Here is a 144,179-nt window from a genome sequence, read left to right as displayed (position 1 = left end):
ACTTACTGTGTGCTAGATACTGTTAAGTGTCGTGGGTGCAAAGAGAAGTGAAAGGAGTCCAGAGTTCTTAGAGAGCTCTTTTCCCTTTTTTAATGAGCCCCTTTTCCACAAGTTTGAGTATAAAAGAAAAGAGAGATATGGTGCCATAGTAGAGATAATGGTAAGGTCAAGTGAAGGCTTTTTGTTTGTTTGTTTTGTTTTTTTAGGATGGGGTGCGGGGAGATCTGGGCTTTTAAAAAGACATCAGCTATTGGAAAAAGGGGACAGCTAGGTGGCACAGTGGATAAAGTCAGAAAAATTCATCTCCCTGAGTTCAAATCCAACCTTAGTTACTTTAGGCTTAGCTGTGTGACCCTGTGCAAGTCACAACCCTCCTCTATAAAATGAGCTGGAGGAGGAAATTGCAAACCACTCCAATATCTTTGCCAAGAAAACCCCAAATGGAATTATGAAAAATTGGACACAACTGAATAACAATTGGGGAAAAAAGTTGAAAATTCAGCAGAAAGAGGGAATGATTGAAGTCATAATTCTCTTCTCACATCTATTCCACCTTTTCAGAGATATTTTTCACCCATTATTTCATTTCATCTTTGTGAGGTGGGCAGGGCAGGTATTCTGATGTCCATTTTTCAGGTGAGAGAATTGAGGCTTTATTGAGGTTAAGGAATTTCATAATAAGGAGTAGTTGCATCAGTGGCATGGGCATTATAACTGAAGTGTCCTGCCTATTAATCCAGTGGCTCTCTCATCTGCTCCAAACTATGTCTTCCTTCCTCCCTCCCTCCCTCCCTTCCTCCCTTCCTCTCTCCTTTCCTCCCTTCTTCTTTCCCTCCCTCCCTCCCTCCTTCCTTCCTTCCCTCCTTCTCTCTCTCCCTCCCTTCTTCCCTTCTTCCCTTCTTCCCTTCCTTCCTTCCTTCCTTCCTTCCTTCCTTCCTTCCTTCCTTCCTTCCTTCCTTCTTCCTTCCTTCCTTCCTTCCTTCCTTCCTTCCTTCCTTCCTTCCTTCCTTCCTTCCTTCCTTCCTTCCTTCCTTCCTTCCTTCCTTCCTTCCTTCCTTCCTTCCTTCCTTCCTTCCTTCCTTCCTTCCTTCCTTCCTTCAGATTAAGTGACCAGAGTCACACAACTAGGAAGTGTTAAGTGTCTAAGACTAGATTTGAACTCGGGTCCTACTGACTTCAGGACTGGTGCTCTATCCATTATGCCACCTAGCTGTCCCTAATAGATTCTCAATAGCAGATGCTAGCACTCAGGGCTTGGTGAGATAGCTCCTGGCAAATGACTTTTATATCAACAGTACAGGTGGCTGGAGCTGAGCGCTCTGACTGCTAATAAAACCTCAGACTTTGCTTAGAGAAGTGGGAAGAAGTTTAATGGATATAATAACACCTTGCAGGTGTAGGTAGTAACAATTTAAATACTATTTTCCTATTGTGCCCATTTGACTGGAGGGGTAGGGGGTGGTGGTAAATCTGTCCACAGTTTATCTATCTGTGAAATAGGAAGAATATTTCCTGATGAATGCTCTCCTGGACTTCTTGGGGAGAAGGGGGAGTAGTCAATGAATCTGGGAACTATAGAGGCTCTTCCCAGAGCTCTTTTGAGGAAAGTGTTTTATTAGCTGTGAAGGGCCAGGGAAATGGGTGATATTTTTACAAGAGACTGCTTTTGAGGGTAATCCCTCTTTGTGTCTCCTTAAAGAGGTGTTAATCCCTTGATGAGATTAGCTCTTGGATAAAGTATGAACTGGCTTGACCCCTGGGTATTCACTTACTCTTTTAATACTGAAAGAAAGGTAATTGGCTGACTCACTGCCAATTCAGGCACCTTGACTTGGCCTTTTCCTGAAGGGTTGGGAGAATGAGAGCTTAGAGATGCAAAGAGGGAAAAGGCTACACACAGATATTTGGTCTCTTTTCTTCAGAAGGGGAAATTTAGGTATCTGTTCGTCAATACACATTTATTAGGCACCTACTCTATGCTAGGTGCTGTGCCAAGCTCTGGGAATATAAAGAGAGGCAGAAAGGAGACCCTTCCAGAGACCAGAGAATCCTAGAAGTGGCAGTAGCTTAAGGTAGTGATAGAGACCTGGGAAATTTCTAGCCCAAGCCAGGAGCTACAGGTTTCAATTAATCAAACGGTAAGCATTTATTAAATGCCTATTGTATGTTAGGCACCATGCTAGGTCTGGGAATGTAGATATGAAAATGAAACGATTCCTGTATAGGAGCATAAACTATTTAAAAAATATATTTTTATTTTTTCTGGTTATGCATGTATATTAACTTTTAAAATATACATTGCTTTATGAATTATGTTGGGAGAGAAAAATTAGAACAAAAGGGGAAGACCATAAGAGGAAAAAAAACAAGAAAAAAATGAGCATAACATGTGTTGATTTATATTCAATCTCTATAGTTCTCTTTCTGGATGCAGATGGTATTTTCTATCTAAAGTTTATTCAGATTGCCTTGAATCACTGACCCACTGAGAAGAACTAAGTCTTTCATAGTTGATCATCCCATAATCCTGCTGTTACTGTGTACCATGTATTCCAGGTTCTGTTTGTTTATCTCAGCATCATTCATGTCAATCTTTCCAGGTCTTTCTAAAATCAACCTGTTCATCATTTTTTAAAAATTAGAACAATAATAATGCATTTCTTTCATATACAACAACCTATTCAGCCATTTCCCAAGTGAACCAATAGAAGAATACTTACCCAAGCACAAAATGGAGTCATAGGAACAACAATGGACAGGACCATGATGTAGATGAGCCAACTCGCCCCTTATCCTTTCTTGATGCTGTGAGCTCTATGGATTGTGCAATTGGGTAAGTGAATGGAAGAGGATTAGCTCAGCTTTAGTGAGGGCATTCTCCTGATTAAGTGGGCATAGGTGAATTTCTTTAACCTTAGGCTAGAAATATAAATATGGAGAACTAGATAGATTCGCAGGAAAGAATAGGCTCAATGGAAGAAAACGTTTCTTGACTTTCTTGTAGTCTCAAGTTTTTTCCCTCATGGAAAGATGGGAAGAGCTCACCTAAGATGGTTGCTATAGGTCTCTGGAATAGTGGAGATCTTTGAAGAGGGGAAGATAATTGTCTTGGGTAAAGGGTCCCTATACTTTTGTTTCTTAGGCTAAATAAAGTTCATTTGTTAATTAATAGCTTGTTAACCTGAGAGCTTGCAGAGGAAATGAAGTCTCTTTTTCTTTGGCTGTGGAGACATAGACATAATCCAAATTCTGATGTTCCCTGGGGAAACCATGGATGTTGGGAGCATGCGTCAAATTAGTATGTTTATATGAGAAAACTCTAGTACTGGATTTTGTTGTTTAAATCCAGACCTTTGGCTCAGAGAGAGAGAGAGAGAGAGAGAGAGAGAGAGAGAGGAGAAAGGAAGAGGGAGAGAGGGAGAGAGGTAGAGGAGTAGAGGGGGAGGGAGAACTCAGTCTAGTACATATTTGTTGAATGAATGAACTACAGCAACAGAGAGAGAAAAAGAGGAATCTTTCCATTAATTTTTCAGATACCTCTGTCCATCAATCTCCAGTTTCTGGGGAGAGAGGGAAGTTGAGAGAATAAAACCCAAAATGAAAACAACAAAAGCCCATTCTACCCTTCACTCTCAACCCCATCCCCCAACAGCAAAAGGAAGAAATCGTAGGAAAGAAAATTGAATCGAGCCAAGGCCAGAGAAAGCTGATTCATCCTTTGCCCAGGGCCAGCAGCAGGCTCTGAAAGGAGCTGTAAAATCAACCTGTCACTGTCCTCTGCATTCTGGAGACAGCTCTCTGCTCTAATCAGCCTCTCCCCGGCCTTGGGCTCTGGAAAGCAGCCTGTGGGGGCTATGGAGATGGGCTTCAGTGAAAGGAATCCCCTCCTGCTGGGGCTAAGCTGCGCCCTAGAGACTCTCTCTCTCCTCTTTCTGGCTAGTGTTCCTTGGTGTCCAGAATCCCTTCCATACTTCTTCTTTTCTGCCTGTTTCTTGCTCACTCTTTAATGTCAATTCAAATGTCACCTCCTTAGGCAACATTCCTGGTCTCCCAGCTCAGTAACCTTTCCCTTCCCATCTCCCACTGCAGTCACTGCTTGTTCCCTCTGCAGTGCACATATGATTTTGTATACATTAGGGTCATGCTGCTACACCCCAAGTTGGGCCTCAGTCTTTCCATCTGGTAGATAGTGTGCTTCCCTAGACTCTAACCTCTCTGAGGGCAAGAACTATCCTACTTTTTACATTTGCATCCAAGACTTACTAAATGCCTGCCTTCCTTCCTTCCTTCCTTCCTTCCTTCCTTCCTTCCTTCCTTCCTTCTTCCTTCCTTCCTTCCTTCCTTCCTTCCTTCCTTCCTTCCTTTCCTCCCTCCCTCCCTCCCTCCCTCTTTCTTTCCCTGTTTCTCTCCCTCCCTCCCTCCCTCTCTCTCTCTTCCGCCCTTCTTTTTCTTCCTTCTTATATTTGTTCATATTTTCTCTCCCATTAGTATATAAGTTCCTTGAGTTCAGAGTCTGTTTATTTTGTTTTTGTATTATCAGAATTTAGCATGCTGCTTGGGCACACAGTATGTTACTAATAAATACTTATTGATTAATTGACCTCCATTGTGCAATATTGCATATCCTAACCATCTCTGTGCTTCAGCCTCCTCTTGAACTATACATTCCTTGAGGGGTGGAGGGGTCGTCTTAGTTAAATTTTGTATTTCTCCCAGGATCAGGGGGTCAATACACAGTAAGTACTTAATAAAAACAAACAAACAAACAAACAAACAAACTTGTTGAATTGCCTTCTTAACCTTCCAGGCTTTTCTAATCCCCCTCCATTTTGCCCAGTTCCCATGGGGAAGTGAGTTCCCTCTCTCCACACCCTACTCCCATGTGAAAGCAGGAGGGAGGAAAGTTTGAGAGACGTAGGCTTCAGGCAAGAGGGGGTCCGTTTCTGAAAGAAGGTGCCAAAACGTCAGGAAAACATCTGTGTGTCCAGCTGGAGTGTGGGTGTGTGGACGGGGTGGGAGGAGGAGGGGGACACAGACTTATTTTTCTTTAGGCTGTCAGTGAGTCAGTGGGGCATGGGATGTTTCATGTCTCTTTGGGGAGAAATCACAGGTATGAAAGTGGGAGGGCTGGACGTCAGGAGGTTTGGTTCAAGCTCACCTCTGGTCTGTGGACTTTTAAGCCTTCATCTACAAAATGGAGGTAATAGACCGAGTCTTTTCTTTCATAGGGAATTAGGTGAGGGGGAAATCAAATGAGGGGGAAAGTATTGGGAAAGCATACTGCTATGCAGATGTGAGTGCTGAACCTGATAGTGCTGTATAGTTGCCTAAAGAATAAAGTACCTTTCTTAATATCAAGAAGACCTGAGTTCATGTCCGATTTCTGACACGTATTAACTGTGTGACCTCGGGCAAATCCCTTAATCAATTTGTCTCACTTTCCTCATCTGTAAAGTGGGGATAATAATAGCTCCTATTACTTTCTCAAATGAGATAATACATGGAAAGATGTTTTGTCAACTTTAAAGAGCTATAGCCGTATTTGCTGCTATTATTTCCCACAAACGCTGATTTGTACTCAGGGATGATTAAATTTGTTGTGTTCCTGTGTAAGTGTTAGCCTCTGTGTCTCTGTGAGTGAGTCCTGCCTTGCTGTTCAAATCAGCATAACGTACAGCAGCATATACACACAGAATATAGTGTTGGGAAAGAAGCTGTACTCCCTGCCCACAAGAAATTCATAGTCTACTGGCCATCAACAACATTTATTAAGCACTTTTTTACTATGTGCCAGCTACCATGCTAAGTGCTGGATATGGTAACAATAAGATTATTATAACACAGAATTATTATATGCTAAGTGCTTTAGAGGGGGGTAGAATAAAGTTTTATGTCTGTTCTGACTCACTGTTCCTCTTAATAGAGTGAATATTTTTGTCTCCCTCCATTCTTCTTCTTCTTCCTCTTCTTTCTCTTCCTCTTCCTCTTCTTCCTCTCTCTCTCGCTCTCTCTCTCTCTCTCTCTCTCTCTCTCTCTCTGTCTCTTTCTCTCTGTGTTTCTCTTTCACTCTGTCTCTCTCTCTCTGTGTCTGTCTGTCTTTCTATTTGTCTCTTTCTCCTGAGGTAATTGGGGCGAAGTGACTTGCCCAGAGTCACACAACTAGAAAATGTTAAGTGTCTGAGGTCAAATTTGAACTTAGGTCCTCTTGACTTCAGGGCTGCCCACTATCCACTATGCCACCTAGCTGCCCCCATTCTCTTCTCTTTTAATATAGTGTATTGATGGCTTTTGTCTTTAGAATGCAGCCACTTTAGGGGGGAAGCAAAATTTTTCCCTCTACTCCCAACTTCTTGGACTTCCAGCCTTTTCCACCTGGCTGTGTGTCCAGCTGGAGTGTGAGTGTGTGGATGGGGTGGGAGGAGGAGGGGGACACAGACTTATTTTTCTTTAGGCTGTCAGTGAGTCAGTGGGGCATGGGATGTTTCATGTCTCTTTGGGGATTATTTCCTCCTTTGTATCCAAAAAACACATTGAACAAAAAAAAATTAAGAAAAACAATGGACCAAAAGCAAACAATGGAGAAATACAGTAAACAATAGTCTACCCTAATATTTCCTCCTGCAATTGTTTTCCACAAGGAGAAGGAGGTTTTAATATCTATAATCTGGGTCTTCATAATTTTTTTTTTAATTTTATTTTTTCCTGAGGCAATAGGGGTTAAGTGACTTGCTCAAGCACACAGCTAGTGTATGAGGCCAAATTTGAACTTAGGTCCTCCTGACTTCAGAGCTGGTGCTCTACCTACTGTACCACCTAACTGCCCCTTGGGTCTTCATAATTTAAAAAAAGATTTTTTCTTTTAAACTCCTTACCACTTCTCAGTCACTTCTCCTACCCCTCAGTAACACGATCTCTTGTCACAAGGACTGTAAACTGGCCCCTTGGACATGTCCAATAATATCCTGGTCTCATTTTTTTTTTTTTTTTTTTTGGCTGAAGCAATTGGGGTTAAGTGACTTGCCCAGTTTCACACATCTAAGAAGTGCTAAGCGTCCGAGGCTCGATTTGAACTCAGGTCCTCCTGACTTCAGGGCTGGTTCTCTATCCACTGCGCCACCTAGCTGCCCCAGCAGGTGAACTTTGAGTGAGAAAGAACTGAATTCAAATCCAGTCTCTGACATGTACTAACTTTGTGATCCCAGGCAGCTCACTTAGTCTCCATATGCTTCACTTTCCTTATCTGTTAAATGGGGATAATAATAGCATGTATTTCTCTACATTGTTGTGAGGGTTAAATAAGAATATTCGTAGAGCCCTTTGCAAATAGAAAGCACTATTGTTAAGGAGTGTGGACATTTTAGTCACTCCCCGACTGCCCCCACCAATTCCATTTTATTTTCCAGAAGTGTTGAATCAATTCACAGCTCCACCAACAGTTTATTGATGTGCTGTCTTCCCACAGCTCTGCTAACACTTACCATTTTTGTCTTTCATCATCTCTGCGAATCTGGTGGGCTTCTGTACCCTTCTCCATGCTGTTCTTTCTGCCAGAAATGCTTCAGAGACCCTCTGGATGAGTTGATCTTTCACTTGAGATTCTGACCTTTCTCAATAATTTAAATGTTCCCTTTCCTTCAAAAACAGCTTCCATCTTACCAGCTCCAGAAAGCCTTCCTCCACCCTCCAGGGCTGAGTAATTACTAACCTTCCCCTCCTTTTCTCTTTCCTCCCCTTTTTCCTCTCTCTTCTAACTTTCTATCTTCTTTCTCTCCCTCTCTTCTCACCTCCTCCCCTCTCTCAACTCCCTTTTTTGTCTTTGCTCTCATTCCTCTCTCTCCTTTCCCCTCATCCATCTTTCCCCCTCTTTCCCTCGCTCTCCTTTTCTTATCTCTCATTAATCTTTCCAAACCTCCTCTCCCTCTCTTTGTCCTTTCTCCTTTTTGTCAACACCCTTTCTCTCCTATCCCTCTCCTCCCCTCCCTTTTCTTTCTTTTTAAAAATTTTCTGAATAAATTTATGTATTTTTAATACACATTGCTTTATGAATCATGTTGGAAGAGAAAAATCAGAGCAAACCTCCCTCTTCTTTCTCTCCAGGCCACCTTCTCTTTTTCTTTCTTGTCCTCCCTCTCTCTTTCTCCCCCTCTCACCTATCCTCCTTTCACTCTCTGCTCTCTTCCTTTCCTTTTCTCTTCTCTCACGTTCTTCCTCCCACTTTTCTTTCTCTCCCTTCCCTCCCATTGTCTCTCTTTTTTCTTTTCTCACCTCTGAGTTCTCTGATAGCCAGGACTACACATTTCTGGATTAATCACATGTGTCCCTGTTGCTCTTTCAGTCTTCAAGGACCTATGATTGTGTTGATGTTGTCCTTCCCTCTTTTCACCAGAGCAGGTCAGGATGCTTATGCGACTTAGTAGTTTCTGTGACTGAAAAATTTATCCCTCAGCAGACAATGTAATGAATAACCCCTTGGAACAGCAGACAACAGACTTGTAGTCGGTTTCCTTGTCTATGTATATAGGTTCTTAATAAATGCATAACTTTGGCTGGCATCCATGTTCACCTCTATACTATGATGAGGATAGCAGTGAAAGTTTTTTAAATTATATTTTTTTCCCAAACAAAGATCTGCCTTTTCTTTTTCCTGCTTCACTCTTTTCCTACCTACCCTATTTTGAGAGAGCAAGAAAAAAAACAAAACAAAACCTTTTTATTATAAACAGGGGATAATTTCAGAGAAGTCTGGGATGACAGATATGAATTGATACAGAGTGAAGTGACCAGAACCAGGGGAACAATTTCTACAATGACAACAAGAAGTGTAAAGATCAACAACTTTGAAATTCTTAGGAACACTGATCAACACAATAACCATCTGCCATTCTAGAGAACTCATGATGAAATAGTCTCTCCCCACCTCTTAATGGAGAGGTGAAAGACTCAGACAGAATTCAGAGAGAGATATAAATTTTCTAGATGTAGCTAATTCAGGACATTGTTTTGTTTGATTGTATCTGTTTGTAATAGAGAATATTGTTTTTCTTTCTTTCTCTGCCATCCTCATGCAATGAGACAAGAAATAAGTAACACTTCAATATAATAGTATGGGAAACCTCAAAATGCCCTCCATCAATACTATTGTGCTGCAAGAAATGATGTCTTGTCATTTTTCACCGAATCTCAGAATCTGAGAATGGGAGGGGATCTTGGAGGCTCTAGTTAAACCTGTCCCTGAGCAGAAATTCTATCATGGCAGACCAGACAAGTGGTCATCCAACCTTGGCTGAAAGACTTATGGTCAAGGAATCAAATCGTCAGTCTTAGGAATGGGTAATATTGGATTTTTTTTTTTTAAAGAGAAAGGTAGCAGGGAAGAAGGATTCACATAAAGATAGAAGATCAGAAAGAGAGAGGGAAGTAGCACAGTGAAAATGCTCTTTTCAGAAGTCCAGTGTTCAAATTTAGCTTCAGATATTTACTAGCTGTGTGAGTCACTTAATTTCTGTCTGCCTCAGTTTCTTCATCTGGTAAAATGGAGATGATAGTAATACCTGTCTCCCATGGTTATTTGAGAATCAAATAAGATAATATTTGTAAAGTGCTTTGCAAACCAAAAAGTGTTTACTTTATAAGAATAGTAATTTATTAATAGATGCCATTATTATTTATAATAGTTTGATTGAAGAGATGGAATTAAAGACTAATTAAGAAGTTTGCTTTCTTTGAAATTGGTTTTGTTTCTGAGAATTTAGATGAGAGAATCATGCCATTGTTAGATGTGTATTAGATACACAATTCCTAGAGTGGGGGATTTTTCTAAGTTGGAGGTCCAAGTGAAATTGGAGGCAGGAAAGTTGGGGAAGAGGCTCCGAGAATTTCACTGAGTCAGTGCTGGGATTGGAGCCTGTGATTGTTGGGCTGAAGAAGAGGGAGAAGATCAGGGAAAAGAACAAGCTGGCTCATCCTGGATGTAGCAGAGAGAAAGCAATCCTAGTTGTTTGACTCCAAGGAAATGAGCTGGGGACTTGGTAGTGGTGTTTGGTGGAAAATGGACAGGAAATGGGGAGAGGAGAAAGGGGATGAATTCAGAAGATTCTGCCTCAGAGCCTGTAAGATTGTACAATGGCAAGAACACTGGTTATGGACTCAGAGACCTCCTCTTGAATTTCATTATTCTCTTGTATAAAATGAATAAGTAGTGCTAAAATGATTAATTTGGGAGTATTTAGCTGGTGTAATGGCTAGAATGCCAGATCTTGCTTGAGTCAGAAAGATCTGAATTCAAATTCAGTCTCAGACATTTACTAATCGTATGATCCCGGATAAGTCATAATTTCAGTTTGCCTCATTTCCTCGTCTCTAAGATAAGGATAATAATAGCATTTGCCTCCCAGAGTCATTGTAAGGATCAATAAGATAATAATTATAAAGCATTAGCACAGTGCCTGGCACATAGTAAGCGTCGTGTAAATGTTATTATTATTGTTATTTCTTAGATTTCCATTAACTTTAACATCCTATGCTTTTTTTTTTTTGAAACCCTGTTGTTCTGAACTCACTGAAATAGGAAAGTTTGGACTTTCCAGATGAGAACCATTGTAAAAAATTACAATCAGGGAAAGCTACAGCTTGTGCCCTTCTTAAAGGTCCAAGCAAGGACATCTCATGCCATGAGGAAACATCCAAGAATTTTGGTGAAGCCTTTGCGTATGGACCCTACTGGGGGATTATGTCTGTCTTTCATGGACGAGTCACTCTGGAGGTGGGGGTGGGGAGTTTTCTGACTCTAAGGCTGTTTACCAAGGGCTGACTTTTTGGGTTCAGTGACTCACTGAAGACTCTTATCTGAGGTGTCGTGGGCTTACCGGTGTCAGTTCGACATGATGGAAGGAAAGCTCAGCGGAAATAAAAGGAGACTGGAGTTTGAAACTTAGCTTTACCGCTTCCTAACTGTATGACCCTGAATAAATCATTTCATCTCATTAAGCCATAGTTTCTCCCTCTGTGAAATGGGGATTATAATATTTATATTACCTCTCCCCTTAGGCTTGTTGAAAAGAAAGCATTTTGTAAACTTTAAAGTTTTAGAGAAATGTAAACTGAAGCTATTATTGCTAAAACTCTATAGAAAATAAATTTTTATGTTATTAATTAATTATTTGGTTCACAATGATAATTTGTCAATAACCATTTAATAGAGTACAAGCTTGGCTGGATTCTTTTGAAATAATAATAACTCCATGATTGTTTCTGAGTATATTTAATAAGAAGAATACCTTCCCATAATTATACTAATAATTATAAAGCAATAATAATATTAATTATACTGATATTATTTAATAATATTTGCAATGGTTGAAGGAGTATCAACACGGAGGGAGCTAGGGACCTTTTGAAGTGCTGAAGCAAGACCTCTCAATTATTAGAATGCTGCAGGCAAGTGTGACTTCTCCGTTTCTTGTTGACATAATCACTCCTCTGTTGATTCTGACTTGGGCTCATAGCTTTCATCCCAACTTGGATGGGAGGCCTGTCAAACAAAAACATTTGGTGACCTCCACAATCCCTAGGGAAGGTGTGAGTCACAAAATAGCAAACTGAGAGAAAGGGAGAGGGAAGGAGGGAGGGAAAGAGGGAAGAAAAGGGAGACAGAGATAGAGAGACAGACAGAGAGAAAAGGTGGAGGAGGAGAAGGAAGAGGAGAAAGAAGAAGGAGGAGGAAAAGGAGAGGAGGAGGAGAAAGAGGAAGGGGAGGAGAAGGAGTCAGAATCATCTTGTTCAGGGACCCTGCTGATTCCATGACTTAAGGGAGGATGTTGATCACAGCTTGACTCATCTCAAGGTGCCCTCTTTTTTAAATTTCTCCCCCTCTTCTTGGCTTCAGAAAACGATCATCTTGAGATAGATAATTTGTAATCCCCTATTTTCCAGCTTTCCATAGTCCAACCCACCAAAACTGCCCAGCTATATAGTTCCAAGCATCCACTCATCATTATGTTCCTCAAACCCGAGTCATTCTGCTTCTTCAGCAGGGATTTTCGTTTAGTAGGAAAAAGATAACATGGTAATTCATGAAAACCATTTACTGTTATAAAAAAGGTTGCAACTTACATCACTGGGGAGATCAACCATAACAAGGAAATCCAAATTTTTGAAATCCTGAGGTATGTTTTTTTTTTTGAAACCCTGTTGTTCTGAACTCACTGAAATAGGAAAGTTTGGACTTTCCAGATGAGAACCATTGTAAAAAATTACAATCAGGGAAAGCTACAGCTTGTGCCCTTCTTAAAGGTCCAAGCAAGGACATCTCATGCCATGAGGAAACATCCAAGAATTTTGGTGAAGCCTTTGCGTATGGACCCTACTGGGGGATTATGTCTGTCTTTCATGGACGAGTCACTCTGGAGGTGGGGGTGGGGAGTTTTCTGACTCTAAGGCTGTTTACCAAGGGCTGACTTTTTGGGTTCAGTGACTCACTGAAGACTCTTATCTGAGGTGTCGTGGGCTTACCGGTGTCAGTTCGACATGATGGAAGGAAAGCTCAGCGGAAATAAAAGGAGACTGGAGTTTGAAACTTAGCTTTACCGCTTCCTAACTGTATGACCCTGAATAAATCATTTCATCTCATTAAGCCATAGTTTCTCCCTCTGTGAAATGGGGATTATAATATTTATATTACCTCTCCCCTTAGGCTTGTTGAAAAGAAAGCATTTTGTAAACTTTAAAGTTTTAGAGAAATGTAAACTGAAGCTATTATTGCTAAAACTCTATAGAAAATAAATTTTTATGTTATTAATTAATTATTTGGTTCACAATGATAATTTGTCAATAACCATTTAATAGAGTACAAGCTTGGCTGGATTCTTTTGAAATAATAATAACTCCATGATTGTTTCTGAGTATATTTAATAAGAAGAATACCTTCCCATAATTATACTAATAATTATAAAGCAATAATAATATTAATTATACTGATATTATTTAATAATATTTGCAATGGTTGAAGGAGTATCAACACGGAGGGAGCTAGGGACCTTTTGAAGTGCTGAAGCAAGACCTCTCAATTATTAGAATGCTGCAGGCAAGTGTGACTTCTCCGTTTCTTGTTGACATAATCACTCCTCTGTTGATTCTGACTTGGGCTCATAGCTTTCATCCCAACTTGGATGGGAGGCCTGTCAAACAAAAACATTTGGTGACCTCCACAATCCCTAGGGAAGGTGTGAGTCACAAAATAGCAAACTGAGAGAAAGGGAGAGGGAAGGAGGGAGGGAAAGAGGGAAGAAAAGGGAGACAGAGATAGAGAGACAGACAGAGAGAAAAGGTGGAGGAGGAGAAGGAAGAGGAGAAAGAAGAAGGAGGAGGAAAAGGAGAGGAGGAGGAGAAAGAGGAAGGGGAGGAGAAGGAGTCAGAATCATCTTGTTCAGGGACCCTGCTGATTCCATGACTTAAGGGAGGATGTTGATCACAGCTTGACTCATCTCAAGGTGCCCTCTTTTTTAAATTTCTCCCCCTCTTCTTGGCTTCAGAAAACGATCATCTTGAGATAGATAATTTGTAATCCCCTATTTTCCAGCTTTCCATAGTCCAACCCACCAAAACTGCCCAGCTATATAGTTCCAAGCATCCACTCATCATTATGTTCCTCAAACCCGAGTCATTCTGCTTCTTCAGCAGGGATTTTCGTTTAGTAGGAAAAAGATAACATGGTAATTCATGAAAACCATTTACTGTTATAAAAAAGGTTGCAACTTACATCACTGGGGAGATCAACCATAACAAGGAAATCCAAATTTTTGAAATCCTGAGGTATGTTTATTTTTTTCCAGGAAGGATGATAAATGAATAAACTGCAAAGAGGAGATTAGAGTCAAAGTCCCAGATTTGAATTAACCAATCAACAAGTATTTGCTAAATGCCTACTGTATTCTAGGTACCATATTAGGTAGTGAGGATACAAAGAAACAGTTCCTGCTCTTATGGAACTTACAGTCCAGTCAGGGAAGACAACATTTACATGCATATGAATATATAAAATAGATATAAAATGTTAAGATCATAGCTCTTGAAAGAACCTTACAGGCCAATCCTCCTTCCCCTCTCTCTTTTCTTCCCTCCCTCCCTTATTCTCTCTCCCTCTTTCTTTCTTCTCTCCCTTCCCCCTCTGTAAATTGTTTTTTTTTTACCTTTTCTTTTATTTATTTTCTTCTTTTTAAGATTTTATTAAAACCTTTTATTTACAAAACACATGCATAGGTAATTTTTCAACATTGACCCTTGCAAAACCTTCTGTTCTAAAATTTCCCCTCCTTCTCCTTCCCCCCTCCCCTAGATGGTAGTTAGTCTAATACACGTTAAATATGTTAAAGTATATGTTAAATCCAATGTATACATATTTATGCAGTAATCTTGCTGTGCAAGAAAAAAAATTGGATCAAGAAAGAAAAAAAAAACTGAGAAAGCCAAATGCAAGCAAACAACATCAGAAAGAGTGAAAATGCTATGTTGTGATCCACACTTAGTTCCTACAGTCCTCTCTCTGGATGTAGATGGCTTTCTCGGCATTGAACAATTGGAACTGGTTTGAATCATCTCATTGTTGAAGAGAGCCACGTCCATCAGAATTGATCATCGTATAGTCTTGTTGCCGTGTACAATGATCTCCTGGTTCTGCTCATTTCAGTCAGCATCAGTTCATGTAAGTCTCTCCAGATCCCTCTGAAATCATCCTGCTGGTTATTTCTGTAAATTGTTTTATTTTAAACTTTATTTATATTTAAACTTAAATACAAAATGAGAAAATGAAATAAAACCATTGCCATGGTCACATAAGAACATAAAGGAGGATTTGGCAAAAAGCAATACATTTCCATTTCAAAAAAATCTCTATGATATATTATACATTGTTTTCAAAGCTTCCCAGCTTTCGCTTCCTTGTTGATTTTCTTTGCTTCTCTGCTGTGCAATTTTTACTTTATTTTCCCTCTCCCTCTCTTCTTCCCTTCTATCCTAAAGAAGACTATAACTAATTGTGAATATATATATATATTTATAATATAAACATATGCATATATACACTCATGCATATATATATGACTATATTATGCTAATTTTTGTTTATCATCTGTTTCCCTAAAGGAAGATAGCTTCTTCCTTCATAAGTCCAAATCTTTCTATGCTTTTCTAAATCAACCAGCTTGTCATTTCCTATACCCAAACACATCCTATCTGATGCTTATGAAAGATTTCCCCTCTCCCCAATTTTCTGCATTTTTTCTATTCTTGACTACATAGGTTTAATTTATACAAGAAAATTTTAATTTAAAATAATTGAAATTATTCTTTTTATCCTTCAACAGTGTTCTTATCTCATAATATAATTTAAGGTGTGATACTGCTGAATCTACTTCCTTTATATGCTCCCCCCTGCCCTATTTCTTTGAAATTTATGATCTTTTGTTTTTTCAAATGAACTTTGTTCTTCCTTTTTCTAACTCAGTAAAATAATTTTTAAAGATAATTTAATTGAAATGACATTGAATAAATAGGCTGGTTGGATAAAATTGTCATTGAAAACGTATTTTGGGTTTACCTATCCATGAACACTAACTATTATTTTAATTATTTGAATCTGACTTTATTTGTATAAAACATATTTCAAGTTTCCTGTGTCTGGGCAGGTATACATTCAGGTATTTTATATTGTTTAGGTATTTTTAATGTTCTAAAATAATATTGAACAAGAGTGCTAACATATGGTGTCAATCCCCTAATTTTATAGAAGTGGAAACAGAAGACCAGAGAGTAAAGCAAGTTTTCCCAGATCACATGGATAGTAAATGGCAGAGCCCAGAGTTGAACCTCCATCCTTTCCTCTCAATATCATAGTTCTCCTCCCTGGGCCACATATCTAAGGTACTTCTGTAATATGATAGTGTCATTCTCAGGGGTTCTCCATCCACCTGTGCAGATCACACCTTTTCATATCCTTTTTATCCTTTAAGATTTTTGTAGCCCTTTCCACATAAAGCCTTCATTGATCAGTGGTTCCCCACCTTACACAGCTCTGTGGGACAGCACCAAACCCGGAATAATTGGACCTCTTCAAATGACATTCAAATTCCAGTTCTGTCACTTACTATCTATATGACCTTGAATAAGTCACTTTTCTTTTCTGGCCCTCAATTTTCCCACATATTTGAGTAAATTGGACATGATGAACTCCAAGTTTTCTTTCAGCTCTAAATTTATAGTTCTTTTTAAATATAAGAATCCCTTAATTTTTTTTTGGGGGGGGAGAGATAATTGGAATTAAGTAACTTTCCCAGGATTATATAGCTAGTAAGTGTCTGTGGCTGGAATTGAACACAGGTCTTCCGATTCCAACTCTACCTCCTTTATAACAAAAGTTTTTGTGACTCTCCAGATGATACTTTTGTTATTTGCAACTTAAGTAAAGATACGTATTTGCTTTGGTAGAGGGAGCTTTCTCAGCTTAGAATTGCCTATACCAATGAAATCACAAGCTTACTCTCATCCTCTAGCCCTTTGTTTTTATGTACATCATATTCCAAGAGAAGCACTAGGAAGCAGTGAATAGAAAGCTAGCTGTAAAATCAGGAGAGGCCTGAGTTCAAGTCCTGTCTGCCACGCTCAGGCTGTGTAATTTTAGGAATTCTGAAGGTCTCATTGTTCCAGACAGTCCTCTAAGACTCGATAGCAGAGGAGGGGCTGACCTGCATTGGAAGAGGGAGTTTTCTCATCTAGGAAATTTTCTACCAATGAAAACACAGGTCTCCATCCCTATTAATTTCCAAGTCTGTTTCTTCCCCACCTGCTACTTTGTAAGACAAATTGCATGTCCTTGAGTTGTTGAGGCATGTGGTCAGCACTACTGGGCAAACCTCTCATAATAAAATTATAAAGGAAAAAAGGAAAACATCTCAACTAAACCAACTAACACATCGTTAGAGACCAAACATTTTCTTTTTTGGGGACTTTGGATCTCTAGGACCCAGCACAGTACCTAGTACATAGTGGACACATTTTTTTTTGCTGATTGATTGACTACATCTGGCAGTCCATGTAATCTTCCACATCAATAATTACCTTCTTCTACATGAAAGGAGGGCAGTACATTTTGGGATCTTACTTTCTCCTGGAAGGAAATATGTAAACACAGGTAAATAGATGCACACACACACACACACACACACACACACACACACACACACGCCTACATGCAAATGTAGAAACAAGTAGATCCACAGATAGATATACAAAGTAAATGTAAAATTTTTTGGAGGAGTGAGGTTAAGGTTAGAGTAAGGAAGCATGAACACCTGGGAGGATACCTGGGAGGATCTCCAGATAGAGATGGATGGGACTCAGGTTGAGTTTTAAAGGCAGTGAGGTATTCCAGGAGACAGCGGTTAGGAGAGAGAGCATGTCAGGAATGGGAGAAAGTCTTGGAAAAAGCAGAGAGTTGGGTATTGAGAAAAATAGCAAGTCAGTCAGTTTGGCTAAGTTCAGAGAAGCTAATCAGCAGAGGGATGGACTCTAGGGATGAATTATTTTGGCCATAATAACTGATAAAAATAAATATAGGATTTGTTTCAATGGCAGAAAAAAGCTTGGATGGTACCTCTAGTTTTATGTAGTTGAAGAAAACCAGGGACACTGGGCAGGACATGGATCATTAATTCACAGACCCTTGAAGTATGTGCCTGGACTTTTAGCTATTGGGGGTTTAAAAGATACATTCATTACTTGCAAGGATTTGTATTGTCTAATAAATGGTACACAGGTAAGTGTAATTAAGGCATGGGCAAAAAGTAAAAGGGGAAGATAACATGTAAGATTATTCCCATTTTTGGATGAAGATATCAAGGTGGAGAGTGCAATGACTTGTCCAGAGTTAATACAGCTAGCAAGTGTCCCAGGCTGCATTTGAACTCGTATCTTCCTGACACTGGGCCCAGTGTTCTATACACTATAGCGCCACCTAGCTGTCTCCAACTTCATGAGTTCCTCTGTTCCTTGATGAGTTCTTCCCATTTGAGGAAGCATCCTCATCCCCTAAGCTCATATTCAGGTTCAGGCCATAATTCCTAGAACTACTTTTCCATCTCCTTGATTAAGATGTTTTGTGTGGGTAGGAATTTTTTGTTTGTATTAATATTTGAAACACTTAGCACAGCGTTTAGAATATAATAAATGTTTTATCTATTTAACTTTATCCCTCCCTTCTCCTATGCAGCTCTATGAGTCAAATCTTTTAACAAAGAACAAAAAAGAAATAAAACAAAAATCAGTTCTGCAAAGCTAGCTGGCACATCGACCAAATCTGACAGTATTTCAACATTGCAAACCCATTATGCCCCACCTCAGAAAATAAAAAAAAAGGAAGAGGGGCATTTTTTTTTCAGCACCAAGATTATTGACTTTACTGAAAACACAAAACTGCAAAATACTATATGGATCCAGTGAGAATTCAAGGAAAAAAAAACTCCTAAGTATAAAGAGTGCACTTTATTAAAATCTAAACAGAAACTAAATACAATGTGTGCTTGTTTATATTATTCCCATCTATAGGTTCCTCCAGATCATTCTCATTGATCTGCCCCTGGATATTCTAGCTTATTCTAGCTGATAATAAAGTACAGATGTTAAATACCACATCGATACCTACTTCTCTACCAAAAAAAGGAGCGTCCATAAGTCTCATTTATTTAGTTAGTCTCTTGTATTTTCCTGATTTTAGTGATCTCTTTGGGTTTTCCAAACAACAACCCCTAAGACTTTTTTTTTTTTTTGTTTGTTTGTTTCTCCCTGACCCTTCCATTTTCTTTATCTAAGCTATTTCCTAGTCTCCCTGTTTCTGAGATGGCTCACGCTGAATCATCAAATCTTAGAACTGGATCTTGAGAAATCACTTAGGCTGGTTTTCTCTGAAGTATAAATTCTGTCTGTAATGTTCTTAAACTGTAAGTCATTCTCTACTTGAACACTTTCACTGACAAGAAACTCACTACCTACCAAGGAAGTCCATCAATGTTGGATTTTGTCTTTAGAAAATTCTTGTGGAGATAAAATCTGCTTTTTGTAATTTCTACTCACTAACCTATGTTTTACCATTTGGATTTCTGTAAGGTAAGTCTAATTCCTCTTTCATATGAAAGATCATTAGACGTTATAACACTCTCCCCTCCCCTTTTTAAGACCAGACAGCAATCATGCATGTCCTCCTGATGTGTCCTTGGTCCCAGATTAAACATTTCTAGATACTTCCAACTGATCTTTACTTGGTCTAGTCTCCAGGCTCTTTACATAGTTTCTTGATCATAGTCTAGTTTGTCAATATGTCTTGCTAAAAGATGTTGCACAGAGTTAGCACAGTATGTTATATGACTCAATGCAGTTGAAGAGCACTTATTTTTGGCTACTGAACACCAAATATTATTGAATGCTGAATAATTGAACTTGGAGTCACTAAAAACTTCAGTTACTTTTTTCACAGAAATGTGTCTCTCCCAATTTGTACAAGTGTCATTGATTTTTTGCACTTAAATATAGAACTTTACATTTCCCCATATTATATTTTATTTTGCTTCTTAATGTCTATTATTTTAGCCTGTTTTTACTCCTGATTCTGTCATTCAACATATTTGATATTTTCTCCATTTCATGTCATCTATCTATTTAATACATGGATCATCTATGCATTTATTCAACTCACTGATAGAAATGTGAAACCTGGCTAGCTACAGATCTTGGGACAATCCTCTGGAGAAATTTTTTGACATAGGACAATTGATGACTACTGTAACTCAATCAATCAATCAATCAACAAGTACTCATTAATCTCTTATTATATGTCAGACAATGTGCTATGCACTGGAAAATTACCGATTTTCATAGATGAATGGGACTTCAGGGGTTATGAGACAATGTCTTCCCTGTAGTATTTCAGCAGATGGTCATCGAGTCAGATTTCTTGTGAAGACCACCTCCCGAGACATTTCATTATACCATTTACTACCTTTTTGAGGAAGTCTTCCCATATAGCAAACCAAAATTTGCTTTTGTTAGTAACTCCCATAACTTCTAGTTCTGTCCCTTGGGGCTCAACATAACAACCTTAATGCTTCTCCAGCAAGGTTCTTTGAATACTTGAAGAAAATGATCACATTTTCTCTGAGACTTCTCTTATCTAGGCTAAGCATGTCCGTTCTCTTCAACTGCTCCTCCCATGGCGTGAATTCAAGGCCCTTTACTATTTCCTTTGAAAACTCTCCAACTTCTTGATGTTCTTCCTCAAAAGTTGTATCCAGAATTGGCCATGGCACTTCCTGGTGTGGTCTGACTTTTTGTTCAGTCGTTTTTCAGTCATGTCTGATTCCTGGTGACCCTATTTGGGATGTTCTTGGCAAAATTACTGGAGTGGTTTGCCATTTCTTTCTCTAGCCCATTTTATAGATGAAGAGAGTGATACAACTGGATAATAGTCAACTAGAACCAGCCTCCTTCTTGGATGCTATCTCCTCTACTTTTTTGTTTTTATTGTCAACTCCTTCCAAAACCAGTTCTCCTGAATGTACCATTGTCTAGCTGAGATTGTTCCATCTTGTTCTCAAGAATGACTGTGTTCAATGCCTTGTAAAATAGGAGCCTTCTTTGTCCAGAGAGGGAGGACATCCACATGCCGAGTGTTTCCCCCTTTCAGCTGCAATTGTAGTTCTCAGCCCATTTTCTCTGGCAGACTGATACATAGCTGATTCCACATTTTACAGTGGAAGTGTCAAACATGCTATTCCTGAGTGAGGCCTGAACCAGATGAAAATGTAATTGGAAATATTTTAAAATATTAACAAAATAAATAAAAATACATAATGTTAAGATGTGGTTTCCTCAGTCAGTATGTGGATCATGCTTTATGGTTTAGTGATCCCCATTTCACTGTTTTACCACGCAATCTTTTATTTAAAAAAAATCATGAACTTTAGAAACACCAAATAATTCCTTTGTTACCACAGGACTTCTTTTGTTATTTTTATAGCTTTTCATTTTTCCAAATACATGCAAAGATAGTTTTCAACATTTATCTTTGCAAAACTTTGTGGTCCAAATTTTTCTCCCTCCCTCTGCCCCACCTCCTCTAGACAACAAGCAGTCCAAAATAGATTAAACATGTGTAAACTTTCTAAACATATTTCCATATTGGTCATGCTCCTTGAGAAAGAAAAGCTCAAAAGGGGAAAAACATGAAAAAGAAAGAAAACAAGCAAACAAACAATAACAATAACCAAAAGGTGAAAATACTATGTTTTGATCCACATTTAGTTACCATGGTTCTCTGGATACAGATGGCTCTCTCCATCACAAGTCTATTGGAATTGCCTTGAATCACCTCGTTGTTGAAAAGAGCCAAGTCCATTATCACATAATCTTGTTGTTGCCATGTAAAATGTTCTCTTGGTTCTGCCCTTTTCACTCAGCATCAATTCATGTAAGTCTTTCCAGGCTTTTCTGAAATCTGCCTGCTCATTATTTCTTGTAGAACAATAATATCCCATTACTTTCATATACCACAACTTATTCAGCTATTCCCCAACTGATGAGCATCCAATTGATTTCCAGTTCCTTGCTTCCACAAAAAGGACTGCTACAAACGTTTTTGTACATGTACCATGGAATTTCTGAAGGGATCCAAACACTAATTCCTATTCTGAACATTGGGCTGGTATAGGGACTGGAGTGGTTGACTAGGGGACACCATAGTGCATAGAGTGGTATTTCTGAAGTCAGGAAAACATCTCCCTGAGTTCAAACTTGGATTCAGACACTTACTAGTTGTGTGACCTTGGGCAAGCAACTTAACCCTGTTTGCCTCAGTTTTTCATCGAGATAGAGAAGGAAATGGTGAGCTCCCGTTTATCATATACACTTCAATATCTTTGCCTAGAAAACCCCAAATGGGGTCATAAAGAATCAGACATGACTGATATGACTGAACAGCAAAACATGATTGGATTATGATTTCAATGATATAGAGAACTTCCAGGTGAAGAAACTCCCTCTACTAGTTCAAGTTGCTTGAGAAGTTAAATGATTCATCCATGGTCACACGGCCAGGCAGGACTGGAACTCATGTCTCTCTGACTTTGATGTCAGTTCTATCTACTAGAACTCACTGCCTTTCAAACATTAGCACTGTAGCCAATAATTTTTATGTCTGGGGAAAGCGCTATGAATTATATCCTCTACACACAGCTGGGGAGGAGGCTGCAGGCGGGCTGCCCAGGAAAAAACTCACCTTGGTGGTATAGTGGCCACGCACCATCTGTTAGCTTCCTATTTTAATTAATTATTATTGTTTAAGTGCTAAGCTTAGTTGTTTCTAGTTGTTGGAGGACCATGAGGACTGTTGGTGTTCTCTAAATTTCAGTGCCCTGTATTGATGCTCTGATTACCATGTCCTGGCATGCCATGACGCTGATGAATCCCATATGGCTTAAAGAAAGATAAATCATCCAACTCTACTAAATTCAATTCATTTTAATTCCATAGATATGGAATCTATCTGAGTTGCACCATAGTGCAGTAGATTTGTATTCTGATGGCCTAGGTTGAAATCCCCCTTCTGATAGTTATTGTCTAAATGACCTTGGGCAACCGACTTAGCCCATTTATTGTCCAGTTTCTTGTTCTGTAAAATGACAGGGTCGAATTAGACTTTTGAGGTCTCTTTCAGTCCAAAATCCTATGATTTTGTTATTTATGTTAAATGAAAGTCCTTGCACTCAGAATAGACATGAGAAATGCCAAGATGAGGCATCCATTCTAATTAGGGATAAAACATATACACAAACTACAATGTGAAAGATTTCTATACATAGTCATCTTCTTCATTTGACTGGTTGAAATTCAAGTGTCTTCAAGTAGGAGAAGAGCCCTAATGGAAAGTGTAGAGGGGATTTAGAGTCAGAAAACCTGGATGTTATCCCTAGTCCCTTCACTGTCCAGCTGTGTGATCTTTGGCAATGCACTTAATCTCCCTAGGATTCCATTTCTTCTTACGTAAAATGAGGCAGATCGATTAGATGGTTTCATGGTCCTTTCCAGCTCTGACATTTTATAATCCCAGGGCTGTCTACTGTTAGTATGTATTGAAAATATCCAGTTGATACAATCAAACGTTGATCAATCAGTCTGCTCAGGGAATGGAGTATTGGGATCTATTTAATTCAATCATCTAATCAGCAGTATGTGCTGGGAACCTGTGTGTAGTTGATCTATAAGTGCTGGACTTGAATCAATCAACCAATTAATTATCTATGAAGAGTCTTCTATGTGCCAGGCACTGTGCTAATAGCAGGGGATATGCAGAAGGCAAGAACACTGTTCCTGCTCTCAAGGACCTCATAATCTCACAGGGAAGACTATATAAATAACAACATCCAAATAAACCATAGATAATATAGAAAGAAGATCATTTCAGAGAAGGCACTGGGAATGGGGAGGAACCAAAAAAGGTTTCGTGCAAAAGGCAAGATTCGAACTCAGTGTTGAAGGAAGCCAGGCAAGTTAAGAAGTAGAAATGGGAAGGGAGGACATTCCCCAAAGTCAGTGCAAAGGTACAGAAATAGGACATGATAGTATCATGGGTGTAGAAAACCGAATAATTCCTTATAACTGGATCTTAGAATACATGTAAAGGTGAGAAGATTGGAAGGGGAGGAAGGCACCAGATTGTGAAGAGCTTCAGGTGCCAGATGGAGGCATTGGGAGCCTCTGGAGATTAGTGAGTAGAGAGGCAACAAGGTCAGATCTACATTTTAGAAAAAACACTTTGATGGCTGTGTGGGGGATGGATTGGAGTGAAGAGAGGAGGTTTGAGTCAGGGAGAACAGCCAGGAGATTATTGCACTAGGCCATATGGGAGGTAATGGGAGATTCAACTAGGGTGGTTGTTGGGTGAGTGGAGAAAAGGAGGATATATATGGGGAATGTTGTGAAGGTAGAGATGACAAGATTTAACAATGGATTGAATATGTATGAGAGTAAGGAGGTTAGGATGACTGAGATTTCAAATTTGGGTGACCATAGATAGATGGATCCAGGAATCATCTAGATAGAGATTATAATCGAACCTATGGGAACTGATGAGTTCACCAAGTGAAATAATTGAGAGGACAAAGGGAAGAGAGCCAGGACAGAGGCTTGGAAAATGGTTAGTGGATGTGATGTGGATAAAAATTCAGCTGGGGAGAGGACAGAAAGGTAGGAGAAGGACCATGAGAATAATGCCATGAAAAACTAGAGAGGAGACAAGATGGTGAACTATAGTGTCAAAGCTTCAAGAGAGGTTAAGAAGGATTTGAATTGAGAAAAGACCATTCGATTTGGCCATTAAGAGCTCATTGGTATCTTTGGAGAGAGCAATTTTAGTTGAACCATGAGGTCAGGATCTTGATTGCCGAGGGCTTAGAATAGCGTGAGCAAAAAGGAAGTGGTGGTATTGGTTGTAGGCAGCTTAAGTTTAGCTGAGAATAGGAGGAGAAATAAAAGATGATAATAGGTGAGATGGGCAAATCAAGAGAGAATCTATAAAGGAGGAGAGAAAAAATATGGGCATCTTTGTAGGCAATAGGGTAGGAGTCAGTAGATAGAGATTGAAGATTAGAGCATGGCCAAGATAATTGAGGCAATCTGCTGAAGAAGACAGGAGGGGGAGGATGCAGGAGTTCTTGTAGAAGGGTTGGTAAGAAGAAGGAGAGGAAAGAGAGTAGGGGGAGATGTATGGATAATGTGCAATGAGAGGGGAAGGGTGAATGGCTTCCATTTGGGGTGAGGTCTGAGATGAGGTTCGTGCTAAGAAAGCAGGGAGAGGAAGTACCATTGGAGGCTTGAGGAGAGACAGGAATGCTTAGAAAAACTATTGAGGAAAGTGGGAAAACTGATCTATTAGGAAGTAATTGAGTTTGAGTCTTGGAGTGTGATGCTTAATAAGTCACATGATTGCACATTGATTCTACCGTCTGAGTTTCATTTTCCTCATTTGAACTTCACAACAACTCTATGCTATAGGTTCTATAGGAATGATTGTATCCATTTTTCAGATGAGGAAAACTGAGGATAAAAAAGTTAAATGACTTGTCTAAAATCAAACAACTATTAAATGTCAGAGGCAGGATTTGAACCGAAGTCTCCATGGCTCCAAATATAACACTCCATGCATTAACCCACTGTTGGCACTGATGTCATTGGTTGGTTGGACTTACAAACCCAAAGTTTTTTTTATGGAAAGCCAAAATTAGGCTGTCAGAGATTCCCTGGCTAGTGAAAGCACAAATCAGAAGAGATGCATAGCTTTAAGTCTTGCTCCTTTTAAAACCAACATCTGGATTCAGACCAGTTCCAATGGCTTAGTGATGTAGAGAGCCATCTACACCCAAAGAAAGGATTGTGGAAACTGAATGGGATTCACAACACAGTATTTTTACTCTTTTTGTTGTTGTTTGCTTGCATTTTATTTTGTTTCTCTTTTTTTTCTGGTTTGATTTTATTTTATTTGTGCAGCAAAATAATTGTTCAAACATGTAGGTATATATTGAATTTAACATATATTTCTATCACGTTTAGCATATATTGGACTACTTGACATCTAGGGGAGGAAAGGAGGGGAGATTGGAACATAAGGTTTTGCAAGGGCTAATGTTGAAGAATTGTTCATGCATATGTTTTGAAAACTAAAAAGCTTATTTGGAACTATACTCAAAAAGTTATCAAACTGTGCATGCCCTTTGATCCAGCAGTGTTACTACTGAGCTCATATCCCAAAGAGATCTTAAAGAAGGGAAAGGAACTCGTATGTGCAAAATTGTTGGTGGCAGCCCTGTTTGTAGTGGCTAGAAACTGGAAATTGAATGGATGCCCATCAATTGGAGAATGGCTGAAAAAATTGTAGTATAGGAATATTCTGGAATATTATTCTATAATATATATATATATTTCTATTAGAAATGACCAACAGGATGAAATTTCAGAAAGGCCTGGAGATACTTACATGAACTGATGCTGAGTGAAATGAGCAGGACCAGGAGATCATTATACACTTCAACAACAATACTATCTGATGATCAATTCTGATGGACATGGCTCTCTTCAAGAATGAGAGGATCCAAATCAGTTTCAATTGATCAGTAATGAACAGAACTAGCTACATACACCCAGAGAAAGAACACTGGGAAATGGGTATGGACCACAACATAGCATTTCCACTCTTTCTGTTATTGTTTGCTTGCATTTTTGTTTTTTCTTCTCAGTTATTTTTATATTCTTTCTAAATCTGATTTTTCTTGTGCAGCAAGATAACTGTATAAATATGTATACATATACTCTATTTAACATACACTTTAACATATTTAACATGTATTGAATTACCTGCCATCTAGGGGAGAGGGTGGAGGGAAGGAGGGTAAAAGTTGAAGCAAGTTTTTGCAAGAGTCAATGTTGAAAAATTACTCATGCATATATTTTGTATATGAAGAGCTATAATAAAAAATAAAAAGCTTTAATAAAGAAAAAAAATAAAACCAACATTTGGTTTCTCTGAATCAATTGGTGAATTTCATGGGATTTTTTTCCCTTTGAAGATGGCAGTCTTGAATTCTACTCCTGACCTTGTCATTTTCTATGTTTGTGACGTTAGGTAAGCCAGTTGTCTACTGTGGGCCCTGGTTAGTAAGCTCAGAATTTGGACTAAATGACTCCTGGGACTCTTTCATCTCTGAAGCTATGATTGGGTATAATAAAAATAGTCCTTATATTTTTGGAGGATTTTGGAACTTTCAGAGCACTTTCTTGGAAACAGCCCTGTGAGGTATCAAGCCTAGGTTATCATTGTTTCTATTTTGTTAAATTGGTTCTCTTCACTTCTCTTCACTGCATTCCATCCTGGTTCAACAAGCATTTATTTTTTTTTTAAAAAGAATTTGATGGAAAAAGTACAAGGCATGTTATATAATTGACTAGCAAATATAAGTGGGAATTAAATGTCTCAGATTTGTCTATTTCTGACAATAAATGTGAAGTAAAAATCGGTAGCCTTTTAAATACCCCAAACATTTATTAAGCACTTACTACATACAAGATCCCAATCTCTGCCCTCAAGAATCAAAGAATGTAGAGCTGGAAAGAAACCCTAGAAATAATTTAATACTACCTCCTAATTTTTCACAATTGAAACAGAAATTCAGAGAGGTTATGAATACCCAAGATCACATAGCAAGTGAGAGCAAGGATTAATTTAGGATGGAATTTAGATCCATATTTTCTAATTCTGTGTTCCCTTATCTTTCCACTATACCACAGTTGTTGTTCTAGGAGGAGTTGACAGAAAAACTGTACGTATTACAAGTCTGATATCATAGGGAGGTAGGGATGGGCAAGGATGTTTGAGAAAGCTTGGCGTCTTTGTGGCTGGGTGGGTGAACACAGAACTCGGGATTGAAAAACGGACAGATTCTAGATTTACTTTGAAATAGGATATTGTTATTAAGTCACATCCAACGCTTTGTGACCCCTTTGGGGTTTTTCTTGGCAAAGATACTGGAATGGTTTCCATTTCCTTCTCCAGCTCATTTTACAGATGTGGAAATTGAGGTAAATTGGGTGAAGTGATTTGCCCAGTTAGTAAGTGTGTTGGAGGCTGGATTTGAACTCAGGTTTTTCTGACTTCACTGTATCCACTTCACCACCTACTGATTTTTGAAACAGATTGGGAGATAAAAAACAGGTGTAGTTCTTTCCAAAGATGATCTGGCTCAACATCTGTGTATTTCCCAAACCAACCCCTAGGGTGCTTTTCTGAAGCTTGACTTTTAGGAATAATGCCCACATCAGAGAACCTGGGATGGCCCAGTCAAATGGCATCTTATTTTTGGCATGTAGATAAGAGGAAGTTCTTTTGATTGGGCGTGTTTGAGGCTGGCTGGAGCATGATGGCATCTTAAACTAGACTAGAAGGTAGGAGAATTGGGTCCTTTCCTTAGGTCTGGATGTTGCCATGTTCTCTGGGTATTTTTGCGTGATTCAACTTATCCAATCTGATTTTTCTACGGTCAAAAGTTCTATATTTAAAGACATTTCAAACTCTGGCGTGAATATCCTTGACATCCTTTGTTCTAAAGTCTTTCCCAGCTTGGGGTCACTTATAATAGGAATGGACACGCCATCTTCTAACTTCTAACTTCCTCCAGCTCAGTCTATGTTCTAACATGCTATATTCTTCTTTTGAAATAAAGCTTTTTATTTTGAAAACATATGCACGGATAATTTGACAACATTGACTCTAGCATAGCCTTGTGTTTCAGATTTTCTCCTCCTTCCCCCACCCCCTCTCCTAGATGGCAAGCAATCCAAATATATGTTAAACGTGTTAAAATATATGTCAAATCCAATATGTATAAACATATTTGTGCAAATCCTCTTGCTGCACAAGAGAAATCAGATCAAAAAAAGAAAGCAAATGAGTAACATACTTATATTCTAACATTCCATGTTCTGAGGGCCCTTTAGTTCTGATATTCTCTGTTGTAGAGGATTGGATTTAGAGGCAGCGAGCTGATGAAGAGAATAAAACTCTAGCTCTGAAAAGAGCAACATGTGAACATAAATCTACCCTCAGACAGTCATTACTGGGTGATTCCGGCCGAGTCACTTACCTTTTCCCTGCCTCAGTTTCTTCGATTATAAAATGGGGATAATAATAGCACTTAGCTTTCAGGGTCATTTCGAGGAGCCAAGGAGACATTTACAGTATGGTGCCGGCACATAGTAGGTAGTTTATATAACTGCTCATTTCCTTCCTTCCTAAAATGGTACTCCCAGTTCTGACAGGCTGTTTTAAGGTGTCCTCCCCCCCCCAAGTCAGACACTCTGTTTGAATATTCTAGGTTTTGAGATCTCTGTTGGCATTAGCATTCTATGATCTAACATTTCACGTTCCGGGTCCCTCCCAGCTCTGCCATTCTGTTCGCAGGCCCCTTTCAGAGTCCCTGTCCTAATCTCTCTCTTGACTTTGAGCCCGTTCTGCCAGTTGCCGTTCTGCCAGTCTCATGTTCTGAAGTCTCTTCCAGCTCCCGCTGGATGGTGGAATAGTCTTGTGTTCTAAGGTCCTTTCGGCTCTGACATTCCCGGGTTCTGTGATTCTATGAATAGTTCCTCTCTCCATCTGTTGCATCTGTGAGAGACAGCTGCTACCTCCCCAGCAGAGCTGGCTGTTCCCCTTCAGGTATTTCAGGTACCAGGGGATGGGTGTGAGTGTGTGTGAGATACGGTGTATGTTGGGGGCTTGGACCGGTGCACAGGGAAACTGTTTTAGGCATTGTGCCTTTGGGCCCACGTGCTCTTTACATCCTCTGCCTTGGCTTGGTGGTGGTGGTGGTGATGGGGGGCAGGAAGCTTCCTAGATGGGGGGGGATTTTCCAGTGGGGAGGCAGGGAATCGGGGTGGAGGTGGGGGGATTCCCAGCTGTGCCTTGATCTGCTCGGGCTTGCTGGATTACTCTGGTGGGTCACGAGGAGAGCCAAGGGTGGGGGAGGGGTCCAGCTGTTAGGGGCTGGATCCCAGGCCCCGCGGCTGGGGAGCTGTCCAGCTGGAGAGACAAGGGGCGGGAAACCGGTGGGTAGACTCTCCGGTGGGGCGCGGAGCGGGCGCGCGCGCGCGTGGGCGCGCTCGAGCTCGCGCTCGGGGGGTGGGGTGGGGGGGCGCTGCGCTACCTCGGGCCGGCCGGCGGGGCGCTAAGTTCCCCGCCAGCTGTTGCATGCACCGGCCCCGGGAGCCAGAGCTGTAGCCTGGGCCCTCCCGTATTCCCCGCGGGCCTTGGAGACCACTCCCCCGCCCCCTCCCCACACCACCACCAAGGTGAGCCGGCGTGGGGGAAGGGAGGGATAGAAGCAGTGGAAACGAGGGGTGGTGAACGGTGCGACCCGGGCCCCATCGGGAGGGCGCCGTTTCGGTGTCCGTCTGGCCCCTGGGGCTGGGCCTCCCTTCTGACTCTGCGGCTGCGGCGGGAGCCCTGGCTCCCCATTCCCCCGCCTCCCAGGGCTGGGGCGGGGGTGCGGGGTACGTGGTGGGGGGTAGGTGCGGGTGGGCGCCTCCTGCCGCTGGGCCCTGGGCTCGCACAGCCGGGAGAGGGGGCTGGGAGGGAGGAAGGCGGTGTGTGAGGATTTCGAGAGAAGAGACAAGGGTCGACTACCTAGCGCCGAGGCAGACAGACACAGAGAACCTGCAGCCGCCGGCCAGACAGGCAGACAGGCAGACAGACTGCCAGCGGCCCCAGCCAGCGCACGGCTCCAACCCCCTCGGCGGCCACTGGCTCGGGAAGGAGAGGAGGAAGAGGAAGAAGAGAAGGAGGAGGAAGAGAAGAGGGGGAGGAGGAAGAGAAGGAGGAGGAGGAGGAGGAAGAGAAAGAGGAGGAGGAGGAGGTGGAGGAGGAGGATAAGGAGGAGGAGGAGGAGGAAGAAAAAGAGAAGGAGGAGGAGGTGGAGGAGGAGGAGGAGGAGGAGGAGAAGAGGTGGTGGCGGGGTGGTGTCTGCACGCGCTCTCAGACACATACTGACACACACATACACACACTGGTTCACACACACATACACACACTAGCGCACACTCGCCTGCACACCAGTGTGCACAGCACACTCACAGACCCATACCCAAACACTGGCAGGCACACAGCCCTCCCTTTATCTCTCTCTCTCTCTCTCTCTCTCTCTCTCTCTCTCTCTCTCTCTCTCTCTCTCCTCTTTCCTCTCTCCCTCTTTTCTCTCTTCCTCGGAGGCGGGCAGGCAGCAGCCCTCCCCCCTTCCCCCTTCCTCTGCCGGAATTCCATCCGGATCAGCAGGTAAGTGGATCCCTCTAGATCCCAGATCGCCTCTGGGATGCTGACTCCAACAGCAGCCTAAATTGGGTAGAGATAGGATGCTGTCGGGATGCTGTTACTGAAAGCTGGAGGTTCTATTCTAGGGCCCTCACCTCGGTGTGTGTGTGTGTGTGTGTGTGTGTGTGTGTGTGTGTGTGTGTGTGTTGGAAGAGAGTTGGAATAGGGTGCTAGGAAAGGGGGGGGAGTCAGTGGAATCGGAAGGGAGGGGGCAACATCTTTTTGGTATCGGGAGTCTGGAAATTCCCATGGGGGGTAATGAACTCGCCTTGGATTTCTGGATGGATGAGAACAGGCTGGAAATAGCTGAGATGAATGATATGTATGAATTTATAGATTTTGGGGGCAAGGGGCAAGAAGGCAACAGCATGAGATTATCTAGAGGCAGTCCAAGAGATATTAGCCAATACCCCCCAAATAAGCTGCCTTTCTATCTCCTCCACCAACTCCCAGATCTTTGCAAACTTTGGGGGATCTGGAGAATTGGGGGGTGGGTGCTTGAGGGGAAGAAAAGAGGCTGATATGAGCATCCTTTCCAGAAGAGGGAAACAAGTATGGGGAGAGGGGAAGTGATGCTCTTGGAAACATGCCCAGAAGTCCTTTGGGACCCTTAGGGGGTTTTGAGTGGGGTGGGGTCAAAACTGGGCAATGGGATGGAAGAGCAGGAGGGGACTGGCCATATTGGGGGTGGGTCTTGAGGTTGGAGGAAAGTACCAGGCTGGGGATTTGCAACCCTCGCATGGGGGAAGTCAGGGGCCAAGGAAATGCTCCAAGGACTTCTGCAGCCAGAAAGGCCCTGGGCTCCTTCCTTTTCTTCCAGGGGCTGGGGGCGACCATGTGCCATGTGTGTCTGGTGTGTTCATGCGCATGTCTGGACACATGGGCCTTGCTGGAGGTGTCTCTCTCAGGAGGGGGGGATTCTTTCTCTGTGGGCAGGGTGCAGGGTGCATGCCTGCTGTGTCTATGCCAGGCATGTGGGACGGCTTCTCCTGGAGAGGGTGAAGGGCCCTGCTGTGGAGCCTGTGTGTGTGTGTGTGTGTGTGTGTGTGTGTGTGTGTGTGTGTAATGTGCTGTCTGTGTTTGTGGTCTGAAGAGCAGGTGAGAGCAGCCCTGGGCAGGAGAGGAGAGCTGTCCGGGGGTGTGGGGCTGAACAGACTGCTCTGCAGTAGTGTGCTCTCTCTGCCATCTTTCTCTCACCCTTTCCCCTTCTCCCTGCCAGCAGACACAGCCCTCTCTGCACTTGCCTGCCTCTCCCTCTCCCTTCTTAGCCCTCAGATCTCAGATCCCTCAGATGCCCTCTCTCCTTCTCCTACTCCTTTTTCTTTTTTCTCCTCTCCCTCCCCTTTACCTTTCTTCACTTTTCATCTTTCCCTTCTCTTCTCCTTCTTCCTTCTTTAATTTCTCCCCCTCTCTTAACCTTCCTTCTTCTCTCTTCTCCATCTCCCTCCTTATCCTCTTCCATCTCTTCACCCTCCCTTCTTCTCCTCCTGCCTTCTTTTCTTCCCTCTATCCTTCTATTCTTACCCATTTCTTTCACTTCCTATTTGTATTCTTTCCCTGTTTCTCCCTCTCCTTCTCCTTTCTTTACATGCCTTTCTCTTTCTTTCTGTCCCCCATCCTCTTTATCTTTTCTAATATCTTCTTCTTCTTCTCTTTTCCTTCTTTCTTCTCCTCTTCCCACCATCCTTTCCCTTTCCCCTCTCTTCTTGTTCCTTTTCTACTCTTTTCCTTACCTCACTCCTCTCCTTTTTCTCTTTTCTCCTATGCCATATCTCTCCCCTTTTTCTCTTATCCCGGTCCCCTCTCCTTTATATCCTTCTCTCATCCCTTTCCCCCTTCTCATCTGTCCATCCTGTTTTCTCAGACCTCTCTCCACCTCACGAAGAGCCAGATCCCCAATTCCCTGCCCCCGCCATCTCCTTCTCTGTTATTGGGATCTATGGATCCCCAAAGAGCTATGGGTATCAGACGTGTGGGCCGGCCATAACTGATAGAGGGTAGGTGGGCGGGTGTGGCTGCCTGTCTCTATAGCATGTTCACGTTTTAATAAGCTAAGCTTCCTTTGCTAGAGGTTCTCTGAGGGCCTTTTGCCCACTGTGGTGTATATTTGTTATGGTGTATTCCTTCCTGTGCTCCCAGATGTGGGGGTGAAGGGGACAGGGTTGGATTGTGTCTAGATGTTGTAGATAGGAAGCTCTTCTTGTTTATGTATGCCCATGGGTCAGTCTGGGGCATTAGTGTGCAGACTCCTACTCAGACACGCTGGACACTTTCAGCATCTTGTCACCCTGGAGGAAAGTCCTAGGATCAGAGACTCAGAGCTGGCAAGAAAGTTAGCGGCATCCAGCCCATCCTCTTTATTTGACAGTTTAGAAAACCTAAGCTCTGGAGAAGGGAAGTGATTTACCTATAATATATAGGTGGGCAAGGAGAGCTGAGATTCCCAACCAGGCCCCCCTGGTCTAATCCCATCCTTTTCAAGTATATCATTACATTTCCTAGCCATGTCAGCATGCTCACTCCTGTATACACTGCTACTCATGTCCTCATGGGTGCACGTGTGTGTGTGTGTGTGTGTGTGTGTGTGTGTGTGTGTGAGACCTGGGCATTGTGGATGTGGCTCTGCTCTAAGTTTATTTGTGAGGATGACTGCCTTGGCTCCTTGGATGTGTATGTTGGAAGTGGGGGAGCCTGGTCCTTGATTCTAAGCTCACAGAATTCTAGGCTGCAAGTCATCTCTAAAGCCATCTAGTTCCTCATTTTGCAGATGAGGAAACTGAGGCTGAGAGAAGACACATGACTTACAAAGGTCATTTAGAGAAGAAGCATCAGAGCCAGGATTTGAATGTAGAAGCTTTGACTTCCACTGAACCATAAGGCTGCTATTTGCTTTTGTCCTCCACTCCTTTGCTTTGAGGGGTTGGACCAAGACAGAAGAACAGAGAAGGTTCTGCTCTATGTTGCTCTGGCTCTCTCTCCAACTTCTATAGTCCCAGCAAGGGACAAAGGGGAGCCATAGTTCTTGTACATGGGGAGAGAGTAAAGCTACTGCTGCCCCTTCCCCTTGGAGTAGGCTATCCTTCTTTCCTTCTTCTTTCCTTTTCCTTCCCCTTTCCTTTCCCTCTCCTTTCCCTTTCCCTTTTCCCTTTCCTTTCTTTTCTTTTCCTTTCTTTTTATCCCTCCATCTTCCTTCTTTCCTTCCTCCCTCCCTCCCTTCCTTTCTTTCTTCCTTCCTTTCTTCCTTCCTCCCCTCCTTCCTTCCTCCTTCCCATCCTTCTTTCATTCACTAATTCATTCAGATATACATTCATATATACATACATATATTCATTCATTCATCCAAGAAGCATTTTTAAAAATTCCTTACCATGTGCCAGATGAGAAAAAAAAGATAAGAACGATGTAGTAACTAGACAAATAGATTTGAGTCAGGAAAATCTGAGTTCAACTTCCCCAGTTGATCATACAGACTGTATGATCTTAAGCAAGTCATTTACCCTTCAGTACCTTAGCCAAATTCCTAAAATCCTTAAGTTTCAGAAATGCTGCATTTTATATTGGCAAAGGGAGATTCCTTGTTAAGAGTTCCTTAAACCAATGAGATCCTACATCTGAACTCCTCTCCCCTCTCCCCCTCAACCCCCACCACAAGTTACCAAGTCTCAGACTGATCTTGGTTCCACAGGTTCCAAGCCTGTGGGTTTGAGGGGATACCCTTTGAACTAGACTAAGTCCCAGACAGGGATGAATTTATGCAAGGATAAATCTTGCTTAACTCATGCTTTCTGGTGGTGGAGACCTCATAGCTACATGTCAAGTACTCCACCTTCGCCTTGTATCTACAGTCTCCACATGGATCCCCTTGTGTGTCTATGTGAGACTGTCCCAGGACTGGGGCCACACATGAGATGGGTGTGGAGAGTATTAGCACCTGGCCTTCAGAATGGCCCAAACTCAGAATCTGAAGGGACCTCAGCCACCGGGACACCCAAAGAACCTCCACTGCCTCTCACTTGACAGGTGATCATGTAGTTTCTATTTAAATATCCTCCAATGAGGAGGAGCCCACTTCCTCTTAAGGCAGCCTGATCCATTCTCCTTGACAGGACATTTTCCCCTTATGTCAATGAGAAGGATGCCTCTTTGTAACTCCCTCTCCTGGATTCCACTTTAGTCCTAGTTCTACTCTTTGGGGCCAGTCAAGAATGAGAATCATTCCTCCTCACAGGATAGCCTGAGATCCTCCTTTGCCCTGCTGGTTTTTCCTAGGACACCTTTGTAACTTTGCTCAGAATTGAGGTCCTGTGTTTGTTGGTGACCCAGGAAACCCCATCTTCCCCCTCCTTTCGCCCAGCCAAGCCAGGCTAAGGAAACTGTCTCAGGCTTCCCTCACCTTTCAGTGACCTGGTGACCCACCTGAGACTGGGAATCCCATTGGGATTAGTCACAGAGTCCCACTGACTCTTGGAGGGTTGGAAGTGGAAAGAACCTAGATTTCCTAACCCCAGATTATCAGAGATCTGGGGAGAGGTGACCTTGACCCTCAGGAAGTATATGAGAGAAGGTTCCTACCCTGCTCTGTAGGAGGAGATGAGGGAGCGAGAAATAACTTTATGTGGGTGGGTCTGCTCAAGAGGTGGCGCTTTCTCCTTTTTTACTTTATTTTCTTTGAATATTCTTCTATTGGATCCTGAGAACTGAGGTTTGAGCTGGAAAGTATCACAAAACCCTTCTGGTCTGGCTCTCTTATTTTACAGTGACTTGCAGGTTTAGGATTCAAATCTAGGTCCTCCTGAACTCCAATAAGTACCATTTCTACTGAACCTCTTTGATCCACAAGAGGGACCCACAGGTCCCTCCTGGGCTGCCAGATACATCGTCAGAGATCAAGGTCTGGAGAATAACAATCATTACATCATCTCATTTACTTCTTTCTTCCTCATACTACATCTCCCATCTGCCCTCTGTGCCTCCTCACTTGAGGGAACATGGGACGTGATGGAGAGAAAGTCAAAAAGTTCAAATCTGACCTCACATTAACACGAGCTGTGTGACCCTGAGAAAACCCCTTTTAGCCCATCAGTCTTGGTTTCTTCCTTTGTAAATTGAACCTGATGACCTCTAAAACTGAGTGTAGCCCAAATCAGATTAAAATGTAATTGGGAAATGTTTAACAAAATAAGTAAAAAATACAATACAACACAGATAATGTTAACTGATGGTATTTTTGAGTCAATGTGCAGTCTACAGTGATCTGTTTCTATTTGAGTTGGTCCAAGGTCCTTTCAGTTTCAGCTCATCCTATGATCCTTTGCATTTGAACTTGTTCCCCATGACTGAAAGGCTCTCACTCCTCATTTCTGCCTCTAAGAATCTGTGACTTCTTTCAAGACTCAGCCCATTCACTATCTTCTTTATGAACATCCCCCAGATGCTCATACCTTCCCTTCTGAGGTTACCCTGTATTCACTCTGTATCTTACAGTTTTTTATCTGCATGTTGCCTTCCGTGTTCCTTGAAGGCTGGGACTGGCTGACCCTACTTTTTTTACTGTGCGTTTCTAGCACTTAACATAGCACTTGACATGTGGCAATTGATGAACAAATGTTGGTTGATTGAATGATCCTTAAAATAACTGGGAGTGTGCCTGGACAGGGATTATTAATTTCATTGTTTAGCCAAGAAGACTGAGGTTTACAAAAGCATGTATGTATGTATGTCTCTATCCATCTGTCCATTTTTCTCTTTTCTTCCTTTCCCTCCCTCCCTTCTTCCTTTCCTCCTCCTTCTCTCTCTCTCTCTCTCTCTCTCTCTCTCTCTCTTCTCTCTCTCTCTCTTTATCTTTCTCTCACTCTCTCTCTCTCTCTCTCTCTCTCTCTCTCTCTCTCTCTCTCTCTCTCTTCCCCCCTCTGGTTCTCTGTCTCTCTCCTTCCTTCCTTCCCTCAGAGCCCTCACATCTTTTTCTTTCTTTCTTTTCTTTCTTTCTTTCTTTTTCTTCCTTCCTTTCCTTCCTTCCTTTCCTTCTTCTTTTGTTTTTTCCCTTCTCTGTCTTTCTTTTTATTTTCTCTCTTTTCTCTCTCTTTCTTCTTCTCTCTCTTTTCTCTCCCTCTTTCCTCTTTCTTTCCTTCCTTTCTCCCTCCTTGCCTTTCTTCCTTTCCATCTCCATCCTTTCTTTCTTCCTTCCTCCCTCCCTTCCTTGCTTCCTCCCCCTCTTTCTTTTTCTTTTCTTTCTTTCTTTCTTTCTTTCTTTCTTTTTCTTTTCTTTCTTTCTTTCTTTCTTTCTTTCTTTCTTTCTTTCTTTCTTTCTTTCTTTCTTTCTTTCTTTCTTTCTCTCTCTCTCTCTTTCTTTCTTTCTTCTTGTTTTTCTTTCTATTCCTCCCTCTTTCCTCTTTCTTTCTTTCTTTCCTTACTTCTTTCCTCCTTCCCTCCTTCTTCTCTCCCTTCCTCCCCCTCCCCCTCCCAGTTATTATTACTGATAATAGGGGGAGTCAGGATTAGAACTCACATTTCCTTCTCATTCAAGGGTTTTTCTGTTATGTTGTGTTTCCAGCCTCATCTCCCTGCCTGTTGGCTCCCTGTAGTGCTTGGCAGGCTACTGGATATCTTGGGGTCCCATCTGCTTCAGGCATTGGTAAATATAGAGAAGGGAAGAAAGATGCGGGGATGAGGGGAAGGACTTTTCTCTCTGGCTTTTAGTGACAGTTTTTTAGGGGAAGGAAGGAAGGAAAGAAAAAGAAAGAAGAAAATAAGAAAGGAAAGAAGGAAGAAAACAAAAAGCAAGGAAAGACAGAAGAAAAGAAATAAAGAAAGAAGGAAGAACAGAAGGAAAGGAAGGATTGATTTTGTGCTCAAAATTAGCAGAGAGGTTGGCCCAAGTCCTTGAATTGGGCTCAAGGACTGGCACTTGTAGTGAACCAGGGGAGAAGACCTTGCAAAAGGGGTCTAGCTTAGCCACCCCTACTCTGAAGCCCAAGAACTGAGGCTGGATGGTGGTGGGGTTGGCAGTGAGCATGTTCTAGTACAATAGGACCAGGAGGAGGCAGTGTGGTACTTTCTAAAGAGTTTTGTCCTGAGAATTAAAGGGCCATGGTTCAAATTCCATATTATGTGTGTGTGACCTTGGGCGACTAACCTGATTTCTATTGGACTCAGTTTCCAAATTTGTAAAAAGAAGGGGTTGGACTAGATAATTTATTAAAGATCTTCTAATCTTAATCCTAGATACTGTAATCCTGGGTGGATGATTATCTATGACCCAGCCTAGATAAATCACTTAACCTATCTGGGACTCAGTTTCCCTCTCTATAAAGTGGTTTTAAACATTTCTCCCCATCTCATTTATATATTTACTCCATTTATTCACTAATTCATTTTTCCAAAAAAAAAACTTTCAGGGCATCAGTCTATCAACATACATTTCTGTGATTGCTTTGTGCTCGGCACAGGGCTAATTGTTGGGGGGAATTTATAGATGAAAAGAAGGGTCCCTATCTTCTTGAGAACTTATTCTAGTAGGGAATATGATATAAACACTAAAGTATCCCATAAGGAGAATATGGTAGGGAACATAGGAAAACTCTAAACAGAAAACTAAGGGAACTCTGAGGATGGAGAGGTGACTTCCAATTGGGAGGATGAAGGAAGACATCCCAAAAAAAGCATCCACTTAACTGGGTCGAGAAGGATGAGTAGCGTTTCTTTTAAAAGATGAATTTGTGTCTTTAAAACAAAACAAAACAAGACTCATTTTCTGATACACAAAGCAAAACAACTAAATCAAGCTGACTCACAAAATGAATGCATCTGATCACGTGGACAACATTCTGCAAATATTCAACAAGTCCAGATGGGAGGAGGGAACAGCACGAGCAAAGGTGCAGAGGTGGGGAAATGTTTGAGGGGGAAATGACAACTTGTCCAATTTAACTAGAATGTAGAAGATGAGAAGGGGAAGAGCATATATATATTTAGATCTATAGATCTATATATATAGATATATAGAGCATATATCTATAATAGTAGACTGAAGCCATGTTGTAAGTACCAGGTTGAGAAAGATCTTTGAGCAGGAGAATAATATCATCTACAAGCACATGGAGAAGATTACTCATGAGGAAGGAGTCAGGGTGAATATATGGGAGGCTGCTGGGGCTTATAGGTGGAGTATGGGAATGAAAAAGATGGGCCAGGATGGACATAAAAGACATTTTGGAGGAAAATAAAATTCTGGGCAGAAAAGAAATTGAGATAGGTCTAACTTTCCTCTTCTGCATCATCTCCTCTGCATTCACTGGGCTCCCTTAGCTATTGGGGGTCCCCCCTTTTCCACACTGTGGAGAAGAAGGAAAGGAAAGGAAGGAGCATGTACCACACTGTGCAGTGTGGCACAGTGGGGAGAGCTGGCTTCTGATTCAGTAAGATCTAGCTTTGAGTCTTTTCTCTGCCTCGGTGGCTGTGTTATCTTACACAAGTCCCATAACCTCCAGACAATTCCCTGTGATGTCAAGTTTTGGAGAAGGCACCAACTAGCATTGATAGAAGAAGGAGATGTCATTGATCAGAGCATTCTCATGACCAAAATGAATCCCTGTCCCTAGTGGAGAATCAGACTCAGCTTAGAGAACCCAGTCCAGAACCCTGATCCTGATAGACTAGAGCCAGTAATAAGAGCTGATGGCACTTTGTGGGCTAGAAAGCAAGCATTAAGCATAAACCTTCTTTGAGCCTGTCACCCATCTTGTGAATTGAATTGAATCTGTATAGCCTTAGAAGTGAATTTGTAAGGCTCAGTTTGATTTGCAGGAGACACATATAAGGACCTCTGCTCAGCACAGGAGATAATTACAGGATGAATCAACCTCTGCCTTCAGGAGGTTTCCAGTCTAGCAGGAGAAACATGATGGAAAAACATTGAATTTGGAAGCAAAGACCTGCTTTTAAAACCTAATCCTATTACCTATTAACTGGGTAACTCAGGAGAGGTCACTCAATCAACTTGGGTCTCCCCTATAAAATGAGGGAGTTGGATGAGGTGACCTTTGAGGTCCCTCCCACTTCTGACATTCACAATCTCCCTTCCAGCTCGGATATTCCATGTTCTTGAGGTCCCTCTTGGCTCTGTCGGTCCTATTTTCTAAGTTTTTTCCTCATTTCTTCTAGCTTCACATTCTAGGTTTCATCCCAGATCTGAAACCCCACATTCTAAAGTGGGGGTTCTTTACTCTTCACCCCTGTGCATGTATGCCATGGACTCCTTTGGCAACTTGGGGAAACTTAGTCAGATTGTACTTTGTTGCCTATATTCATAATGGAAGGAAATGCTAAATTTTAGTTCAAGGTTAGTGAAAATAAAGATGTAATATTTTAAGTTCATGGATTTCCTAAAAATCTGGGGGCAGGGGTGTGTGTCTGTGCTTAAAATCCTCTATTTTAAAGCCTCTTCTGATGAACATTTTCCATGTTCTAATCTCTTTTCAATCTCATCAAGCTAGGCCCACAAGCATTTATTAATAAAAGCACCCATTATGTGCCAGAGAGTGGGCTGATTTTTGCCCTTGAAATAGGCTACCCTACAGATGGTTGGATCTTTCTGGGCTGGCCTTGACTTCAGTCTTATTGGCTAGATGGTGGAGAGAGTGAGAGCTATCTGCTCCTGAACCTCTCCCTCTCTTGAATTCCCTTTACTTCAAACTGTGGGACTCAGTTTCCTTTTCTGTAAAATGAAGGGGATGGACTTGGTGTTCTAAATCTGTGCTCCTCTGATCTTCCGATCCATTTTTCCTTTCCTGAAGAGGATGAAGGAAGGCTGGAGTAGGGCCCAAGGAGATGGATTTACTTTTTGCTTTCAACATCTTCAAGAGGGAACCTCTCCTCAGCCTCAGTTTCCTCCTCTGTAAGATGGCAGGTTGCAACGAATCCATCCTACACAAGCAGCCTGTGCTTCTTGGAGGGATGGCTGAATAGTGGGGGAGGTAGGACAGAGAGAGCTGTATTTCCCTGGCACCCTCAGAGGTGCGAGGCGACATCCCAGAGCTGCCAGAGACGTGAGCTCTTGCTGCCATATGCCACATGCCCTCCTCCCTCACTGCACGTTGGAGCTTAGTGAGGGTTCAGGGGACACATTTTTCCTCATGTCCTTCCCTCGGGAGGCTGAGCCCCTCTTTGGCTCTTCCTGTTTTTCAAACATTTTTTTTTCATTCCTTATATCCTAGGGAGTAAAAGTGAAGTGAATGGTGGTCTTCCCATTTAACAGTAGGAAAGGAGAGAGAGGAAGGGACTTACTTAATAAGATAATTAGTGGCACCCAGGACAACTCCAACTATCATTTACAACCTTTTAATTTTAGGAAATTCACTTAAATTTTCTTATCTTAAAATGGATGTGAGAGTTGGACTTGATGACTTTTAAGCTCATTTCCAGTTCTAGATCTGGGTTCCTATGATACCCCCATGTCCAGCACTTTGACCTAGCTCTTAACGAGTTCCTGACTCTTTCCCTTGTCTCCAGTGGCTGCCCAGCCATCTTCTCTCTGACCACTGTTCCAAAGCTGGCAAGGGTAGGGGTGGGTCTGGGAATCCATGATTGGGGTCTGCTTCTCCTTGATGCTGGGGTCCCCTTCAGGTGCTGTGTTAATAGTCCATAAGGTTAACTTAATCTGCAGCTCTCCCACTGTCTCTGCCTGAATTCCCGATTAAATTAACATTCTCCATGGCTCAATTAGCCCCCGAGCAGAGGTGGAGTTATTAATGGGGATATTATCCAGGGCAGCAGAAGGAGTTCCCTCCTCCCTCCCCACGCATGCGCCAAGGAGCAGCTTCCCCACTTCCCCTTAAGGCCTTGGAGATGCTGGCTTCCTACCTCAGTTCTGAGGTGAGGGAGGGGAAGTAGTTCCTGGAGGTAGCATGAAGGTCTTCCTGCCCTGAGACTGGGGGTTGGACCAAATGACCCTGGAAGGAGAGAGGGTTTTTGATGCTGAGGTTATTGGGGCAAAGTGGGAATGGGTGGTCACTGGGCCTTCTGTTCTAGTCTTATCTTGTATTTTATGTGATAAGTCAGTTTGTATTTTATTCTTTTGCTAGACTGTAAGCATCATGAAGGCAGGGTCATGCCTTAGCTAAACCTTGATGTCCCTTTGCTTTGAACATGAACACTTTCCATGTATGTGAAGGCTTTAAAGCTTCCATTTTTAAAGACTTCTTTAGCTCAGCTATCTCCTTTTCCCAAGAAGACTTCTCTGATTCCCCTTGTTTAGTAATGGTATCTTTCTCTGGTTTAACAAAGCACTTGGGGTGTAGGTAATTCACCTACAACTTCCAGTGTAGAATTTTTCTCCTTTCTTGAAGAACTGCTCATTTATGGTCTTAGAGAGGTGTCTTGACCATGAGGGAGGTGAAATAATTTGCTCAGGGTCACAAAGCTGATAGGTCTCAGAAGGGAGATTTGAACCCTGGGCTTCCTGCTGCTTCTCATATGGGAATGATAGAGCTCTAGAATTTCATTGCTATAGGAAACTCCTGGCAGGAAAAATCTCTGTACCAATGGAAATCCAGCACCTAGCACAGTGCCTGATAAACAGTAGGCACCAAATAAATGCTTGTTGATGAGTTGATCGCATGACTGATTGTGTAATATATATTACAATTATCTATATTGGTAGATTAATGATGTAAGGACAGGGATCATATCTCATTTAGATTTGGAAACATACTCCCTGTTCACCAAGGGCTAACACAGTCCTTTGTATACAATATATATGTGTATATATATATATATATATACACATACATATATACACATACATATATACACATACATATATACACATATATAGTATACAATATATATATATATATATATATATATATATATATATACACATACACAATACATATATATGGAGTTTAATAAATATTTTTTAATTGGATATTTTGAATTAAATTGATGAGTCTCAGGAAGACCTACCTCACCATTTGGGCACAAAAGCTAGGGTGCTTTGTCCTCAGCTGAAATTTATAGGAAATGGAGGGTGTATATGAAGGAATCTTAGGGTAGGAGTGGAGACTATGTAGGAGGGTTATTATAGGAGAAGATTCTGGGAAAGTCAGATTCCTACTTTGAAGGATCTTGAATATCAAACAGAGAAATTTGAACTTTATTCTATGGATAATAGGGAGCCACTGAAAACCTTTGGGTGTACGAGTGACGGAATGTCATTTAAGAATAACGATTCTGCTCACTTGGATAAAGGAGGGACCAGAAAGAAAAGAAAGGAGGTTAGAATGAATTAATAAAAATCATTTAAATGTTTACTGTGTGCCAGACACTGTGCTAAGCATTAGGAATAGAAATATAAGATGAGAGAAAGCCTATCCTCCAGGAGTTTACATGTGAACGGGGGAGGCAATTGATATAGAGAAGGGTGTTTTGGTCTGGGAAGTCACAGAAAGAAGGCTCAATCCAGGTTCTTCTCTTTTCCCTTCAAATGACATTTTCCTATGGGATCTATAAGCATCTCCAAGCAATTAAATCCCAGATCTCTATATTCCACTCTGATCTCTCTCCTGAGCTTTAGTCCCACATCGCCACCTCTCTATTGGATGTGTTAAACTGGATGTCTGGTAGTCATCTTAAACTCCAAATATCCGATGCAGAACTCATTACTTCCTCCCAAATCCTTCCTTCTTTCCAATGACTGCTAATGGCTCCACTATCCTCCCAGTTACCAAAGCCTGCAATCTCAGTATCTTTTCAACTTCTCAGTTCCTCATATATAGCCAATTGCTAACTTCAGTCATTTCTGTTACCAAGGAATCTCTCAAATCTTCCCCTTCTCTCCCTTCACTCATAGCCATCATATTCCTAATGCAATCCTCTCTCGCTTCTCAACTGGACAATTAGAAACAATAGGCTTTTATTTGGTTTCTGCCTGAAGTCTCTCCTTACTCCGATCCATTCTTCATTCAGCCACCAAAGAAATTTCTCCCATCATCCATCCTTTAATAAAGATGAGAGTAGTTTATTATTACCACACTAATAAAATATCACATCCTTGGTTTGATATTTAATACTTCACCATCTGACCCCTTCCTAGTTTTACTCCCTTCCAAGTAATCTCTAACCTAGTTAAAATGGTTTCCTCACATATGGCACTCCTTTAACCAACTCCATGCCTTTGCAGTGCCTGTTCCACACACCAGTAATGCTCCCCTATCACCTTTGATTCTTAGAAGCCCTGCTTTCTTCACCCCACTCTACCCAGCTCAGATCAAGCTCTACCTTCTGTAGAAGGACTGTTTCCTTCCCCCAGCTGCTAATGCTTTCCTTCTGAGATCACTTTTTGTCTACTCTGTATATATTCTGATTCTCCCTCCCCCATGTTGACTTCTTCAAATGAAAGTAAGCATCTTGAGAGCAGGAATGGCCTGATGGTTTTGATTCGGATCTTCAGAACCTTGGACAGATCCCAGTGTGTAGTAAATTCCCAATCCCTAAAGTTGTAAACTATATGCATTAGGTGATACAGGGCAGTGTGGGTTCCACACTGAGAATTGTCCTTCTTGTATGTGGTGTGTGTGTGTGTGTGTGTGTGTGTGTGTGTGTGTGTGTTTATGAGCAAGTGTTTACAGGTGATGGATCTCTTGGGTGCTCAGACCAGAAGAATATTGGGCTAAAGAGTGTGCTGTACTTCCAAAGTTTGTCCAGGGAGGGAAGGCTTCCATGAAATACATGAAATCAGAGGAAGCTAAAATTGTCAGATGTGTCACAGCTGGAAAAGATCAGATCTGGAAAGGCTTCCTGTAATAGGTGGGATTGAAGCTGGACCTTGAAGGTCAATGAGACAGTAGATTGATAGAAAAACAGACTTCCAATCAGGGAATTGTCTATGAAGAAATGGTAACAAATTTGGATAAGCAGTTGAGCTAGAACTGACATTTCCTGGTGGAGATCAGGAGGACAGAAGGCTGGAGCAGTCTTTGGGTGCCTGACTGGGGGAAGGCAACAGCTGAATGCTACCTCTTCCCCCATATTGAATTCTTCCAAGGTGTGAGGTTGTTCCAGTCTCAGTTCATCTGTTTGTCCCTTTCTGGCCCTTCCTACCTCCCTGTCTCTCTGCCTCTCCATATGTCATTGTCTCAGTAGTACTTGTATATGTGTGTTCTTTCTTCCCTCCACTCTTGACTCCCATCTTCCTTCTCTCTTTCCTCTTGTCCCTTCCTCCTCACTTCTCCCTCTCCTCTCTTCTCCTTCACTATCCTATGCCCCTAATATCCTCATCTTCATTCCCCATTCCTTTTATTTTTCCCCATCCTTTTCTCAAGTTCTTCTCTTTCTCCTTCCACTCCTCTCTATCTCCTTTCTATTTCCACTCTTTTCCCATCCTTTTTCTGTCCTTATATTTTGTCTTTTGTCTTCCTCTTTCCCCTTTATCTTCCTTTTCACTTTTTTCATCCTCTTCTTTCCTTTTCTTCCTGTGCCTCCTCCATTCTTCTTTCTTCCTTCCTCTCGATTCTTCTTACCTCCATCTTTGTCTTTCCTTTCTCTTCCTCCACCTTCATTTCCCCCTCTCTCCTGTCTCTTGCTTTTATTTCCTTCCCCTTTAGCACTTTCCTCCTCCCTCACTCCTTCCCTTCCTCTTTCTCTCACTCCTCTATCTCATTATTAATAACTCCTCTGTAATGTAAAAAAGATATTTCATAGACCCCCGAGTAAGAAAAAAGGTGCCCATCTTTTCAGTAAAAATAAAACAAACCACAATAATAATATGGAGCAGTGTGGGTAGGTAAAGGTGCAGGTGGTGAGAAATCAGGGAACTGATCCACTTGTGAATCCATGGGACTCTGTGTGTGTGTGTGTGCTGGTCATGAAGAAGCATTAGTCCACATAGGCTATTTCAATGGAGCTGTTCATATCATATACATATGACTTGAGCTCCAGCTCTCACTTCCCTCTTAATCACCCTGAATCACAGAATATTAGGGTTAGAAGGGGCCTTTCTATGTCCTTTGATCCATTGCCTTCATTTGGCAGAAGAAACTATGGTTTATAAAAGAGAGTGGCTCGTCTAAGGTCACACAACTTAGCAGCCGAGGACAAAATGAATTGTGGGGTGTTTCATTCATTAATTACAAGTCTTCCCCTGTCCAGCCTTATGCTTGGTTCTTTGGTGTTGAGGGAGAAGCCGTGTGAAGTCACCAACTTCCAGGGGCTCCCTGTCAAGCTCAAGTATATGTGCAGGGCGTGGATTGATGTAGCTTTCCTTGATGGGATAAATGGATAATTTCAATCAAGAGCTCCAGGCCCATTGTGAGTAGGATTGTTCCACTTTTTGTGCTTGTATCTTCAGGATCTAGCATTGTGCTCGACACACAGTAGGTGCTTAATAAATACATGTGGATTGATTGATTTCTGTCTGGGGCAGAGGAAGGAGATAAGGGCCAGCTTCCGGGAGAAAGTGGGGAGAAAGTCCCCTATATATTGGGGAACTACTATGGCTTGGCAAGATAGAATGAGTTAAGAGGAGTTTCAGGGATGGAAATGTCCTGGGCTAAGATATAGGCAGGTTGTACGGCAGGGGGAGAGCCATGAGTAGGGAGCTCTTAACACCCACATGGGGTTCTGTGTCCATGCCCAGGGCCATGTAGGCATGAATCCAAATGTGAGGAGACATGTGGGAGGGAATATATATATAGTGTAGGAATTCATTCATTCACTCATTCATTCACTCATTCATTCACTCATTCATTCACTCATTCATTCATCGGCTCAACAAGCACTGATTAGTCACTATGTGTAGGAGCTTTACTTCATTTAAAAGTATACAAGGACTAAATGACCCAATGCCTGCCTTGCTGATGTTCCTATGCTAACGGCCACTTGTGCGGTGCCATAAAGTTCACAAAGCCCTGGATGAGGGGGCCATTTTACAGAACCTAAGATAATAAAGGGGAAAGTCCACACGGCCAGGAAGTGGCCAAGATGAGACTTGAATCCAGCCCTTCTGTGCCTGAGTGCAGAACGGTTTCCATTATCTTGGGGTCTGTGCAGCTACGGTCTTGTGTGTGTATGTGGGGATTATGATATGTTTGCTGGGGAAGCAGGGGAGCAGGAGCAGGAAGTACAAGGTCATGGGTTTAGAGCTAAAGGACACTTTAGAGGCCACTGAGACCCCCTCTCAGAAGAAGGAAACCGAGGCACGAAGCGGGGGGAAGATCGCTCAAGGTCACCCAGCTGGTTGGTCTTAGAAGCCCGTGTTCCTCCCCCTCCTCCTCCCTCCAGCCCCCTCAGGTTCGCGTTCAGAGGCACCCCCGGAGCCGAACGAGGCCGTGCCTCTGTGGCCCTGGGCGGGATAGGCTCGGGAACAACAAGTCACTTCTCCGCGAAGGCTTTCATGCACCGAGGGCGCCACAGGAACGCTGCATTACTGTTATTACTGTAATCATCATGTTCTCTCAAACAAAGCCCCCCACCCACAGGCCCAGCGCCATTCCCGCCCCAGCCCTGCACCCAGCCCTGAGTCACTCACTTCCAGGCCAGTGCCGAGGGCCTGGGGACCCACCCCCCTCCTACATGGGAGGCGCACGCCTGTGCCCTGGCAAGCACCTCCCCGCATCTGCCTTCCCCTCATCCCTGCCACGTCCCCTCAGTGCTAACTGGCCCGAGTGCGCCTTCCTTTGCCCCCTTGAGCCCCATATTTCCCTAGGAGTTCTCAGCGTTTCGGAAGGGAGCGTGGGCTGGGTCTCTTTCCATCCCCCAGGAAAGCATCAAGCAGACTTTCTTTCCCGTTCTGCCCCATGCGTCTTCGCTGGCCGTGGTGCCAGGGGGTCCGGGCTCCCAGCTTCCCTTGGCCCCCAACTCCCAGCATCCCTCTCTCCCCCTCCTCACCTGCCCCAATCCTGTTCTCAGTCTCATGGCATTCTGGGCTAGCGAGGACTGTTCCCTGATTCCTAGTCCCTTTGCATGCAAAGCAGCTCCCTGTCTCCCGGCCCGGGAAGGGAGGAGGGAGGTGGTCGTGGCAATCGGGATCGGGGTGTTGGCTGGTACGTTTCCCTCCTGTGTGCGTGTGTGTGTGTGTGTGTGTGTGTGTGTGTGTGTGTGTGCTGCCTCTTTGGCCGCTGGGCTGCAGTGTGAGCCCGTGTGTGTGTGTGTGTGTGTGAGTGTGTGAGTGTGTGCGCTTGGGAGGAGGAAGCGGGATGCCGTTGGAGGGACAGAGGCGAGCATGGACCCGAAGCAGATGGATGCGAGCAGCCAGCTGTGCCGAGCTGGCTGGGGGAGGCTGGGGTCCGGCGTGCAGGTGGAGAATGATTTCCTTGTGAAGTTCCTGGAGAGAGAGGCTGGAGGGTGGCGTGAGGGGGGAGAACATGGGGGCTACGACGGGGGGCTCTGGGGCAGAGCCTGCACCTCTGGGCTTGGGCAGGTAGGGAGGAGTTTGGGGAAGGGGGGGGATCTGTACGGAAGCAGCGTGGCTCGGGCTTGGGTTTGTACCTGCCCTGAAATATGGTAAGGGGTGTGTGTGCGCGTGTGTGCGCGTGTGTGTGCGTGTGTGTGCATGTGTGAAGTGCACATAAGTGTGTATGGGGGAAAGTGTGCCTGTGTTATTAAGGTGCATGCATGTAATAGCACATGGACTTCTTAAAACATGCATGTAAACATATACACATATATGCTTGTATCTGTGTTAGGTTATGTGCTTCTTAAGTATGTATATATGTGTACACTATACACACATACATATACAAAATACATACATTATATGTATACAATATTCATACATACATACATATATACCTATATCTATTTATCTATCTAAAGCAAATATTTGTGTTAGGTTATGTGCTTCTTGAAATATGTACATATATATGCACACATATATACACATATACATATACAATACATATGTATCTATATATATCGAAAGCATGTATTTGTGTTAGGTTATGTGCCTCTTAAATAGGTATATATGCAAACACACATATTTTATCTGTGTTAGATTAGGTGCTTCTTAAAATATGTGTATATATATGCATGTACATACACACATACACATACAAATACATGCATATACATGCATGTACACACACACATAAAACATGTGCCTTGTTAGGTTATGTGCTTCTTAAAATGTATGTATGTGTACATATATGCAGACACATACACATACAAACATACATATTATATGTATATTATATATATGTATCTGTGTTAGATTATGTGCTTCTTAAAATGTGTATATATGCAAATATATATATATATATATATATATATACACACCTGTATTAGGCTATGTGCTTCTTAAAATATGTACATACATATGTACACATGTGTGCATACACACATGTGCACATATCTGTGTTAGGGTGTGCATACGGACCAGAGTGTATCTGTTGGAGGGTGTTACCTGTGTTCAGGTGTGTACGAGTGGTGGGGTATAGAATGGAACATCGCGTGTCTGTTCCAATGTGTTTATGTGCCCGTATTTGTGGACTATCTATGCTGGGATGCTTATGTGGTGGTGTCTCTGTGTGTGTATGTGTGTGTGTGTATGAGTGTGTGTGTCTGTGTGTGTGTATGTGTGCGCACGTGTTGCCGCCCTAAGACACTCTCCCTCTCCAGTCACGGCGCTGGTCAGTAGGCTAGTGTGTGGGCGTTCGGTGTCTCCAGGGACGGCCAGCTCCCAAGCTCTCTTCTCACTTGGGAACTCACTCTCTGTGCGGGAGGAGGGGAGGGGTATGTTTAGGTTCTTCCAGGCTGGTGCTGGGGGTGGGGTACACATACTTGTAAAAGATGGAGAAGGATCTGAGGTGTGACAGCTTGTGCCCGCATCCCTTAGAGTCGGGGTGGGGGCAGGGGAAGCTTTGTGGGCTCCATCTGGGACTGTGCTGGAGCTTGGGGACTGGGATGGCATATGGAGGGGTGGCCAAGAGAAAAGGGGTGTGTGTGTGTGTGTGTGTGTGTGTGTGTGTGTGTGTGTGTGTGTGTGGTCTGTAGGTGCTTCTGCCTTATGGCAGTGCTGGTGAGAAGTTCTGGCAGGATCTGAGTAAGAGAGTGGGCTTCTGTGTATGTGTGCACGTGTCCTTGTATGTTTGTGTAGGCTAGACAAGGGGAAGGTCCGGGAAGGAGTTTGTTGAGGGGTAGATTATAAAGATTACTGGGTGTTAGTGTCTGGTGTGAGGGTGACTAGAAGTGAGAAACAGACTGTTGGTGGTGGTGAGTGTGTGTGTGTATGTGTGTGTGTGTGAGAGAGAGACAGAGAGAGAGAGAGAGACAGAGAGAGAGAGAGACAGAGAGAGAGAGAGACAGAGAGAGAGAGAGAAGAGAGAGAGAGAGAGACAGAGAGACAGAGAAAAAGAGACAGAGAGAGAGAGAAAAAGAGACACACACAGAAAGAAAAAGACAAGAGACAGAGAGAAAGAGAGAAAAAGAGAGAGACAGAAAGAGAGAGAAAAAGAGAGACAGAGATAGAGACAGAGAGAAAGACAGAGACAGAGAGAGAAAAAGAGAGAGACAGAAAGAGAGAAAAAGAGAGACGCACACAGAGAGAAAAAGACAAGAGACAGAGAGAAAGAGAGAGAGATAGAGAGAGAGAGAGAAAAAGAGAGACAGAGAGAGAAAAAGAGAGAGACAGAGAGAGAGAGAAAAAGAGAGAGACAGAGAGAGAAACAAAAAGAGAGAGACAGAGAGAGAAAGAAAAAGAGACAGAAACAGAGAGAAAAAGAGAGAGACAGAGAGAAAAAGAGACACACAGAGAGAAAAAGACAAGAGACAGAGAGAAAGAGAGAGAGAGAGAGAAAGACAGAGACAGAGAGAGAGAAAAAGAGAGAGACAGAGAGAGAGAAAAAGACAGAGACAGAGAGACAGAGAGAGAGAGACAGAGATAGAGAGATAAAGAGAAACAGAGGGAGAGGGGGAAGGAAGAAGGGAAGGAGGAAGTGAGGGAGGAAGAGAGACCCACACAGAGAAAGAGAGAGAGAGAGAGAGAGAGAGAGAGAGAGAGAGAGAGAGAGAGAGGAGAGAGAGAGAGAGAGAAGGGAGAGAGAGAGAAGGGAGAGAGAGAGAAGGGAGAGAGAGAGAAGGGAGAGAGAGAGAAGGGAGAGAGAGAGAAGGGAGAGAGAGAGGGAGAGAGAGGAGGGAGAGAGAGGAGGGAGAGGGAGGTTTCTGTTCATATATATTCCTCTCTTCCTTCCTCCGTGCCCACAGCTGGGTATTCCCTGGGTCTCTGCTGTTTCCATCCTCCTCAGCAATGACATGTTAGCTTGGCTTTCTGGCACTCGGAGCACTGTGTCAGCTCAGACTGAGGTCGTATCTTGGCTTTGGTGCTGGGCGAGAGGAGGGATGTTTGTGCTCCTTTTATTTTGGAGATCCATTTCCAAAGGTCCGTCCTTCTCTTCCTCCTCCATCAGGTCTCCTGGTGAATGTGGGCTTCTCCGAAGGGCACCCCCAGGGACTTAGCAGCTGGCCTGAGGCTGGGCTCTGTGCCCTTCTCCTGCTCCAAAACCCCAGGCCCAGCTCTCTCTCTGCTTCTCCTTTCCTCTTCCACTCATTTCTATTTTTTCATCTTCATCTCTTCTCTAACTTTCTCCTTCTGCCTCTCTTTTTCTCTCTCTCTTTCTTCCCTTTCCTCTCTCTCTCACCCTGTTTTCTTTTCCATTTTTACCCCATCTCTGTCTTTTTCCTTTCTATTTCTCCTAATCTCCACATCTTTCAGGATTTCTCTTCATCCTTTTCTTGCTTCTCTCTCTTCTTCCATCTCTTCCCCTTTCGTTTTCTATTGCTCTCCCTTTATCTTTCCCATCTTTTTCCTTTCCCCATCTCTCCCATCTCTTTCCCTTTCTCTCCTTCAATCTTTCCCCCATCTCTGCCTCTTTCCCATCTTCTTCATCTCTCTTTTCCTCAATATTTCTCTCTTTCTATCTCTTTCTCCTTCTCTTTTTAATCCTTTATCCCATCTCTCTCTCTCTCTCTCTCTCTCTCTCTCTCTCTCTCTCTCTCTCTCTCTCTCTCTCTCTCCTTCCCTTCACCTCTTTATCTCTTTTCCTTCCTTCACCCCTCCTGGCTTCTCTCTCCCTCTCGCCCTCCCTCCATCTCTCCATCTCCTCCCCCCTTGCCAGCCCCCCCACATGGATATTCATTTGTGGTATATTCCGTTGCCATTGGAAACCTAAGAAAGAAGTGAGTGTACCCTTCAAGACTCCGGCATCTCCCTCCCCCCTCCCTTCTCCTCTCCCTCTCCCCCACCTCCCCCACCCCTTCCCTCACAGAAGGAGAAGACTTGGGTGAGGGAGCCCTCGCCTCTCTGTTGGAACAAGGCCGGGACATTGGCCGGGGACGCTGCTGCCGCCTAGACGTGGAGGCCCAGAGCAGAGATGAGAACCTCCATCCTTGCTTCCTTCTTTCTACCCCTCCATCCTTCCCTCCCTTCCCGGCTGTCCTGCTCATTCTGAAACCTGGGATCCCTGTTCCTGGGGGTAAGGAGTTTGGGGGAGGGAGGCTGTCCTTCAGAGTTTGTGGGTGGCTCTGTGTGTGTGTGTGTGTATGTTCCAGGGCGTCTACTTGTCTGTGTGTGTATGTGTGTGTCCATGTGCCTGCTTATCTCTCTCTCTCTCTCTCTCTCTCTCTCTCTCTCCCTCTCTCTCCCTCCCTCCTTCCCTCCCTCCCTCTCTCCCCTCCCTCCTTTTCTCCCTCCCTCTCTCTTTTTCTCTCTGCCCCCTTCTCAGTTGACTGCCCGTGTGCACCAGTATGTGGCTGTTTCTCTGTGTACACCGCCTGTTCCTACATGTGTGTGTGTGCATCCATTTCTCTGTGTTGCATTATTTGTTTCTCGCTGTAACCACGTGCACGTGTGCCTGTTTCTGTCTGTGTCCAGTTTACGTGTCTCCAAGTGCATCTTTGGCCCTAGGTCTCTATGTATGTGTGTCTGTGTACCTTATTCCACGTCCTCACCTGGGCACTGCTTGAACCCGCTCCATAGTTTTCTCTGTGTGAGGCTTGGGGGTAAATGAAGCAATGAAGCCTTGAGGGATGCTGAGGGAGTCCAGCCTCCCTCCTTCTGACCTCCACTTTGTGGGTGTGGTTTGCAGGGAGGGGAGGCCGGACCCCTTCCCCTCGCTTCCCCAGCCCTCCCCGGGGCTGCCACAGAGTGTTTCTGGGTGATATCTGGGCCAAGCTGGGAGAACAGACAATGGAAGGAGCTGGGACAGTCCAGTGGCGGGATGTCAGTACTTAAGGCTGGTGGGGGGCTGGGTCTCAGGACTCTGGAGCAGGGGAATGGAAGAAGCTCGGCTGCAGAACCCCCTCCCCTCTGATTTGAATCCCTTGGGGTTGCCAGGGAACACCGGGGATTCCCTCCTCCTCCCCGGGAAGAACTGGAGCACTGGGGAGCAGGGCGCTCGGAAGGCTGGGGAAGTCCCGGGATGGGGGACAGTACGGATCCTCTTCCTCCCTCCCCTAGGGCAGGGCCAGCTCCGCAGGACGTGCTCGGGCACTTCTGGGAGGTACTTTCTCCCATCTCAGAGTTGTTGCTGGTCCCCACGTGGAGGGAGACGAGGTCTCCGTGATGTTGGTTGCCATGGGGAGGGAGGCATTGTCATCCTGGAGCAGGGGTTTCGGGAGGGAGAGTGTGGTTCTCGGCGCTGTGTTGGCAGCTGCTTGCTTGATGGAGAGTAGTGGCTCCCGGTACGATAGTTGTGGTCACTGGCAGAGAGGAGCGTGGTCTCCGTGGTAGCGTTTACTACCCAGAGGGAGTTTACGGTCCCTGGGGGGCATTGGTGGTAACCAGACAGAAAGAGCTACTCCCCTGAGCAGAGTGCTTGTGGTCAAGATGAGGGCCGGAGCACGGGAGGCTGCTGCTTTCCTTCGCCGCCATAGTCCCCTCATTCGTGATGTCTGCAGTCCTGGGCATCGTGACTTATCCTAAGCCTTCCTCCTCCTTCTGTCCATTCTTTGTAAGAAATACAGTCTTCCCCGACTCTGCCAGGCCACCCCCCCACCCCTCTAGCATAGCTTCTCCCCACACCTGATTCACCATCAGGTCAATTAGAATTAGCTTAAAAGGATGCATTGAGTCCTAAACCCATTTTATAGATGAGAAAACTGAGGCTCAGAGAGGTTAAGGGTCATGCAGTTCAGAGTAAACAGTAAAGTGCCAGAGAGCTTACTGCTTATCCGCCACTAAATAATCGTGTTATCTGAGGGCAGGTGGCTCCCCCCACTCTGAACCTCAGTTTTCTAGTTCACTCTTCCTTTCTTTAAGTTGTAATGGAGTCCTCTGTACTGATCTTGAAAGTTTACCAAAAGTACCATCCATCAATTAGTCAATCAACTAATGCTTACGGTTGTCCGTGCTTGTGTCTCATCCCCCTTGTATGCCACAGGGATGTGAGTAGAATTTAAGCCGTTTTCAAGTGGACTCTGCTGTCCCCCGAGTGCCTCACACAGTATACTGTATACAGTAGGCACTTAGCAAGTGCTTGTTGAGTGATTATGAGGTTAGGGAGTATTTCCTAACTAAATTTTTAAATTTTTTTTCTAGTATCTAGCATAGGATTCAGAAATAAATCATTGAATAAGCGTTTATCAAGAACCTTCTCTGGGCCATGTGAGACACAAAGACAAAGACAAAAGTTCTTGCCCTCGGGGGCTTCCATTTCAGAGGCACTTCTCTAGGGACGTAGTTTGCAACCCATCTATCTGTGATTGCTCATACTGAGCAACTTTTAGCAAGCTACAAAGAAGCATTTATCAAGCACCTACTGTATACAAAACATTTATTAAGCACCTACTACTTATGACTTCATTTCTCTGGGTCTCAGTTTTTTCATCTTTAAAATGAGAGGATTGCTTGGACTTGATGACTTCTAAGATCCCTTTGATATCTAAAGTTATAGATGTGGGGCAGCCTGGTCTTTATCTTCCCTTCCCTTCCCCATGGGGCTGGGTCTCCTTCAGAGCTATTCAGCATATATTTGTTGAATGAGTAGGACCTCAAAAGAGTGACACTAGATTCTATCTGAGCACTGGCTCTTTGACAAAAAGTCTTCTCCTACAGCCCCCCTCCCCATTAAGTCAACTCTTTGTATTTTAAGAATGAAAGCAGGACAGCATAATGGAGGGACCACTGCATTTGAACTCTAAAGATCTGGGTTTGAATTCTGGTTTTACCACCTAGTAGATGTGTGATTTCAGGTAATGTGAGACTCTCTGGGCCTTGGTTTACCTTTCTGTAAAGTAACCAGGAAAAGATGCTGACTAAGATGCTCTCTTGGACCCTCCCCAGTCCTGATATTTTCTGATATTATTGACGATGGGCCTATTTCATGAGCACTCACAGCAGGAACAAAGGATGGATTAGGGAAAAGATTTTGTTATCGTCGTTTAATTGTTTCAGCCAAGTCTGACTCCGTGATCCCATTTAGGTTTTCTTGGCAAAGATGCTGGTGTGTCATTTCCTTCTTGAGCTTATTTTACAGATGAGGAAACTGAGGCAAGCAGGGTTAAGCCACTTGCCCGGGATCACACAATCTGTGTCTGGGCTTGGTTTTGAACTCGGGCCTTTCAGACTCTAGGCCCAGCATTCTATCTACTGTGCAGACCTATATTTCATTCTTCAGAGACTTCTCGCTTAATAGGATAGAATAATTACATTACTGGAGAATCACGACAAAGAGACATCCACATCCCATAATTGGGGAGGGGGTGGGGGATTGGAGATGGTGGTTATGGGTATGTTTCAGAGGAGGAAGGGGACCTCTTATTTGAAGGAGAGGATGAAGACTCTTTTTCATAGGCTGGAAAGCAACCGTTCAGGCCTCTTGCTTTTATACGGATTGCCTACTGAGAGAGAACGGTGCTAGATCTGGGCTGAGAGAACTCGTATTTGAATCTCATCCCAGTGACTTTCGGCTTCATCTTTTCGAGCCCCACGTGCTGGAGATGAAAAGGGAGGGGAAGGAATGGAAGATGTGAGAAACAGAGAGAAGAAGAGAGGATGAGATTGAATTAGAGGGAAAAGAGGAAGAAAAGGGGAGAACCGGGCAGGCTGATGAGAATTTATTAAGAGTATTCTCTGTATCGGGCCTTGGATGTACAATGATGAAAGGGAAATAATTTTTTTTACCCATTTGAAACACTGTGATCCAGCTTCTCAAGCGACTTCGATTCAAATGGGGGAGATAATGTTACTCCTTAGAAATATATACATAGTATAGAACAAATGATTACAAAGTGGTTGTGGGAGGGAGAGCCTGGCCATTGGGCTGGGTTTGTGATTTAGGTGAGAGCTCCTGCAGAAGGTGATGAGTCTTGACTGGAACTAAAAAGTCCTGGAAGCAGAGATTTCCATCCATGGAAAAAGCATGGAGATGGAGATGGAATGGTGGGTAGGACCTTATTCCAGAGGCAAAGTGTGTGTAAGAGTCTGGAAATGGAAGAAGGAACTGGCCAGCGTGTGATGGGCTAGAAATGCCAACCGGGCGAATTGATGTGATCCTCAAGGCAATAAGGAGCTGCTGGAGCTTGTTGAGGGAGGAAGGGTGAGTTAGAAGGAAAGGAAAGAAAGAGAAGGGAAATGGGAGAAGAGATGAACAAAGAAGGATGAGGAAAAGTAGTAACTGGGAACGATTGGTTGAGTAAAAAGGGCTAAAGGGCAATAAAGAAAAACAGAGGAAGGATTTTTCTTGTGCAGCAAGATGACTGTATGAATATGTATACATATATTGGATTTAATATATATTTGAACATATTGAACATGTATTGGATTACTTGCCAGCTAGGGGAGGGGGTGGGAGGAAAGAGGGGATAATTTGGAACAGAAGGCTTTGCAAGTCAGTGTTGAAAAATTACCTATGCATATGTTTTGCAAATAAAAATAAATAAATTAAAAAAAGAAAAATAGAGGAGAAAAGAGCAGAAGAAAAAAGTAGGGAAGTTTTGGAAATGAGAGGAAAAACAGGGGGCGAAAAGAAAGAGGTCGGATGGACCTCTCGTTCGCCTCTTACCTCTTTACTTCTAGAGACCCTCAAGTCTCCTCCCTAGCTGAGGTAGGTTAGGCAGCATCATTCCCCATTCCCCTCGGACCAAAGCCCATCTCGTTTGGGTACTAGCCTTCTCTAGGCCTGAGTAGGGGGCAGACAACACCTCAAAGGGCTTTAGCCAAGGGGACAGTGCCAGTGCCTGGGTGGGGGGGTGCTGGGGCCACGGGGAATAGATCTTGTGTTGTGTTTGGGACCCAAGGCAATTCCTCACTCAACACCCTGTTTGTTTGTGGATGAGAAAAGGGGGTCTGTGGTTGGTAACAGAGCAGGGATTCATGGGATGGGGGGTGGAGTGGACGTCTGGCTATAGGGCTCAGCCACAGGACTGATGGGGCCTGGGAGCCAAGGAAAGCCTGGTACAGATCAGGCTTGGAGATCAGCCAAGAGTCATCCATCCCAACTGAGCTGGTGGGTGGGAGTGGATCTGATGAAGTGTGTGTGTGTGTGTGTGTGTGTGTGTGTGTGTGTGTGTGTGTGTGTGTGTAGAGCTTCAAAAGCAGAGGCCAGCTCTGGGCTTAGTTTGTTTATAGTCGGAGATATTATAACTCTAAGAACTGGAAAGGACCACAGAGGCCTTGAAATCCAAATTTTACAGATGAAGAAACTGAGGCTCAGGGAAGTGAAGTGATTTTGGATTACAGAGTCAGATCTAGAGCTGGAAGAGACCTCTGAATTCATCCAGTCTAACCCCCCCCCCCAATTTAACAGATAAGGAAACTGAGGGCCAGAGAAGAAAAATGGATTTCTCTCTGTCAATGCCTCATAACACCATGAATTTCATAAAATTCAGAGCTAAGGGATGCAGGGAAGGAAAGAGCCTGCCTGGGCAGGGGGCGCGGTATGTGAAGGGGAAAGAGCTGTGCATTGGAATGGTAAGGAGGGAGTTCTTGTGGCCCTAAGGTGGGCTGCTTTGCTCATCGAGGGCAGAAGATTTGAGGAGCTTGTGTCCCTTCTGGAAGTCAACTCAACTTATCATTTATTAATCACTTACTGAATACAGAATATTTGTGGTAGACTGGGGGAGAGAGATATATAATTAATTCATTATTCTTGCCCTCATGGAGCTAAATTAATCAATATACATTTTTATAATATTTTATTTCCCCCCAATTACGTGTGAAAACAAATTAACTTTATTGTAGCCCCTGAGCTAAATGCTGGGGCTACAAGGACAAAGAATGAAACAATCCTTGCCCCTGTGGAGTTTCTATTCTATTGCTTTTAATCTGGGTGTGGAACAGGGAATGACACACCAATAAAGACAATACACACGTTATGGGGAGAAGGTCAGTCAAAGGGTTAAATGTGGTTGGAAAGGTGGTTGGAAAGGTGTCAGGGAAAGCTTTTTGGAAGAGACGACCTTAGAATTAGGCTTTAAAAGATGGCTCTGGAGAGGCTGCATGGTATATCCATGACATTTCCAAATTGCTTTTGTCATTCTGATTCTTTGTGACTTGACCCCTTCTAAGGTTTCTTTGGCAGAGATACTGCAGTGGTTTGCCATTTCTTTCTCCAGCTCATTTTACAGATAAGGAAACTGAGGCAGTCAGGGTTAAGTGACTTGTCCAGGGCTACCCAGCTAGTAAGTGTCTGAAGTTGGATTTGAACTCAAGAAGATGGTCAACATTGGCAACATAGCACATGGATTTTTTTAAAACCTTGTTCTGGGTGGGAGGGGATGGTAGACTGGACCGACTGGATAACGGCTCTTCAATTCCCCATGTTTTAGACACCATCTTGTATGGGCTTTCTCTCCTCATCGGTCCTGAAGACGGGGCCTTTCAGAAACCGAGAGCTGGGAGTTGTCTGGTCCACCCCTCCAATTCTAACTCTCATCGTGGATGATTAAAGGGGGCGTATCTATTCTCCTATCCATGGAAAGGAGCCATGTGGATGGAGAGCCAGGAAGATCTGAATTTTAATCCTAACTGTTGCTTATAAAAATCTGCACGACTGTGGACAAGTCACGATTTCTCTGGGTCTACAGAATGGGAGGGAGGACGAAATGGCCTCTGAGGTCCCTTACAGCTCTCGACCTATGAAGTTACAATTCCATTGAGTAGGATCCTTCCTGGGTGATCTTGGGCCATGTAACTTCTGGGTTTCAGTTTTTTCCTTTGTAAACAAATGAGGGAGTTGAGCCCAGTGACTTCTAGGGTCCCTTGAAACCTATGAGTCTTTGGGTTGAGGTGGGGGTAGTGCTGAGAGTGCCGTATCTGTTAAACGAGGGGCAGGGGGAGGGGTTGCTTTTTTTGGAGGTCCTTTCTAGCCCTGCATGTAGGCTTCTTCGATCTTAGCCCCAGCTCAGCCTGGGTGACCTTGGGATCCTTTCCAACATCCTTATGTGTAGAATGATGAGATTGGATTAGATAATTCCTAAGGCATTTCTCAGCTCTAACATCCTCTGATTACATACGCTGCTTTGACCCTTGTTTCTCCTGACATGACTGTGCCTTTGCTCTCCCCATTCCCCCTAGATCTCACTAGACTTGGGCCCGGGATAGAGCCACCCGCCCTGGAGAATTAAAATCCTCGTGGGAGTAACTGGTGTCCTTTCATTCCCCTGCCAGGGTCGAGGAGAGAAGACAGAGCCTTTGGTCTGGCCAAGGACTCGGAGCATCTTGGGAGGAGGCAGTGGCCACCAGTGACAGCTTGGGGGCATTAGCATTCTGAAGATCTCCCTGACCAGATGTGAGCAGGTACTGGGGACGGATCGCTGCCTATTGATCGGGGAATGGGACTTCTGATGCTCAGGGGGACCTCTCTCCAGCTCAGGAAGGAGAAGGGGGTCAGTTCAGCCCTTTGGTGACCGTGTTTCTGTGGGGGCTGAGATGTCGGGGACCTCTGCGGAAGACTCGCAGTGACGCAGGCAGTCAGTCTCTGTTCTATCTTTGTGTCTCTTTCTGTCTGTCTGTCTGTCTGTTTCCCTCTTGGAGGGCTGGGATGGTACGAGTTCTTGGGCTTCTTCCCCTCCGTTGTCCACTGTGGCTATTGTAATCGGTGATGGGGATGTCAGTAGCTGGGTTATCCTAAGGATGTGAGAGCCAGATGTTTTAGGTCTAGGAGATCTTTTTTGTTGAGAGGGCCCTTAGAATACAGAATGTCAGAGAGCTATGAGAAATCTTAGAACAGAGAATGTCAGGACTAGAAAGGATCTTAGAACATGAGATAACCAGAACTGGGAGGGGCCTTGAAATAGAGAATGTCAGAACTTGGAACAAATAGATTGTTAAGCATGAAATGTTAGAACAGAGAGGGACCTTAGAACATAGAATGTCAGCTGGGAACAACCTTACAGGACATAGAGTCCAGTCCTTTCTTTCTTTTCTTTTCTTTTCTTTTTCTTTTTCTTTTTTTTCTTTTCTTTTCTTTTTCTTTTTCTTTTCTTTTCTTTTCCTTTCCTTTCCTTTTTTCTTTCTTTCTTTTTTATTTTTTGCTGTTGCAATTGGGGTTAAGTGACTTGCTCAGGGCCACACAGCCAGGAAGCTAGCTGCCCCCCTTTCTTTTTTATAGATAGGGAAACTGAGTCTCTGACTTGAGTCTTTTGGGAAGATGGGCATAGGATGGTGGTTAGAATTTGGTCATGAAGACAATAGCTGATTAGAAAAATTTGTGTCTGTAACTGGGAGGTCACCCTAGGGATTCCAAGGGGGTTAGGGTTACAGAGTACACTGTGGATATTGGAGATATTGAGCCTCTTTCTCTCTGCAGATATGGTAAAGGTGTGTGCTAAAAGTCATAGCATTTGTCCCTGAGTTGAAATAGCTTCTCCTGAGGGCAACTAGGCAGTGTAGTGGATAGAGCATCAGCCCTGAAGTCAGGAGGACCTGAGTTCAAATCTGACCTCAGACATTTAACATTTCCTAGCTGTGTGACTCTGGGCAAGTCACTTAACCCCAATTGCCTCAACAACAACAACAAAAAAAAAAAAAAAGAAAGAAAAAGAAATAGCTTCTGATGGGGGCCCAAAGGGTAGGTGGGATTATTGAAGTGGGTCTTTCCTTTTCTCAACTTTCTTCTCTGCCAGCCTGCCATGTCTCCTGATTGCCTCCTTAGCCCTTGGGATTCCCAGAGTGCCTTTTCTCTTCTGAAATCTGGCCATAGGTACATTAGCCAGTACTGCAGAAGCACTGGGGGAAGATGGAGCTTTGAGGAGGAGGGGGAAACTGAGGCAAAAACTAGTGACTCTTACATCTGGAGCTGGAGGGGACTATAGAGAGTCCAAGCTCTTCATTTTAGGCATGAGGAAATAGGCCCAGGCCATTGAAGGTACGCCATGCTTTGTAGATGGTCTTTGAGAGGAGTCACCTGGAAAGTCCTTTACTAACCTTCATGTGCTCCATAAATGCCAGTTCTTATGATAATCCTTCAAGTACTATGGATATATGATTAAGAGCTGTTATCATTCAGTCAGCAAGAAGTTACTGAGCTCCTGCTGGGAACCCAGCTCTGTCCTAAGGCGGGAGAGAGACAGGGGGAAGGGAGGGAGGGGTGAGAGAGGGGGGAGGGAGAAACAGACAGAGAAACAGAGAGACAGACAGAGTCAGAAAGATGGCGAAACACACAGAGAGAAAGATATAGACAGAAATAGAGAGAGACAGAGATAAAGAGAAGATAGACAGAGACAGAACGACAGAGAAATAGAGAGGGACAGAAACAGGAAGATAGAGACAAAGAAACAGAGAGAAACAGAAAGAGATAGAGAGACAAAGAGACACAGAGACAGATAGACACACACAGAGAAAGAGAGAAAAACAGATAAGGACAGATAGAGACACAGAGATAGAGAAACAGAAAGAATAGAGAGACAGAGACAGAGAAAGAGAGAATGACAGAAACAGAATCAGAGACAAAGACACAGAGAGGAACAGAAAGAGATAGAGAGACAAAGAGACACAGAGACAGATAGACACACACAGAGAAAGAAAAACAGATAAGGACAGAGACACAGAGATAGAAAGAGAAACAGAGAAAGAATAGAGAGATAGAGAGAGAGAATGACAGAAACAGAGAATCAGAGACAGAGACACAGAGAGGAACAGAAAGAGATAGAGAGACAATGAGACACAGAGACAGACATACAGAGAAAGAGAGAAAAACAGATAAGGGCAGACAGAGACACTGAGATAGAAAGAGAAACAGAGAAAGAATAGAGAGACAGACAGAGAGAGACAGAGAGACAGAGAGGAACAGAAAGAGATAGAGAGACAAAGAGACACAGAGACAAATACACAGAGAAAGAGAGAAAAACAGATAAGGACAGAGACACAGAGATAGAAAGAGAAACAGAGAAAGAATAGAGAGATAGAGAGAGAGAATGACAGAAACAGAGAATCAGAGACAGAGACACAGAGAGGAACAGAAAGAGATAGAGAGACAAAGAGACACAGAGACAGACACACAGAGAAAGAGAGAAAAACAGATAAGGACAGACAGAGACACTGAGATAGAAAGAGAAACAGAGAAAGAACAGAGAGACAGAGATAAAGAAACAGAGAGAAAGATACAGAGAGACAGAGAATGACAGAAACAGAAAAATAGAGACAGAGGGAAACAGAAAGAGACAAACACACACAGAGTCAGAGACAGAGAAACACATACAGAGAAATAGAGACAGAGACACACAGAGAGACAGAGACAGACACACACACAGAAAGACAGAGAAACGGAGACAGGCAGACAGACAGAGACATGCACATACACAGAGACATAGAGACAAACAGAAAAAGACAGATACACAGAGACAGAGACAGAGACAGAAAGAGTAGGCAAAGAGCAAGTCTAGTCTACTTGGGGATGCAAGAAACACATGCATGAAACAATTAGAAAGCAAAACCGCCTGTAATAAGGTGTTAAATTGTGCGGTGCTGAGAATAATTAGAGAATAAGGCAGTATGTAATAAGGTGTTAATTGTGCAGTGCCGACTGAGTGCCATAACCGTTCAGAGAAGGGAGGGACTAGCAAAGACCGGATCAGTCATGGTAAGCTTCGTGGAGGAGGTGCCATTTGAGCTGGGCCTTGAAGGCTGCTTCGGGTATGAGACTGGGTGAGACCGACACAGATTAGATCCACTGGAGAAGGGATGGCTGTGGGCTGGGTTCCCGGAAAGACTTGGTACGTGCATCCTTGTAACCACTGAGTTGGGGTGTGGATATCTCTGCCCAAATCTGGCCCTTCTAGCATGTCTACATGGGGTTATGTTTCTGTAAGCCTCTAGAACACGATTGTCTAGCCTTTTCATACCCATCCGAGTTATGGGACCAGCAGAAATGCAACAGAAATTGAATGGTTCCTGGGGTTCATGGATGAAAACTAGTGGCTGAGATAGAGCACTTGGGACAAGAAGCGCTGGCCTTAGGTGGGCTGAGGGAACTGATTCAGGTGCTCGCCTGTCCCGAGGCAGGGAGTGGACCAAATGACCTCCCTTGAGGTCCTTTCTCCTTCCCAGAATCCTTGCCTCTGAAGCATGTCTGCCAGGTGCCTGACTGGCTCTTAGCTCAGCCCTCGCTGCCGTTCCAAGGCCCTCTCTCCATCCATAATGGGTTCCCCTGGGTAGTGTGCCGATCACCTATCTGTGTGTTGTGACACTCGAGGGCGTCGCAGAGACAGCCTCGCTGTGAATGTTGTGGTGCCCGTGGCTCGCCGATGATCCCGCCATTGTTTGGCTGGCACGGGAGAGAGAGCAGGGTGGCCCCGACTGTTGGGTAGGCAAGGGAACGGCTTCTGCGCGTGCTGATGTTCCTGTGTATGATTTTCCTGTCGGCCCTTGCGACACGTGTTTGTTTGTGTGTGGCTTTGTCCTCTGTGAGTGTGTGTAGTTTTGTGTGTTTGTGTGTATGGGTTTGTGGCTGTGTGTCGGTGAGGGTGTGAGTGTGCACTTTCCATGTGCTTGTGTGCACTTGTGTGTGTGTGTGTGTGTGTGTGAGTGAGTGAAACAATTATAAAAATGTCTATTTGTGTGAGGAGATTTTGGGGCACATTTCTGAGCCTCTGTGTTTGGGCTGTGGGTGTGCAAAGCTCTCTGGGATGGTGTTTTTGAGTGTGGCTGAGAGTGAGCAGGTAGAATAGAGCTGGTAGGGGAGGGCTTATCATACTTTCCGGCGCTGCTACCCTGGTTCCGATGCGGCTGCTTGGGGCTGGCCCCAAAGGTTGGGAGGCAGGTGTTTGGGCTCCGGGATTGGGGCAGGCGGACTGGAGAGCCCCAAGGTCCAAGAAAGAACTCGGTGCTTTGGTGGCCCAGCTTTTTAGCCAGAATATGAAAGTACCTTGCAGGAAAGCTGGGAGAAAGGGGGTACATGTGCACAGTGTTGTATGACTTAGGGACAGAGTGGAACCTCAAGGTTATTCACTCCAAGCTCCTCACCTTATAGATGGAGAAACTGAGGTTCAGAAGATTCATTAACTCTAAACTCCTCATTTTACAGATGGAGAAACTGAGGCTCGGAGAGATTCATTCACTCCAAGCTCCTCACTTTACAAATGGAGAAACTGAGGCTCGGAGAGATTCATTCACTCCAAGCTCCTCACTTTACAAATGGAGAAACTGAGGCTCGGAAAGATTCATTCACTCCAAGCTCCTCACTTTACAAATGGAGAAACTGAGGTTCAGAGATTCATTCACTCCAACCTTCTCATTTTACAGATGGAGAAACTGAGGCTCAGAGAGATTCAGTCACTCCAGTCTCCTCACTTTATAGATGGAGAAACTGAAATTCAAAGAGATTCAGTAACTTGCTTTCAGTCACACAGCTTTGAACCTGGGTCTTCAGACTCCAAATCAAGTGCTCTTTCCAGCATCCTGTTTTGTTCCAGGCTCAGGCATCCCAGGGTGCCTTGATGCCCCAAGGGGCTCCTTCATCCCCTCAGATTCCTGCTGGAGAGAGGATTGGCAGCTGGGGGCCAGGGTCTCAGTGGCGATCAGGCTGAGGAGTCCCTGTGAGGCTCTTCCAGGGACTGGCCATGCTGGACTCATGCTTATCACTGGCAGCAGCAGTGATGGCAGCCTCTCTACCTGCCCCCCCACCCAGTCTCTCGGTCTTTCTCTCCTCCCTCCTTTCTCTTTTTCTCTGTGTCTATCTCTTGTTTTCTCTCCCTCTCTCTCTCCATTTTTGTCTCTCTTTTTCTCTCTCTCTGTCCTCCTTCCCTTATCTCCCTTCTCTCGGTCTTTCTCTCTCTCCATCCCCCTCTCTCTCCTCCTCTATTCCTCCCTCCTCCTCCTTTTCTCCTTCCCTTCCCCCTCACTTTCTTTCTCTGCTGTGTCATCCCTAGCCTAATTCGTCCTTGGGGATTCCCTCTCTCCTGGGTGCTGTGTCTCGGATAAGAGCAACGTAAAGGAGCTCCGTGTGTTGGAACAGGCGAGCCCAGCCTCATGTCACTGGGCCTGCGATCCCCCACTGTCTGGGCCGATTCATGGAGCCTGGAAAGGGAAGATTAGGAAGTCAAGGCCACACTATGGGGTCATCACAGGCCGTGGGGCTGGAAGGGTCCTTAGAGGAGAGAGCCCTGGTTTAAGAATCAGAAGACCTGGATTCAAATCCTTCCCCTCCTATCTGTTCTGTGTGAGTGACTTTCAGTCTCAGTTTTATCTCTTAAAATCAAAGAGGATTCTTATCCTCGGTGACTTCTAAGGTTCTTTTGGTTCAAAATCTATTATCCTAACAAAAGCTCTCTTTTCCATAGAGATTTTAAGTTTCCTTTGATCCTCGCAATATCAAAATCGGGCAGGTGCTTTTGTTACCGTCATTCTCAGGAAACTGAGGCTGAGAGTGGTTCTGAATTGCTAGGGTCAAATAACTCTTAAACATCAGGAGCACGAATCCATGATTTCCTGATTTGCCCTTTACTCATTTAGACATTTTCCCTTTATGATTACTTAGGAGGAAACGCTTGAACATTAGAATCCTGCTCTAAAAATCTCACTCTCTGGTGGTATGGATGGCCCCCTTAAGCCCCAAATTAAAGGAATTCAGCTCCCCCCTCGCCGAGGTTTGAGAAGCTACCCAAAAGGATTGTGGGAAGTTAGGACCCAGATTGGTCCATCTTTGAGGGTTGCTTTGAGTGTTAGAGGCCTCTCATCCCTTCAGGATTAAGCATCTCAGGTCCTGAGCCAGGATGGATTTGCAGCATGGAGATTAGGAGGGGAGAGCCCTGATTGGTCTGTGGGGAAGACCCCAGAGTTCTTTATTCCAAACCTGGCTGAGATTTCCAGCCCCGACACTCAATGCCACAGAGAGTGAAGGGATATCTTTAGACCTGGGTGTTAGAATTTAGAGGTAAATGGCACTTCAGAGACCATCTATTCCAACCCCTTATTTTTACAGATGAGGAAAGGTGGAGGGACTGAGGATGAGAACTCTAGAGTCAAAGGGATCTCAGTGGCCATCTAGTCCACTTCCTTTTTACAGATGAGGAATTTGAGCTCCAGGAAGGGAAATCGAGGTCACACGAGTAAGCAATGGAGAGGATTTGAACCCAGACCTCTGACTCTAAAGCCATGTGTGCACAAAATTGCAGATACATGCATATTTGTAAACAGGAACTCAAAGGTATTATAGGTGTGTAGCAGGGCAGTCACAGAAGGGTGCACACATAAGCAGGGACACAGGTGTAGACACAGGTAGAAAGTACAACTGTACTTCTACACAGGTATTCGTACACACAAACTTCCCCAAAGTCTTAATAGAGATGCAGGTATAAGCTCTCAGGTATAACAGGTGTTGATGTATACAGGTATGGAAACGTACCATATGGAGATGTTTACGTGTTCACACAACACAAAGGTCTGAATATTTCTATCCACCGTTACTAGGATCACAGATCTAGAGCTGAACGGCACCTCAGGGACTATCTAGTTCCAATCTGATATTTTACAAAAAGGGAAACTGAGTTCAGAGCGGTAAAGCGATTTGCATCGTGGATTGTAATGAATAACAGAATCAGCATTCTAACTTCTCTCTTGCCTCTAAGATTGACATTTGTTCATTCTTTTACAGTTTTTTTTTCAGTGAACAAATATTTAGCATTTATTTTTTCTCCTTTCTGCTTTTCCTCTCCCAGGGGGCAGAGGGGCAGGAAAACAAACCCTTCTAACAAATAATTATCGTTAAACAAATCAACAAAAATTCTCTCATCGGCTGTGTCCAAACACATGTATCTCATTCTGCATCTTGAGAAGCTCATCTCTCTATTGGGATGTGGGTCTCACACTTCCTGATGTGTCCTCTGGGAGAGTGGATGGTTATTACCGCGATCGAAGTTTACAAGGCCTTCCCGATCGTTTTACAATGTTGTTGTCAAAGAAATTGTTCTTCTAGCTCTGCTCACTTCCACCTGCATCAGTTCATATGAGTCTTCCCAGGCTTCTCTGAAGCCATTTGCCCTTTCTTAAAGCACAATCGTCTGCCATTATCTTCCCACACTGACATTTGGTCTGTAGTCTGTCTGTCGTACCGATTGGGTAAACCATTCTCTTCTGGGTTCACTCAATTGTAAAATGATGATAATGCTGTTGTATGGAAAGGATCAGGCAAGGCTCAGAATCAGCTATGGAGAAAGAGACCTATGAGTGCATATGCAATGCGGTCTCTAAATCCCACTCCCTATCACTTTGTCTTGCTTTCTCTTTTTTTTGGAGGGGCTCTTACCCTGCTCCCCTAATACTGAGAGAGACAGCAAGACAGAGTGCTGGGCTCAGTCAGAAAAACCTGAATTCCAATCCTACCTCAAACCCTACTTATGTAATGCAGGCAATGTCACACCTTTTATGTGCCTCAGTTTCCTCATTTGTAATATGGAAGAGTTGGACTTGCTGAGCTCGAAGGTTTCATCTAACTCTTAATTGACAACGTCTCACCTTCCCCAATATCTGTCTGTCCTTCCCTTCTCCTAGTCTTCCTCCTCAGCTGCCTCCATCCATCTCTCTGCTTCCCGGATTCTTGGTACCTCTGCCTCCCTCAGGCTCTTTTGCTTTCTCTGCTCTCCTTGGCACTTTTCTGGATTTCTCTCTCTCACCTCCTTTCTCATCTCCCTCTCTTCTTAGCTCTTGGAGTCTGTTAGCTGATCATAAGACATTTCCTCTCACCAAGAACTTTCCAGACAACTCTCCTAGGAATTAATTAGTAGAAAAATTATTATGATCTCCATTTTGCAGGTGAGGAAATGGAAAGGGACAGTGACATGGCCACAGTCATATAGCTACTTAATATCAGAATTAGGAATGAAATTGAATCTCCTGATTCCAAACCCAGTACGATCTAGTGCTGTCTTTCTGTCTTAATGGGTCCTCTCTCCTCAATTGCTTTCTCTCTGGCTTTATTTGTTTCTGAGTCTTTATTTCTTTCTTCTCTCTGTCTCTGTCTCTCTATCTGCCTGTAGGTTCTTTTTCTGTCTACACTCTTCTCTTTCTCTTTCTATCTCTGTCTTTCTGTCTCTCTCTGTATCTGTGTATCTTCTCTGTGTCTTTGTCTTTGTCTCTCTTCTGTCTCTGTCTCTGTCTCTCTCTCTCTCTCTGTTTGTCTCTGTTCCCCCCTTTGTCTCTCTCTTAAATAAAAAAACTGTGACGTTAGTAGGCACTTACATTTGGGGAATCAGGAAAGGTTTCATGCAGAATATGAATATTTGCCCAGGATTACACAGACCAGGGTCCGAGTTAGGCTCTGATCTGAAGCCCCCTGCAGAGTAGGCTTCCATTGTTCAGCACAAATCTTATATGCTGCTGCTGGAGATTCGAACCCAAGTTTCTTGACACTGACTCATGCTCTTTCTACTGCTTCTAAGGAGAAAAATGCTTCATCCGAAGGAGTCGCTCTCTAATGGTGGCGTTTCAGGCAGGGTTATACAGAGGATGAATGACCAAAAAGACAGCTGTGGCCCTTGGGAAGTTACAAATGAATAGGGGAGATAAGACAGCTCCATTAATTTTGTGCAGTGTGACAGTGGCGATAAAGGAGATCTCTGTGGGAGAGCGGAGCTTCTGCAGTCTCTTCTGTCCCACCCTGGATGCTGCTTTGCTTCGAGGTAGGACCTGTCCTAGAAAGGGGTCACTGCTGGGTGTCTGCTCCCCTTCCCTTCTCTCCAGGAAGGCAGTGCTCCTCTGAGCCCGGGAATGTGACAATTAGGCAGAGGAGGGCTGATTAGATTAGAAATTAAGTGTTTGTGTTTCCTCTTCCCCCCTTTTCCTAAATGAACAGATGGAGAGTCAGGAAGGGAAGCAGCAAGGATCTGAGGTTCCCTGGGTTGGGCAGGAAGAGGAGGGAAGTTCACTTCTCTTGCACATCAAATCTCTTGGGGACAGAAGGATTAGTCTGACTTGAACTTAAGAGGTTGGGGCAGGTGGGCAGGAAAAGGGAAGAGGGTTTGGGGACAAAGGGCATGAGGTCCACTCTCCCTCAGGCCTGTGACCTGGTCTCTTGGTGGGGAGCGCTCCCTGCCAGCTCTCATCCTGAGATATCAGGGAGGGCAGTGTAGTCCAATGGGAAGAGGCAGATTTAGCTTCTAGTTTTGACTCTGTAGCTAACATTCTGTATGGCCTGGCACAAATCACACCTCCTCTTTGGGGTTCAGGATCTAGAAAATGAGGAACTTGACTGGATGGCTTCTGGGGTCCCTTCTAAATCTGGCATTCTAGTTTTTAGCTTCCTTTGTTCCGAGGACTCTCCCACTTTGAAAATTTTGTGTTCTAAGGACTCAGACATTTTCCGTTCTAAAGTCCTTTTCATTGTTGCCATCTCATGCTTGAAGGACCTTCCCAGCTTTGATATTCCCTGTTCTAAATTCTCTCCCAGCTCTGGCATTTTATGTTCAAAGTGTCTTTTAATTCTGACATTCCCTGTTCTAAGGCCCTCCCTAGCGCTGACATTTTTTGTTCTAAGGCCTTGATATTCTTTGTACTAAGATCCCTTCCAATTCTGATCATTTTGTGTTCTATGGTCTCTTCTTGCTCTGGCATTTTATATCCTAAAGTTTCTTCCAATTCTGATATTCCTTGTTCTATGGCCTCTCCCAGCTCTGATATTTCTTGTTCTAAGTTCCCTACCTGATCTGACATCCCCTGTGCTAAGCTCCCTCCCAGCTCTGACATCCCCTGTTCTAAGCTCCCTCCCAGTTCTGACATCCCCTGTTCTAAGCCCTGTCCCAGCCCTGACATCCCCTGTTCTCAGCTCCCTCCCAGCCCTGACATCCCCTGTTCTAAGCTCCCTCCCAGCTCTGACATCCCCTGTTCTAAGATCCTAACTCCCATCCCTCTAACTCCTAAAGCAGTATTCTTTGCTTTCCACCAAGCAGGGGCTCACATGAGGACTAGGGCCATTGCCATCTCTCCCTTCAATCTGAAGGTGATTTTTACTATCACCTGAGTTCCTTGCCCACCTGGGGAGCCCATTCTCATTGTAACCTGCAGATGGATAATTTCCCCTCTCCCGGAGGTAGCATGTTCATGTCCTGGCCTCCTGAATCCTGTTCATTCTGAGCCCTCCCTGTATTCTTGAGTCCCTAGTTTTCTCTGCATCCTCCTCCTGGTCTCCCAACCTTTTACAGACCCAGGTTCCTCTTCTAGCCCCCTTTTCCATGCCCTTTGCTCTATTCTGAACAATTCTCCATCCCTGAACTTTGGGTGAACTGTTCATTCTAATTTCAGGCATGAAGTGAAGCCTGTCTCCCTCCTGGGGAAGTAGAGCAGGAGGGGGAGGAGAGGATCCCAGGAATCTGAAAGTTAAAATAAAGGCAGCTCACTTTCCACTCACCTCTGGATTCTCCCAAACTCTTGAGTTCAACTTGGGGTGTGTTGAAGGATGAATGTACTATAAGCATGGTAGAGCAGAGGATCCTAGATCACACTCATCGATGGACAATTGGGAAGGCCCTCAGAGGCCCCATGTGAAAGGAGGGGAAACTGAACTCCAGAGATTGGGAATGATTTGCTCAGATTCAAATGGATGCTAATCAGAGCCATATTTTGAATCCAAATCCAACTGACTCCAAATTCTGCCCCTCAACCATGCTGCCTCCTTATACTCTTAGATTGCCCTTGAAAAGTCCCTTGAAATCACCATAAAGCAGAAAGCACCCAAAACCCACAAGAACTTATGTTTGGCGGCCCACATCACCATTTATAGAGTCACTAAGACCCTTTGATCTTTTTCATCCATGCCTCTGCCATCCAATTCTTGAGAAATCGATAAATTTGAACCCTAGTGCCAGGCTTTATTTACACTTATCTTTACAAAGTTTAATTCTATTAGACTTGGTTCAACTTCTAGAGCTTCTGAGGCCCATTTTCTAATATGTCACTCCATTTTCCCAGCTTCCTTCCCAGTCTTGTGTTATCCACAGTCTCTAACATTTTACTCCATTTCCCTTCCTCCCAATTTTGTGTTATCTGCAACCTCTAACATTTCTTAACGATGACACCTGAAGCCACCTCAAAATGGAAATGGGCCATCTTGAAAAGCAATGAATTCCTCTTCACTTGACGTCTATAAGCAGAAACTGGAGACCAATCAACAAAGATGCAATTCTTTTCCTTTTGTTTCAATTCAACCTTTATAAACCACGGAACTTAATTTGGAAGAGCATCAGGATCAAGTGGGAGAGGGGAATGAATAGAATGTCAGAGCGAGAAGAGCCTGGGGAGACAAGGTTTGGTCCCTAAAATCCTTTTCAGATCTAAAATTTTTTATCCCATAAATTAGACCAATCAATCTACTCCCCCCAAATTACATACAACAAAAGATAGACTTGAACTAATCTTCTGTGTTACCTTACCCCATCCTGGATCATACCTCATATTATATACAACAAAAGATAGAATTGAGTTAATCTTCTGTAATATCCCCACCCATCCTGGATCATACCAATAACAATAATTGGAAATTCTGAGGGGAGAGAGGTGGTTGGCAGTAGAGTGGAATCTGGGATGGCTTCAGACACGAGATCATTTTGAAGTAGACCTAGAAAAGGAGGCTGCACCTAGACAAGCCAAGAGGAGCTGGGGGATGCATTCTAGACAATAGGAATCACATGAGTAAAGGTCAGGGGCAGAAAGATCTCAGGTGCCAAGAGTTGGAAGAGAAGTTCAAGATTATCTTGTATAATTTCATCTAAAACTCTTTTCTAAAATTTGGACAGTGGGAACTGTCCAAGGTAGAAAGTAGAAGGGCTGGGAAGTAAATCCATACACCCAGCTGGCCAATGATAAAGTCATAGATAGTAATAATAGCAAATAGTAATATTTATAGAATGCCAATTAAGTGTCAGGTCTATGTTCTGAGGCCCAGGGAGGATGACTGGCTCAAAGTCTGATATCTTGTAAGGAGCAGAGGCAGGATTTTTTTTTTTTAACTCTGGTGTCCCAGTTGAGTTCTCTAGCTATTGTTGCATATTGCCTCTCTTCCAGAAAGGGTAGAGCAATGGTCTCTCCATCATCATTACAAGCTGGTCCTCCATGGACTCTTTAATACTTGACCCAGGTAAGAACCCCAGAGGAACAGCCCGTACAAAAGGAGGCCAGCTTATTGCTAGGGTAGTGGGAAGGGAGAGAACATAGAATCATTAACACAAGGGCACAGCTGAATAATAGATCAAAGCGAGGCTGGGATGGAGGTAGGAGAAGGAAGGACCAGAAGGGAGCATCACATTGGATCTGGGAAACTACAAAAGGCTGGTGTACAGTCTTTGGAAGGTCAGACTTTAGGGAAGGGCTCCCTAAGGATCTTCCTGAATTAGGGGAACGGCGGTACAGCAGCCTTCCTCAGCTGGCCAAAGAGTCCAAGGGAAAGTCCCTTTGGGCAAGGGGAAGATGACAGCTTGGACTAGGAAGTAAATAAAGATTTTTCTGGGAATTATGGAAAACGGGATCTGAGTTGGGACCGAATTAGCCTTTAGAGTCTGAGTTAAGGCATTGATTACCCAGGCTAAAGTGAGCAAGTTCTAACCTACTAAGCTTTACTAGGGACAGAGGACCTGGGGTCAAATCCCACTTAGATCTGCCACTTAGAATCTATAGGTCCTTAAGTAGCTTCACTGCACTGGTCCTCAGTTTCCTCATCTTTGAAGTGAGGAGGTTAAAAAAGTCTCTGGGGTCTCCTTCAGCTCCAGATTTAGAAGCTGAATGACTTTTGTATTGTGTTCAGCCTTATATGGAATAAATCTTGATACCTGCCTTTTTAATTCCTCCCTTCCTCCCTCCCTCCCATCCTCCTCCCTCCCTTCCTCCCTCCTTCCCTCCCTTTTCTCCTCCCTCCTCTATCCCTTCCTCCCTCCTTCCCTTCTTCCCTCCCTCCCTCTTTCCCTCTCCTTCTCCATCCCTCCTTTCTTCCCTCCCTCCCTCCTTACCTCCCTTCTTCTCTCCCTCCCTCCCTTTCTTTCTTCTTTCCATTCCCCCCCATTATTTGCTTTCCTTTTTCCTCCCTTCTTCCCCTGTTCCCTATCTCAGTACTCCTGTCATTTGGACACTAGATATATATTTATCTCCTCTGTTTATTCTGAGAGGTGAAGCTCTGAGGTTTACAGCAAGGAGAGCTGGTAGAAAATTTTGGTCCAGGTTATCTAGTCCAATATTCTCGTTTCAGAGATGAGCAACCAGAGACCCAGAGAATGGAAATGTCCAAGGTCACACAGGCAGTGAACAGCAGATCAAGAATTGTGTCACTGAAGTCCTTGGCAGTTTCTGCTGTACTTGTCGTCCATAGTGACCCACTGTTAATCTCCAAGTGGGGGGGGAAAGATTTTACTGCAAGCTCAAGGTCTATAATTCTGAAGATTATAGGGGTTGGTGATTATAAGCTTTTATAAAGAAAGTTCCATGAAGGGCTTGTGGGTCCTGGAGAGTAATGGCTTTCTCCTTCCTGTGGGGGTAGGAGTGGGGCCCTATTTGCCTGTGTTTATCCAGGTGTTTGTGTATGCATATGCCTTGCTTAGACCACTTCCAGCCTTCCCCCTTCCCTTCCAAACAAACAGGTGAGAACCCACACCTCTGTCTTAGTGTTAATGTGAAGTCAGTATTCACGTAGCCTTAGCAACAGAGAGCCGGCCAACTCCAGAAACAGCTCTCCCTGCCTTCTTCCCTTCTCTCTCCTTTCTCTTCTGCCAACATGGACTTGTGGGCAAAAGGCTGGATTTGGAGCCTGGGTTCAGATCTTGGCTCCTTCTAAGTGGGGGAGCTTGAGCTGAGCCTTGAAGGAAGGAAGGAAACAAGAATTGATTAAGCCTCTGATTTATGCCAGGTACTATGCTAAGTGCTTTATAAATATCATTTGACTTATCTTCATAACTCAGGATGGAGGTGCTTTATTATTATCCCTATTTAATTGGTGAGGAAACTGAGACATATGGAGGTTAAGTGACTTGCCTAATTAATAAATGTCAATGGCAGGATTTGAACTTAGGTTTTCTTGACTTCAGACTCAGGTAAGGCAAGAAAGCTTTCCAGATATCAATCAATCAATCAACAAACATTTATTTGTCACCTCTTATGTGGGGAGAGAAAGACCAAAATGGCAGCATCAGTGTCGTCCAGTGGAAGAAAGCTGAATTTGGAGTTGCAAGACTTAAGTTCGAATTTCACCTCTACTATTCACTGCCTGGATAATGGAGGGTAAGTCAGTTCATTTCTCTGGGCCTCAGTCTCTCCATCTGTAAAATAGAGAGATTGGTCTTAGGGGATCTCTTAGGTTCCTTCCATCACAGAATCTATGACTCTGTGAAACCATTACTACCCTTAAGGAGCTTGAGCTCTCTTAGAAGGAACCAAAGTGTGCACATAGAAGGGTATCCAGATATAGGGCTTGGCTATACAAAGGTGGGAGGGAGAGGAATCTCTGTGTAAGGAGAACAAAAATAAGGAGAATTTATCTGGAACTTAAAGTATGGGTGAGAAGGGAATGTGCTCTCAGTCAAGTCTATTCAACCGTTGGCCCCAAAGAGCCCAAGAAGGAGAAGGACCTGCCCAGAATCTTACAGATTCGGGTCTTAAGTTCGTTACTCCTTCAACATCATTGAGAGAGAAAGATAGAAAGAAAAAGCTAACAGAGGAAGCTCTGGGGATTCAAAAGCTCTTGACCACAGGGTTTTTTCACCCTTCCCAGTCTCCTATGGGGATTTAGAAAAGGCTAATGAGAAAAACAACACCTTTTCACATGTGCTCCATAGCTCAGGGGGTCCTGTTTCACAACGATTTCTGTCTCTGAGCTCCCATTGCCTTGTGGTTACCTTGTGGGAGGGGTAAAAAGAGAACGGGTCAAGTTTTTCTCTCTGTCTCTGGTTTGTCACCCCCATTCTGGAGACCCTCAAAGATTTCCAGGGAAACACAAAAGTAAAACTTGTCTATTGTTTCTTTTTTTTTTAATTGTAGCTTTTTGTTTACAAGACATACATATGGGTAATTTTTCAGTATTGACAATTGCAAAACCTTCTGTTCCAACTTCTCTCCTCCTTCCCCCCACCCCCTCCCCTAGATGGCAGGTAGTCCCATACATGTTAAATATGTTAAAGTATAAGTTAAATACAATATATGTATACATATTTTTGTATATTGTTTCTATCTGGAATCTCTCCTCAATGTGACTGGGCATTCAGATGACCCCCCCTCTCCTAAATCTGTTTCCTCATCTGTAAAATGGGAGAGGGGTTGGAAGGGATGGCCTCTATAGCCCCTCTCGGCTCTAAACCCAGGATCTCGTGCATCATCTTAATTTGTCCACTCTCAAGAGGGTAGAGATTGAGTCTTCTCATCCACCAGCTCTGAGAACAAGTTTTAGACAGTTAAGGACTTAATGAATGCATATGGAATAAATGAATGAATGAATGGAGGCTAAAGAAAGCTAGATTTTATATAGCACGTTGAAGTTTGCCAAATGCTTTTACATGTTATCTCATTTGATTCTCACAAAAACCCCGTGGGGTTTGTGCTATGATTATCTCCATTTTACAGACAAAGAAACTGAGGTTGAGAGTGTGCTCAGACTCACCTAATTGGCGAGTCTAAGAGAGGATTTAAATTTGGATCTTTGTGCCTCCAAACCTGAGTTTCTGAGCCCCCTTCCTGGCATGGAGGGCAAGACTCTACTCTGGACACAGGGGATAGAGGTGCCAGCTTCCTTGGGCACCAAGTCCTCCCCAGAAACACCAAGAAACAGTAAAAATAACTGCCAAGCAGGATCAGAAGGTGCTAATTAATATCAGCACAGGGAGGAGAGTCTTTTTTCTCTTCTCTTTTTTTTTCTTTTCTTTTCTTTTCTTTTCTTTCTTTCTTTTTTTTTTTTTTAACAGAAAGGTTTCACAGTAACTGCACACCAACAGGGAGGGAAAGCAACTCTTTAATGTATGCAAATGAATGGCATAAATTGGGGCTTACTTAACTTCACAAATGTTAACAAGCCCATAAAAATAAGTTATTCTTTCTTGGCTGTTCCACGGTTTTTGTTTGTTTAATTTTTTCCTCTTTGAGAAAAGAGATGTGGACTTCAGTTTTCCCTGCAAAATGGGTTTCCCTTTTCCCTTTAGAAGTCTTCAGATTTAAGGTTATTAGGAATGGATGGGGCCTTAGAACAGGGCTAGGGGGTGTCTTTGAAATGATCTGTCCTAAGGACTTTAAACTCACTGTGTCTAAGTCACCATCTCCTTCTCCATCCTAAATAATTCATTCCATTTTTTGGGGGAAGAAATATGTCACCAAATTAAACCTTTGAGAAGCAAAGATTTCAACTACTCAAATGAGTACTGTAAGCTTAAAGCAAGCATGAAATTTGAGATTACCACTCATTTCAGTGATGGGGAAATTGAGGTCTAGAGAGAGGAAAGGATTTAATGGAAAGGTCACATAGCAAGTAAATATCAGAGGCCCAAGTTGAACCCGAGTCACCCCTCTGCTCTGCTCACTAGGTAGGGATGCTTTTTCATCTCTCTCACTGTGTCTTCTGGATAGACATCATCTCCTCCTCCTCCTCCTCCTCTTTCTATTTCTTCTTCTTCTTCATCTGTTTTCTTTTTTCTTCTTTTTTATTTTCTTCTGCATCTGCTTTTTCTTTTTTCTTTCTTTCTTCTTTATCTGCTTCTTTCTTCTTCTTCTTCTTCTTCTTCTTCTTCTTCTTCTTCTTCTTCTTCTTCTTCTTCTTCTGCTGCTGCTGCTGCTGCTGCTGCTGCTGCTGCTGCTGCTGCTTCTACTTCTTTTGCTTCTGCATCTGCTTCTGCTACTACTTCTCCTGCTTCTACTTCTTCTCCCTCTCCCTCCTTCTCCCTCTTTTCTCCTCCTTCTTCTCTTTCTTCCTCCTTCTCCATCTCCTCCTCCTCCTCCTCTTCCATCTCCTTCTTCTCCTCCCCCTTCCTCCCCCTTCTTCCCCTTCTTCCCCTTTCCTTTGGGTCAACTCCCTTCTAGGTAAATAACAACACCCCTTGCTTTTGCAGTCCACAGTTCCTATGGCCAAAGGCCTTTCCCAGGAAGGTCTAAATGTGAATTTTGCCTCAGGCACTTAGTAGCAGTCTGACCTTGGGCAAGTGATTTAAACTCTCTTAGCCTCAGTGTCCTTATCAGTAAAATGAGGATAATAACAATATCTATCTAGGGTCCTTCCCAGCTCTGATATTAAATTCATGAAGTTTTCTTAGGACTAATCAATCAAATAATCACCAAGCATTTATTAAGTGCCTTTTATGTGCCAGACACTGGAGATATCACAAAAAACACACAAAAGAATTCCTGCCTTCAAGGAGCTTTACATAAAATTAGGTATCTTTATACTTTTAAGTACTTTATAAACTTTAAGACTACAGAAAGGGAGCTTTATTTATCATCTGAAAGGTCTGGAGCTCTAGTGGATAGAAGACCATCCTTGGGATCAGGGATAAATCAGATATATTATTTTTAGGTGACTGGGAAGAAGTCTCAAGTTGTATATCCCTCATTCCTCAATTGAATATTCCTTGTGGGCAGGCACTGTCTTAAAGTCAAAGAATCATTCATGTAGAACTGGAAGGGAACTTAGAGGTTGTGGAATCCAATTTTCTCATTTGACAGATGAAGAAACTGGAGCACAAGAGGGAAAATCACTTGCCGAGATCACGTAGAAAATAAGCATCAGAGAAAAGTTCGAACCCAGGCCCTCTGATGTCAGAACTAGGCTCTTTCTCCTTAACCATATTGCTCCCAACTAATTTTTTTAAGGAAGGAGGGAGCTTTCTCTCCCTAATATAGCGCCTGGTACATGGTAAGCGCTTAATAAATGCTATTATTATTAAAAGCTTGTTGTTGGATTAATTATTTGCTTGATTTAACCTCTCAGTGACTCAATCAACAAGGATTTATTAAGAGTTTACTATGTGCTTATAGAATGAGATAATATCTATAAAGCTATCAGCACAGTATCTGGCATATGTAAGCGCTATATAAATGCTTGCTATTATTGTTATTATTAAAAGCTTGTTGTTGGATTAATTGTTGCTTGTTTGACTTAACCTTCCAGCGAGTCAATCAGTAAGCATTTATTAGCCCTTACTGTATGCTTATGAAATGAGATAATATTTATAAAGCTATTAGCATAATGTCTGGCATATGTAAGTGCTATATAAATATTTGCTATGATGATGATGATGATGATGATTCTTAAAAGATTTTTGTTGGATTAATTGTTGCTTGTTTAACTTAACCTCTCAGTGAGTCAATCAATAAGCATTTATTAGGACTAACTGTATACTTATAGGATGAGATAATATTTATAAAGCTATTAGCACACTATCTGGCACAAGTAGTGCTATATAGATGCTTGTCTTTATTATTATGATGATTCTTAAAAGCTTATTCTTGGATTAATTGTTGTTTGCTTTAACTTAACCACTCAGTGAATCAATTAATAAGCATTTATGGGACTTTTTTTTTTCCGGAGGCAATTGGGATTAAGTGACTTGCCCAGGGTCACACAGCTAGGAGGTGTTGAGTGTCTGAGACCAGATTTGAACTCAGGTCCTCCTGACTTCAGGGCTAGTGTTCTATCTGCTTTGCCACTTAGCTGCCCCAATTAATAAGCATTTATTAAGGACTTACTATGTGCTTATAGAATGAGATAATATTTATAAAGCTATTAGTATGGCCAGATACATAGCAAGTGCTATACAAATGTTTGTCATTATTATTATTATCATAATTTGTTGTTGTACTAATTATTTATTGTTTCACTTAACCTCTTAATGAGTCAATCAAAAACATTTATTAGGACCTATTATGTGCTTATGGAATGGGATATTTATAAAGCTATTATCACAGTGCCTGCCATATAATAAGTGCTACATAAATGCTTGTTGCTTGATTGTTGCTTGATTGATTTATCTTCTCAGTCAATCAACCAAGCATTAAGTTCTTACTGCTCCGTGGGCCCCACATTAGGGTCTGGGGATCCAAAAACAACAACAACAAAAAAGGAAAACGATACCTTTTTTCTCCAGAGGTTTCTATTTAATATAAAGATACTCCACCTGGGGATGTTGCTCATGAATTGTCCATTTGCCCCTGAGGGGAGAGTCCATCTGGATGGGCTCTGTTTTGTGCTTTCTTATTCTTTGTCAGTAGGACTGTCTTTCTTACCAAGATGCCATATCCAGGTGCCCAACCCGTGCTCCACCCTGGCTGTCTCTGGCCACCGATTCATGCTGCTGTTACAGGTCTGGACCACAAGAAAATAACATTTCTGCAGCACTTTATATCTGTGATCTCAGCCTTTCCTGGAGGGTTTTCCTAGCTTCAGATCTGATGCTTGATCTAATAGTTTAGCTGCTCCTAGACTGTAAGCTCCAGGAAGGCAGGAGCTATATTTCAACTAAATTGTGTATTTCCTCCATTACAAGGAGACCTTTGACTAATATTTTTTGAATGAATGAATGAATCTTGATAACGGGAATAAGGTTGTTGCCGTAATTACCTTACAGGATAATCTGGAGGTTTTACAGACTATAAAGTGAGACAGGACATGATCAGGATGGAGCTCGTACTCCAGGCCAAGGTGGGGCGGCAGGGAGAGCCAGACTTTCTCCCTCTTTGGCTTGGGAAAGGTGGAGAGACTGGCGCGTGACTGCCCGGCTAATCCCAGGCTTTCTCATTCCTTGCACGGTCCCTATCTCTCCCTGAGAACCCAGCCTTGCCAACGTGCTAATGGGCCTCCTTGGCCTGAGTTCCATGGGCAGGGAAAGTAAGTGGCCAATTAGGCTGGGCAGCTGGAGAGGAGCTGGCCCCCAGTTGCCGGGGCTCAGTGTGTTCCTGGACAGGATAAAAAAGCTGAAAATGAGCCCGATCGCAGCCAGGGACCTCCCCGGGGCCTGTCGGACGTGCCAAGCTCGGGGTGGACATTTCTATCTGCGATAGCTCCTGACAGTTCTTCTGATGGATTTGCCAGAAAGGTTTGTTCAGAGACATCTGGTTCAGTTAGAAAGCAGCATATTGAAAGTCAGAGGGTCTGGTTTTGAACCTCATTCCTTTCTAGTTCTTTGATCTTGAACTAGCCACTTCCATTCCCTGTGACTCAGTTTCCTTGTGTGTAAAAGAAATTGTATAGACTATATATCTCTGAAGTCCTGTGCATTCCATGTCTCTCTGTTCATCTTCTGCAACTAGGACCAAGGGGCAAAGCCCAGGCAGGAACTACCCTCAGGGAAGCTTTCTTAGCTTTACTTGTTTGGGGCAGACTTGGGCTAATGGTCCTCAAGGGGCCATAGAAATCCTAGTCGCCTGGCTGGTGAGGAAGCCCCTGACTAATACAAGTTCACAGGCCAGAGGTTTGTTCTTCCTCCTGGAATCTGATTTCAAATAGCAAAGGTTTCTGGGAAACATTCACTCTCTGTCAATGGCAAGCGTGATCCTCCCTAACTGGTACTCCTGCTCCTCCACTCTGATTTCCTCATATTAATGACTTTGGATGTGTTTGTATTTAGTCACTTTATGATTTTTTTGTTTGTGTGTGTAGGTATATGTGTGTGCATTTGCTGTCTCCATCACCGGAACATAATCTCCTTGTGGGGAGGAATTGCTCATCCTTTCTGGGCGCTTAATAACTATTTGCTGGTTGATTCATTAAGGCTGCTCTGCGCCTTGTCAGAGGCTGAGGATGATAAGACTCCAAATTCCCCACAACAAAGTCATCTCACCTTGTTTATATTCTATGGAGAAGACAACAGTGATACAAATTACCGAAGACAACAGTGATACAAGTTACCGAACACAAAAGAGCGATACAGTAATGTCTGATAATAGAAAAGTGAATTTGGGGGCAGAGCGTCTGGGTTTGAATCTGTGTCTAAATTGCCTGCTAGGGACAGCCAGTCTGGCAACTGGGGTGATACTCTAGGAAAGGAGCTAACCTGGGCATTGAACATAAGTCAGGGCACCCACCCCCCCATGGGCTCAGAGATCACAGGATTCTGCTGAGGAGCAGGATGTGAATGCACATGTTGGGACGTGTGATTGTTTTGAGTTATTTTCTGAAGATCTTCTTCAGATCCTTCCTGATCTGTCCCCAAGCGATCTCCAGCTTTATCTCTTGCTCCCCTTCTTCATGCCATCCGTGCTTAGGCTCTTCCACAAACAAACCAAGAAGTGTGTAAAGAAATGTCTCAGGCAAGAAGGGCCATTGTAGATGAGGGGCCCGTGCCCCAGAACCCAAGCGGTTCTCAAATGGCCCCATGGGAAAGTGGACTGGACACTAGAAGAAGCTTTTTTGTCCTCTTCTCATCCTTTCTCCTTAGCCAGTGAAAGAACAGCCACAGTGGTCTAATATGGTTGTGTTATCAACCAACCAACCAATCAATCAATGAGCATTTATGAAGTGCTACCTGTGTTCCAGGACAAAGACCGAACAGTCCCTTTCCTTGAAAACCTAACTGTTGTCATCTCCATTAGATTGTAAGCTTCTTGATACAGGGACTGTCTTTTATTTCTTTTTGTATCTCTAGTGTCTGGCACATAGTAGGTGCTTAATAAATGTTGACTGATTATGAAGGATATAACAGTTACACAGTAAATAAATACAAAGTGATGGGAAATGTAAAGAGCACTGAATATGATGTCATAGAACCTATGTTTGAATTCTGGATCTGCTCTTTAGGACCTTGGCTGGTCCCTCCATTAGGAATCTTCTCCTTCCTCAAGTTCTTCCAATCCTTCAAGGACAAGCTTCCAAATCACCTCTTCCAGAAAGCCTTCCTTGGTTATTTTAAGCACCTAGTAATCTCTCTCTTCTCCGAACTTCTTTTCTCTATGTCTCTTATTGGATTTCTACACTTATCCCTGACTTATTTCCTGGGGCTTATCTCTTTCTCTAGCCTGAAAGTTTCTTGAGGGCAGGATAAAGTTTTCTTCCTATCCCTCAGAACACTGGTCCTTAACTTAGCTATTAAAGAAAGTACCCAATAAATATTTGTTATATGGATAAAATAATGTGATGAATGGATGAAAAAAAAGAATGTGGGATCTTTTTTTTTTTTTTTTTTGCACTGAGGCAGTTGGAGATAAGTGACTTGCCCAAGGTCACACAGCTAGGAGGTGTTAAGCATCTGAGTTCAGATCTGAACTTAAGTCCCTCCTGACTTCAGGGCTGGTACTCTATCTACTGCACCATCTAGCCATCCCGATTTACTGGGTACAGGTGTGCAAACTTAAGCAAATCACTTTCTTTGGGTTTTTATTTTATTTATCAAATAAGAGTCCTGGGAAAGAGTGGAGAGGTCCTGGAAAGAAATGATTGCAGGCAGGAAAGATGTCAGTCCTGGTGGATGGACTGAAATTTACTTGGCAAATGGAGAGATTACAACCTGACACATCTCAGATGTGGGTCTTTTAGATTGTAAGGAGTACCTCACAAATTTTCTGGGATTCACGTAGGAGTGTTATCCTTTTTCCTATCCAGATTCAGGATGGAGTTTGTGTGTATGATTTATTCCATTCCTTTCTAGGACTGCCATTCCAAGATTCTAAATATTTTAAGATTTTGTGTATTCTAAGAATCTAGCATCTGAAGACTTTTGAATTTAAAGATTATAAATATTTAAAATTTTCTGTATTCTAGGATTTTAGCATTCTAAGATCTGTGGATTCTACAACACGAGAATCCTCAATTTTCATGTATTTTAAGATTCCAGGATTTTTTTTTCAGACTTCTAATATTTCTGTATTCTAAATTTCTAGGAATTGAAGATTCTATGTATTCCAAGACTCAAGGATTCTAGGACTCAGTATGTTCTAAGATTCTAACTTTTCTTAGCTCCCAGTATTCTAAGAACATCACTAATTCTCAGATTCTCGGATTCGATGATGTTTCCGATTCGGGGATTTTCCGATTTTCCTCTTATATTCTGGGCACCCACAGTCCTGTGTTTCTCTGATTTCAAGATATTACGATACTATGTGTGTCTGATTTCCTGGGCTCCCAGAGGGCACCAGCTGGACACCGAGTGCCAGGATAAAAAGCTCCCTGTTGTATAGGTGTTCTGGAATCTCCCTTTTTTTTTTTTTTTTTTTTTTTTTTTTTTTTTTTGCCGGAGGCTGGAGGCCTCCTCCCGTGGCATCTATGTAAATGAGCATGTTTGTCAGTGTTCATTTGTAACGCTTGAGCCATCTGGGCCGGAAACTAAGCAGCGTATGAAAGACAAGCTTGAACCCAGGTGTCTGGCAGTGGGGGCTGGTGACTAGGAGAACAGGAGGAGGAGATGGAGAAAGTAGGAGAGAGAAGGTTAAAAGAATAGGGCAGGGAATAAGGTGCTAACAGGAAGGGAAGGTCAGGAGGCAATGAGGGGCAGGCTAGGGAAGCAGAATGGGCAGATCCGTTTGGTTTAAGGGAAAGAGCTCTGAACTTGGAAGTCCCTAGCTTGCCTGCTTAGGGAAATGACAACTGTCTGAGTCTCAGTTTCTTGATCTTCATAATGAAGAATATTAATCCTGCATTACCTCTATCCTGGGATTGATGTGAAAAGCAAAGGAGAATACATGAGAAGAGCTTCAAAATGCCATGGAAATGTCAATTATGGTCATTTCTTAGAGACAAGGGAAGCCAGAGTTCAGGAGCCAGTTTGAGGATGGGAGAAGAGCAATTAGACTTCTTAGAGATGCAGAAAGAGGATGTGAACGAGGAAGGATCTGGCCTCAAAAGACTGGATTATAGACCCAGAGTTGGAAGGGACCCCAGAGGCCATTTTTACAAATGAGGAAACTGAGTCTCAGAGCAATCATGAGAATCATAGGATCATAGATAAACAAAGGCAGGTATTGAGTCTCAGAGAGGTAGAAGTGACATTGATTCCTCAACAAATAGAACTTGTTCTTCAGATACTTCTTAGGCTTAAGATTTAGCCAGTGCTGTGCTTAGTTGCTGGGAGACACTGAGACGAACATCCATAAAGTCCCCAGGGAGCTTATAAACTAGTGAGGGAGACAAAATGACAGAGCTGGAACTAGAGCAGGAAAACCAGACCTTTTCGCCAAGGATTGGAAATCGAAAGGGTTCTGGCTTGGCTTGTTTTGTCAGCAGGTAGAAACAATTGAATTTAGCATCGAGTGAGAACATCAGTAGCCATGAGATTGGGTGCATCCTTTACCCACCGAGGTCTTGAGTGTGGAGATCAAAAGTCTCTCTCCCATTAATCCCCAACTCCTCAACTAAATTTGTCTTGTACCGAATGTGTTCTGCCAGGTGGCAGAAATGTTAGTTACAGTTCTGTCAAGTGATAGAAGGCAGAGTGATGGATGGCTGGGATGATGACAAGGTACCGTGGAAGGAGTTGGCAATGTTTTAATAAACTGGAGAAGAAAAGATTTAGGGGAGACATGAGAGCCATCTTCAAGTAACTGAGGGGTTGGCACAGAATAGAGATTAGACTTTTGACTCTGTTGATTTAGGACTTGAAGGGATCATAAGATCAAAGATTTAGTGCTGGAAGAGACCTCGGTGCTCATTGAATCCAACCCTCTGGTTTTACAAATAAGGAAATATAGATTCAGAAAAAGCGGGTGACTTGGCCAAGATCACACAGGGAGTAAATATTTGAGGTGAGATTTGGAACCTCATGTTCTAACTGTATAGTGCCCACGCTACTATCATTCTGTATTTTAACTTGAGAGATTACCTAATTTACATCTACATACTTCCCTTCATCTCAGTTTAATAAAATCAAGATCATTTCTGCCCTTGAGGAACTTCCATTCCACTGGGAAAAGTAAAGGTATGAAAGTGGGAGTCAGCAAAGGTGGCCTGTTTGCCAACCAATGAAGGCGGCAATTTACTCATGTAGAATATGGGATGGGCAGCAGTGCAACATCAGGGTGGGGGCAGGGAGAAAGATTTAGTCAGTACTGGTCAGAAGATCTGAAGATCAGGATTTTGACTTGCCAGGGAAGGGAAACTGGGAGCCATTAAAGGTCTTTGAGCAGGGAAGTCACCTGATCAAGTAGTATTCTTGTATTGCATTATAAAGCTAGTATTGCTTGTACCAAACCTTTTTAACTTAATATAATCAAAATGATCAATTTTGTGATCAATGATGTGATCACGATGTGATCAATGATGTGGAGAATGATCAATTCTTCTTTGGTCACAAATTCCTTCCTCCTCCACAGATCTAAGAGGTAAACTATCCTATGTTTTTCTAATTTGTTTATAATCCCATTTTTTTTTATCCCTAGATCATGAACCCATTTTGATCTTATCTTGGTATACAGTGTTAAGTATGGGTCAGTGCCTCATTTCTGCCATGCTAATTCCCAATTTTCCCAGCAGTTTTTGTCAAATAATGAGTTCTTACCCCTAAAGCCCTGGGGTCTTTGGGTTTGTCAAACACTAGATTACTATAGTCATTGACTATTTTGTTCTATAAACTTAACCTATTCCACTGATCAACTTCTCTATTTCTTAGCCAAAACCAAATGGTTTTGATGACTGCTGTTTTGTAATATAGTTTTAGGCCCACCTTCATTTAAAGCTAGTATTTCTAATGCAGGTATATCATATATAATACAACTCATGGATTTCAAATCTGTAGCCATGGACCCTGGATTCTCAGCTCTACTTCTTTCCGGCTGTGTGACCTATGTCAATGTTCACCAGGACCAGAGATGTCCTTCTTTTTAACCTCTCTGGACTTGTTTACTCATTGATAACATGGATGAACTGACATCTAAGGTGCATAAGCTCTGATGATCTGCCTTCCAAAGTTTCTCCCCGCTCTAACTCTCATCTCTAACATTCTGTGCTCTAAGGTCCCTCGCAGCTCTGACATTCTACGGTCTTGTGACCTCTGGGGTTCCATCCAATTCTGGATGTCTGTGATTCATTGGAACACCTGGCTTAAGTGTGACTGCTGATGACTCACTCCTCAAGAGGGAGGCTAGAGTTGTTGGCTAAAGTCTACAGCCTAGGAAGAGACCCATCCCGTCATCTTTCTTCCCCCATGGCCCTGAGTGGTGGTGATGGGAGAGGCAGCAGAATCAATCATCATCAGTGACACGAGCCCTCTGACCTTGGTGTCTGCTGCCTCCAGAGCCAATGCAACCAGCTGTAGACTGGAGAAAGCATGCCATGGTTGAAAGAACTCAGTCTGAGACTCTGGGGAAATTGAAACTTGGCTCTGCCTCTTAGTATTCATATGACCTTTAGCAAATCCCTTTCTTTTGGATCTTTTTTGTTAAATGGCCTCCAAGTCCAGTGGTCTTTCACCATTCCATGCTGCCTCCCTCTTAGTCTATGGTCTTATGACTTGAGGCACTACAGAGGACATGACATTTCTCTGGGGCTGAATGGAAAAGAAGCTTAACTGAGATCAGGGAAGAAGGAAGGAAACAACATTTATTAAGCTATTAACTATGGGCCAGGTACTATTCTAAGCACTAGGGGATGCAGATACAAGCAAAAAAGAAATAGTCCCTCTCTTCGGGGAGCTTATATTTCAAAGGAAACAATATAAATGAAACTGAAAATAGTGGATGGAGATGGAGGGGAAGTCTGAAACAGAATAATGATAGATCTTCCACAAAATGGAAGCTCAAGAGGAACTCACCAATGGGAGTATTGGGCTTTGTGGAGGGATATTCCACACTGAATGGGCCGGGGAGAGGGGTGGGAAGCTGTTCCAAGATCAGAAGGCCTCGGACTTGGAAGGAAGACCCAGGAGGAATCAGTAGTAGAGAGGGCATGGATTTGAAATCCTGAGAAGTCAGAAGCAGGGCATTTTAAGAGAAAGAAGGAAGGAATAAAGATGAGCAGGAAGGACCTTTGTGGCTCCCTAGAAATACCCAGAATACAGGGATCTCATTAAGGTTTGCCTACTAAGTCAGGCCAAGCTAGATTCTATGTCTCCTCTGGGTCCTTATAATTGCGGATCTGAATCTAGTTCATAGCAAGTAGCCCTCATGGTGATCAAGATGACCAGGCTCAGAATAGGTTGCTATTATTGACTTGCCAACGAGGAAGAAAAAGATTAAGAACAGTGGCTCGCTGGTGTGTGGCGCTTTCCAGTGTACAAAGTCCTTTTCTCATAACAATGCTGTGACATAATTTCTTGACATGAGATTGACTGTCAGAGAGAGGTGATGGAACTTGGGGCTAACGGCCATTAAGGGTAATTGTGCCTTGAAATTCAGGTTCCTTGACTCTCAGGCCAGTATTCTTTTCACTATCCTGCCTCCCTCCCCACATCGAAAAACAGACCGATAAAAAGACCATAATATGGAATTCAAATTTTATGAATTCAACAAAAGCGTATTAAACATCTACTCTTGTGCATGATTCCTGGGCTTGGGGTGAGATGGATAAGGACATGGTCCCTGCTCTCAGAGAGTTTACAGGATGCAAGTTCCTAGATTTTACTAATAATAGCTAGCGTTTATAGCAAAGCTACCTCTCACTTTGTCCTCACAACAACCATGGGAGGTAGGTGCTATTGCTATCTTTATTTCATAGATAAGAAAGTGAAGGCAGGCAGCAGTTAAGTGTCTTGCCCAGAATCCTAGTTGGTAAATGTCTGATGTAGGCTTTGAACTCTGATCTTACTAACTCCAAATCATGTCCTCAATTCACCGTGCCATTTAGCTGTATCTGGTGAATTAGTGGCAGGAAGGGATCTAGAACCCAAGCTAGTCCATTTGCTCTTTAAAAAAATCTTACATTCATTGACATCTTTTTTTTTTTTTTAAAATCACCTTCGTTTCAAAAATATCCCTCCTTCTCTTCCTATCCAGTGATCTAGCCCTTGTCATAGAGATTTAGTAAGGAGGGGCGGGAAAAGTTCAGCAAAATCAGTCAGCACATAAACCATAGTTAGAATGACATTCCATAGCCACAGTGTTCCATCTCTTCGAGGGGAAGAAGGTATACTTTCTTAGTTCTTCTCTTGGTCGTCATAATTACGAAGCACTATATTTTGTCATAATGGCCTTTCCATTTGCACCGTGGTGGTCATCGCTTATGTAATTTTTCTGGGTTTTATGACTTCTTCTTGTTCATTTAAGTCTTTCCAGGCTTCTCTGAATTCTTTTGATTCCTCATTTCATCTCAGCACAGTAATATTCTATTATGTTCATGTATTACAACTTATTTAGCCATTCCTGATTTGATGGGTTATCTCCCTTGTTTCTAGTTCTTTGCTACAACAAAAGAGGCTCCTATGAATATTTTGGTGTAGATGAGACTTTTTTCCCCCATCTTTGACATCCTATGACATGTCCAGCAGTGAGATCGCCAGGTCACAGGGAACTTTAGTTACTTTTTTTAACCTAATTTTGAATTGCTTTCCTGAGTAGTTGATCCATTGGTTTATCCCATTCTCAAAAGATATTATTGACTGGCCCCAGTCATGGAGTTCTATTCCCTCCTGAAACTATTCACTGGCAACTACCAACCTTATCCTTGTCTATGTTAAATACCTTACCCATAAGTCAGGATAATGAGAAAAAGGTGTGGACTGATTCCTATTAAGGCAACATTGAAAGAGACATGGCTTTTATGATTAGGGAAGTGACAGCCTTACTGTCCTTTCCCCAGGGTAGACTGTACGTGGAAGACTGTGCTCACTTTTAGGTGAAATTCTCAGGAAAGATTTTGGCCATCTGGAAAATATCCAGAGGAAGGTGACCAAGTGAAGGTAATGGAGCAGACCCAAACTCGAGGACCTGTTGAAGGAACTTGAATTGTTTATATAAGAGAAGAGAAAATTTGGAATAGAGTGAAGACACATAAGATCTCCAGATCTTCCAGAGCTGGAATGGGCTTTAGGGGCCATATAGATCAATTTTTTCATTTTTTGCTGTTCAGTCATTTCAGTTATGTGCAACTCTTTGTCTTCTCGGTGAAGATACCGTTGCCATTTCCTTCTCTAGCTCTTTTTATAGATGAGGAAACTCAGACCCAGAGAGAGTAAGATGATTTGATTAAGATCTCCCAGTGGTAGATCTGGAATTTGAACCCAGAACCTTCCTGTTATTCAGGGACTGATGCTCTTTCCAGGATATATCACTTGCTTCATGATAGTTATTTTTCCATATTTGAAAGGCTGACATGGATATGATCAGCAAGCACATTATCAAATGTCTGTTATGGGCCAAGACTTGTGCTAGATGCAGAGACAAAAATGAAATAGTCTTTGACCTCAAGAAGCTTACATCCTATCAGGGAAGAGAAAATAATTATAAATGAAATAGAGACAAGGTATATACATGTGGCTCTTGCACGTGGGAGGATCAGGGAAGACCTCATGTATAAGACAGCTCTTGAGCTTAACCTAAGAGTAGGCTAAGGATCCTAAGAGGTGGAGGTGAGGAAAGAGCATATTTCCAGCACAGGGAAAGAGGCTTTTGTGAATGAGCTTGACAAGATGATTGAATGGGATGAGATCCCCGCCAAATCTCAAATGTTGTGATTCTGGCCACATCCCATGCAAAGCCACAGGGATGGGAAATGAGATATCATGTGGGGGAAGCAACAAGAGGATGAGGGCCAATTAGGTTTGTTCTCTTTGGCTCCAGAGAACAGAAATTGAAGCAATTGGTGGGAAAAGGAAAGAGAATTTGGGCTTGAGTAACATAAGTCCACAAAATGGTTGGGTTGGGAGGTAGTGAACTTTCCCCTTTTAGGAGGTCTTCAAGAAAGACCAGGTGACCTTTTGATTAGGTCGTGGATTCCAGTTGGACGAGATGACCTAAAAAGCCCCTTCTGATACTGAGATTTGGTGACTCACAGCTGCCTAGGGGCCAGCCTGGGGTGTGAGAATGAAATTGAGAGTGGTAGTTATGGGAACAGTTAACACAACCATAATGGTTGCGGTAGTTGTTAGGGCATTGAAAAATGATATTATTGTTGTTATTAATAATAATTATGAACTCACCCAGACAGAGTGTGGGCAGAGGTGGCCCAGGTGCATATTTGGGAATTGGGGGAAGGCCAAGCTGGAAGCAGACTTGTGGGAGGCAGAATGGGGGTGATGGAAAGAGCTTTGGATAGGGAGTCAGAAAGCTGTGGGAGTCCTGGCTGTATTCTTGCCTTCCTGTGTGACTTTGTGCTCCTTTCATGCTGTCTCTAGGTTTCAGTTTTCTCAGAGAAGGACTAGATGATTAACAATAACAACAACAACAATAGTGCTTGCCATTGCCATTTATAAATATTTTAAGGTTTATTTGTGTAGTCTCTCACTTGACCTTCAACAAATTCTGTGAGGCAGCCACTATTATTATCCCATTTTACAGATGAAGAAACTGAGGCTTAAAAGGGATAAAATAATTTGTTTCAAGTCACACCAAAAGTCATTTGCCGAATTATTTTTCAAACCCTTCTCTATAATGGTCACACTAATTCTTTTGACAGTTACAGTATATTTAAGGAGTCCTAGACCTTCCTGGAGAAATATCTCCCTTGCACTTCCTCCCATCCTTCCACCTTCAGTAGTGTCAGGGATAATCTACTCGAGGGCCATTGCCATCTGTAGTCCAGAAACGCAGCTCCCAGCCTGCTGCCGGGAGTCTCCATTCCCTGTCTGTCTGACCTTGCAACTCTTTGTTATTCCTTAATTCATCTTCTTGAGCCATGTTTACCAGCTGCCGGCTGGGAAAACAGGACTGTCCGCAGCAAATATTTACCCACCATCTGCAAAACTTTTACTTCCAAAGGGGCCTGTCTTCTGAAAGCCCATAAATGTAAAGCTGGTTCTTTTTTTCTCCTCCTCATTCTCCTTGTGCACTGAACAATCCCAGCTTCATTCTTTCTCTCTAATTATTGCCTCTGTCTCTACACTAGGACCTGTCCAGAGAGTGGGTGCTGAAAGCTGATTAGATCTCCACAGAGAGTTTTCACATGTATTTTAACAGTGGCAGGAGGGGGTTCGGACTGAAAACATTGTCCTGGTGTGGCTTCTTAAAACTCTTTGTCCCTTCTCCTGCCTCTTACAGACCCTTTAACCGTGCCAAAGATGAGCAAGAGGGAGAGTTCCATTCTTCCTTTGAATTATTGTGGTCCTCATACTCTGTATTATTCCATGGGTGCTGATCACACACACTCTACTCATATTCCTCTGTGTGTGTGTGTGTGTGTGTGTGTGTGTGTGTGTGTGAGAGAGAGAGAGAGAGAGAGAGAGAGAGAGAGAGAGGAAGGGGGATAAAAAGAGAGATGTTTTCCTCAACATTTTAATAATGCACATTTCTTTTTTTAATAAAGCTTTTTACTTTTCCAAATTCATGCAAAGATAGTTCACCATTCAACTTTGCAAAACCTCATGTTCTCAATTTTTCTTCCCCAACTCCCATAGACCACAAGCTATCCAATATAGGTTAAACATAATGCCCATTTCTTTAATGCCACAAGCTTTACAAAGATGTCATTTCCCCCCCAAACAGCCCAGTAAGTCAGGCAGAATAGAGATTGCAACCAGCATGATGAAAGGAGAAGAGCGGTGGTTCGGAAGCTCAAAGGACCCAAGTATGAATCCCAGTTTTGTTGTTGTATGATTTGGGGCAGGTTATTTCCCAGGGAGTCCTTACTGCATGGGATCCTAGAGCTGCAAAGGATCTCACAAGCCAATTAGTTCAACCTCCTTATTTTGCAAACAAGGAAACTGCGGCCCATTGTGGTTATAGCTTTGCCCAAGGTCACACAGGGAGTAAGCAAGAGAGGCAAGATTCCAACCCAGATCCTTTGATCCCAGAGGCAGTGTACTTATTGCTAAATTGCACTATTTCCTATGTAAAATAAGAGGGTTAGAGCAAATAAATTCTAAGGTCCCTTTCAGCTCAGCAGCCCAGGATCCAGTTTGCTATAGAGGAATATGATTCCCCAAGAGAGAAAGTAATTCTTAGGCCATACAGTCAGTGCATTTCTTAGCCAGGACACTCCCTGGAGTGTCTCTGAACTTCCATTTCACTCCCAGCATGGCGTCCTCCATGAGAGCCTCATACTGGGAGCTTGCCTGAATACAAGGGCAGCATTTCTTCTCCCTCTTGCAGCACTTCAAGGGAAGTTCTACTCTCCCATTTTCCCCAAGCTATTCACAGAATCAGAGAATATTAGAATTGGAGTAATCCTGATCCAGTCCTTTCATTTAACAGATGAGAAAATTGCAGCCCAATGAGGTTAAATGGAAAGAACAATAGTTTGGAGTCTGAAGCCCTGCTCAAATCACATCTCTGTTACTTATCTACGAGCCCTGGGATCAAAAACAAGTCGTTCACCTTTCTAAACCTCAAGATCTCCATCTGTAAAATGGACATTCATAAGATCTAAAGTTGGAAGGAACCTTAGTCAATACTTTATCCAATTCTCCCTTTATACCTTAGAGGTAGCTGAAGCTCATTCATGATGAAGAAGTTGCCCAGTTTATTGGATAGAGTCAAGATAGAAACCTGGATTCAGCTTCATCTTGCCTCTGACTTTTATTTGCTGAGTGACCATGGGCAGCCTCTCTGAATGTTATTTTCTTTTCCTGGAAAATGGAGGTAATAATAATATCTACCTCATAGAGTTATTGTGAGAGTGAAAAAAAGATTATGGCTATAAAGAGCTGGATAAATTTTAAAGTAAGGCAGCTAGGTGACACAGGGACTTGGAGTTAATAAAACTTGATTCAGCCTCAGATACTTATTAGCTGTGTGACTCTGGGTAAGTCACTTAACCTTGTTTGCCTTAGTTTCCTCATCTGTAAAAGCAGAAGCAGAAGGAAATGGCAAACCACATCAGTTTCTCTACCGAGAAAATCCCAAACGGGGTCCTGAAGAATTGTATGTAGTAGAAAGGACTAAACAACAGCAACGACACTTTTTAAGTGTTACATAAAATAGATGGTAGGATGAGAACTGGAAAGATACTTAGAATGCATCTAGTCAAGCTTCCTCGTTTTATAAATGAAGAATTGAGGATCAGAGAAGTTAAGGGGTCTGCCCAGAACCATTCAGGTAAGTAAGTAATAGATATGAGATTTGAACTGAGCTCTTTGATCTCAGCCCAGAGCTCTTTCCCCCACACTACACAGTGGCCTTGGAGTGGGCAGAGATGACTTGGATTCATAGTGAAAGGGGACTATGGGTGATTGCCTTCTGCTCAATTTCCCAATCTGTAAAATGGCAATAATAACACCCGAAGAATCTATCTCTTAGGGCATTGTAAAGATCAAATGAAAATGGAAGGAAATAATTTTGAAAAGCATAAATCAGCATAGACATATCCACTGTTTCTGTGGTCATAGAGGAAAACCTTTCAATTGTTATATTTAGCACCATATCTCCTATCTCTGTGCCTTTGCATTCGCTGTCCCTCATGCTTGTGATGCTTTTCACTACCTTTTAGAATCCCTGGTTTCTTCAAACATCAGCTCAAGAACCACTCTTTGTATGAAGCCTTTAGTGTTTCCCCCAGATGCTCCTACCTCTCTCATTACATTGCATGTAGCTTGTATTTACATACATACACACATATGCAGATACACATATACATACATACATGTATATGAACACACTCACACATATATACTTATTGTTAGCTCTTTGAGGGCCGACGCTTTCATTTTGACCTCTCTCTCCAGCACCTAGAACACTGATGGCCGTAGAGCAGATTTTTCCACAAATGGCCAGTGATTGACTGACTTTAGAAGTCCAGGTTCCTACTTCCCAGGCTAGCTCCTTTTCTTTGCCTCCTCCTTCCTTCCATGTTTTCTTTCCTCCGTGCCCTGGCAGTCCCCTTCTCCCAAAGGCTTTCCTTTGTCTCTACCCACTTTGCACCAGTGGAGCACGAGGTGTCCAACCAGCAGGGAGTGGTGTGTGTGTGTGTGTGTGTGTGTGTGTGTGTGTGTTTGTAACATTCTGGAGGCAGAGAATGACCACACATCTTAGCGATCTTGGGGGAGTGGGAATCAGGGAAAAGAATGGCTGTGGGCTGAACAGTCACACCTCCAAGAGGTCTCTGGCCAAGACTTTGGAGAATCAGTGGAGCAGCATTGAGGGATATGGGGCAGAGACCCCCACCCAGGGAGGGAGGAATGAGAGGTGGATTGGACAGAGATGGGAGGGGACCACTGGGAGCAATGGCTGCAGGTTCCATTGGCTACGCTGCTGTATTTGGGAATAGGAACGCTGTAGGAGGGGTCACAGCGAGTGGGGTACCGCATGCGGTAATCAGAATTCGATAGGGGTACTTAAGGCTCAGGGCTGGGCATAATGAAGATAGAGCAGGGGGTTGGCTGGGATGGAGACAGAATCAATAGCTGTTTTTTATGGAGCTCCTATTAAATAGAACATGGTATATGAAGGAATCGATACCAATGATTCTGCTGAAAGAGACTCAGGGCAGGAGGGGGAAGCTGATCTCCTCAATGGAGCTGGGGGTGCTCTGTTCTAGTCGGCTGAATGAACTTAAACTTTCAGGAATCTAGTAGTGCAGCAGAGCCTGGGCAGGGTTGGAAATGGGCTCTGTTCTTTCCTTGTTTTATCATTTTGGTCAAATCATTTTTTTTGCAATTCCTCTGTAAAAGGAAGGAGTTTGATCCAATGACCCCGAAATTTGATGGCTTGGAGGTATGGGTTCTAGGCTGTTAGTGCAGTCAGCCGGCCTTTTTAAAGTGCTTACTATGTGCCAGACATTGTGGGGATACAAAAAAGGGAAAAATATGGAGTTCATATTGGATGGGTGAGACAACATGTTAGAGAGACCTGACATCCAATCCTGTCTTTTACACTTGTTGTAGCCCTGGGCACTCACTGATCTAGGTGAATCAGCACACTCTCTAAGATTCCAAGTTTGTCATTCATTCATCCATTCATTCATCCCTCCTTCCTTCTCTCCCTCCCTCCTCCATCTATCCATCCATCCATCCATCCATCTATCCATTCATTCATCCATCCATCCATCCATCCATCCATCCATCCATTCATCCATTCATTCGTTCATTCATTCCCTGGACACATCACAACCTTCCTGTGCTTCATTCCTCATCTGTAAAGTGGGTGGTGGGAGGGTAATTAGCAGCACCTATTTCTCATAATTCCAAAGAGGCTCCCAACAGTGCATGTAAAACGCTTTGTAAACATTACAGCATTTCTTATTAGTTCTGCCATTAAATCCCTGTGTGACCACGGGCCAATCACTCAGCATTATGAGCCTCAGTGTCTCCATCTGTCAGATGGAGTTAATAACACTTGTCTTCTCCCTTAGAGGGCTATTGTACGGTCAGATTAGATAATGTATGTAAAGTGCCTGGAAAGCCCTGGATGAGGGTTAGCTGCTATTATATTAGTGTGTTAGAGACAAATCTATTCATTTACTTTTCCAATAAATCAATACTTCAAGAAGCTCTGGTTTCATCAGCCTGAACGCTACTACCTTCTCTCTCCTCGTGTCCATCGCGCCTCAGTAGCTGCTCTCTGACACCTATTATGGTCCCCAAATACCTCTTCCTCTGATGATGAGCCTCTGGGAACAGATTTGGGATGATGGGAAAAGTGACCCGGGCTTGTACAAAGATTTTCCAGCCTGGGAGAAAGGAACCATCAGGGGCTCCCTATTGCCGTGAGGATAAAATGTAATCTGTTCAATTCGGCAGTTAAAGCCTTTTATTACCTGGCCCAGAATAGATGGCCGACAATCGCTCGGTGAATTGAATGGAAGTCCAAATGAGTTATAAGCCCCAGTTTCTGGTCCCAGCTCTGCATAGAGCCTTAGTGAGGTATATTAGATAATATATATTATAATAGTACCTTTTCATGCTGCTTTAAGGTTTACAAAATGAGATGATGCTATGAGATGGAAGAGAGGAATCATTATTCTTAGCGTGGATCTCACTGAGTAAGGCTTGGATTCTAAAATAGGACATTCCCAGGTTTTTACTGAGGCTCCCAAGCTAGGATGATCTGACTCCTCTCCCCTCATCTACGTACCAACTGAATGACTCTCAGCAGATGACTTAGCTCCTTAGTTCTTCTGGCTAAGACCCAGTTGTAGAGAAGGTGCTTTCTTCTCTCTGTGAAAGGAGTTTCCTCACCTGGGAGTTCCCTATAATAATGAAACCATATACCTACCTCTATTTGTCCATATTTTGCAGATGATTTTCAGACTATTTTTCAGAGCTTAAATCACTTGCCTATTATTATTCAACTAGGACTTAGGTTAGACTCTAAGGGACATCTGGGGCGTTCACCTAATTCTGCCCCTTCATTTTTTTTAGTTATTTGTTTATTTATTTTTTCTGAGGCAATTGGGGTTAAGTGACTTGCCCAGGGTCACACCACTAGGAAATGTTAAGTGTATGAGGTCAGATTTGAACTCAGATTCTCCTGATTTCAGAGCTAGTGCTCTATCCACTGTGCCACTGAGCTGCCCCGCTACATTCATTTTTTAGATCAATGCAGGAGGCCTAGAGAATTGTGACTTGTCCACTGTCATTTAAATCCTGCTCCTTTTCCCACTTGACTATATCTAGTCCAACTTACAAATAGGGAAACTGAGACCCACAATAAAAAATGCAGCTTAGAACCATATGATCATTGATTCCAGGTGACAGAGGGGACTTCAGAGTCCAACACTGTTATTTTAGAGATGAAGAAACTTCAGTTACTTTCCAAATATCACACAGAGGGATATGTGGAAGATCCGGAAGGTTCTCTGATCCCAAATCCTGGAGTCTTTCCATGTTCCCAGGTTGCCACATGAAGCTACAGAGTGAGGTGGTTGTATTCAACAGTCCTGAGAAGGGAAGAAAAGTGGGTCTGAGGAGACCTCATCCCCAGCATCCCCAAGGAGCAGAGAGTGGGCTGTACCTCTGTGATGGCCAGGAAACCCAATGTAGGGAAGTCACATGGCCATTTGGGGGTGGAGTATGGCCCGAGGTCCTGTGTCTGCTGCCTCCCCTCTCAGGGAAGGAGAGATGTGCTCATCTGTCAGGGGAGTTCAATAATGAATGAAGTCCAAGTGTCGAGAACACAGGCAGCAGCCCTGGTGTAATAACAGGGCCTGTATTAATAAAGCAGATAATGAATATGCAGGTGTGTCTAAATGATTAATGAGACTTCTGATGGCCATGGGAAGGGGTGCGTGAGTCACTGATTATGGAAATGTGAATCCTGCATCCGTCAAGGGAAGGGGAGAAACCATGGAGCGGGTGAGTATGAATGAACTGGTGAAGAGAGAGGGGGCTAAATGAGGCTGGGGGACAGGGTGCTGAGGCTTGTCTCAAGCAGGATGGGCACTGAGCAAAGGCAAAAGCATCAGGAGCTGACAAAGGAGTGACTGATCACTCATGCCTTGGAAACAGTCTGTTTCCTAAGGCCTAAGGCCCCTCTCAGTCCTGATATTCTCTGTTCTAAGCCACCTCCCAGCTCTGACATCCTCTGTTCCAAATTCCCTCCCAGACCTGACATCATCTGTTCTAAGCCCCCTCCCAGTTCTGATACCCCCTGTCCTAATTTCCCTCCAGCTCTGACATTCCCTGTTCTAAGCCCCCTCCCAGCTCTGACATCACCTGTTCTAAACTTCCTCCCAGCCCTGACATTCCCTGTCCTAAATCCTTTCCCACTTCTGACATTCCCTGTTCTAAGCCTCCTCCCAGCTCTGACATCCCCGGTTCTAAGCTCCCTCCCAGCTCTGACATCTCCTGTTCTAAGCTCCCTCCCAGCTCTGACATCCCCTGTTCTAAGCTCCCTCCCAGCTCTGACATCCCCTGTTCTAAGCTCCCTCCCAGCTCTGACATCCCCTGTTCTAAGCTCCCTCCCAGCTCTGACATTCCCTGTTCTAAGACCCCTCCCAGCTCTGACATTTCCTCTTCAGAGGCTCTTTTTATCTCTGACAGTCCATTTCATTGGTCTCCATCCCTACCATCTTCAGGATTTCAGCCCCATCAGGGGCTCAGGGACGCACTGAGTGTCTGTAAGAAAGTTACTTAGACTTAATAAACCCAATTACAACTCCTGTTCCTCCTTCTTCTTTGATGTCCTCCTCTTTTTTTTATCTGCCATGGGGCAGCTGAAGATTCAGCCTTGCCCCTGGAGAAACTGGGTCAGGGAGTGAGCTAGAGGGCCCTGCCTAGTGGGTTGAATGGAAAGAAACTGGATTCCAAAGTTCTGAGGGAGCTCTCAGAGCACCCAGGAGACCCTGGACTCCTTCCAGTTTATCTTCTTCCTGCTCTGTCCACCTGCTCCCTGGGCTTCAACAGCTCCTCCTGTGTGTGGCTCTAGGGCTGGCTTCATTCTGAGTGATCTCATCTTCTCCCCTTGGGTTCTTCCCTCTCCTTCATCCCCATTCTCATCTTGACTTACAGACCAGGATTCTCATTACAATTCAGCACTGTAAGGCCATAGGTTATAGGTTATATGTAGTTCTTGTGAAAATAGCCCTATGTCTGGGACTCCCTTAGTAGAATAGAAACTCCTTGAGGGCAGCCTCTATTAGCTTTTGCTTTGACATCTCCACTGTTTAGCACTATTCCTGACACCAGTAGGTGGTTAATAAAGGCTGGTTAATTGGGGAAGTCACTTCCCCTCCCCTCACTTGGAGACTTTGCCATCAAATGAGATTGGAATGGGAAGCAGTATATGTGGAGAGAAGGTTGGGTGTGGAGTCAGGAAAACCTGTTCTAAGAGAACTCCCAGCTCTAACATCCTCTGTTCTAAGAGCTCTTCCAGCTCTAACATCCTCTGTTCTAAGAGCTCTCCCAGCTCTAACATCCTCTGTTCTAAGAGAACTCTCGGCTCTAATATTCTCTGTTCTAAGAGCTCTCCTGGCTCTAACATCCTCTGTTCTAAGAGAACTCCCGGCTCTAACATCCTCTGTTCTAAGAGCTCTCCTGGCTCTAACATCCTCTGTTCTAAGAGAACTCCCGGCTCTAATATCCTCTGTTCTAAGAGAACTCTCAGCTCTTACATCCTCTGTTCTAAGAGCTCTCCCAGCTGACATCCTTTGTTCTAACAGCATCTAGCTCTGCCTTTGTTCTAAGAACTCTCTCCCAGCTCTAACATCCTCTGTCCTAAGAGCTCTCCTAGTTCTGACATCCTCTATTCTAATAGCTCTCCCATCTCTGACATTCCCTGTTCTAAGGATCTTCCCAGCCCTGGAATTCTCCGACATTCACCCCCTCACCTTTCCCCTTCCTGAATCAGCCTCCCTATCTGTGAGGGACCAGCCTAGAGAGTTCTCACCTTTTTCACTCCCAGGAAACACTCTGAAGAAAGGGAAAAAGGGAAGAAAAAAAAATCACCCAACTCCCCACATGCATAACAGGGCTGAAGAGAAAGAGAAATATTCTAGAGATGAAAAGAAATTACCATACGCCAGAATCTTGTTATTCAACCTAATTTTCAAAGGACCACAGCTGTCGCACTGAGATAATCTGTTAATTATAACAGTCATTGTGTTTTAGTGAAGGGAAAGAAACCCAGGCACTTGAACATTTGGGGAGAAGGCTGAGGACGGGGTGGGGGGGAATTTTGAGAGAAAGGAGGTGGGGACTAAGTCAAATGAGGGTATGTAAAGATTGACTACCCTGCTCCACCCGAATCTTTAGCAAGGTGCTTTTTAGTGAATGCCTCCCAATGGGAAATGGATCGGTAGCGAGTTCTCCATCACTTAAGGTATCCAAGCCAAAGCTGCATCGGTGCCGTAGACATCATAAAAGGGACTCCTGATTCAGATACAGTTTGGACTAAATGATTTCCAAGGTCTTTTCCATCTCCTGGATTATGATTAGATTACGATAGCTCTCATTCCTCTAAAACGTTTTTAATTAAAGTTTTATTGATACCTCTTATTTAAGCATCATGGTAATTTCTAAACATACATGGCTTGCCCTCAAACCCAGTAATATTAATCTTTGTAATGAGGAAAAGTCCTTTAGTTAAAGCAGCTTATATAGCAACCACATGGGACAGTGTTTGCAACAATCTGCACCTGTATATTCTAGTTCCCTAGTTCCCTCTAGTTCCTCTAGTTCCCTAGTTCTCCTAGTTCCCTCTAGTTCCTCTAGTTCCCCAGTTCTAGCTCCTCTAGTTCCCTAGTTCTCCTAGTTCCCTCTAGTTCCTCTAGTTCCCTAGTTCTCCTAGTTCCCTCTAGTTCCTTTAGTTCCCTAGTTCTAGTTCCCTCATTCTCCTAATTCCCTCCAGTTCCTCTAGTTCCCCAGTTCTAGTTCCTCTAGTTCCCTAATTCTTCTAGTTCCCTCTAGTTCCTCTAGTTCGCCTAGTTTTCTAGTTCCCTAGTTCTAGTTCCCTCTAGTTCCCTAATTCTCCTAGTTCCCTCTAGTTCCTCTAGTTCCCTAGTTCTCCTAGTTCCCTCTAGTTCCCTAGTTCTAGTTCCCCAATTCTCCTAGTTCCCTCTAGTTCCTCTAGTTCCCTAGTTCTCCTAGTTCCCTCTAGTTCCCTAGTTCTAGTTCCCTAATTCTCCTAGTCCCCTCTAGTTCCTCTAGTTCCCTAGTTCTCCTAGTTCCCTCTAGTTCCTCTAGTTCCCCTAGTTCTCTAGTTCCCTAGTTCTAGTTCTCTTGTTCCCTAACTAGTTCCCTAGTTTCCTAATGTTTAAAGCTGATTGTCAGGTACTTCTCTACCTGCCAGGTATATTGTGAGGAAGCACAGGTATTACCAGTTCCATTTCACAGGTCAAGAAACTCAGATCATTTTAAGAGACTCAAGGACAGGGACTGTGTATTGAGCCCAGAGAATCAGTAGAAGCCAGCCCCTGTCGTCAAGGAGATCACAATCCGTTTGGGGACCTGGGGCACTTGCCTACTCAGCAATCAGGCTCACTGAGGACTACTAACCTATTGGGAGTCTGGAGCGGGGCTATTTCTTTCCTGCAAGGGGAGATGGGGATGTTTTAGCTGAGAAGTTCAGTTGGACCCAGGGGAACTGAGTGAGGGCTCAGTCACAGAACTAGATGTGACTCTGGGTAAGGGGGTCATTGGTAGTGATTTAACACATGCTTGTATCATAGAGTCAGAATTCTAAACATGGCACTTATTTAATCTAACCCCTTCATTTTACAGATGGGGAAACTGAGGTCTATAGAAAAGAAGTGATGTGTGTAGGGGAACTTACAGCAGAAGGGTCTGAGGTAGGATTTGAATTTGGGGCTTCCTGACTCCAAGCCTTGTACCCCATCCACATTGGTTCCTACTTGCTCAAATTGAATGGGAAGGTAAATTCTCCTCTCATCACTGTTCAATTCACCTTATGTAATCCCATCAGCCAATAAGCATTTATTAATCTCTTACTATGTACCAGGCACCATGCTAAGCCATGGGAAAACAAAGAAAGGCACATCATCCTTGCCCTCAAGAACTTTCCATTCTAATGGAGGAGACAACATGGAAACAAGGCACAGACAAAAGTAGTAATCTTAGAGCAGAAGGCATTAGGATCTGGCCTAAATTTTGTCCCCTCCTCCAGGAAGCCTCAATAATACTTATAATAGTGGATCGTGATTGTGATGATAACAACAGCACATTTAAAGATTACTTTGTGGTTATGAAGTACTTTATAAACCTTATTATCTCATTTGATGCTTTCACCACCCTAGGAGGCAGACAGGTAGGGCTGGTTTTGAATTCAATTTAATTTAGCAAATGTTTATTAAATGACAACTTATTTCAGTTCAAGGGAAACCCGGATATTAAGAGCATAATATGGAATGATGACTCCAAACTGATGATCTTCATCTAGGTCACTTTCACATTCTCAGCCTCAGTTTCCTTATCTGTAAATGACCCCCATGATGATCCCTCTCAGCTCTATATCAAAGATGCTTTGATATGGCCTCTGATACCTATTGACTGCATGATGCTTGTTTATCTCACTTTCCACATCCATACCATGAGAAGGTTGGACTCAGTGACCTCTAGGTTCCTTGCAGTTCTGGCTCTATGAGTGCCATTTACAACATTTACAAGCTTTGCATTCCTTGATAGTCATGATAGAAACTGAGCCTCAGTTTCCTCATTTGTAAAATGGGGATAATGGTAGCCCCTGCCTCAAGGAGTTGAGGTTTAAATGAGATACATATATGCATGTATATATACGTGTGTGTATAGCTATATAGATCTTTCAAAATCTGAAATATATAAATATAAATAGATGGATAGGGGAAAAAAGAGAGAGAGAGAAAAGAGAGAGAAAGGAGAAGAAGAAGGAGGAGAAGGAGGAGGAGGAGGATAGATAAATACACAGATACCTATATAGACAGGTAGATAGATGAACAAACAGGTAGATAGATGAATAGACAGACAGGTAGATACATAAGAGATACATAGGTGGATATATATATATATACACACACATACATACTATCTATCTATCTATGTAACTGTAATTATGTGTTAGGTGCTGGGCTTGGGGTTGAGAACACCAAGAAAAATGAAATTATTGCTGTCTTTGAAGGGTTGATGTTCTTTTGGGGGGAAGATACAGCCTGCACACACACAGATGTAATAGAAGGGAATTTCAGGAGAGAGAGAGCCCTTTAAATCTGAGAGATCAGGAAATCTTCCCAGAGGAGGACCCGCTCTTTGCATGGATGAAAGGAAGGAATCCAAAAATTGGCCAGGAAGAGGGCGGTGCATTTTATTCCTGGGGGATGGCTCGAGCAGATGGGCAGAGGCAAGAGATGAAATGTCTGATTTAGAGAATGTGACTGAGGACTATGGAATGATTGACTTAGGACTGGAAGGGACTGTAGAAAACACCCTCATTTTTTCAGATAAAGAAACTGAGCCTCAGAGAAAGTTATTTACTCAAGGATCAAAGGAGATGATAGTTGTAAACCACTTACCATAGTGCCTGATCCATATTAGTCACTTAATGCTTATTTTGCCTTTCCCCTCCCAAGGTCACCTAGGTAAGCTTTAGAGGTGAGATTTGAACCTGGGTCCTTTGCACAGGAACTATTCTTTCCATTGTACCAACCTGCCTCCTCTAAGGGAAGGCGAATAGTATGAGATAAGACTGGAAAGGTAGGTGAAAGCCAGATTGTGCAGGGACCTTATATTCCAAGCTGAGATGCTTGTCTCTCATCCTATAGGCAAGGGGGAGCTCCTAATACTTCTCGAGCAGGGGAATGATACAATGGGAAACTTACTCTGTCAGCTCTGTGGAGTATATCTTGGACAGGGAAGAGACTGGGATCAAGAAGAGTTAGGAGGCTTACCGAAGTGAGTCAGGGAAAGGATATGAGTGCCTGAACTTGGAAGTGGAAAGACAAGAGATGCTAATGAAGTCTTAAATTGATTGTATGAGAGGAGTGGAGAGGCTTTAAAAAGTCCAGACTGATTCTGAAATCCTGAGGATTAGAAGGGGCCGTCCCCTCGGGGACATTTCCTGGCTTGTCCAATCCTTCCTAAGCTGTGTGGTGCTGGAGAGACCAACGTGATGCTCCTACTGGGTTCTGAGCAGGACAGAGGAGAGAGGGATTCGTGTCTCCCATGGCCGCTTCTTCCTGGATTCTCTATGGCTCTCCCTTTGTTGCATATGAGGTCTGATAGAGCACCAGGTGGGAGTCTCTCTATTGTATATCCCATCCACATCTGGGACACTCTGTCCAACTCTGGAACAACCCTGTTTGGGAAGGAGGTGGATAAATTGTGAAGTGTCCATAGGGGAGGGCAGCAGGGAGGTCTTGGGATAACGCCAGATGAAGCGTCGTTGAGGGAACTAACGATACTCAGTCCTGAAAGAGAGCACTCCCTTCTGGGATCGCTGTCTTCAAGTATCGGAAGGGCTGTCATAAGAAAGAAGGATTAGTTAGCTTTGTCCTGGTTGGCTCCTGGGAGCAGCATGAAGAGAGGGGATGAGGGTGGGAGAGAATTGCAAAGAGGCAGATTATGGTTCCATGAAATAAGTGACTTCCCAATAATTATATTTGTCCAAAAGCAGAGTGGGCTGCCTTGGGAGGCAGATAGTTTTCTGCTTCTTGGAACAGGGAAGGTACATTAGAAAGGATGCTGGATTTGGAATCACAGAATCTTTTTTCTTCTTTTTTTCTTCTTGTTTTTCTTCTTGTTACCTGGGTGATCTTGAGCAAGTCATCTCATTGGGGCCTCAGTTTCCTATCTGTCCAATGAACAAGCTAGACCAGAGGATTTCTAAGGTTCTTTTCAGCTTTGAATCTGTGATTCTCTCAGGAGGTGTTGAATATCATAAAGGAAATTCCATCTTAACATGTTTGATTGATGTCTTTTTGTTTTTATATCAGTCATTTTTGGATATGTCTAACGCTTCCATTCTCTCTTCTACTACCAACTGATCCCTAGAATTGAACTTTCCTTTGTAACTGAGAAAATCAGTTGAGCAAAAACCAATTAAGTAGAGTGACCTCACTGACAATGTATTTCGTATTCTGCTCCTCTACTTCACAACCCCATTGCTGACATCAGGGAGATATGTTTCATTATTTGTTCTCTGGAACTGCTTCCTCAGGTACTCAGCATTGAGCTTCCTCTTTTTTTCAATAGTATTTTATTTTTCCAAATACATGTAAAAATAATTTCCAAGAAACATTTTTGTAAAACTTTATGTTCCAAATTTTTTTCCCTCCCTTTCTCACTTCTTCCTTCCCTCCTCCCCAAGATAGCAAGCAATTTGAGGTAGATTAAATAGGTGCAATTCTTTTAAGCACATGTCCATATTTGTTATGTTGTACAAGAAAAATCAGATCAAAAGGGAAAAAATATGAGAGAGGAAAAAAACCCAAGTAAACAAAAACAATAACAAAAAACTGAAAACACTATGCTTCGATCCACATTCAGTCTCCGTGGTTCTCTCTCTGGATATGGATGTTTTTTCCAATCCAAATCTATTGGAATTGCCTTGAATCACCACATTGTTGAGAAGAGTCAAGTCCATCACAGCTGATCATCATATAATCTTATTGTTACTGTATATAATGTTCTCCTGGTTCTGCTCATTCCCTTCAGCATCAGTTCATGTAAGTCTTACTGGGATTTTCTGAAATCATCCTGCTCATCATTTCTTTTAGAACAATAATATTCCATTATATTCATACACCATAACTTATTCAACCATTCCCCGATTAATGGGCATCCACTCAATTTCCAATTTCTTGCCACTACAAAAAGGGCTGCTGCAAACATTTTTGCACATGTGGTCCTTTCTCCTCTTTTATGATCTCTTTGGGATATAGAATCGGGCTTCCTCTTAAAGGAAGCCTTTTTTTTTTTGCTTGCAGTTTGATAGTCATTGTATACATCCTTCTGACTCTACCTATTTCAGTTCTATATTCTGTGGAATGGATTCTTGATCAAGGGCAGACTAGACAGAATGATCTCTGAGGTTCGTTCCAGAGTGAAGATTCTGGAGTCTCCTTTCATAGCTTATTGCAACAGAATAGAACAAAAGTAGGTAGGACCCTTTACCCAAGTGGGAGATGAGATTTATTCACTGGGGCTGCTGTTCTTATGACTCCATACAGGAACCCAAATTTAAGCATTTCACTTCTTTAATTCAATTGTCATGGGAGACATTGGAAAATATGTGAAATGTGGAGTAATGGACCTGTGTCAGGGCATCCCAATCCCAGTTCTGCCTCTCACTGCCTTCCAGATCTTGGGCAAATTGCTTCATTTCTATGAACCTCATTTTCCTCACTGGAAAACGAGGAGATTAGAATAGATGATCTTTGAAGTACCATTACCTCTAAATCTATGATCCTTTGACTTTAGCTTCCTCTAGAGACAGGATATTTGGGTAAAGAACCAAGCTGGATGGAGGATATGGCCAGTGTAATTATAGGCATGAGATGAAGTCCATTAATGGAGGAGAGGGTAGGTATTAACTCTTTCCAGGAGGTAGAGAAGGCTGGTCTTGGAGCTCATTCTTACCACATCTGCCACTTACTAACAGTGTGACTTTGGGCAATCACTGATTTTCTCCAAATCAAATGAGCATTTAAGGATACCTACTGTGTACCCAGTAGCATAATTAGTAACTGCAGTATAATAACAGCCCACAAATCGTGATTTACAAGTATTTTCCTCACTTCCCTAGTCCAGTTAAAAATTTCCAATCACCCAGGTTCTCAACTTGGGGTCATTTTGGAGTCTCCCCTCTTCCCCATTCCACATATCCCATCATTTCTCCAGCTTTATTGATCTACTTCCACAACATTCTCATTCCTCACATCTTTTTCCCCTCACCACTCCTCTCCAGGACTATTCCAACAGCCTCCTCCTTTTCCTCTCTGCCTCTGGTCTTTTCCTTTCAATCCAGCTTTGCTAAAGAGATATTTCTGAAACCCAAATTTAAGCATTTCACTTCTCTAATTCAATCCACTCCATTTTCTCTAGGATCAAATGCAAACTTCTCTGTCACGTAAAGACTTTCACAAACTGCCCTTCCAGTAAGCTCTTGGACAGCTCCGTCTGCATACCCCATCAGCATTTTAAGTTCTCCACTTTCCATTATTCCCATTTATATATTCTATGATCCAGCTGCATTAACTTTCTTGGAGTTCCTCATCCAAAAAATTCCATCTCTCGTCTCCATGATTTTGGAGAGACTCTCCCAGGCCTAAAATATCCTCTTCCCTTCCTTGTTCCCTAGTTGTCATCTGAACTCTGCTTGAAAGCACATCCTACATAAACCCTTTTCTTCGTGCCTTCCCTCCTTCTACATTATTTTGCATTTATTTTGTCTGTTTTCTACATATTCTTCTATGTGTTTACATGTCTCCTTAAAGGCAGAATTTTCTCCTCAGTTGTGTCTTTGTATCTGCTGCCTGGCACGTCGGCTAGTACACAGTAAATAGTACTTAATAAGGTTGATAGATTGATGAGGTCACTGGGACTCCAAGAAGAAAAGGGGAAAATCTAGCCAGGGTCACAGAGGGTTAGACAGCCACCGAGTATCAGTATCTGGATTTGAACCCTGGTCATCTGACTAAGGCAGCAGCTGTTTGCATTCCACCAGGCATCAGATTCCCTCTTTCACGGGGTTGTTTTGAGGATCAAATGAGATAATGGCTGTAAAATGCTTTGTAACAGTCAAACCCTATATAAATGTCAGCTATTCTTATTATTCAGCTGGGGACCTTTCAAATATGTATTAGAATTTATTCTCAGACATCATTTACTCCATGGAAAGCATTTTTAAATGGTCCCAGCTCCTAGGAAGCCAACTGCTAAGTGGGGAGACGTGTGAGTGTGTGTGTGTGAGTGTGAGAGTGTGTGTATGTGTGTGTGTGTGTGTGTGTGTGTGTGTGTGTGTGTGTGTGTGTGTGTTGGGGGTGGGAAGCTCGGAGACACAGGACAGATTGGTCAACAAGACTTCAGTCCATCCCCAGGCTCATCTGGACATCACATCTGCACACCGTGTCTCATCTCATTTGATCAAAAGAACAGGGCTTTAGAGTTGGAAGGAAACTTGGAGGGCATCCGAGCCAATCTCATTTTACAAATGTGGAAACTGAGGTCCTGAAATTTGCCTATGGTCACACAAGCAGTGGGTGTTGATCTGGAATTGGAACTCATGTCTTCTGGCTCCTGAGTCTGGGCTATGTCCACTAGATCGAAATTGCTTGGGGAGTTATGCTTCAATGGGGGTGGGGAGGGAACAAACATGTATTGATAATAATATTATTTAAGAGAATAAGCACCTACTGTATGCAAATATCTCATCTGATCAATCGGTAGAGCCCTGATAAGGAAGGATTGATTATGAGGAGCAGGAAAATAATGGAGATGTTATTTGAGAGAATAAGCACCTCCTGTGTGCAAAGATCTGATCAATTGGTATTGCCCTGGCTTCTAGGGTTCTATGATTCCCTCTTTGATGAATAGAGTAAAGGACTGATCCAAAGTCACAGAGGGAGGCTAGCTGGAAGCCAGGTCTCCTTATTCCCAGCTCTTTGCACCGGACCATTATGGGTCCTGAGCCGTTTCATCTCTTGACACCGTCTAGCCTGGCGAATGCGGATCCTGGCAGAGAGGAGACCCAGGCTGGTATTCGGGAAGGACCCTTCTCTCCTGCCTACTCTTTGTGTCTCTACTCCCCTCCCCCCCCTTCCTCTCTCATCTCCAACCCCTCCTCCCCCAGGACTCCGGCTGGAGCACAGTAGTTACAAATCCTTCTTAATCCTGAATAATGATATTAACACAGACCATAACAATGGCACATCAGAAAAGCAGGGGGGCTTCCGACAGCCCGGCAGGCAAGGGGAAGGCTCCCGGTGCCAGGGTTTATCAGCCACTGCAAATAAGATTTCCCCAGCTCAGGCTGACGCTGCTGATTCACACACCCCTGCTTCCCGGAGGTAGTGCCAGATGGGGGCCTTTTCTCCTCCTCCCACCAGGAGCGAATGCTTGTGGATTCTCACCTTCTGCTTGGTTTCCTTGCCTGGTGACCCTGAGCTTGTCTCTTTTACTTATTTTTTTTAAATATCATGTGCCTTCCCTTTTAACTAAATAAAACTAACTTCCCATTTAGCTAAGTAAAACAAACCAACACAGTGGCCATGTCTGACAATATATGCCTCATTATGCATCTATAATTCACCACCTCTTGGGAGGGAGGGAAATGTTTCACTATCAGTCAATATGCTTCCTGGAAAGCAGCATATTTCAGTGGAAGAAGAGCCGCATCTCGCACTTGGAGGACCTGAGTGTGAATCTGCCACTTTCGACCACGGCCACCTCGGATAAGTGACTCGACCACAGTTTTGTATGTAATATAATGTACCCCATAAATAATCATATATAATAATCTGCACTTATATCCCCCCATCCCATAAAGAATCCTATATAATATTCTGTGCCCGTATCCTCCCATCCTATAAAGAATCATGTAATATTTTACACCCATAGCCCCTCCACCTCATAAAGAATTATATATAATATTTTGCACCCATAGCCTCCATCCCATAAAGAATCATACATAGTATTTTGCACCCATAGGTCCTCCACCCATAAAGAATTACATATAGTATTCTGCACCTATAGTTCCTCCATACCATAATTATATAATATTCTGCACTCATAGCCTCCCATCCCATAAAGAATCATATGCTATTCTGTGCCCATATCCCCCATCCTATAAAGAATCATGTAATATTTTACACCCATAGCCCCTTCATCTCATAAAGAATCATATATAATATTCTGTACCCATAGCCCCCATTCCATAACCACATGTAATATTTTACACCCATAGCCCCTCCACCTCATAATTATAAATAATATTCAGCACCTATCGCCTCCATCCCATAATCATATTTAATATTCTGTTACTATAACCCCCATTCCATAAAAAATTATGTATAATATTCTGCATCTATATCCCTTCTACCCTATAAAGAATCATATATAATATTCTGTACCCATATCCCCCATCCCATAAAGAATCATATGTAATATTTTACACCCATAGCCCCTCCATCTCATAAAGAATTATATATAATGTTCAGCACCTATAACCTCCATCCCATAATCATATTTAATATTCTGTAACCATAGCCCCCATCCCATAAAGAATCATATTTAATACTTTGTACCCATAGCTCCTCCATCCCATAAAAAATCATATGTCATATTCTGCACTCATAGTCTACCTACTGTCCCATCCCCACTTCTCTATCCAAAGGATGGAGATGTTTAATCATCTAGTGTCTAAAATTGGACACCTCTCATTAGGTGAGGAAGGAAGAAATGTGGATGTTCTCTTCCTCTAGCTCCTTCTTGGCTACGCATTTCTCAGTCCCTTGAAGTTTGGCCTCTGACACCAACCTCATTGAGCCAGCTTTCGAAAGGCTACTAATTCTCTTAACTGCTCCTTCCAATGGCTTCTCATTCTTCATCCTTCTTGATCTCTCTGCACTGCCATTGGTGAAAAACCCCTTCTCCCGAGTGACCTTGTCTCCTCAGGATATTTTTGTGATATTTTTCTCTCTGTGTTCTTCTTCTGTCGATCTGTTTGCTCTTTCTCATTATCCTATGTGGGATCTCCAGCTATGTTACACTTGCTATGGTTGACGTCTGAACTTCAGGAGCTCCGTCTTGCCTGAGCCCTATTCTTATTAGACTGTGAGCTCCTTGAGAATGGTAACTGGGTGGGATCTTAGAACAGGGAAGGTCAGACCAAAGAAAGGCTTTAGAACAGGGAATGTCAGACCTGAGAGGGACCTTGGACAGAAGATGTCAGGGCTGGGAGAGAGCTTAGAACAGAGGATGTCAGAGCTGGGAGGGGGCTTAAAACAGGGGATGTCAGGGCTAGGAGGGAACTTAGAACAGGGGATGTCAGAGCTGGGAGGGGGCTTAGAACAGGGGATGTCAGAGCTGGGAGGGGGCTTAAAACAGGGTCAGAGCTGGGAAGGATCTTAGAGAATATCAGAGCTGGGAGGGGTCTTAGAATGGGGAATGTCAGAGCTGGGAGGGAGCTTAGAACAGGGGATGTCAGAGCTAGGAGGGAGCTTAGAGCAGGGGATATCAGGGATGGGAGGGGGCTTAGAACAGGGGATGTCAGAGCTGGGAGAGACCTTTATCTGACCCATTCATTTTAAAGATGATAAAACTGAAACCCAGAAAAGATGGGTCACGCTAATAACCAATTACAACTCTGGGATTTGAATCCACACCTATTGAATCTGGATCCAAGAAGACCTGGATCCAAATCCCACTGTAGACACTAGTGTATGATTCCTTCAGACCCTCAGTTTTCTCATCTATAACATGGAGGGCTAGGGAGGTTGAACCACATAGTTTTGAAAATATATATACTATTTGCTATGGGCTCAGAACAAGTTATCATTGGGGTTAGAAGTGAAACATAATGGCTTCTCTTGACTGATGTTTTTGTCGCTATCCCCATCTCCCATATTACCTTCCCTCCCATCCTCCTCTTGACCCCATACAGATCCAGGGACATATCTCTTTTCTACCTTGACAGACTCTCTCTGTAAAGCCAACCAAAGGTGTCAAATCTCCCTGAATGTACCCCTTCAGGGCACAGGGACTGTCTTTTGCCTTTTTTGGTGTCCCTAGACCTTGCTACAGTGCCTGGCATACAGTAGGTGCTTAATAAATGCTCATCGACTGATTGGAAACCACTAACACTATAGAAAGAGTTCTGATCTGGAATCCTACAACTTCAGCTAAAATCCAGGCTCAGCTTATTAGCTATTTGGCCTCAGTTTCCTTATCTGTAAAATGAAAGGGCTGAATTGGTGGTCTCTAAGCCTCCTGTTTATTAATCCAGGATTCTAAGATTCTTTTGCTAAATGGACCTGTCTCTATCCATGCCCAATACAAAGATGGAACTGAGCTCAGAGACTGGGGCATGGGTAGGGTTGGGAGAGGGAGAAAGAACTTCTACCCTGAGCCTGGCGGCTGTTTCTCTGAGCCATCCAGAAGTACTCCCCGGGGATTGCGTGCATGACTCGGTAAAGGGGCAGCTCTTAGCTCCATTTAGGCGGTGGGAGAATAAATCTCTGATTCCGAAGAGCCTGTGTCCCTCTCACCCACTGGAACAGACACGAACTGCATCTCAATGAGGTAGCTATCAGGCTCTGACCACTGTGTGCAGACTTCCTCCCTTCCTGCTTCCCTCCATTATGGATCTTCTGCAGAGAGCAGCCCTTTGGTAACGTTGGTTGACTGACTGATTGAATGAATGACTGACTGACTGAATGAATGAATTATAGAATGTGAAGTTAGAAGAGACCCTAGAAATCCTTTAGCACAGTTCTTTACCCACCCAACCCTCCCCCTTTTTCAGGTTAGAAAATCAGCCACACTTGCCCAAATAGTAAATAACTGAGGTAGGATTTGAATCCGGGTCTTCTAATTCTAAATTCAAAAATCCATTCCACCATATTAAGGCGGGAAGGAATATGCTGTCCCTGGAGGGGTCTTTCTTTGGCCTCGCAGGCTGGAGAGTTCAGCCCTCCAGGGCTGCTGTCTGTCCCCGCCTCTACCTGCCCAGGTCTCCATTCCTTTTTTCCCATGCAGCCCTCACCCAGGTGAGCTTTCTTCGAGGCAGAACCAGGCAGAGGGCCAGCTGCTGGTGTCAGCAGAAGCGTGGCCATCTCTTTCCCTCTCCTCGTTCTCGATGCGTCAGCTGGTGACGGCAGCTCCGGGGACAGGGGACGCTGACGCATCCCTGCCTACTTGGAGTAGGGAGGTCTCTAGGCTCCCTGGCCTGATAGTGACTCATAAATGGCCCTGGGCTTTAGAGACCCTGAGGAGAGAGAGGATGATGGAGGGTCACCTTGAGGTCTCAGGTCGAGGGGGAGGAGTCTGAAAGGCAATGTTCCCTATCTATTTTCCATTCTAGTTTGCTTATACAAAGACTGATCAAGATTTGAACTTGAGACATAGGATCATAGATTTGGAACTGGAAAAAAACCCTAGGAGATTCATTAGTCCAGTGCTTTTGTTGTACAGATGAGGAAACTGAGTCCCACAGAGAAAATGACTGACCTAAGACCACACAGCCAGACAGTATCAGAGCCAAAATATTACATAGACTTATAGATCTCGTATATTTGTTAAGTGCATGGCTCACCTCCACCCCCACCTCCACCACGCAGCTTCTTCCACATATAAACATACCCTTAAACAGATTAGGTAAACACCCCCTTTAGCAAATTGCACACTCATGTAAATCCACAAAACACACCTGCCAGCAAACCTGTTTTTCCCCTAAATGTTCCCTGATGGGAGAGGAAAGGATGAACATTGGGAGCAGAGAACGGAGAGCTGTCCAATGTGCCTGGGACAGGAGGGCAAATGCTGGGACTTTAGCTTTCTGGCCAGGCTCTCCTGAGGTGTTTGAATGAATTGTCCCCTATTCTTTAAAATTTCTGTGTGTGTGTGTGTGTGTGGGAGTGTGTTACTGCCTGTCCACACACATAGTTAGGTCCTAGGACCAGAGATTTAGGGATCTGAGAAGCTATTGGTTCTTAGATTAAAAGACTTGCCCACAGTCACGCAACTCTTAAGTAGCTGAGGTAGGAATTGAATCCAGATCTTCCTAACCCCATGCCCAGTATTCTAGCCACTGTTCCCCCTGACTGCTGACACAAAAGCAAGGTGAACGCATTGAGAATGGAAGGGGCATTTCACTGACCCAGAGCTTGATTAAGTAACCTTAAGATATTATTAAGGTGATGGACGAGTGGACTGAGCATCTGCCTTGTAGGCAGGAGGAGCTGGATTCAAAAACAGCTGCAAACATTTAAACACTTACTAGCAAAGTGATTCTGGACAACACACACACACACACAAAATATTGAGGCTGGGTCTCTATCCTATCACCTTTAGATTGGGAAACAGGACAAGGAGGGTTGTGAAAGAGCACATCAACAGATCTGGTGCTATATACCATGTATATGTATTTCTATACACATACACATATGGATTCATCAATATATAGAAATGTATACTTGGAATCATTGTCTGATTTCAATGTCTTTCCCTGTTACCATTTCCAGTTTTGAGACTATAAGGATTATTATCTCTTACAGGTGTAGACCACTGAAATTCAATAATGTGGCTGTGGGATTAGCAATCCAGGGAGTTAAGTAACAAAATCATGTCTGAATCCAAGTTTTTTTCTCAAGACTAAAGATAGTGTTCTTCCCTTTCTATCCTTGGTCAAGGGGATGGGATCCCTTCTCCCCTCAAGCTTGGGGTTAGCCTGGATTGTGTGTGGGGTACAGAAACAGTGAAAATGGCCCCTTAGAGCCCAGGTTCCAGCTTTTCAGCCTTTTAAGTCTTCTGCCTCCTTCTTCTAGGGTGCTTGAATGCGCAATCTACCCATGATCAAGGCTTAAGTCTTGCATGCACCTGCCCTGATCATTTGCAACTCCCAGATCTGCTCCCTCCTCTTCCCGGACCAAGCCGCCGGTCTTCCAGATCTTCCAGTTTTCCTGAGTCTCTCTCCTTTGCCTCCCTTCAGTCTCACTTCCTTCGGTTTCTGCCCTTTGGGGCCACAATGCTGAAAATTGGTTTTGCTTTTAACTACGAAGATTTTTTTTTCCCTTTTTTGGTTTAAGAAAAAATTAAGCAATTTCTCTTCCTGGAGTTTCCCCAAGGAATGGTGCAAGGGAGGGGCTCTCTGGAAAGAGGCCTGCAGGATCTTTCGCTGGAATTTTGTTTTTGCGATTTCAGTCGGCCTCCAGTCTGAATGCGTCAGACCATTTGCCAGAGCCGGGGGCATTCCTACAATTACCAGAGTGCTCTGGGGTGGCTATTGAACATGTAAATTCTAGCCCGTGGAGGGGAATAAGATTTTAAAAGTCTGGAAAGATAGGAAAGGCACAGACTGTGAAGCACTTTAAATGCAAACTAAATAGATTTGGTCCTGGAGGAATAGGGAGTCACTGCAGTTTACTGAGTAGAGGAGTACTGAGTAGGTCTGACATGATCAGAGCTGCGTTTTAGAAAAAAATTGGCAGCTGAATAGGGAAGGGACCGGTGGCAGGGAAAGCAAGTGGAAGGATAATAGCCTAGGAGAGAGATCATGAGCCATGTGAGTGAAGAGAGGAGAAAGGTGTTATATAGATATGTAATATATGTTATATAGTATAGTGGGGCCTGGAATCAGGAGGATCCAAGTTCAAATCCAGCGTCAGATACTTCCTAGCTGTGTGACTCTGGGCAAGTCACTCACTTTTGAGTGCCTCAGTTTCTTCACTTGTAAAATGAGCTGGAGAAGGAAATGGCAAGCCACTCTAGTATCTCTGCTAAGAAAACCCCAAATGGGATCATGAAGAATTGGATAGGACAGAAAAATAACCGAAACAAAACATACTTGTAATATAGGAGAGATGTAAAAAAAGAGCCTCCAAGATTTGGCAACTGATTTGCTATGTGGGATGGCTGAGTGTAAGGAATTGAGAATAATATCCAGGTTGTGAGACTAACTGGGAGTACTTGATGGTGATAGGAAAATTTGGAAGAGGGGTTCCTTTAGGAGGAAGGAGGTAATGAGTTCCATTTTGCATAGCTTGGGTTTGAGATGACTACAGTCTTCCAGATGGAAATATCCAATAAGCGCTTTATGATTCAGGACCGGAGAGAGGCTATGACTGGATATACGGCTCTGGGAGTCATCTGAGAGAAATAAAAATTGATCCCCTGAGAGCTGATGACATCACCCAATGAGAGTGTACATATGGAGGAAGAAGGGAATAGGGCCCAGAATAGGGCCCAGAACAAAGTCGTTTCCCAATGTCTGTGACTCCCCAAACCAAAACATTTCTTCTGGGTCTCTGTGTGACAAGAGAAAGTCCGAGAGAGAACTTTGGAGGATACGAGTAGTGAGTGGTTATGACGTAGACAAAAATCCAGCCCATGAGGCAGAGAAGGAGGCGTCCCAGAAGTGGGAGGAGAACCAAGACTTGAAAACCCAAAGAGGGTTGAGTATTCAGGAGGCCATTCAGTTAACCGATATGGGCCTCAGTTTCCTAATCCGTAAAATGAAAAGCATTTAATAAACTGCCTTTAAACTCCCTCTGACTCTTGATTTGTGCTCCTATGATCCCTTTCTGGGCTCTAACCTTTTTTTTCCACCGGCGTCTGCTCCTGCTTTGGGCCTGGCTCCTTCCTTGGGGTTACTGTCCACCTCCTGGATCCAGGCAGAGCTCAGCCTACCCCCGTTTTCTGCAGAAGACTCCCATTCTGCCCCCTTCCCAACCACATGCTCAGGACCGGGTGGCCCTATTCCCCCTCCCCCCACCAGAGCTGAGACAAGGGAATTATTTTTGGAACAAGAGCAGTTACACAACAAATGAATTATTTATCGTTTGGCATGGAAAAGAGATGGCGTTTTGTTCTTAGGGCCTCTCATCTGTTTCTCTCTAGTGGTCTATGTTCTCGCAGGCAAATCCCTGCATACCTGTGGATATAGACCACCTGTGTGACCTGAGACAAATCCTCGAGACTCTCTGGGCCTCAGTCTCCTCATCTGTAAAACGGGGCTGAGTGGGTTGAACTAGATGACCTCTGAGGTCCCTTCCTGCTGGAGGACTGTAAAGCTCAGGTCTTCCCCATGTCTGCTTTTTTTTTTTTTTTTTTTTTTAATTTTTTTGGGCACACACCCATGACAAGTGCTCATGTGTACAACCAGGTAGGTATCAGGAGCCGAACCTGGCTGCGGTGGGGGGTTGGGCAGACTGTTGTGAAGATTTGGAGACTCAGGCACTGAGTTCCAGTTCCATCTCTGTCCCTCTGTACCTGTGTGACCTTGACAAGCCTGGGGTTTGAGAAGATAAGGCCTCCAAGTGTTTGATTTTATAAGACCTTAGTTGATATCTAAAGTCCCTTCTAGCTTGTTTTCCTAGGATCCTGTGGATTCTGCTGAGAGTTCTGAATGCCTTTTCTGTACTGTTCTAGGCTACTCCCCCCACCCCAGCATAATTAATCCCCCCAGCATTTCTTCTTTCCCTCACCTCCCCCTCTTAGCGGCTCCTCTTCCACCCACCAAGCCATCCTCCCTTTATGTAACGGGGCCGGGAGTCCTTGCTGAAGCAGAAAGCCCCCCTTTGGGTGACGGGTTGGGGGAGCTCAGTGGCACTGGTCCCTTGTCCCTGGATCCCCCTGCCTCATCCAGAGGTTTGCCTCTGGATGTTCCTCATAGATCCATTCTCTGTCTCCTCTCTTTCCCTTCCAGGCTCTGGGTGGCAGATGGATCTCCGGCTCTGGCCGTCTCTCACCATGCCTCTGTCTAGCTGCCTGTCTGCATCCTCCCTTCCTGCCTGTGCTCTGAAGCTCTAGGGGGCCCAGACCTGAAGGAGGAGGAGGAAGAGGAAGGAGAACAACAAAAATTACTCTGGACTGCCCAGGACTCGGCTCTCCCTGGGCGGGGATTAAGGGAAGAGGGCAGACTGGGGGTGCTGACTGAGGGACTGGGGAAAAGGCCATTCCTCAGAGCCGCCTCCTTGGGTGTCCCCAGCCAGGCCCCCCTTTCTGCCGGGATCCCCCAAACTGGACAGCAGTCAAAGTGGACCAGAGCCCGGGAGCCCCCTCTGGCACCCCAGTACTGGGGAGGGGCATCCCTCAAAATGCTGGCGGCCCCAGAGAGAACTGGGATGATGGGCGAGGCGCGCGGCCGCTAGGCCTTCCTGGCTCCCCGCTGTCCCCGGCCTCTCCTTGCCCGCGGCCCGCCTCGATCCAGCCCTCCCGCCCAGTGGGCCTCCCCCTGCCATGCTGCGCCTGGGCCTGTGGGCGGCGGCCCTGCTCTGCGCCTGCCGGCCAGACCTAGCGCGGGCCGACTGCTGGCTCATCGAGGGTGACAAGGGCTACGTGTGGCTGGCCATCTGCAGCCAGAACCAGCCTCCCTACGAGACCATCCCTCAGCACATCAACAGCACGGTGCACGACCTCCGCCTCAACGAGAACAAGCTCAAGGTGGTCCTCTACTCCTCCCTCAACCGCTTCGGCAACCTGACGGACCTCAACCTGACCAAGAACGAGATCTCGTACATCGAGGACGGGGCCTTCCTGGGCCAGGCCAACCTCCAGGTGCTGCAGCTGGGCTACAACAAGCTGAGCAACCTGACGGAGGGCATGCTCCGGGGCATGAGCCGCCTGCAGTTCCTCTTCGTGCAGCACAATCTCATCGAGGTGGTGACGCCCACGGCCTTCTCCGAGTGCCCGGCGCTCATCAGCATCGACCTGTCGTCCAATCGCCTCAGCCGCCTGGAGAGCACCACCTTCGTGGGGCTGAGCAGCCTCATGGTGTGCGAGCTGGCCGGCAACCCCTTCAACTGCGACTGCGGCCTCTACGGCTTCCTCAACTGGCTCGTGGTCTTCAACAACGTGACCAAGAACTACGACCGGCTGCAGTGCGAGTCTCCGCGGGAGTTCGCCGGCTACCCGCTGCTCGTCCCGCGGCCCCACCACAGCCGCAACGCCATCACCGTCTTCCAGTCCATGTGCCGCGACGGCACGCTGCCGTCCCGGCCCGTCAGCCACCCCACCCCCTACACCACGGACTCCCAGAAGGACCCGGATGAGAACTCGGGCTTCAACCCCGTGGACTTCCTCTCGGTGGAGCCCCCCGCCTCCTCCACCACGGACTCCTCCATCAGCCCCACCATCAAACTCCACTACGTCACCTTCACGTCGGCCACCCTGGTGGTGACCATCCCCTCCCCCTTCAGCAAGCTCTACGTCCTGGTCCAATATAACAACAGCTACGTCTCCGACGTCATGACGTTAAAGAACAAAAAGGAGATCGTCACGCTCAATAAGCTCAAGGTCCACACCGACTACACTTTCTGCGTGGCCTCCATCCGCAACTCCCGCCGTTTCAACCACACCTGCCTGACTTTCGCCACCCGGGAGCCCATCCAGGGGGACGTGCCCCCCAGCACGTCCACCACCACGCACTACATCATGACCATCCTGGGCTGCCTTTTCGGCATGGTGATCGTCCTGGGGGCCGTCTACTACTGCCTGCGCAAGCGGCGCATGCAGGAGGAGAAGCAGAAGTCCATCAGCGTGAAGAAGACCATCCTGGAGATGCGCTACGGCTCCGACGTGGACACCAGCTCCATCGTGCACTCGGCCCAGAAGCTGGGGGAGCCGCCGGTCCTCCCCGTCTCCCGCATGTCCTCTATCCCCTCCATGATCGGCGAGAAGCTGCCCCAGCCCAAGAGCCTCGACGCCGGGATAGACACACCCAAGGTGACCACCAAGGGCAACTATATGGAGGTGCGGACTGGGGGCGGGGGCGGGGGCGGCGGGGACGGCCTGACGCGGGGCGAGGATGACCTGCCGGACTTGGATAACGGCCAGGGGTCGGCGGCCGAGATCTCCACCATCGCCAAGGAGGTCGATAAAGTCAACCAGATTATCAATAACTGCATCGACGCCCTCAAGCTGGACACGGCCTCCTTCCTGGGTGGGAGCGCGGCGGACCCCGAGCTGGCTTTTGAGTGCCAGTCCATCCCGACCAGTTCCACGGGGGGGCTGGAGCGGCCCAGCTTCCTTTCGCCCCCCTACAAAGAAAGCTCCCACCACCCCCTGCAGCGGCAGCTGAGCGCAGACGCCGCCGTGGCCCGGAAGACGTGCAGCGTCTCCTCCAGCGGTTCCATCAAGAGCGCCAAGGTCTTCAGTCTGGACGTTCCCGATCACCCGGCGCCCCCGGGGCTGGGCAAGGGGGACTCGAAGTACATCGAGAAGGGGAGTCCGCTCAACAGCCCCCTGGACCGTCTGCCCCTGGTATCGCCCGGGGCCATCCATCACCTGGAGGTGAAGCCTTCCTACCACTGCAGTGAGCACCGCCACTCCTTCCCCGCCTTGTACTATGAGGAGAGCGCAGATACCTTGAGCCAGAGGGTGTCCTTCCTCAAGCCCCTGTCCCGGTCCAAGCGGGACTCCACGTACTCTCAGCTCTCCCCCAGACACTACTTCTCGGGCTACTCCTCCAGCCCCGAGTATTCGTCCGAGAGCACCCACAAGATCTGGGAGCGCTTCCGGCCCTACAAGAAGCATCACCGGGAGGAAGTGTACATGGCGGCTGGCCACGCCCTGCGCAAGAAGGTCCAGTTCGCTAAGGATGAGGACCTGCACGACATCCTGGATTACTGGAAGGGGGTCTCGGCTCAGCAGAAGCTGTGACCCTCTCCTTCCTCCCCGCCCCCGGTGAGGTGGGGGTGGAGAGAGGGACCAGGCTGGGGAGGGGGCAGGCTGGGGAGGGAGACCGAGGCTGGGGGGGAGGCCGGGAGGCCTGGGGGGGGTGGGCTACGGGGTAGGAGGAGGCCAAGGAACGGATACACACACACACCCGCACGCACGCACCCAATGCACACACCTGACCACCACCTGACTGTGAAAAACTAAAACTAAAACTAAAACCTGACGTAAATGGACTGAAAAACACAATTTTTAAAGTTTACAAACGGATACCGTAACCAGTTCTCTACTGTGCTGCCTGGGGGCGGGGAGACCCATTCCTCCTAGAAGTTTCTCCCAAGGTTAAAGAGGTTCAGGGCTGGGGAGGGAGAGGGTGAGGGAAGGAGGGGAAATTCAGGAGGCTGCCCTATGTATGCGGGAGAGCTCCGAAGGGGCGATGGAAAAGTCTGGGAATTAGGGCCACCCACAGGGACGTTTGGACCTGGAGCCTTCTCTGTGGTCCTTCACTTTGGAGGCTGGGATTTGGGAGTCCAGGGAAGAGGGGACGGCTTGGGTCTCAAGAGGAGGATGGGTCATTTCCCTCCTCTCTTTGCCTCCACCTCCCTTCTCCAAAGGACCTTGGGGATACAGGATTTGCATCTTGAAGTAGCTTCTCCTTCATCTCCCAGATGGGAACTCTCAATCTCCTAGGATCCCTCTGGTTCAAGGCCTCTTCCCCAAAGCCCAGTTGCTTTGGTCCATTTGATTTCCGGGAGGCTTTCCTGAAAGGGGATTCCCTGCTAGCACCCTCTCCAATTTCAGGGCCAGTATCCGAGGAGGGGATGACGCCCCCGGCTGTTAGGAGTCTTCCCTTTCCTCGGCCTCCAGAGCCCAGTTTATTTCAGTGAAGCCAGCAGGGATGGCTTTCACTCCTTGGGAGCATGTGGGAATGGGGAGCGGTGACTGTCAGAAAATTCGAAGTGTCTTCCAGGTAACGAGCAGGGGGTGGGGTTTGGAGTGCGGAGAGAGTGATCCTGGAACTGAAGGTATAGGGGATTTCAGACAGCAGGGTGGTGGGAGCGAATGAGGGGCTCCCAGTGTATCTCAGGTGCATCGGCCCTCCCCCCCCCAGGTTTTGGGAGATGGGGGTGGCCCCTCCTTCCCCCACCCCACTGTGCCAGCCTCCTGAATGCTTCCGTGCCTCCCCCCAGCCTGGCTTCCTGCCCTTACCCTCACCCTGAGAGAGGATGCTGTAGAGATGTGGCTGTATGTATGTGTGAGTGTGTGAATGACTGACCAACTGCTGGAGAACCGCGAGGATGGTGAGCCGCGTGGATGTCCCGCCCTCTTTGTCACCTCCTGATAGGCCCCCAAACCCTACTTTTCCTCCTCCCCTCTTCCATTCTTCAACAAGGATGTGGGACGCCAAGGACCTGGGACAGAAGGAAGCAAGTCAAAGACCCAGCATCTGATCCTGGCCTCTGAATGGAAAAGAGGTTTTATTTTTTTCCCCTCTGTATCTAACCCCACCCTACCCTCCACTCCCCATTTTTCTTAAATCTAAGCTACATTCATTGCTTCTACCCTGTAGGGATGGGGTGGGTGTGGGGGGGAACCAGGTTTCCGTGGAAACCATATCTCTCTCCCCCCTCTTTTCCTTCTCCCCTCCAATGGACACCCAGACAAAGCACAAACAGCTCGCTCCCGGGGTGTGAGTGGGGGAAACAAATAGTTTCTGTGACTGGCCCCCATCTCCTGGACTCTATCCCCACTCTCTGGCCAGCTGTGGTCACCATGACAACCCCCTTCCAGGCAGCAGCAAAAGAGAGAGCTATGGTCCCTGGGGAACGGGCGGGGGAAGTGGTAGGGAAGCAGCTTGTGGGAGTTGCAGAAGTGAGGGCAGGCGGGACGGGGAAGCCGAGCTGGCCAAGTGGTGCCAGGAAAAAAGGGGCAGCAAGGAGGGACCCAGGACAGAGTCCCACAAAAGAGTCTTGGGGGGTTTTCCTGGGAGATTCTGGCTAAGTTCTTGGCACCTCAGTGGAATTTGGGGTTCACCTAGCTTTTTCCTACCTGTTGCCTGTCCAGTTCTCTTGTGTGTTTGGGGTACGGGAAGAGGTTGTGAGGCTGGAAACCTTCAACTCTTCCCTCAGAATTAGAGGGAGACCTATTCTTCCTTTCCTCTCCTCCTCCCTCCCTAACCTTGGCCCAAGGCCACATTGGTCTCCCTGGGCATCAAGCCACTTTGAGCTATGAACTTATATGATCCTTTGATCTCCCAGACAGACAGCCTGGATCCTTAGGATCACAGGGACCTGAGGGAGTTGAAGGGATGTGGGTCTATAGATAATTAGTGTCCCGGAAAGCCAAGGGTTCAAGAAAGTGCCGGAACCTCAGAAAGGAGCTGCTTGCCTTGGATTTACATGCTCTCTCTGTGGGGATGGGGTCACAGTCAGATGGGGAGGACAGAGGAAGTCACTTTTTCCTCTCTCCCACCCAATTCTGGAGGACAGACTGTTTCTTTTCTTTTTTTCTTTTGGAGGGGGGGTGACTTGCACAGAAAGGACTTTCAGAGTGGGAGATGGGAAGAGAAAAGGGAATCAGTGGGGGAGAGCGGAGAGGGAAAAACTGGCCTGCCCTCTCCCCCCACCCCTCAACCCACTTCCTCTCCTCTCCTTTCCACTCCCTCCCCAGGCCTGTTTTGAGAACCCACGAAAACCGAGTCGGGGAGAAGCCACTGATGTCAGAAACAGAATTCCTGTTCTATTTGTGCATGACGCTCTTTACTGTATTTTTCTGAGCAAACATCTGTTGTGAATGTGCCCGTTTGTCGAGATTCCCCCCTGCTTCCTCTCCTCTCCTCTCCTTTCCCCGCCCGCCCCCTGCCTCCCTCCTCAGATGCCCTCCATTGTGAATTGATGAGCAACTTTTAAAACCCGGGAAGGAACTGTCTCCGCAGAGGACCCAAACCTGGTGCTGCGGCCAGGCCAGCCCTCCCTTTTCCCACCTCCGCCCTGGCATCGGTGGGCTCCCCAAGGGCCTCTGCTCTCCCCTCCCCTCCCCTCCCCCGGCAGCTCCCTGCTTGTGCCGGAGCTGTCCAGGCAGAGGTGCTGAGAGGGACCGTGCCCTGTGTGCTCCCAGACATGCACCGTTCCCGGGGTGGTTGCCGCTTGTTTTAGGGCAGGAGGAGGAACATGAAGTGGTTTCCATCCAGTTCAAGTCAATTCAACAAACATTTATTAAGCGCCTACTATGTGCCAGGCACTGTGCTAGGATCCTAGGGGTTTAGAACCAAAAGGGATCTTAGGAAACATCTGGGCTAATCTTACTTTATAGGGAAAGGAAACAGGCTCAGAGAGGACCAGGGGGTAAGGCAGTGATAGTGCTGGGAACTGGGTTGTGAACCCAAGTCTTGTGGACCCTCTAAATCTAGCTGTTGTCAAGGGTTACTGTGGAAACGGCTGATGAATGGAAGCACGGTGGCTTTCCTTGGGGGGTGGGGTAGGGGAAGAGAGCATTCCCATCCTGATTGGTACTCTCCATCTTTATTCTGATGAATAGGGTTTGGTTTTTGTTTGTTTTGGGCAAGTAGAATATCCCTGAGAAGAGGAGTCGTTCCTGTTAAATGTGGTCTCTGGGAAGCTGACCATTTATTTCTACAGTTAGTAGTTGGGTATGGCTGGAGTAGGAAGACTTGAGTTTAAATTCTGCCTCAGGTACTTGATTACCTGAGGGACCAGGGGCAGGTTGCTACTCTCTGGCCTCAGTTTTCCCAGACAGAATCTAACAATGGGAAGAGGGCTGAATTTGGAGTCAGGGGTTCTGAGTTTAAATCCTGACTCTGCCATTTATTGCTGATGTGACCTTAGGGAAATGACTTAAAACTTCAGGCCTTAGTTTTCTTTTCTTGAAAATGGGAGGACTAGGCTAGCTGGCCTTGAGAAGTCCCTTCAAGCTATGAGCTATAAAATGAAGAGGTCAGACTTGCTGACTTCTCAGGTCCATTCCAGCTTCTCTCCACAATATGGACGGGAAGAACCAATGCTGCTTTCTCCTGTCATCTCCCAGGAAGAGCTCTGGGACCCTGCCCCTCTAGCACTAACCCTTCCTATGGTTCCTGTGGGGTGGGTGGGGTCCAGATTGTGAGAGCTGCACTGCAGTCCCTTCCTGCCGCCATCACTGAATGTCCTGGCCGGCCCTGGATAATTCCTCCTGAGGCAGAGAGTGAAATATTCATGAATGACAAATGGAAATTTATGTCAAGGAATCTTGGCTGGGGCCCCTCCAGTCCCAGTGTTTGCAATGCTAATCAGCTCGGGAGCCTTCTTCCCAGCTGGAACTACAGCCTCGGCCAGTGCCGGAGGAGGCAGAAGCTCACCAGCCTGGGAGAGAATCCTGGAAGTGGATTTGGATCGGGATTCACAGCTGGAAATCCAAAAGTCCAAACCTCCCATTTTAGAGGTGGGGAAACCCAAGGCCCGTGGAGATTAAGTGACTAAGGTCACACAGCTAGTAAGAAGCAGGGCTGAAAATTATACCCAGGTCCTCAGACTCCAAAATTCAGCTAGCTGCTACCTGTCCACTTCCAGCCTTTTATCTGTGGTTTTAGAGAAGGATTTCCAGCTTCTGCTTCTGAGAGGGAGGGGAAAAACAAGTTTTTTTTTTGGGGGGGGGAGGGGAAAGGGGTGTTATGGAGAGAGGAGGCAGGAAAATTAGGGTGGAGGGAGGAGGTGGGGAAACTGATATCAGTGATCCAGAGTCTGCCCTTTGTCAAAACAAACTCATTCTCTCGACTTCTTCAGTCAGGTTTGTTTGAAGAGGGATCTGCTGGGGCCAGTCTCTGGATAAGTTGAGCTCTGAGAAGCTGAGACCAAGGGGCTTATGGGGATATAACCCGTACAGGTGTGAGGATAACCAGGGAAATAGCATGGCCCAGAGGGGAGACACTGATCCAGATTGTGAGGAGCTCTGACGCTATTATGCCCGATGGCTACCGCCACATCGTTTAATATTCCTGGAATTCAGGCTCTTCTTCTTGAAAAGATTTGGACAGTCTGGATTCTAAGGTCTCTCCCTTGTACATGTAGGATTTTCTAGCCTTCCTGGAAGAGGCCAAGAGTGGAGACAGTTTGGACCGTGCTGGAGAGCATTCAGTCTGGAGTCGGGTCTTGGGTGGGAATTCTGTCTCTGCTTATTACCTGGGTGACCTCGGCAAACCATTTTTCCTCTTTCTGTAAGATCCCTTCCAGTCTGAAGTTTTCTGACACCTCCTTGATATATCCTGGCTGGGGTGGGACTTGTCTTTGCTTAGAGATGACCTGTAAAAGGTTCCTGTTCCCTGCCCTCTCCTCCCCTCTATGTTCTCACCACTCAGCTTCCTTCGCTCTGGGCCTTAGTCTTTTCATCTGTAAAAGGAAGGGCCTGGATTTTCTCTGAAGCCCCCTCCCGACTCTAATTTCCCATAAGCCTCCTGACTACCAGCTCTCCCTGTGCCTTATCTAGGCTGCCATGGGTGGGGCTCAGTAAGATGGGGGAGGCCCTGTCTCTTGTGGGGAGATGAAGTGATGAGGCTTCATGGTGAAAGCTTGAGGTTCATCCCTTTTGGACAAATGTACATAGCTCTGGGCTTGGTGAGCTTCCTTGGGAGCTCAGTGGGACCCAGCTGCCTTTCTTATCCCAGGGCTGGGGTTTCCTCTAGCAGGTCTCTTGGAGGGGGTAGCTTTTCAGGAGATGGCAAAAGGAAACCGGAGGCCTGAGGAAAAAGTGGTTTCCAAAACTACAGAGATTTAGGGCTGGTAGGGGGCTGAGAGATCAGCTAGTCCAGTGCTCTCATTTTTACAGTTGAAGAGCCTGGGGTCTGGGATTGTCCTACCCAGTCTCTCAGCTCAGGCCCCCTCACTCTAGCTTCCTTAGAGGTCTCCCTCCCTGAAGCCATCAGCCAAGATTCCTTCCCAGTGTCTTCTTGCCTTGGCTCCCCTCTCTTAACTTTGATCCCTTCCTCTAGCCCCTAGACAATGCTTCCGGTCCCACTCCTGCCTCAGGAGGGGATGATTTCTACACTACCGACCCTCTCCTACTCCCTAAACACATAGACACACAACTGCACATCCCACTCTTATGTAGCCCACATCCGTGTCTTTCCCCCAAGCTCCAGTCTTCAGCCCACGTTCTTAGCCTGATCCCTGATGGGAGGGATGGAGATGGGAGGCAATGGGTAGAATGGGATGAGGGCTGGCCTCCTCTTCCCTTAGCTCTCCCCCCAACAAGCACAGGGTCGGGGCAGAGGACAGGAGTCATAACACAAGACCAGGGTGTCCTGCCCACTCCCATCCCCAGAATGTAGATGCCCAGGGGGTGAGGGCCAGGGAGGCAGCGGCCTGGATAGATGCCCCAGTTTGGGTCCTCTGGGGTTGGTGGGCCCCCTCCCCAATGACGATCCTGTGACTCCTGGTCGTGTACGGACCTTCCCTCTCTTTTGGGGGGGGACTTGTTCTTTCTTATTTTCTTCTGGGTTTGTCCATTTGTTGATTTATTTTCTCTCACCCCACCATTTTTTTCCTTTTCCTATTTTAAACTGAATGGCACGAAATCGTTTTCCTCAAATCCAAGATTCCTGTATGGAGAAAATCAATTTCTATATTTGCAATAAATTTCTTATTTAAAAATGAACCCAAATGGCTTCTAGTCTTTTTTTGTGTGCCCTCCCCTGTTGCCTTTCCCGCTCCTTCCCCCATCCATCTTCCCTTTCCTCCTCTGGGCTCTTTGGTCCTTCCTGGTCCTTTCTATCTCTCCCTCCTCTTCTCTTTCCTTGAGGGGTTTCTTCCTCGAATGACTGAGCACCTCGTATGGAGTCCATGGGCTTGCTTGGCGTCTTTGAGGAAAAAGTCAGTTAATAGAGTAGATGTTGGGGGTTGGGAGCAGAGAAAGGGAGGAGAATTGGGAAGAAATAGGCCAGGACTGGAGAGAGGCAAGTGAGAGGAAGGCCATTTGCCTTTGAGAATGAAGGTGACCCCTAATATGGTACAAAAGGAGAAGCAAGAGAGAGGAGAGTGACATTTCTCCATATAATCCTTAGGGATGTTGCCTCAGACAAAATGAAGCCTGGGTGGGAAAGATTTTAATTAAGAAAGACTAAAGTCACCCTCTATGTCCTGGGCCACGTCAGCCATCTTGATTTTTGTCTTGCCTCTGGACTTTGATGGCCCCGGAGGAGAGAGTGAGACAGATGTGGTGCAGTTCTGCCTCATTTAAATCCAATTCACTCACAGGTCAAGATATCACCTCCTGATGTCACGGTCCTCTTCGGGAATGAAGGACGAACAACAACAACAAAAGTAGTTTTGTGGGCTGGAAGGAGGGGGATGATAGGGCTGGGAGTGGGGCATCATAAGCAAAGAGATACTTCCACTTTAAAGGAGAAGGATAGAAGGGAGGTGAAGAGAAAAGAGTGGTAGCCCTGGGGGTGGGGGTGGGGTGAGAGTGGAGGGGTGAGGGAACCTGGGATTGTGAAGGAAGGACGGAGTGAAGGATATCATCAGGAAAATGGATGATTGCAGGAGATGGGCTGCTCCTTTGGTGAGAAGAAGGGATGACTCATGAGGAGAACTGGTAAGTTGTTCATTGCCACAAAAATGGGAAAGACCCCCAGCACATCAGAGGACCCTTTTTGGTCACTTTTTGGGGATAGGATGTGTATAGTCAAGCTGCAATTTGTATCACTGGAGGGAGTGTCCACATTGAAGAAATCCCCTTGAATATTCCACAAAAAATGGGAAGACCTCTAACAAATCAGAGGACCCTTTTTGGTCAATTTTTGGGAGGGGGACAGGAACAGAGTAACATGGGATAGGATGTATATAATCAAGCTGCAATTTGCTTACTGGAGGGAGTCCCCACATTGAAGAAATCCCCTTGAGTATTCAAGTATCTTCCTCATGGACTGTTGTAAAGGTCATATGAGATTATATCTGTAAAAAAAATTCTGTATAAACTTTAAAGTTTTATATCTATCTATTTATTTTTAATATACATTATTTTATGAATCATTGGGAGAGAAAAATCAGAGCAAAGGGGGAAAATCACGGGAAAGGGGGAAAAACAGAAAAATGAACCTAGCCTATGTTGATTTACATTCAATTTCCATAGTTCTCTTTCTGGATGCAGATGACATTTTCTGGATCACTGAACCACTGACAAAAACCAAACCTTTCACAGTTGATCATCACACCATCTTGCTGTTGCTGTGTACAATGTATTCCTGGTTCTGCTCGTTTCACTCAGCAGCAGTTCATGTAAATCTTTCCAGGCCTTTCTAAAATCATTACTTTAAAGCTCCATATTTAAATATCAGCCTGTGATGGCACAGTGGACAAATGCCGAGCTTAGAGTCTGGAAGACACGAATTCTTGACTTTAAAATCTGGCCTCAGACACTTACTGGCTGGACAGGTCATTTAACATGTCGACCTCAGTTTCTTAATCTGTGAAATGAGCTGGAGAATGGCAAACCGCTCTAGTATCTTTGCCAAGAAAACCCTAAAGTCAAACATTGTTGAAAATAATTGAATAACAACTCGTGCCAGGTACTGTACCAATTGTTTGTATATAGTTAGTAAAAAGACAGGCCCTGCTCTCAAAAAGCTTTCTAAATGGGAAGACCACACAAAAGGTGGCAGGAAAGGGGTGGGGGGATACCAGGGATTATTTAGTGAAGGAGCATCTTGTTCCCATAGGGTTGAACAATAGTGGAGTGGGCTGAGTCCAGTTAACCAGACTGGTCTCTTTCCACTCTACCTTATATCTCACTGAATTTGCAGCTTAGACCTTCCTTTTACAGAGCCCCAATCAATCAAGCATCCTCCTTCAAGATCCCTGCCCCCTCCTGCTGGGTGGATATCACAGGCCCCAAATGAGTAATTCCCTGGAGTCTCTCCTTTCCCTTGTCTGGGCATAAATCCCAATGCTACCAGCTTCTCATAGAATCCCAGGGATCATTAGAACTGGAAGGGGCCTTGGAGACTACCTAATCCAACCCCCCTCATTCTGCAAATAAGGAAAATGAGGCCCGAGGCAGGGCTGTGTCTTACTCAAGGCCACCCTGTGAATAGCAGCAGAGTTAGGACAGGGATTTAAGACCCAGAGCTCCTCCCTCCCAGAGTCCTTTCTGCTTTATTAGGCTTGTCCCCAGACAAGTTTTACACAAATTCAAATTCAACAAACATCTATTATCTCTGAATTTCTTACAGCAAACAAGAAAACAGGAGTTTATTTGGAAAGGGCCAAACTGGGTAGAATTACTGATAACCCCTAAAATTCTCAAGTGACACTGATTGAGCACCAATTGTATGTGGAGTTCCATGTTCTAGACATTGTGGGTACTGGGGGAGAAACAAGGTTTGCATAATTAGGGCAGGCTCTCTATCCTAATGAAGCTCCGAGTCCAATAGGGGGACAAGACATGAACACTGACATTAATTATAAGACACAATATTACATTTTAATCGTTTTATACAAAAACAAAATGCTATTTGAGATTTGAGGAGGGAGAGCTGGGAAAACTTCACAAGGAAGAAGGCATTTGCATTGGACTTTAAGGGATGGGGAAGAATTCAACTGGGGAATTTGGGAAGAGAGTATTCCAGGCACTTGACAAAGACAACTATCCAGAGAAAAATACAAAGTTTAGAAAATGTGATTTTGGGAAAGCCTTTCTGGGCCTCAGTTTCCTTATCTGTAAAATGACACAACCGGGCTAGCTGGCTTCTGAGATGTCTTCCAGTTTTTAATATTTTATTTCAAATATGAATTTCCATGAAGATAGCTCAGAGAAAGCACTCAGAATTGGGGGGAGTAGGAAAGGTCTTGTATGGGAGATGGGACTCAAGCTGAGCCACGAATGTGGCTAGGATGAGCAAGGGGACTGTTTTAGGCATAATGGCAGCCCATTATACAAAGGAATGGAGGCAGGAAACTGAAAGTCAGGCACCGGGAATGTTGGTTTGATGATTTGTATGGAATAGGGAGTAATTGATGGAGAGTGATGGGAGTTTAATCTGGAAAGGGGTTGGAGCCAGAGAATGAAGGTATTTAAATGGCAAACAGAGGAGTTTCCATTTATCTTAGAGGAAATAGGGAGTCATGGGAAGTTCTGGAGGAAGGGAGTAACATAGTCAAAATTAAGTTTTGAAGATACCAAGTTGGTAGTTTTGTGAAGGACAGATCAGAGAGGGGCAAGACTAGAGGCATCAAGATCAGTCAATCAACTGATTTCTCCCAGCCAGACACTTAGCACTGGAGATACTAAAAAAAAGCATAAAGCATTCCTTGCGTTTAGGAAGTCTGCATTACTGTTAATTAGGCTGTTAGCCAAGGTAAGAGGTGGTAAGGATCTGAACTATCTTGTAAATGGAGGGAAGGGGTCTTAGGATCCCAGATTTAGAGCTGTGACTTTTGAAGTCAAGCCCAAACCCTTAATTTTACAAGTAAAGAAACTGAGGCACTAAGAATCACAGCAGTTTGGCCAGTTATAGCAACTTGCCACACAGTTGGGTGAGGTAGGATGGAATCCAATTTTCCAAAATCCAGGAGTCAAAGGTAAAGTTCTGATTGCTGGACCAAGGTGCCAGAGGGGAATGAGGGGGAGTTGGGAAGAGCAGGGCAAGTAGGTTTAGCCTTAGTGAGTTGTAGAGATGAGGCTCTTTCAGTGATCCCTGAGGAGGACAGAGGGTAATTATACAGGGAAAAGAAAGAAGCCAATGTACATGGTCTTCTGTCCTCTTGGTGCCCTAGGAAGGGAAGTCACCTGCTGCTAAGTGGGGTCTGTGGGCAGGAGGAGAGGAGGAATGATTTGGCATGGAATGGAGTCAGTAAGGGGACAGCGGCAGGGTGCTGAGCAGCCCAGCCAGACACCCGGGGGAGGATAAGCATCATGAATCAGGAGTGGGTGGTTATAATACAGTGCTCTGGCCTTCCCCTCACCAGGTCTTTAGTTCTAATCCTCTTACCTTCCTACACAGCAGGCAGGAGATTGGATAAGGGTGGGCTCCCTGGCTTCAGCCCTTTTCCTTTCATTGATTCATTGATTCATTTCTTTCTCTATTTATCATCTATCTATCTATCTATCCACCCATCTCTCTCTCTCTCTATGCATCTATCTATCATCTATCTATCTATTAACTTATTTGTTTGTTTTCCAATGTGGATTCTCCACACCTGAAGAAATTTTCAAGAAACTTCCCAGAGGGAGCCCTAGTGCCCAAGGTCAACTGAGGCATAGTCACCTGAGTCCCATTTAAAAATATATCCTAAAGGGAGCAGTGGATAGAGCACCAGTCCTGAAGTCAGGAGGACCTGAGTTCAAATTTGACCTCAGACACTTAACACTTCCTATCTGTGTGACCCTTTTTTATTAAAAAAATTTTTTTATTTTATTAAAAAATAAATAAATTTTATACACACACACACACACACACACACACACACACACACACACACCTAGAGGAAGCTCCTTGTAAGTAGGGATTGTTTCCTTCCTTGTTTTTGTCTTCTCACCCCCTAGCACAGTGCTTGGCACATAATTAATACATTTTCTAAATTAATTTAATAAAGTTAATCAGTTTATCAACTAATTAATAAATGTTTATTGATTTAAAAAGTAGAAGCAGGCCTGGGACTTGGAAGCAGTAGTGTTGTCTTATCTCTGAAGCCAACTGTCTGACCACCAGGAAGTCATTTGACTTCCCTGGGCCTCAGTTTCCTCATCTGTGAAATGGTGATAATCAGAGCACCTATTTGACAGAGTTGTTGAGATGACCAAATGAGATAATGCATGTATACAGACAGCTATGTCATTGAAACCAGAGTCAGGGACACCTGGGTTCCTAATCCTGTCTCAGATCTGTAGGGGGAAATTTAATCTTTTGGGGTCTTCATTTCCTCATCTGAATTGGACGCAATAATAGTATTTATCTCATTGGGTTGGTATATCAGATGAGATAACAAAGGTTAGGCATTTTGCACACCATAAAGTGCTACATAAATATTAGCTATTGTTATTATTATTAACATTTTGTCAGTTCTTAAAATACTACACAAGCTGTCTGTGGTCAATGTCTGGCACATAGTGGGTGCTAGAGAAATACGAATGTTGTTCAATCTACAGACAAATAAGCATTTATTAAGTACCAGAGAGGCTCCTGGCATTATCTATGATGGGCTGGGGACAAAGAGAAAACTGAAGCTGACCTTGCCTTTAAAGCCTTTACTTATATTCCATTAGGAGAGAAGCACATATATAAATGTAAATACAAGACTGATACAAGGCAGGCATGAGGCAACTTTGTGTGGGAAGGGACAGTGAGATACAATTATAGCTCATAATAATAATAGCTAGCATTTATAGAGTATGTTAAAGCTTCCAAAGAACTTCACAAATATTAGTGCCTTTTACGCTCATGACAGGCCTGTAATTATTCTAATTTTACAGATAAGGAAACTAAGGTACAACGGAGACTAAATAGCTTTGTCTGAGGTTACACAACTGGCAAGTATCAGAGACTGGATTTGACTCGGGTCAGTTCTGATTCCAGATCCAATACATTATCCACTGAGCCACCTTGTTTCTCTATGATTCCTGTTATTACTATTTAAATAGTACACAGGCCTAGGACTCAGATTTTAATTCTGCCTCTGACATACATTGTGCGACTTTGAACAAGTCATTATTCCTAGGAAATTCCCTGGAGCTACAAATTGCTGAGCACGTGTTGACCACCATTGGTGGAAAGAGTTTTCTTGCTTGGAATAAAGTACAAAATATCTTCTACACCCATCACTTGATGGGGTTCTTTCCCTAGTCTCATGATGGCAAGAATAGTTTCTCGCCATTTTATAGATGAAGGAAATTAAGGTATTAAAAGACAAAAAAGGTGATAAAAGATAAAAAAAGAAAAAAATTAAAAGATTAAAAAAAGATAAAAAAAGAAAAAAAAATTAAAAGAAAAAAGTATCCTCCTTCCCACATCAGGGCTCATTCACTAAGCCTTAAGCTGAGGATACTGACAATGATTAAGGGACTGCTGAGGGTTGACTGCTCCCAGCCCTTGGTACTCAGCCAGAGACACCTTTCCCATGACACTGACCCAGAATGCTAGTATAGGGAGGGGCGGAGAAGAAATTTTCTTGGAGTTCTCCCATTCTGGGCATTGACTTAGGAGAAGAATCATTGTGGACTCCAGTAAGGAACAATGGACCCTGGGTCTGAGTTCAAGGCTGGCTCTGCTATTGCTGACATGATCTTGTCACTTAAGTCTCTGGACCTGTTTCCTTATATGAAAAATCAATAGATTGGACTTGATGATCTGAGACCTCCCAGCTCTGACATCCCCTGTTCCAAGGTCTTTCTCAACTCTGTTGTCCCCTATTCTAAGGTTCCTACCAGCTCTGACAGTCCTTGTTCGAAGACCCCTTCCAACTTCATCATTCTTTTCTAAGGTTCTTCCTAGTTCGGAATCCCATGTTTTCAGGTTCCCTATAACACGCCATACTGTGCTTCTTGGTAAAGCTAATGCTTGTGAGTTAAACCCTCCCCCAGATTTGGAAGGAGTGCATTAGGAATTCACAGCAGCGCTTGCCACCCAATTTTCCAGCTGAGTGGTCCATCCTGCTTTCCACCCTGCGATCCAGCCAGAGCTGGCTCTAATTGACATCAGGAGAACAGCAGCAATAAGAGGGACAGAAGCTGACCTATGCCGGGGCCAGTGCCGGGGGAAGTTGGTTGGTGGAGGGGAAGCAGATGAGTGATTCCTTGTGTCCCATTACCCAGAAACATATGGGAGCCCTGAGGGAGTGGAGAGCTAGGAGATGGGAAGGGGCCATCTGGGGCGGCCCCACTATCACAGGAACAATAGATCATAGTTCTATAGGATTACAAATCCCTTTCACAGCCGTGGTCTTATTCTGTTCTCTCAAATCTTTCAGGAAGGAGAAGCAAAATTAAAATTGCAGAACTGAAGAGGGGAGAGAAATGTCTACAATTATAGATCCAGAACAAGAAGGGGTAATCACTTCTCTCATTTTCTAGATGTAGAAACACTTTCTAGAGAGAGAAAATGGCTTGTATTTTTTTCTGGATTCTCTGAATTCAGATACCCTTAAGAGACCACTTAAAGGACCACAGCAATTGTCCATTTCTCTTTTCCCTTCCTCTTTTCATTGAGATTTAGATTTTGAAGCAGTGGGATATAACAGGGAGAGAAACTATACATGAGCCTGGGAAGACTTAATTTTAATCTCAGGGGAGTAACATACCTTGCCTGATTCAATCTTCCTCCTTCATAATAGAGATAGTAATACCTTCAATGTAGACCTCCACGCATTATTGTGAAAAAATGACTATCAATCTGTGTAAAGACTATCAGCCTTGGCCAATCTGGTGAAGGGTATCTCTGAAATGTCTGTGAGACCCAGACTCTGGGATGCGGCAGTTAGGTGAGAGCAAACCCCTACTGATGCAGTATAGACAAACAATTGGTCATATCCTTGGCAGTCCTAATCCTGCCAGAAAGAATATGACCCAACGCATTTAATAATCATTTTTCTACTTGGGTCTTGAGTTTTTTCTCTTTAGAAAGATGAGTTGACTTATCTGCTTCCCCAAATTCTGACACCCATGTTCTTAAAGTCCTTCCTAGTTCTGGCATTCTCTACAGCCCCAGATCTGAACTTCTGTTCTTTTCATCCATGTTTATACCACCAATATAGGGGCTGCCCACAAGGTGCTTACAATCTAGTAAAGTCACACTGTTCACTAGTAGGTGAAACATGCAAAGTAGGGTATGTTGGGAAGGAGGGAGACTAAGGACTTTCTCTTTAAGAAAATCTGAGAAGAAAAAGATAAGCATTAATTAGGAGATCAAGGATAGTTTTCTGAAGGAAGTAGCAGGAAGAGGTTTTTTTAGCACAAAGTCTTGGAAATTCCTAAGGCGAGATAGGGAACGTAGATTTTGGGGAATGGTTGATGGGCCAGTTACCCTAAAGGCCTCCCCAAGTCTTATACTCTGTGATTCTTACCATCCAGAAGCCAAGAACAGCCTTACTGTCCTAGAACTGGAGATGTATGCAGAGGCCAGGAACTCCTTTTTTTCTCCTTCTCCCATTTAACACTCAAGGAAAGGTCATAAGTGACAGAATCACAAAGTCCTCTGACTCCCAAGCCAGGTCTTTCTACTATATCTTGCAGTTTCCCTTCCTGAGGGTTGACACCTCTTTCCTCTTCAATGGGGTCCTGGAGAATGAGGGGAGAGACTTGGCTCTGGCCCCCTGGCCCCTGGCCTCCTGCCTTTCAGCCTTGGCTATCTCTCCGTGGTTCCCTCTATGGAGTGTTGTTGAGTGGAGATAATTGGTATTTTTGACAGTATCTGTTGCAAGGGAATCGGCTACCACTGGGAGGTGATTGAAGCAATCAGGGCTAATTACAGGATTAGGGGGCTCTGTTGCCACACAGCTTCAGGGAGGATAATACCCCCTTTCCAGATCTCCATAGGAGAGAAGGTGCTCTAGCTGAGAGAGGAGTCCCCACTGGTTGTTCTAGTCTTCTCCTGTGGCTGGGCAAAGGGTCAGTATCCTGGGACTAGGGTGGGCTGAGAGTGGAGAAGAGACCCTCTTTCCATCCTTTTGGGATTGGGGAGGATGAGGGCTTTGGAGAAATATGAAGTTGGAGAGCTGGGAAGTAGAAAGTAAGTGCAACCTCTCCAGTTGTTCTTTGTGACAGACAATTTGTTGTTCTTCAATCTTTGTGACTCCATTTGGGATTTTTTTTTTTGACAGAGACGCTGGAGTGGTTTGCCAATTCCATCTCCAGCTCATTTTACCAATGAGGAAATTGAGGCAAATAAGATGAAGTGACTTGCAACATCATACAAGTAGCAAGTGTCTGAGGCTGGATTTGAATTCATGAAGATGTATTTTCCTGATTTCAGCCCTGGTGCTCTATAGACTGTACCATATTCTTCCCCTGACAATAATAATGAATTTATCTATGTAGAATTGTATAAAATATCAGGTTTGCTAAGTGTCCCGTCAAACTTATGTCCTGAATCTCACAACCCCATAATATAGGCACCTTGGGATTATTGTCCTTCTTTTACGGATCCTCTGATCATGGAGCTAAACAGAGAAGACCATCTAGTCCAGATGATTTTATGGATGAAAAGATGAGGCCCTGGAAAGTTAAGTGAAGTGCTTCAGATCATGCAGCTAGGCAGTGGCAAGAACAGATCTTTGGATGACCAGCCCAAAAGCCAACCTGGTTTCCTAAGCTACATGGAATCAGGGTAGGATTAGGATTGGGAAGGGAAGGAACAGGAGGCCTTTGTCAGTTACTTTAGAGGAAGAAGGAGCATGGTCTTTGACATTTATACGTCATTTTCCTATTTTCCAAACTAGATCGTAAACCCTTTCAGGGCAGCATTGTTTTTTTTTTTTTTTTTTTTTTTTTCCCAGAGTCAGGACACCTAATTGTTTTACAATCTAACTCCTCCCCTACCCCAGATCCTAGCATCCCCCTCTATGGTAGAGATGATAAACCGACCCTACTCCTCTTGGGAGACCCACACAGGAAAAGACAACCTATAAATTGTAAAAGTTCTACTGGATGTACAATTATTTCAGCACCCAGGAGAGCACCATTTATACAGATAGGGAATAGAAAGCCTTGGATTGAGTGGGAGTCAGAAGACATGAGTTCAAGCGATGAGATCATAGATTCCGAACTTAAAAGAAGCTCAGAGGCCATTTTTTCTAGTCCTTTAATTTTATAGATGAAGAAACTGCTACACAGTTGAGGTGACTTGTCCAAGGTCACAGGAATAGAACTAGAATTTGAAACCAGATCTGTGGTTCTAAATAACATGCTCTTACCGTTGTACCAAATTTTTTCCTTAGATCGTTGTGTGACCTGGGATGTCATTTTTTTTTTCTTTTTGGGCTTCAGTCTTCTCTTCCATAAATATGGAAGCACTGTACCAGAAAATCTGTATAATTCCTTCCATTTCTGACATTCTGCGATTCCAGTGGATAATTATTTGTAGGATGAATATTTGGACCACCCATACAGTGTCTAGTCAGTACTTAGTAAATACTGCTGGTTAATGGTGTGTGTGTGTGTGTGTGTGTGTGTGTGTGTGTGTGTGTATTTGAAATGGTGATGAAACCAGGGATGGGATTATGAGCTGCGGAGGGAGAGATGACAGGATAGGGCAAGTTATTTTGCAAAATGTAGTCTGGACACCCCAAAGGGGTATTGGACAGAAATAGGCCAAGAGCTGTCCCTAGCCCCAGCCCCAGCCAATGAAGCTTTTCCTAAACTGGGACAGTCCTGGCAGATCTGGGACATGAGGTCATTTAGTCCCCAGTGGCCAAATCATGTACGAAGCCCCAGATCACCAGTGATGGAGATCAGCTTGTGCTCTTTAGAATGAAGATTTTGGGGGAAGTGGGGAAGGGAGGGTGAGATTCTCCTTAAAGGCTATCAAGGCCAGATACTGCTCTCATTAATACAGTGTGGAGTTGCATTTCTAAGACTCTAATGTCTCTTGGTCTCATCTTCTGTGACTCGAGGTGGAATCAGGGAAAGGGGGACCAGGGGAGAGGAAACCTTGAGGAGAGGACAAAAATTAATGTTTTAGTTTAAAAAAATATTTAGCTTAGAGTGAGGAATTCGAAGCTCAGTTCCCTGTGCTCATTAGTTGTGGGATCATGGGCATGTCTCTCTTTGTTTCTATCTCTGTCTCTGTCTATCTCTCTGTCTCTATCCGTCTGTGTCTGTCTGTGTGTTTCTCTCTGTCTTTGTCTCTTTCTCTCTCCCTCTCCTCTGTAAAATGTAGATAATAATCTCTGGCATTTAGAGTGTGCAGTGATTTGGAGATAATAAGACCTAGCCTTGAATTCTTCTCTTATGGAGCTTACATTTTAATTGAGAAAATAAGCCTCGGATGCTCAGAGCTACAACTAGGGCAGGGCAACTGGGGCTCTGCTCCAGTATTTCGAATTTAGAGAATATTGAATTTAAAGGGTGCTAATGTCAGCTATAATCCTTTAGCAGTATAAGAACAACAGAGATTAGAACCTAGTTAGCAAAAACAATTAGTTCAATTAGAAAGCTACCAGATGGCAGACTAGGGTGAGCTCTCTGCCCCGCCCTGCTGTCCCTGCCCCCAGGGTTCTCTGTCTCCATTCTCTGCCCAAACTAAAGCCATGCTTCATGTCATTTTCCTCACATGCAAAAATTCCTAGTTACAACTCTGTGGACACAGATAATTATAATTCCAGGCAAAAGGCATTAGAAAAGAAATACAGAATGCTATGGGGTTTAAGAGGAAGGAGAGATATTTATAGTTGTAGAGAATGATGGAATGATTCATGGAGTAGGGATGGCATTTAACTTAGGCCTTGAATGATGGGTAGATTTCCATAGAGAGAGATGATGAGTATGGGGGCAAAGTAATTCAGATGTAGAAAAACAAAAGATCAAAAAGATGGAGGTGGTAAAGTTCAGGATGTACTCTGTGGTGTGATAGGAAGAGTCCTATCTTTGGAGTCAGAAGACTCTAGAATACTGGCTTTGCCACCAACTCTTGGCATGGCTCTGGGCAAGCTTTTCCTTTCTATGTCTTGTTTTTTAATTTATTTTTAAATTTATGAAATGAGGGAGTTAAACCAGAAAATCTTTTTTTCCCATTCTTTTAAAAATATATTTTATTTTATTTTATAATAACTTTATATTGACAGAATCCATGCCAGGGTAATTTTTTACAACATTATCCCTTGCACTCGCTTCTGTTCCTATTTAAACCAGAAAATCTTTACGATTTTTTTCAACTCCAGATCTTTGACTCAACTCAAAATTTGGATGTTATCATGGATGAGTAGATGATTAGGTAGATGAGTAGAACAATTAGGTTAAGGTATTGAGTGACCACCAGGATTCAGAGAGAGAAAAGATGGTGTACTGGGGTTGGGGGAAGCGGAAAGGGGAATATCTGTCTCAGCTTCTCAATTCTCCAAAACCCTAGCTCGATTTTCCTTTGAGGGTAACATGACCCCACTAAGAGGCAGCAGCAGCAGCAGCCTCAATTGAAGGAATTGAAAACTCCAAAATCCTGTATGATTTAATGACTGGAGTATCTCTACTCTTGATTTGCAGAAAACAGCCTTGCCCTACTCTCTTTACACTTTTATCTCTGATAATTATAATACATGAAAATATAATATATTATTATACATTGCAAGCCATATATAATAATTATAATGTATGAGAATATCAGAGCTGAGAAGCTTAGGACAGATTGTCAGAATCAAGAAGGATCTTAGAAGATGGAATATCAGCCTTGGGAGTGATTCATAGACTCATAGACTGAGTGAGGTTTTGAGTGTCTCTCACCACTCTCATAGGGATATGAGACCTTGCCTCAATGATGGTGAGGGAAAAAGTTCTGAATCACCAGGAGCCAGATTTTGATCCATCTGCCTAGCTCCCCAGCTGGTTATGACATCATTTAGAAGGCCTGAGACTATTAGCAGTTTATTGATGGAAATCTATTCGCACAGAACCAAGCAATCTAGTGCTGGTATCTGAAGAGGCAGGTTTCACCTCCTGCCACTTGACTATCACACATCAAAGGGCTTTTCCACTCTTCTTTATGAATAGTCTCATTGGTTTATATTTGGGGAAAATCCCTTATGTTGGAGAGTCATAGTAAAGTCATAGCGAAGTCACTCTTTTCTGGTGTTTGCTTCACAACTCTGAGATACAGGGCATGCAAGAATTATTATACTCATTGTAAAGAGGTTTTGAGAAATTAAGTAGCTCATCCATAGTCATACAGCTGGTCAGTGCTAGAGTTTGGATTCCAAACCAAGTCTTCTGGCTCTAAGTTTTATGTTCTTTCAGATAAACCATCCTGTTGGAAGACTTGGAATCTCAGGAAGAGTCCAGGATCATTTCTCCCTTGTCATCATTCCCCGTGATCCCCACTCTGAAAGGGCTTATAAGTCTAATTAGGGAAATAGGACACGACTGTATCAGGTTGGGGGTAACAAGCCCAGAGAAGAGCAAACAAGAAAATATGGTGGGTACTGGAGACCATACCCTATGAGGACCACTTGAAAGAACTGGAGATATTTAGTGTAAAAAAAAAGATTCATTGTACAGAATGGCAGTGCCATGTAAAGGGTATTAGACTTGTTTTTTTTTTTTTTTTTTTTGTCCCAGAGCCAAGAAATAATGAATGGGATATGCAAAATGGAGGATTTTGGGAAACTTTCTAAATTGGCTCCAAAAGAAATAGGTCACCTTGGTAGATAGCAATTTTGCCCTCTTGGGAGGGGGTCTTCAAAGGGGCTAGAGGTTATTATTGGTCCATGATATCATAGAGGGAATTCCTGTTTTGATACAGATAGACTTTGATGACTTCTAAGGTTTATTTTAGCTCAGAGACTCTAAGTATAGAATCACCATCACCCAAACTAAACTTGCACAATATATCACTTCAGATAACTCCAGTTTTCATGTCACTCTGCTGGTTCAGGCCCACTTGAAACCATAGCTTACGAGCCCCAGACAACGTGTTTACTTTTTTGGTGAGCCATAGGGCACAATTAATTCAAAGACAAAACATTTATTTAATGCAATGGCATAGGAATAAAAGTGGTAATAAAATATTTCACCTATAAATCTGGGATACACTTTTCCCATAAATACATGCACCATTAGTTGACAATGGTCAGAGCATGCAGATGGGAGGGGAAGCACATGTGCCCAGGGTAGGGGGCAACACAAATAGGGAACACGTGCCAAGGCAGCTAGGTAGTGCAGTGGATAGAGCATCAGACCTGGAGGAAGCAGTTGCTGTTCAATCATTTTAGTCACGTCTGACTCTTTATGACCACACTTGAATTTCCCTGGCAAAGATACTGGAGGGTTTGCCGTTTCCTTCTCCAGCACATTTTACAGATGAGGAAACTGAGGCAAACAGGGTGAAGTGACTTGCCCAGACTACACAGTTAATAAGTGTCTGAAGCTGAATTTGAACTCATGAATTTGAATCTTCCTGATACCAAGTCCTTTATCCACTGTACTATTTAGAGTCAGGTCTTCCTGAGTTCAAATCCAGCCTTAGATATATACCTATATGTGTCCTGGGCAAGTCACTTCACCCTATTTGCCTCAGTTTCATCAACTGTAAAATAAAGATAATAATAGTACTTACCTGCCTAGGTTGTCGTGTAGACCAAATAAGACAATGTTAGTAAAGTACTTAGTATGATATTTGATATATAGGCACTTAATGAATCCTTGTTCCCTCTCTCCCAAGACACATGATGGAAAGGACAGCTTACTCCTCTGGGGCCTCATGACTGCCAATATCTTTAGGTGAGTCAACTTTTCTTGAGACCAGGAAGATTAGATTCTGTCCTGGCTCTGTTAGCTTAAATTCCAAAGGTCTTTTAGAAAAAAGAAGATCTAATATATCTGCTCAATGGGAAAACTCAATGACTTTTCCACTTCCAATAGGGAGTCCATTTTTTTTTTAAAAGATTGAACTAGTTGGACTGAGAGTTTTCTCTCTAGGAAGTGTTGCTTCATCTCAGATCCAAGTCTTTGGAACACAGAAAATCAGTGACTTTATTGTTAAATTTAAAAATTATTTTTCAATTTTATTTCTTGATCACCAAGGATAGCAATTCTGTCATCTATTGACTTAGGGTCAGAAATTCTGCATATTTCTTTAACTTCTGGTTGCTAAATTTCTTCCAATCACTATCTATTTAGTGTCTACTAAAACTAGAAATGCATTTTCCTAGGGTAGGGCCATCTTCAGTATGGGAGAATGATCCCATGGAGCCATGGATTGGAAGTTGGGGTTTTTGACAGCAGTAGAGTAGAGGACAGTCCAAAAGTGACTGGGATTGTCTGGTAAAGGGATTTCCAGAGAGACTGTTGCAGCCTCAGCAGTGAAGTACAAGAAGATCCTCTGGGAGAGAGACACTATGGTGACAGGATCCTGTGTCTAGGATAAGCATTGGGAGCAGCCTTTATCTTTGAAATCAGAACAATCTCTGGTCTTCATAAGGATGAGCATTGGGACCAGCCTTTATCTTTGAGATCACAAGAAATCTCTGGTATCCATAAGGATGACACAATGGAGGGGCACTGCGGATGTGAGTAAGAAGATGTCCTAATCAGAAAAAAAAACCCCACGAGAAACATCATTCTTCTGAGATTAGTTTAACCCAGAAGATGGTTAATAAAACTTTAATTTCTATAGAGCTTTATGACTCACAAAATCTCTTGCTCACAAAGGCTATGTACGAGGGAAGCAGAATGGGATAGTAGGGAGAATGCTGGACTTTTTTTTATTAAACCTTTTTTTTTATTTTTCAAAATATATGCGTGGACAACTCTTCAACATTAGCCCTTGCAAAACCTTGTGTTCTGATTTTACCCCTTTCCCCCACACTCTCCCCTAAATGGCAAATAGTGCAATATGTGTTAAACATGGTAGAAATACACGTTAAACCCAATATATGCATACATATTTATACAATTATCATGCTGCACAAGAAAAATCTGATCAAACCAGTTAAAAAATGAAAAAGTGAAGCAAAATAAAATGCAAGCAAACAATAACAAAAAGAGTGAGAATGCTATGTTGTGAGAGGCTGCTGGACTTTTAAGTCAGGAAGACAGACATGAATCCAAATTCTGCTTCCGACATTTACTAGGTGGGTGACATTGAGCAAGTCCCTTAAGTCTTCTTGGGTGCCTTTTCTTGAGGCTTTGAGGTCCTTTCCAGTTTTAGAGTTATAAACTTATGAGAGATTTATAAAAGGGCTATTCTCCCCATTTAACAAGACCTTCAGTTGAGAAGAGAAATGAATGATGTCATTAGAGAAATGTATATTTGAAAAAGGGTTGAGCTGGCCAGGGTGGTATAAGGAGGAAATGTCAAAGAACCTGGGTTCAAATGGCATCATCATACCCATGTGACATTGGACAAGTCCTTTCTCCTTTCTGGACTTCAGTTACCCCATTTGTGAAAGAGAGGGTCTAGACTTGATGGTCTCTGAGGTCCTTTTCAGCTCTAGACTTAGGGTCTCATCTAAGGCAGTAGACATAGTCTGGCCTTGACTAGGGGGCTGCTCCCCCATTTCTTTCCCTTCCTTACTGGTGGTTCTGTAGGTTGGCTTACTCTACTCCTTGCTGCAGTGGGATGCTCTCTCTCTCTCTCTCTCTCTCTCTCTCTCTCTGTATGTGTGTGTGTGTGTGTGTGTGTGTGTGTGTCTGTGGGTGGTGATATAAAGGAGGAGAAGAGGGCAGTGTGTCTCTGAGGGATGACCTTGATTTCTAGGGGTCCCTGAGTGATTAAGTCTCCAAACTTTCCTTTAACGTTCATTTCTTCAAAATGAAAAAAGCCAGGTTTCAGTTCAGAGCAGCTCAGGAATCGATTTTTTCCAAAATGAACTTTTCTGAGCTGCTATTCTAAAGAGAAATAAAAGGAAGAAGTGGGAGGGGAAGCAAGGAGGAACCTTAGAGAGAAGGTGCAATAAGAGAGCAGCAGGGGGACAGCAGCAGGAGCAACAGCAGCAACAGGAGCAGTAGGGAGGGAGGGAGACAGGCGGGCTCAGACAAAAAGTGGGGCTGTTATCTTAGACCCCTCCTCTGATTTGAAAAAAAAAATTAACCTCTGGTGCCCCACCCCACCCTTCCACACCCTCAAGTTTCACATACTCCACCCCTACGCTACGATGACTCCTGGGGTTCCCGGATATATGGCCATGGGCCCCAGCATGTCCCTTTAACCCAAGGCATCAGGAAAATTGAACCAAGGCAATACTGGTTGGGATACTGGAGAAGACAGATGCTCTTCATGTATCTGGGGAGTAAGGGAAAGGCCTTATGATGCAGTAGGAAGCCTTCTGGATTTGGGTGCAGAGTACTGGGTTCAAATCCCAGCCTTGCCACTTGCTGCCTGTGTGAATGTAGAACAAGTCACCCTATTCCACTGATTTTAGTTTCTTCACCTACAACTTGAAGGGACTAGAGGACTTTTCAGGGTTCCTTTGAGTCCTAGTTCTGATTCTATGATGTCTTTGGATTTGTAAATTAGACATGGTGAGAAATAACGTGGGAGACA

General features: G+C 44.1%; 1 protein-coding gene across 2 annotated transcripts; it reads left to right on the top strand.

Moving 5' to 3' along the window:
* The first annotated feature begins 30,820 nt into the window (after positions 1–30,820).
* On the top strand, positions 30,821–124,631 carry ELFN2 (extracellular leucine rich repeat and fibronectin type III domain containing 2). Of its 2 annotated transcripts, none has more exons than XM_051961834.1 (4): positions 30,821–30,907; positions 59,538–59,666; positions 117,042–120,019; positions 122,681–124,631. In XM_051961834.1, the coding sequence occupies exon 3, from the start codon at positions 117,575–117,577 to the stop codon at positions 119,993–119,995; it is 2,421 nt and encodes an 806-aa protein (XP_051817794.1). In that variant the 5' UTR covers positions 30,821–30,907; positions 59,538–59,666; positions 117,042–117,574; the 3' UTR covers positions 119,996–120,019; positions 122,681–124,631. The 2 variants fall into 2 exon arrangements, with proteins under 2 accessions (XP_051817794.1, XP_051817793.1); XM_051961833.1 differs by lacking the exon at positions 30,821–30,907 and adding an exon at positions 51,953–52,404.
* The last annotated feature ends 19,548 nt before the right edge of the window (positions 124,632–144,179 follow it).

The sequence above is a fragment of the Antechinus flavipes genome, chromosome 5 (genome assembly GCF_016432865.1).
Source record: "Antechinus flavipes isolate AdamAnt ecotype Samford, QLD, Australia chromosome 5, AdamAnt_v2, whole genome shotgun sequence".
Classification (NCBI taxonomy): domain Eukaryota; kingdom Metazoa; phylum Chordata; class Mammalia; order Dasyuromorphia; family Dasyuridae; genus Antechinus; species Antechinus flavipes.
The sequence above is the reverse complement of the archived record's forward strand: the minus strand, read 5'-3'. Positions and strand labels throughout refer to the sequence as shown.

Excerpts from the sequence above, each read along its gene's own strand:
- ELFN2 (XM_051961834.1), top strand. The coding sequence starts at position 117,575 with ATGCTGCGCCTGGGCCTGTGGGCGGCGGCCCTGCTCTGCGCCTGCCGG.